Raw genomic sequence first — 144,179 nt, forward strand, 5'->3', positions numbered from 1 at the left:
GTCTTGTAACAAATCCTCTCCTTAAGCACCCGCCTCCCCGCAGAAAATCTTGCCACGTAAGTAGACACCCAGGCACAATCAGAACCCCAGTTTAGGCTCAGCTGGAGCCTTTTGCCCCATCTGTAAATATCCAAAATTCACCCTATGTCAATTGATAACTCACTGTGTTGCTTCATGAACCTTCCTTTGTTACCTGTAAGAAGAGAGTTTACCTGAGAATGACGGTAGCACGGGGCAAAGCAAGCCGGGAGATGAAGAGACGCCCCCATCAACCTCATCTGAGCCCCCGAAACCAACCTCCAACTTTGTTTTCCACAGTTACATGTGGCAATGAAATCCCTTTGTTGCTGGAGTTTGGTTGTATGCCACTTGCAACTGAAATAATCTTCACTAATACACTAATAATTATTAAATTTTGGCAGGGGGCTGTGGCTCATGCCTGTAACCCCAGCACTCTGGGAGGCCAAGGCAGGCGGATCACAAGGTCAGGAGATCAAGACCATCCTGGCTAACACGGTGAAACCCCGTCTCTACTAAAAATTAAAAAAAAAAAAAAAAATAGCCGGGCGTGGTGGTGGGCGCCTGTAGTCTCAGCTACTCGGGAGGCTGAGGCAGGAGAATGGCGTGAACCCGGGAGGCGGAGCTTGCAGTGAGCTGAGATTGCGCCACTGCACTCCAGCCTGGGCAACAGAGCAAGATTCTGTCTCAAAAAAAAAAAAAAAAAAAAAATCAAATTTTATTGGGTTATATAAATATCAGTGCCTCGGGAACTTGAAATAACAAATCCCAGAGATGTGTAACCATAAACACTATAGCCTGATGATTTAATTAAATATGTACATATAGATCATTCCCAAAGCCACATATATAAAAATAAGGAGAAATAAATCTGAAGGAGGAGGAAAAACTTTCGCATTTTGACACAATTTATCAAGCAGAAGACAGCTGCCCAATGTCTAGGTCTGGAAAGATAAACTATTCCATTTTATGTTGTTATTAAATTGTATTACTCTTCATTAAGTTAAATGCATTTAGAGGAATTAAGCTTATCAAAAATTTGGCAGTGTAATATAGGTGATGATTCTTTGTTTGACAACATCCTCCTGTGAGTGGACTCACAATTTTAATTTTAGAAAACAATGTTTCCTTGATGGGGGCTGAGAGAAAGATGTGAACTGCTGCATCATTTTGCATGAAGTCATATTGATTGTGAATGGAAACAGAAGCCAAGTGATTTAAGCAGTTTTTCAAGGAGTATTATGACAGTAATGTTTCCGTATTGTCAGAGGGGATCACATCAATTTAAGAACTGAAATTAAGCTTCAGGAGACAATCACCTGTCCTTTTAAAGTACAAAGGAACTCTATGAAGATAAGCATTCTAAATGTTAGTGAAAAAAAAATCAGTTAAAAATGGGTGAAATTATGTATCTATATCAAGCACCTTCTATAGATACAATGACGAGCAAAACAGAGGCATTGGAGAGCTTTCAACCTAGAGGAAGGCATTAGCCAATCACAGAGAATTATCATTCCAACTGGGATGTTACCAGAGAAATGGGCCTGCTACCAGGCCTATGCTGGGGCTTCATGCTAAGCAGAGAGACCAGGGAAGGATTTCAAGAAGAAGTGATATTGAACTGATATTTAAATAATGAATAAGCCCTGACTTGATAAAGAGGGAAAACAGCATTCCGGTCTGAGGGACAAGCCTCTACATAGGTGTAGGGAAGACTGGGGCAAGAATTAGAGACTTAAAACTGCCCTGAGGCCAGAACCCAAGGAAAGCAGCTGGTGAGTAAGTAGGGTCCAGGCTGAGCAGAGGTAGAAAATTTCCTCCTAAAATATTGGGTAGACTTTGAATGGTTTCAGGCAGGGCTCGTATAATCAGTTTTGCATTTAAAAAACCATCACCTTGGCTTCAGGCTGGATAATAAATGGGGGATGGGGTCAGGGTCCAGGCAAGGGAAACAGTAGCTGGGGCTGAGCAGAAGTAGGGGTGAGGGTGAGACACAGGGAGAGGAGCCATCTGTCATGGCAGCTTATCCTCATCAAACGTTCAGTGAGAGTCAGCAGCAGGAACTCTGACTAAATCGTTCTCTTTTTTAACAACTCTTTATTGGGCAAAAATCTCGAACATCTAAAAGAGTAGATAGAATAATTTAATGAACCCCTATATGCTCAACCTTAAGCATCGACGACAATCAATGCTGGCCTAATCTTGCCTGATCTATATTCCCAGTCTTTCTCTGCTCTCAGATATATTTTTAAATTATGAACATTTCAAACCTTCAGAAAAGTTGTGAGAGTACCACAATCATCATCCATTTAACATTCATCTAGATCCATTGTTAACATTTTGTTAACTTTATATATAGAAAGTATATATATGTAATACTGTGTGTATGTGTATATACAGACACAGACATATGTATATATACACACAGTATATACATAGTTACATACATATAAGTTACATAACAGTAACACACATATATATACTGTGTGTATATATACATATATCTGTGTATATACACAGCAGTAGAAAGCTGCTTACAAACAATTCATAGAAACAGGACATGAAATTTAATTTCTAACAGAGCCTTAAAACAGGAACACAGTCTTTCCATAACCTGTGATTAGCAAGATATTAATCAGCAGTAACAGTTGCAGCAAAAGCTGGTTACAAAAAATTCACAGAAACAGGACGTGAAGTTAGACAACTGGTTAGACCACAAATTCTCAGAAGGGAGTACGCCTTAACCCTAAAGAGGCCTAGAAGAGCTGCGGCAAGATGAGGGCGTTTATAGCCCTATCTTACCCATATGGACAGGTGCCCCTCATGCATCCGTTTTAAGGCTCTGTTAGAAATTAGATGCACACACTACATTGTAAATTCTTATCTCTGTATACTGTACTTCTGCGTACAGATGTTATGTTAAAGAATTGCTTCATCCCCATGTGACCATCTCACCTCATAATCAAATGATCTTAAATCCCTCACTAACCTACCCCCGCCCTCACTAAACTTAATAATAAATGCTGGCATATCCAGTGCATTGTTGGCACTGCAGGACCAGAAGGCAGTGACCCCCCTGGACCCAGCTGTCACTATCTTGTGTGTGTCTATTATTTCTCGACCTGCCGATCCGTCTGGGAGCAAAGAGAGAGCCCCATTGCATTGTGGGCTGCTGGCCAGATCCCACAGTCCATCAGTCTCAAGAGTTCCTCAGCGTTTGTGTCTTTTGTGATATTGAGGCTGGTGAAGGGTCCTGGCCAGCGGCTTTGCAGGATGTCCTTTAAAGTGCGTTTGTCTGATTGTTTACTCATGATTAGATTGAGGTGAAACATTTTGGCGGTACTATCGCATAGGTGATGTTTGTCCTTCTCAACGTATCACCTCAGGAACCACATGATGTCAGTCGTACCATTACTGATCTATTTCTAACCTATTGAGTTCATATCCTATAGACATACCCATTACTGAGGAAACCAGACAAGGACTGCAAAATATAATTTCTATTTCCTCATGAGCCATCTTAACGCCAAGAGACATTTACACGGATCATTTATACAAATTATTTGCAAAAGATGGATATAGATCATAAATAGACATGGATGGGGTATGAAGATCCTAAAAATTAGAAGAAATCAGCAAGCTTGGGAATTAGAATCCGGAGAGGAAGTAAAAGTCTGGAGGGGAAGCACCTCACCTCAGGAGCCAGACTGCCCTGCCCCTTCCCACCTGTGTGACTTTGGGCAAGTTACTTAACCTTTCTGTGTCCACATCTGTAATACGAGTCATCATAGAACTCTTCCTATATGGTTGGTGTGAGCACTGAGATGCTACATGTGCAGTGCCTGGAATACCACAAGCTGTCAACAGGATGATGATGATGATGATGATGGTAATGTTTCTAGAGAAGGACCACTAACTTCCATGGCTGACTAAAGGAAGACCCTAAGGTTTTTTTTGTTTTTTGGTGTTTTATACTTTAAGTTCTAGGGTACATGTGCACAATGTGCAGTTTTGATACATAGATATACATGTGCCATGCTGGTTTGCTGCACCCATCGACTCATCATTTTCATTAATGAAATTAATTAACATTAATAATATAAAATTAATTTACATTAGGTATTTCTCCTAATGCTATGCCTCCCCCAGCCCCTCATCCCCTGACAGGCCCCAGTGTGTGATGTTCCCCACCCTGTGTCCAAGGGTTCTCATTGTTCAATTCCCACCTATGAGTAAGAACATGCAGTATTTGGTTTTCTTGTGATAGTTTGCTGAGAATGATGGTTTCCAGCTTCATCCATGTCCCTGCAAAGGGCATGAACTCATCCTTTTTTATGGCTGCATAGTATTCCATGGTGTATATGTGCCACATTTTCTTAATCTAGCCTATCACTGATGGACATTTGGGTTGGTTCCAAGTCTTTGCTATTCTGAATAGTGCCGCAATAAACTACGTGTACATATCTTTTTTTTTTTTTTTTTTTTTTTTTTCTAAGGGTTTTTGAGACGGAGCCTCGCTCTGTCACCTAGGCTGGAGTGCAGTGGTGCAATCTTAGCTCACTGCAAGCTCTGCCTCCCGGGTTTACGCCATTCTCCTGCCTCAGCCTCCTGAGTAGCTGGGACTACAGACGCCCACCACCATGCCCGGCTAATGTTTTGTATTTTTAGTAGAGACGGGGTTGCACCGTGTTAGCCAGGATGGTCTCCATCTCCTGACCTCACGATCCGCCCACCTCCACCTCCCAAAGCGGTGGGATTACAGGCGTGAGCCACTGTGCCCAGCCAGTGCATATGTCTTAATAGTAACATAATTCATCATCTTTTGGGTGTATACCCAGTAATGGGATTGCTGGGTCAAATGGTATTTCTAGTTCTAGATCCTTGAAGGATCGCCACACTGTCTTCCACAATGGTTGAACTAATTTACACTCCCACCAACAGTGTAGAAGCATTCCTATTTCTCCACATCCTCTCCAGCATCTGTTTCCTGACTTTTTAATGATCACCATTCTAACTAGCATGAGATGGTATCTCATTGTGGTTTTGATTTGCATTTCTCTAATGACCAGTGATGATGAGCATGTTTTCAAATGTCTGTTGGCTGCATAGATGTCTTGTTTTGAGAAGTGCCTGCTCATATCCTTTGCATATTTTTTTGATGGGGTTGTTTCTTTCCTGTAAATTTGTTTGAGTTCTTTGTAGGTTCTGGATATTAGCCCTTTGTCAGAAGGGTAGATTGCAAAGCTTTTCTCCCATTCTGTAGGCTGCCTGTTTACTCTGATGGTGGTTTCTTTTGCTATGCAGAAGCTCCTTAGTTTAATTAGATCCCATTTGTCAAGTTTTGTTTTTGTTGCAATTGCTTTTGGTGTTTTAGTCACGAAGTCCTTGCCCATGCCTATGTCCTGAATGGTATTGCCTAGGTTTTGTTCTAGGGTTTTTATGGTTTTAGGTCTAACATTTAAGTTTTTAATCCATCTTGAATTAATTTTTGTATAAGGTGTAAGGAATGGATCCAGTTTCAGCTTTCTACGTATGGCTAGCCAGTTTTCCCAGCACCATTTATTAAATAGGGAATCCTTTCCTCATTTCTTGTTTTTGTCAGGTTTGTCAGAGATCAGATGGTTGTAGATGTGTGGCATTATTTCTGAGGCCTCTGTTTTGTTCCACTGGGGAAGACCCTAAATTTTTTTTTTTTTATATATTTATGTAAAAATATTCTCTGAGGCTGGGCGTGGTGGCTCATGCCTGTAATCCCAGAAATTTGGGAGGCTGAGGCAGGCAGACCACCTGAGGTCAGGAGTTTGAGACCAGCCTGGACAACGTGACGAAACCCCGTCTCTACCAAAAACACAGAAATTAGCCAGACATGGTGGTGCATGTCTGTAGTTCCAGCTACTTGGGAGGCTGAGGCAGGAGAATTGCTTGAACCTGGGAGGTGGAGGTTGCAGTGAGCCAAGATCACGCCACTGCACTCCAGCCTGGGTGACAGAGCAAGACTCCATCTTCTCAAAAAAAAAAAAAAAAATATATATATATATATATATAAATAAAATATAATATATATAGTCTGAAGTTTGTACCCTGTTAAAAACATAATATGGTAAAATGTCAACACATTTGTATAAAATCATCAACGTCATTTAATGAGAACTACATAGGGCAAAAGAGTTTGATTTTCACAATTAGATGATTAGCATCAACATTTCCCAAATATTCAGTAGAAGATATCATAGGGTAGAAACATCTAGATGACAGAAATAGAGGAAAGGAGCAGGGAGAAGCAAGAGAAGGGCAAAGAGGTGGAGGGAGAGGGAAAGTCCAACATTCCTGGCCCTGAGTCTTCAAATCTCACCCTCCCCAGGACTTAAAGTTTCTGCCCTTTCCACCACTCACAGGCTTGCTTCCCTAAACAGCCCCCTCTGGGCTTCTTTCTGCTGTAGGATTTAAAAATCCAGGCTTTCATTATTGTCTCCCCCACCTCAGCCTACCTACCCATACCCCAAACACACACAGCATGTTTTCTTTTTCTTCTTCGTCTCTTATTTTTCAATGATGTCCCACCATTTATTTAAGTTAAATAACTTTTCTTTTATTTTTTTGAGATGGGGTCTCGCTCTGTCACCCAGGCTGGAGTGCAGTGGTGCAATCTCGGCTCACTGAAACCTCCGCCTCCCGGGTTCAAGTGGTTCTCCCATCTCAGCCTCTGGAGTAGCTGGGATTACAGGCACGAGCCACCACCCAGCTAATTTTTGTAGGTTTTAGTAGAGACGGGGTTTCACTGTGTTGGCCAGGCTGGTCTCAAACTCCTGACCTGATGATCCACCCACCTTGGCCTCCCAAAGTTCTGGGATTACAATCGTGAGCCACTGCGCCTGGCCGAAGTTAAATAATTTCTGTAACAAGCATGAATTTCACAGTCCCAAAACCCAGATGTGCAAACATTAAACCCCCTTTATTTTTTTTCAAACTGACTTAGATCACAAGACTCACTTCCACAAATGAAAAATACCTTACTGCCAATTCAAGGAAAACTCAGACATTTCTGGGATTTGTTTCACAGTTTCTTTGGGTAAATAGGAAGTCAAAATGAAATTCATGCTTTCTCTTATTTCCTTCTGTTCTTTCCATCACTCCCTAAATCTGGGGGCAGTAGGTACAGGAGCTTGAGCTGCAGAAAAGAAAGAAAGGATTCTCTCAGTTCTCTCAAGGACACTGTCTAGAACAGTAGACTGTCAACTAATCAAGTAAATGCCCAATTGTAATACAGGTAAGTTTACCAAAAATGTTTTGGGAGTACAGAGCAAGTATAAAGAAGCATAAACTCAGCTCAAGGGGCCAGAGAAGCTTCCAAGAGGAGGCAATTTTTAAGTTTTATCTTAAAGAGTGAGACGGAGATAGTAAGTTTAAGACAGGGATACCTCAGGGGGAATTTGCTAGGGCATGGAATAGTGGGAGGGGGTGATGTGCTTGGGAAATACAAGTAGTTCTGTCCAGCTAGAATACTTACTGGGTAGGAGATGACTCTAGAGAGATGAATACACTGTACATCAAGCCAAAGGATTTGGATTGTATTCTCTAGACCAGAGCTTGGCAAACTGTACACGGAATCCAAATCTAGCCTGGTTTTGTAAACAAAGTTGTACTGAATACAGTCATGCTCATTTGTTTACATACTGTCTTCAGCTGCCTTCATGCTTCAACCTCAGAGTTGGGTCGTTATGGCAGAGGCTATATGGCCACCAAAGCTTGGGATAGGACTTTGGGAGGCTGAGGTGGGTGGATCATGAGGTCAAGAGATGGAGACAATCCTGGCCAACATGGTGAAACCCCATCTCTACTAAAAATACGAAAATTAGCTGGATATGGTGGCGAGTGCCTGTAGTCCCAGCTACTCAGGAGGCTGAGGCAGAAGAATTGCTTGAACCCTGGAGGCGGAGGTTGCAGTGAGCCAAGATTGCGCCACTGTACTCCAGCTTGGAGGCAGAGCGAGATTCCGTCTCAAAAAAAAAAAAGAGAGAAAAAAAGAAAAGTTTGCTGACCCTGACCCAACCCAGTAATATATGCACCCTCTTTAAAAGGATAAATTATCCTAGAGCCAAAACTCTATTTAAATATTGTTAGTATATTGTTATTTAGATATATCCAAACTTAAAATTAAGTGCAAGCATCTTATGGTTATAGCTCTTCTGCAACTATAAAAATTTGTATAAACAAACAAAAACAATACAATTCAAATTAATGTATTGATCCAATGTGACATCACGTGTATGGAGACAGATTTCCACCGCGAACACTGGACTGTCACAGCACAGGTACTTTTGAATTCGGCAGCTTATACCACGCAGACCACAGGATGGCTTTACTTCTTTGAATTAGGGTAAAACTTTTGTTAATATAACAAAAGACAGTGACTTCATGGAACTTTATCCCAAATGCCTCATTTTGAGGTACAAATTCCCCGTCTTTTTTGCATAAGCTATTAATAATTACAGTAATGCCCGTTGGCACAATGAAAACAAAATGCATGTGCAGACACCAACATCAGTTGTCAGTACTCAGCTCTAAGGCAGCCATTCAGGTGATCCACAATTGTTCATGTTTTAAAATATCATCCAAATGAAAACACGGTAATTTAAAAATTACCACAGAGAGCTGCAGCTTCTGGATGATATGCAGTGACTGAAGAAATCTAACAGACAGGCCGGGCGCGGTGGCTCAAGCCTGTAATCCCAGCACTTTGGGAGGCCGAGACAGGTGGATCACGAGGTCAGGAGATCGAGACCATCCTGGCTAACACGGTGAAACCCCATCTCTACTAAAAAATACAAAAAAACTAGCCGGGCGAGGTGGCAGGCGCCTGTAGTCCCAGCTACTCAGGAGGCTGAGGCAGGAGAATGGCGGGAACCCGGGAGGCGGAGCTTGCAGTGAGCTGAGATCCGGCCACTACACTCCAGCCTGGGCGACAGAGCGAGACTCCGCCTCAAAAAAAAAAAAAAAAAAAAAGAAATCTAACAGACAGCTATTCATATGGCAACAAATAGCTAAAAACAACTAGTCCGAACTAGGTGAACCCAATGGGTAGTAATGGATGAGAGAGAAGAGCACACATTTAAGAATATTCAGTACTCTGTCTGGACAAAACTTTAAACATCAAAAGGTCGTGGGGAGGAAGAAACATACGGGAAGATTCAGGAATGACTCACAGGTTTCTGGCGTGGGCATGTGTGCTCACCGAGGTGAATAAACACAGAGCAGGTAAAAGTCGAGGAGAGAAAGATGCTAAGTTCCCTTAGGTATGTTGAATTTAAGGCATCTGTGAGACTAGTTCTTATTCTGAATACAGTTGGCTGTATAGGACAATGCAGTTATAAGCGATAACTGGCTTATAAAGATATGGAAGTTGGAGGCCGGGCGCGGTGGCTCACGCCTGTAATCCCAGCACTTTGGGAGACCGAGGCAGGTGGATTGCCTGAGGTCAGGAGTTCGCGACCAGTCTGGCCAACATGGTAAAACCCCGTCTCTACTAAAAATACGAAAAAATTAGCCGGGCGTGGTGGTGTGTGCCTGTAATCCCAGCTACTCAAGAGGCTGAGGCAGGAGAATTGCTTGACCCAGGGAGGTGGAGGCTGCAGTGAGCCGAGATCGTGCCATTGCACTCCAGCCTGGGTGACAGAGCAAGACTCCGTCTCAAAAAAAAAAAAAAAAAAGATATGGAAGTTGGAAATAAGTTGTTATTGAACTACCAATACAGGTGAGATGCTAGCCCACGCAGAAAAGTAAAAAGTGAGAGAAGAAGAAAGCACTAAAAGATACTTAACAAAGAACTGGTCATGACAGGGAACTGGAACTACATTTATGCATCCCTAAATAGAATCAATTCAGTACAATCTATGCAAACAGAGATGCAAATGGAGGGAAATTATAATATGCATGAGATATCAATACAAAAATTACTTCTTATATTCATTTTGGTGGACACACAGAGGAGAGAAGCATTGATAGAAGATTTACTTACGTTTGCTAAAATTTGGCTTGCTCTCCCAGAAGGCACATTAATTTGGATCAAAAGACAAAATGGTATAGAATGTGGCAGTCACTGTTAGCTGTCTATTCAGCATCCGTTTCTTCTTCACAAACCAACCTGAATTTTTCTCAGTGGCAACGTGCCTAGCTGAAAACTTCATTTCCCCGCCCCCTTTACACCTATGAATGGCCATGTAACAGTTCTGGCCAACGAAGTACAAGCGCAAGTCAAAGGATGAAACTTCTGCAAAAGCTCTTTACGAGGCAGACGGACGCAAGTGACTGGATGCTTTGTGCGTACCCTGCTTCCTTCCTAGATACATCGTGTTGGAGGTGGAGCTGCAGCATTGTGACCACCAGGCCCCAAAAGCATGGTAAGGATTACTGAGCTGAAATACAGGAGGATCCGGGGGGCTTCACAAATCCTCAAATCTGACTCTGCTTCCAGATGTAAATAAGAATAACCGGACCCCTACTTTTTAAAGTCACTTGTTTCTGGGTTTCTGTTACTTGAGGCCTGGTGAATTTCTCTCTTCACGGAAGGCCTATTTGAAAATGGTCTCAGCTAAAAACTCCCCATAGATAGCTTTCAAAGTGAATGTAATGTCCAGGAACAAATGAAGAGTTGATTTCCCTGGTAGATGCAACAGGAAACCTCGCAACCCTATTACCAGGGCCACCTGCTTCAGCCTTGATTAAACAAAGTGAAGGAAAAGGAAGTGGGCAGCCCAGAGTTTAGCTGGCCATGACAAATGAGTTCCTGGTAAGACTTTTTGTGTCCTCCAAATCTGCAATTTCTAGCATCCTCCACCTTTCATCTTCCCTTCCATTCTTAATCTAATGGAAGAATAAAGTGAATAATAAAGTATGAATACTATTATTCATTCACCTTCAGTGCTTTCTCATTGTCCACCCAGTTAAGCTTATGAAGGATAATTTATTGAACTATTAATCTGTGCTTTGTATTGCCAGTGTTTTCCTCGCCTATTCCAAGCAAGTAGCCAGGCGAATTGCTGCCTTACTTCAGGGAAGTTTGTGGCAGAAGCTTGAAAGCAAATGCCCTGCTACCCCTGCTTGTGTCTGGTCTTCAAGAGCTTGGGTTCCTGAAGTGGATTATGCTGGAGGAACACAGGTAGAAGCAGAAGTAACAAAGGAGAGAAGGAGACTGCCCTATACCAGGAAGGTGTGGTGGTTTCTACGATCATCAAGGGGCCTGTGTCCTACTTCTGGCAGAACCTGGGGAAGAAGAGGCGGCCTCTGCAGGGCCCGACTGTGTGGTGAAGCTAGCAAGGCTGTACCCTTGGCAACAGGGCTTCCACTGTGAAGAAAGATGCCTGCAGGTCAACAAGAGAATCAGACTCACTGCCATTCAAGGGTCCGTGACAACTCTGACAAAAGGGCCACGGTAATGAGCCAAAAATTAGGGGCAATTCTCCTTTGTGTGAAGGAACCACAAAGTCTCTGAGATGCTGAAGAAGAGAGAGAGAACACCCAAATGACAGATTGAATTTACCTCCAGCAAGGTGGGGATGAAGGCTCACAGAAATATCCAGCACACTCTACTGGCGTCTACTGGGGTCCCAGACCTCAACAGCACAGTCTCCTCAACCTGCTGCTCCAGACATTTGGCTTTTCTTCCCCTGCTTGAATCCTACACTTGCGATGCTTTCCTGCCTCTGTGTTTGCTTGGAATTTTCTGTCCTTTGCTAACTTAATACATGCATTCATTCATTTAATCATAAGTGCCCGGCGGGGCATGGTGGCTCGCCTGTAATCCCAGCACTTTGGGAGGCCAAGGCGGGTGGATCACGAGGTCAGGAGATCAAGACCATCCTGGCTAGCATGGTGAAACCCCCTGTCTACTAAAAATACAAAAAAATTAGCTGGGCGTGGTAGCGGGTGCCTGTAGTCCCAGATACTCGGGAAGCTGAGGCAGGAGAATGGCGTGAACCCGGGAGGCAGAGCTTGCAGTGAGCTGAGATTGTGCCACTGTACTCCAGCCTGGGTGACAGAGCAAGACTCTGTCTCAAAAAAATAAAAAAAGCCCATCTTTTCTATCTTCAAATACTTGCCCTTCATAAGGTTCTCCCTGAACCCTCTGAAAAGCCATAATTTCCTGCTTTAGGTCTCCAAGTTTTGCACTTCTCTTGGGACATTTACCCTGTACTACTTTTTGTTACAATTTCCTATCTGCTCCCCCTGAATATCTTAAACATTTATTTAACATCTACTATGCACCCTGAAGATAGTGACTGTTTCCCAAGTATCTAGCACAACACCATATGTCCTTGACCTTACAAAAAAAAAAAAAAAAAAAAAGAAAAGAACAGAACACTAAACTGAACAGAGCACAGAGCCCAACCTCAAAGTTCTCAAAATCTATGCATCATGTTCAAGGATCACGGGATTGTATGTAGTAACTTCTCAGCCTTGACTGTCAGCATTTTAAAACTCCATTCAGCTACTTATATAAAATTTAAACAAAATGAGGAAGATAATTTTGTTGGAGAGAAAGCTGCTGGGTGCTTCAGAATATGCCAACTCACCTGAATGGTAACCATTACACCTGTAAATAAGATAAAATAGCAAGAAAAATGGAAACGTGTGCTTTGATCATTTCCTTTTTGAAAATCAAAATAAGATCACTTTTATTTTCAAAGAAAATGTGCAAGTAAAAATATTGTTACCGCTTATTTGAAATCCATGAAAAGTGCTGAGATGAAGGAACTGTTGTCCAAAAACCTCTTTCTCTTCCCGGGCTTACTTCCTTTGCCTTCGTTGTTTTCTGTGGCCACTGCTGCTTTGGAATTTGCTGTTATGTGTAATAAGACCCCATCACAGTGTGTGTGGATAAATCAAGAAATATTCGCTGGAGATCTTGTCACAGGCCACAGTCCAGACTTAATCCCTGCTCTCCCTTCCCGTGCTTCTTAGTCTGTTTAGGCTCTCTCTCTGCTTCCAAATTCTCCATTCTCCTGACTCTACTAACCTCTGGAGGTGACCTTTCTGTTTTCCGTCTCCCAAATACGTCACATGCCTGTATCGTAGGGGGCCAGTGAAGGAAGGGGCACTGGCCTGGCATCAAGAAGCCTAAGCTCATTTGGTCATTTATTCAATCAACAAATATTTTTGAGTATTTTCTATATATCAGGACTTGGTCTAAGCCTAGGAAAGGAGTCATGAACAAGGTAGTAAAATCCCCAGCTTACATTCTAGTGGATAAAGTATACAGATTATAAAGAAGATTATAGCTGGTGATAAATGCTATGAAGAAAATAACGGGGTTGATACGATAGAGTAATTGTACAGGGTCACTTGGAGTGCAGCTGTCAGGGAAGGCTTTTCTGCCATTTAAGCAGATACCTGATGGATGGGAAGGTGTTAACCAGTTTCCAAGAGTATTCCAGCATCACAACCCCAATATGTCCAAGGCACAGAAAGGAGCCTGTGTGGCAACAGCAGGGAGCAGGAGGAAGAGAGGGACCCTAGCAAGATCAGTAGAAGAGGATGAGCGAAGAGCCAGAAGACACGAAAGGCAAGCGAATGGGAAAGCTTCACCATCTTCCCACTCCAGGACGGTGGACACTGGCCTCTCACAAGAGGTTTGAAAGCTGTGATGTCCTCACCGTCTTCCTTCCCTCTCATGGAATGAAAAGTCATTTTTGCCAGAATATTATACCTGTAAGATCTCACGGAGAGGAGACCGCAACCCACCCGCTAGAGATTTTTGCCTACAGAAAGCTTCCCTTTCTTTGCAACCCAAAGACGGACTTTTATAGCACCTCCAACTCCCCTTGATTTTTAAGAGAGAAAAGAAAGGCCCAAGTGAAAGGCGGTGGTCATCTATGCCTTGGAAAGATAAATGGGTGTTCTGGTTTTTAAATGAATTTTCCTTTTCTAAAGAATCTCTTTCAAAACATTAGTGGGAGCTGAGGTGAGGCAGGTGTTTTATATTTTTATATCCACTTTAGTAGGTTTTAACTTAATGTCTTAAGTCCCTTTTGAATTTTGAATTTCTTTATGACCCAGGTCAAGCTGCTCTCTCTCAGGTTCCACACTGGTAAAAATTAAATTGTAGCTTCCATCCATGTCACAAATATGTAAGCTGGGGAGGTAACCTACTATCAGGCCATATTTACAGAATGGCTAAAAAACTAAGCTAAACTTCTCGAAGATGTCAGTACTTAAGTGTCTTTGGGATACTTCCTAAAACTATCTGTGAGAATCTGTTCATTTTTTCTTTTAATTAGGACTTCATTTTACTGGAAAAAAAATAACTTGAATGAAGAGAGCCAAAGTACCTGCTGATGTGAGTGTGGGTCATGGAACTTGTTCTTTTTTCTGAAGAATTATTTCACTTAAGAAGACATCCAGATAATTTGACTATTTGCTGACCTCTTGGATATACCATAGATTCTTATGAATTGGATCCTTGAAGACTTATGCTTCAGGATGGCAGGCTGGGCACACAAGTTCACTTCCCCCTTGCAAAGCCACATGACATTTATGGTAAAGAAATAAGGCAGAAATAAAGTCATGACACTGCTGTGACCAGAAGGAAGACCATCTGAGAGAAATATGCTTTTGTGACGTTCTTGGCAAGAAGAAAGAGGACAGGAATATAGTACTGGATAAACGACAGCAAAGGAAGCTGAGGCCCAGAACACGTTTGGAAGATGGCTACAGCACAGGCGGTAGCCATTCTTTACGTCAGAGGCCTAGGAGACCCTAAGTTTGTAGATAGGAAGAAACCAAAGCAGAAGCAGGAAGCAGAGCAGTAATCAGTGTAATTAATAAAAGGACTGTTTATGAAATAGCTGGTGTAGGTAGCCCCTCCCATCTCACTCCTATCCCCTTGCATCAAAGCAATTAGAGAACAGAGAATTTATGCTGCAGACCTGGTTGCTTCCTGCTCCACACCCGTGTGCCCTAAAGGAAAGCACGTCCCCTCGTGGGGTTCACAGTAGGACTCAAGGATCGGTAGAGAAGCTTGTAAGAGAACACAACAACAGGGAAAACCCACAACACTGATCTATAGGATTGAGCACTAATTACCTGAAGAAATCCACCCCCGAGGTGACAGATTTGAGAAGGGGCCCAAGAGAACTTGGTGGGTTGATGAAACTATTCTCTATCTTGAGTGTGGCTGTAATAACATAACTATATACATTTATCAAAACTCATCAAACTGAACACCTTAAACAGGTGAATTTTACTCTCTATAAATTATGCCTCAATAAATCTGAACTTTGAAAAAGCAGCACAAACCACGAAAGGAAAGAAAGCTAAAGTTGTTGCCATCTGACTTGGTTTGCAGCAGTGCTAGGGAGTTTGTCTGCTTTTCTAACAGCACAGAGGAGTGACAAACAGAAAGGCCAGCTCCATCTTAATGAAGGCATGAAGCTAACCTGACTAACTCAGAAGCAGGAGGAAGGAAGTTCCAACGTAAACCAAATACACACCAGGTACCAGGCATTCTGAAGGTCCATCTTTTATTTAATTCACAACACAGTGGATACGTCTGCCTAGGGAGATGCCGCTCGTCTCTCTAGGTAGGACATTCGGGAGTGTCTTACATCAGCCTAGGATACCTAAATAGGCGCTCAATAAATGTAAACTAAATGTCATGCAAAACGAAAATAAACACAATAGGCTTTTCTTTTTTTTCTTTCTTTTTTTTTTTTTTGACAAGGTCTCATTCTGTTGCCCAGGCTGGAGTGCAGTGGTGTGACCGTAACTCACTGCAGCCTCAAATTCCTGGGCTCAAGGGATCCTCCTACCTCAGCCTACTACGGAGTAGCTGAGACTACAGGCATGTGCCACCATGCTCGGCTAATTTTTTTTAAAAAAATACTGGTAGAGATGGGTGCATTGCTTTGTTGCCCAGGCTAGTCTTAAACTCCAGGCCTCAAACCATGCTCCTGCCCCAGCCTCCTGAAGCCCTAGGATTACAGGCATGAGCCACTGCATCCAGCCCCAAAGAGGCTTCTTATAAAAAGGGAACAACCAGAAAACAAGGAAGGGTTACCAGAAATTTAAAATATGGCTAAGGTGCCTCATTAGCTCAGTCAGTTGTGCTTCAGTCTCATAAAAATATGGCTGCTAAAAAGTTTTACCTGTAACACAAACTGAAAAATGAAATCAAGGAAATCTATCAAAATGGTGAGCAAAAAGAAAGAAATCAAAAATACAAAAGAAAAGTTAAAATCAGAGAATCAACAGAAGTCCTACACCCACCTAACAGAACTGTCAGAAGGAAACTGAAAAAAATGTGCAGGAGAAAATCGTTGAATGAATCATAGGTGAAGAATGGATAAACAAAATGTGGTACATACATACAAGGAAATACTATCCAGTCACAAAAAGGAAAGGAGCTACATGCTACAACATGGAGGAACCTTGACAACACTATGCTGAGTGAAAGAAACCAGACACAAAGGCACAAAGACCACATATTGTATGATTCCATTTATACGAAACATCCAGAATAGGCAAAGTCACAGAGACAGAAAGTAAATTAGTGGTTGCCTGGGGCTGGGGGAGAGGGGGAATGAGTGAGTGATTGCTAATGGGCTGGGATTTCTTTTGGGGGTGATGAAAATATTCTGAAGCTAGATTGTGGTGATGGTTGCACAGCTTTGTAAATATACAAAAACCACTTCCTTATATGCTTTAAAAGGGTGAATTTTATGGTGTGTGAATTATTTATTTTTAACTAAAAAAAAATAGTAGAAGAAAATCTCCAGGAACTCAAAATAAAAAGACTGAAGGTTGAATATGAAGCAGAGTAAATATATAGATACTCACTCTCAAATGCATTCTTACGGAATTAAACACTAAAGGACGGGGAAAAATGCTAGTGTCAAGAAAAAAGTTACAGAAACATTAGAATAAAATTGGCATCAAACTTCTCATTTGAAATACCACCAGAAGAAAATGGAGCAATGCCTTTTCCACAGTTCTGTAGGAATATGTTATTGACCAAATTAGGATAGGAAATCAGACACCTAGGAAAATAATATCGTCTAAGAAAGTGTTTTACATTCAACAATAGTATAACTAAGAAGCTGATGTCTTCGTGATATAATGAAGAACACGTGTGTTTCTGTTCTCAACAAGAAAAATGTAAGACAATTAGCAATTCTGGATTTAAAAACAGTTTCAAGAACCAGTGTGTAAATATGAACAACTAAAGTGTGGCATGATTTTTAAGAAATTGAGTGTGAAGAAAGAGAACCCATTTGATCTCAATGCCTAGAACATGCTTCTATGACTAGTTTAGTGACATAGGATTACATTCCGTTTTCTGGGGATTAAACCACTGAATTCTGCATTTAATTGTATATAATGTAGTAAAAAAGTGAAAATTGGCACTTACTGATTTAAAGCTATAAATGTAGCTGTAGAGGAAATGTAATACATGTGGGGAATGGTAGAAGATAAATTCTTTCAGAGTAGGGACGGAATAGATACTGTCTAAATAATGTGTTCAGAATAGAAGAATAGGCAAATTACCCTAAATTACAGTCTAACCACCAGAGGACCGAAACAGAAGCAATGAAAGGGAGTTGCCTCTGAGGAGGGTACGGGGAGCCGGGAATGATACTCGCACTTGCTGTTTGACACCATGATATATTTTTCAATACTTTGCTTTACCATATGCCTGTATGACATGAATTTCTGTAAGAGAGAAAGAACAATTTCCAGGCTTGTAAAATTGGCTGTATCATTAGCAATACTTCCAGCAGCAACACACAGAAACATTTACTAATAGTGGCTTGCATCGTGACATTTATGATTTGTTTAAAAAGCGATCTAGAGTAAGCAGAAGGAACTGATCGCAGTTGGTTTGGTGGCTTGAGGACATCAGCACGGGCTCCGTTTCTTCCCGTCCGTCTGCTCTGCCACCCAAAGTTCTAGCTATGGTCTCCACTCAAGAGCCCAACATAGCTGCCAGCTCCAGGAACTGGGTTTCTCACAGCCACATCCAATATCAGGAAGGAAATTACAGAAACAAAAACGACTAACTTCCACATGATGATCACCTTTGATTTTCTTTTCCAGAAGCCACCATCCCTTCGTCCTCCAACCCATTCAGCTCCTTGCCATCCTTCTCTTGCATTTCATTGGCCGGAATTGGGTCACTTCCTCACCTCTGAAGCAATCACAGGGAATTTAGTTCACCTGAACTGAAGGAGATCCATCATATCTCACCATCTGGAGCTGAGCACGTTGCTCCCTGAACAAAACTGGTGATCTTGACAAAGAAGAAGCGGGCATTGACTGTCAGGTAGGCAGTAACAGGGTGTACCAGGTTGACTGACTGACCAATTAACTAACCAGCTACCATCCCTTATGAGGTGACAACTGCCAGTCTGTCTGTCAGAATCACAAAGCCTGAAATCTCTCACGACGAAAGGCTATCCAGTCCTGAGGCCTTGGTCCTATGTTAATTTAATGTGATTAATCTTTTGAGATAAAACCATCAGTCATGTGGTGGCATCTGCAAATTAACATTAGCTTCTAGGGAGAAACTCCTGAGGAAGAAAAAAATCACATCACGCATTTTTCAAAGGTTCAACATCAAAAATTTATCAAGTGTAAAAACCCAGTCTGTTTGGTACTGTTAAAACGATTAATATTACAAATAGCTGCTAGAAACAAGGCACATCTGACAACCTGAAGGACTGGAAGGAGAGGCAAACATTTTCCTTTCTGAAGGAGGAAAAGTTAGTTTCATCATTTGCATTTTCCCTCCCTCATGTCATTTTATATCTCTGGTACATTTCCTAAATCAAAGACTTTCCTGGGGATTCTATTTATCAGACAGGTATTGGCTTGCTTTTCAGCAACCCTATCATAGTTGATTTACTAATATATCCTATAGACTTTGTGCACAATCTATACAGCGAAGGCCCATAGTGCCTCCTAATTCCCACCTATTTTAAGTGAAAGACTTAATGCGTAGATGGGATCCGACATATGAGTGCTGCTCACTAGCTCACTGTCAGTGCAGGTCTGAATAATTAGCACCAGCAGCTCTTCTTTGCAGATATTAATACTTTATATCATAAATGTCAAGCACAGCACAAAGATGCAGCCGGAAAACCTCGGAAGGGAAGGGAGCCCGTAAGTCATGAAGGTTTCACTCTATTTTTCTTCCATTTTACTATCAGCGATATATACCCGGAGGATTTGCTGGGTCAAATGGTAGTCCCGCTTTTAGCTCTTTGAGGAATCACCATACTGCTTTCCACAATGGCTGAACTAATTTACACTCCCACTAACAGTGTGTAAGGGCTCCCCTTTCTCCACAACTTTGCCATTGCCAGCATCTGTTGTTTTTGTTTTGTTTTTTTACTTTTTATTAATAGCCATTCTGACTAGTGTGAGATGGTATCTCATTACGGTTTTGATTTGCATTTCTCTAATGATCAGTGATATTGAGTTTTTTTTTTAGATGCTTGTTGGCTACATGTATGTTGTCTTTTGAGAAGTGTCTCTTCATGTCCTTTGCCCAGTTTTTAATGAAGTTGTTTTTCTCTTGTACATTTAAGTTCCTTATATATGATATTAGACCTTTGTCAGATGCATAGTTTGCAAATATTTCCTCCCATTCTGTAGGTTGTCTATATACTCTAATAATAGTTTCTTTTGCTGTGCAGAAGCTATTTAGTAGGTCCCATTTGTCAATTTTTGCTTTTGTCATGATTGCTTTCAGTGTCTTTGTCATGAAATCTTTGCCTGTTTCTAGGTCCAGGATGGTATTGCCTAGGTTGTCTTCCGGGTTTTTATAGTTTTGGGTTCTACATTTAAGTCTTTAATCCTTCTTGAGTTGATTTTCGTATATGGTATAAGGAAGGGGTCCAGTTTCAATCTTTTGCATATGGAGAGACAGTTATCCCTGCACCATTTACAAAATAGGGAATCATTTCCCATTGTTTGTTTTTGTCAGCTTTGTCAGAGATCAGATGGTTGTAGATATGTGGCCTTATTTCTGGGCTCTCTATTCTGTTCCATTGGTCTATGTGCCTGTTTTTGTACCAGTACCATGCTGTTTTTGTTACTGTAGCCTTGTAGTATAGTTTGAAGTTGGGCAATGTGGTGCCTCTGCTTTGTTCTTTTTGCTTAGGATTGTTTTGGCTATTTGGGCTCTGTTTTGGTTCCGTATAAATTTTAAAATATTTTTTTCTAGTTCTGTGATGAATATTTTGGTAGTTTGATAGGAATAGCATTTAATCTGTAAATTGCTTTGGGCAGTATGGCCATTTTAATGATATTGATTCTTCCTATCCATGAGCATGGGATGTTTTTTCCATTTGCTTGTGCCTTCTCTAATTTTTTTTTTTTTTTTGAGATGGAGTCTTGCTCTGTCACCCAGACTGGAGTACAGTGGCACGATCTTGGCTCACTGCAAGCTCCACCTCACGGGTGCATGCCATTCTCCTGCCCCAGCCTCCCAAGTAGCTGGGACTACAGGCGCCTGCCACCTCACCCAGCTAAGTTTTTGTATTTTTAGTAGAGATGGGGTTTCACCGTGTTAGCCAAGATGGTCTCAATCTCCTGACCTCATGATCCGCCCGCCTCAGCCTCCCAAAGTGCTGGGATTACAGGTGTGAACCACTGCACCCAGCCCATGGACATCTATTTCTTTCTGACTATCCATCTATCCTTTCTTCTCAGGCTGTTGGCTTTTCTATGAACTTGAACAATCTTACCATTTTTCCAGGAGATATCCAAATCGGAGTAGGTACATTTCTGAATCCAAAAAAAGAGAGTAATATTAGATCAAAAGGAAGTATTTTAAAGGGGTTTCTAGATTCTAAGGGTATGTCAGCTCTCCATCTTTGAGCTTCATCCCTTTCTTTGATATATTTCAATTGATAAGTTATGAAGTAATTACAATATTTATCCCAGGCTCCCTAGTTCTTACCTAACTGCAAATTGGTTTTTCTTCAGCTCTTAGCAATTCTCATCTGATGTACATTATGATCAGAAACAGGCTACCATGGGGCTATTTTGACCATTTTGGAAGAAGTCAATATTGTTCTGCTGGAAAAATCTGATTCTAAAGTATCAAGTGGGCATTCATTGGCCACACATTCAATTTATTCAGTCTGACGGTGATGATAATATTCCAAGTCGCTGAGTGTTGTCCTTTACTTTCAGGTCACTGGGTCCTTACTATATGCTGAATGCCTCATTCTGTGATCTATGGAGGCTTTTGATGGAGTAAGTTCTCGTAGTGAGTTTTCTCTTACAATTTTTGACACATAAACTGTCCATATCATTTACCAATTCCATTTGACATTTGCTAAAATACAACCCCAACGTGAGTTCATGGGTTTGGAAATGGCATATAATGCACGTCTCAAAGACATCTGAAACACAGGTGATCATTACAGCTGATTGTCTTTTGGAATTGCTGGACAAAGCTTGGTGCAAAACGCTGTCCTCAATGCTAAAGAGAATGGTACTTGTAAAGTTCCCACCTTCTAGTTTGGACGTTGAAACCTAAACAGGGGAGAGTCTCAAGGCCCACTGTTAACACCATTGTTTGAACACGCTCCCCTCGTTAGGGAAGAATGTTCCCTATCTTTATCAGCAGGGTATTTTTATTCAGTACAAACGAAGGTTTTCTCCAATATGTTTCCAATTTGTGGCTAAGTCACCCTCATAAGGGACATTTCAGAAGCAGATATCTCTGGAAAATATTGCATATCGCACATATTGCCATTTCTAACGAAGTCTTTTAAAGTAAACTTGGAGTTGATTCACAGAAGTATTCATGTTGCATTTTCATTTTGAATGTTTAAAAACTCCTCTTACTTGGTTCTTTAACAAAGAAAAAAATCAAAGGAAGCCAGCCCAAGGATAGTCAGAATAGCTTGGTCTGAAAAAGCAAGAAAAAGGCACCTAAAGACTATCTGAAAGTTCTAGTCCCTCCAGTGTGCGTCTCCAGCCACTGGGCAAGCATCCATTCAGTAAAATCCTGCTGGTTTCCAGTTTTCCCTTTGTCTTTTTACGAGCATAGCCTGCACGCTCTGGGCCCACAGGATGAGTGATTAGGGAGGTGTCAAGTGGAGAGACAGTGCCAAGTCTAGCAAATGAGTTTGTAGTTAATGTCAATGCTGGTTTTTCCAGAGGCTTTCAAATATATGAAGGACACTGCTTGAATGATGAGCTTTTAACCTTGCAGCTGGTCATTTGTTTTTCTGATTAGGACAAGCCACTGTCTCAACTTCCAGGTGGTTGTTCACCCTAGGCAATAACGGCCTCTTGTTTACTAATCTCCAAACTGCCACGTGTTCCTGGCTCGTCACTGTGCGTCATCCTGCCTCTGAGTGCCAAACGATTGTGGAGAATCACTTTTGATCTTTTTCTCTTTGTGTCAGAGAGAATCATAGAATATTTAAAAGTCTAGCATTTACAGAGGGAAACAAATACCGTGTGTGTGTGCGCACGCGTGTGTGTTAAGAGAGCAAATGTGGAATCAGGGAGTTCCAAAAAACAGAGCAAAACAATCCAACGATGTGCTTTTTCCAAAGTAAAATAAGGCATGATGAAACCCAGGTAAAAACACTGCTCCTCAGAAATGTTTTACATTATCCGATCGCTATGGTTTGAATGTCCCTCCAAAATTCATGTTGAAACTGAATCTCCAATGTGTCAAGTATTGAAAGGTGCGGTCTTTAAGAGGTGAATGGATTGTATCAATTCATTCATGGCTTGATGTATTAATAATGGGTTATAATGGGAGTGATACTGGTGGCTTTACAAGAAGAGGAAGAAAGACCTGAGCCAGCACGTTCAACCCTCTTACCACGTGATTCCCTGTGCCACCTTGAGACCATCCTGAGACTCTACCAGCAAGAAGGCCCTTATCAGATGCAGCCCTGGAGCTTGGATTAAATCTGCATAACTATCTTTAAAAATCACCCAATTTCAGGTATTCTGTTGGAAGCAACAAAAAACAGACTAAGACACCAATCAAGCCCTAAGGGCCACACACTCCTACTTTACAGTTTAGCATTTCATTTGTGGCATTTATAATTTACTTAATTTCCATCCATCCATACCCTCCCCTTGTGAACTTTAATAAAATCAGGGATTTTAGCAAAACCCCAGTGGTATGTACTTTCAGAAATGGGCAAAATCCCATTATTACAGTAGGCTCTGAATACTTGTTTCATTCTCTGGATGAGAGAAAGTCATGATTGCTAAGACTAGAGTGGTCCATAATATAGTAAATCAGCTTAATGATGTGTGACTAAAACCATATTAAGAAAAAAAGGGTTGTTTCCCTGGATTCAGAAGGAGAAAGAAAAAAACAACTCTGGGTGCTTCAGGGAGACCAGAGTTCTAGGATTTTTTTTCAAAGCCTTAAAGCAACATGAGAAAACGGAAGTATCTTGGAGAAAAGCAGTCTCATGAACAACCCACTGAGAGGGAGATCTCAGCTTGGTTTTATATTTACACATTGTATCCAGAAGATAAACATTTGAAAAGCACTAAAGAACTAATCATGGCTTGAAGGGGTCTGCTGGGAGGTGGTGAGAGAACACTCTTTTTCCCATGTCAGCATGAGACCCTAATGTTCACTGCAGCTGTCATAGCAACTGTTTTTAAATAAAATGTGTATTATTCATCAGATATTGGCATCCAGAACACGGTGCCACGTAAAAATTATTACAATACTAGTCTCATCTCCATACAACTGGCTTGCGTGGCTAAGGGAGAGAAATGGTATAATTCTATGTCATGGGAGAGATTCTCAGCGAAGGAGGGAAGGCTTCCAAGAATGCTCCATTGCCCCAATTTGCTCCTCTAATTTCCTGTTTCAGAATCATCACCCACCTCTGCCAGAAAATATCTGGGGACACAGCACAGTGCTACAACCAACAAGACAATGGTTCAAGCTGCTGTACACTAAATGGGGAACGTTCGTAGCTGCAATTAAGAGATTCGACTTCAGAGAAACCGTATCTTGAAATTACTGAGATCCAAAACTGCTCTCTCATAAGCTCTTTGTTAAGACTTTTAAGTATATTTTTTTAAAGTTGTAATTCTTGCACATGGAAAAAAAATTCAAATAATACAAAAGGCTACAGTATAAGCCCCTTTCCTATTCCAGGTTCCTGCGCCCTGGCCGTAGCTAACCCTCATGCTAGTTTGTATGCATATGCAAACGTGTATTTTTATTTTTTCATTATTCCATTCAACATTTGAAATCGTATACACTCTGTTCTGCACCTGTTTTCACTTAGCATATCCTGGAGAACACTTAATAACAGTAGTACATAGAGCTACTTGATTCTTTTTCATGACATCATGGCTTCATTTCTATTGGTTGCTATTTAGCTTGTTTCAGTGTTTTGGCCTGCAAGTAACACTGCACTGTGTATATTGTCCTTTTGTCTTTATTGCCATAGCCTTTTTTTTTTTTTGAGATGGAGTCTCCCTCTGGCCCAGGCTGGAGTGCAGTGGCGTGATCTCGGCTCACTGCAAGCTCCGCCTCCCAGGTTCATGCCATTCTCCTGCCTCAGGCTTCCAAGTAGCTGGGACTACAGGTGCCTGCCACCACGCCCAGCTAACTTTTTGTATTTTTAGTAGAGATGGGGTTTCACCGTGTGTTAGCCAGGATGGTCTCGATGTCCTGACCTCATGATCCGCCCACCTCCGCCTCCCAAAGTGCTGGGATTACAGGCGTGAGCCACTGCGCCCGCCCGGCCTACCATAGCCTTTCAATGGGCCTCCTTGTCTTCCAAATTAATCCTCTCCAGCTTTCTAATTTTCCACATTCCTGCCAGAGGGGTCTATTTACACAGAGAGACGGATCTTGTCACACTCCCACTTTAACCCAACAGTTCTCCCACTACCCACAGAACACCTCCAAATTCCTCAGTAGGTAAAAATCCTCCATTTGGTGCCTCCCATCTTTTAGTCTCACCTCCCACCACTTCCCACCAAGCACCCATCATGCTGCCCGCGCTGAACCAACAGCGAAAATGCTGCCGCCTTCCTCGTGCTGCCATACTCTTGGCGTCATTTATCTTGAATCCTTCTTGGAACTTGCTGGATGTGCTAGGAATGATAGTAAGCTTGACCTTGAGTTCTGTACCTGAACCCTCCAGGGAAGCCATATTTAACTGCTTGCTCCCCTCACAGTTTCCACTTGCTGATCCCAGGAAGACTCAGACACCTACGATAAACATACCTATAGCTTTTTGTATGAGGTGGGAGCTGACCTGTTCCTGCCATCTACCTCCTGACACCTTGCCTGGACCTCTGACGCTGCTTTGCTGTGGCTGCTCTAACCCATGAGATGCCATAAGCAAATTGCCTGGCATTCAAAAAGAATACTTAAATAAAAATTGTTTCCTGAAGGCACTCTAGTTCCTACTTGTGTTAGGCCATTCTCCGCATTGATGTAAAGAAATACCTGAGCTGGGTAGTTTATAAGAAAAGAAGTTTAATTGGGTCATGGTTCTACAGGCTGTACAAGCATGGTACTGGCATCTGTTCAGCTTCTTGAGAGCCTCAGTGAGCTTTTACTTATGGCAGAAGGTGAAGAGGGAACAGGCACGTTGCATGGCCAGAGCAGGGGCAAGAGAGAGGGTAGGAGGTGCCACACACTTTTAAACAACCAGATCTTGAGAGAACTCACTATCATGAGGACAGCACCAAGCCACAAGGAATCTGCCCCCATGACCCAGTCACCTCCCACCAGGCCCCACCTTCCGCACTAGGGATTATGTTTCAACATGAGAGTTAGACTTATTTATTTAGATTTTCACTACACCACTTCCCTGTTCTGATCAGTGATCCAGGCACCTTCCCTGGTTCTTCAGTCAGTCCTCTGGTTCCACTTTCAATCTGACAATACCAGGCATTGCCAGTTTCACCAGTCAGCAGATTTCCTTCCTCCAAACACCTTCCTTGGCATTACTTCACCCAAGTTAAACATTGTATTTCCTCAATTCTAAAGTAGGATGATACTGTCCAGCTGGTGAAATGCCATTTTCCACCCTGCAAAGATATTGGCACAGGACAAATATACGTTTGTTCATCAGGGCATATTCAAACAAACCTCCAAAACCTAACATTACTGCATGCCACAGACAGTTAAATAGAGAAGCCACACACTTTAAAATGTGACCGTGGCTAAATAGTGTACCAGTCATGCATTGTGTTCAACGGTGCAGTTGACATTGATGCGATATGCCAAGCATTGGCAGGAAGATCTTTAATCGATGCCTTTAAAATGAATATTGAGTCTGGTTCCCCCCACCCCCTCCCTCTATCAACACTCATAGGAGAGCTAGGGGGAAGATTCTCTTTAGAATGGGGTCACTCTTATGGGCAAATGGATGAATGGTCTATGTGTCATAATGTAAACAATGAGGGAACTCTGTTTTAAAACGTCCCCCGTGGAACCCAGTGTTAGCTGTATTTCCTTGCACTGAGCCATTGTCTACAGAAGAGCAATACTAAAATACAAATATCTCTTTCAGCAGGGGCAGCAATATATTAATGCAAGACGACAAATCTCTGCACATTTGTATTCAGCAATTGCTACTCTGTTCAAAGATATTTTAAAGTAGATGTTTAAGAAGAAAGAAAAAAGACATAAATCCTTTAAGAAATAGGTTGTTCTAGAAAACAGTATCATATACTGTTATGTGAGAAAGGCAGATTATAAACGAATTTATAGCAATCCCATTTTTGTAAATGAAAAAAAAGCTCAAATACCACACTGCCCTCCTTCCTCTTAAAAACACTGGAAGAATGGCCAGGTGTGGTGGCTCACGCCTGTAATCCCAGCACTTTGGGAGGCTGAGGCGGGCGGATCAACTGAGGTCAAGAGATCGAGACCATCCTGGCTAACATGGTGAAACTCTGTCTCTTACTAAAAATACAAAAATTAGCTGGGTGTGGTGGTGAGCACCTGTAGTCCCAACTACTTGGGAAGCTGAGGCAGGAGAATGGCTTGAACCTGGGAGGTAGAGGTTGCAGTCAGCTGAGATCACGCCACTGTGCTCCAGCCTGGCGATAGAGCAAGACTCTGTCTCAAAAAAAAAAAAAAAAAAAAAAGACTGGAAGAATAGGTTCCACAATGTTTACAGTGCTAATAGCTGAGGAATAGAATATGGGTGATTTTTTAATCTTCATTTTATCTACTTCTTTTGCTTCAATTTTTAATGAACATACATTTCTATAAGAAAATACCCTTAAAATGTATAATTATATGTATATATTCATGCACTTTTCTGTATGTTTCTAGGTTTAATTAAAGCATATCCGCAATGGAGAAGAGCATTTCATGTGAAGTAGAATGAATAATTGGGATTTGAAAGGGAGAAGGATGAATGGCACAGATCCTTTCTTTCTTGAGAACTGAATCATGTGACCTAAGGAAAATTTCTTTCTTCTCTGGGACAAACGAGATTCAGAGCAGGTAGAATGAAAAGTAAAGGCCCTGGGAATGCTTAGGGTACATGGGCACACCTTGCCTTCTTCCTGAGGAGTTCCGTGAAGGTAACAAAATTTGAGACGTTTCCTTCCTGGGCTTTGACATTTAAACAGAAGCTTCCTGAGTTATAGGAGTGGCTGTGTGGGTCCTTTTCTGTTTTTTTGTTTGTTTTGTTTTTACTTTATTGTAGTAAGAACACAACATGAGATCTAGTCTCAAGTTTTTAAGCGTACAATACACTGCTGTTGACTATAGGTATGGTGTTTTACAGCAGATCTCTAGAGCTTATTGATCTTGCTTAACTGAGACTTTATGCCTATCGATTATACATAATCAATAAACATTAGACATAATCAATAGGGGATCATTGAGGTAATCTCACCATTTCCCTCTCCCCACAGCAAATATCATTCCACTCTTCAATTCTATGAATTTTTTTATTTTTGATACCTCATATAAATGGAAGCATTTGTGTTGGGAATCCACAGTGGGATTATTTCATTTAGCATAATGAAATATGCTCAAAGTTCTTTCGTGTTGTTCACGTATGGCAGGATTTACTTTCTTTTTTAAGGCCGAATCGTATTTCACTGTTTGTATATACCGCCTTTTCTTTATGCATACACGTTCAGGTTTACATTATCTTGGCTGTTGCAGCAATGAATATGAGAATGAAAATATCTTTTCAATATTTTTTAAGTAAATACCTAGAAGTGGGATTGCTGGATCAAAGGCAGTTCTATTTTTAATTTTTTAAAGAACTTCCATACTGTTTTCCATAGTGGCTGCATCATTTTGCATTCCCATAAACAGTGTGCAAGAGTTCCAATCTCTCCATATCCATGAAAATACTTGTTGCCTTTTGGTTTTTTGATAATAGTTATCCTGACAGGTGTGAGGTAATAGCTCACTGTGGTTTTGATTTGCATTTCCCTGATGATTAGTGACACTGAGGATTTTTTCCTATACCTGTTGGCCATGTGTATATCTTCTTTGAAGAAACAGCTATTCATGGCCTTAGCCTATTTTTAAATTAGGTTCTACCACTATTGAGCTGTAGACATTCTTTGTATATTTTACAGATTAACCCCTTATCAGATACACGGTTTGCAAATATTTTCTCCCATTCTATAGATCATTTCTTTGCTCTGTTGATTATTTCCTTTGCTGTGCAGAAGCTTTTAATTTGATATAGTGTCACTTGTTCATTTTTGGTTTTGTTGCCCGTACTTTTGGTGTTAAATATTCATGAAATCAATATCAAGACCAATGTCAGGAAGCTTTTCCTCTCTGTTTTCCGCAATGGGTTCTTCAGTTTCAGGTCTTGTCTTTAAGTCTTTAAGCCATTTTGAGTTGATTTTTTGTCGGGTCTAATTCATTATTCTGCATGTGGACATCCAGTTTTCCCAACACCATTTATTGAAGAGACTATTCCTTCCCCATTGTGTATTTCTGGCATCCTTGTCAAAGATCAGTTGACTGTACATATGAATTTATTTCTGGGTATATGTATATGGTATACATATACCTGGTGATAGGTATATGCATTTATTTCTGGGCTCTTTATTCTCTTCCACTGATCTGTATGTCTGTCTGTATGTCAGTACCATACTGTTTTCATTACTGTGGTTTTCTAAAGTATTGTGAAATGAGGAATTATGATGCCTGCAGCTTTGTGCTTTCTCAGGATCAATTTGGCTATTCTTGGGCTTTTGTGGTTTCATATGAATTGCAGAATTTTTTTTCTATTTCTATACAAAATGCCACTGAGATTTTAATAAGGGTTGCATTGAACCTGTAAATCACTGAGTATGGATATTTTAACAACATTAAGCCTTCCATTCTACGAATGCAGGATGTCTTTCCATTTGTTTGCATCTTTTCAAATTTCATCAGTGTTTTGTGGTTTTCTGTATACAAGTCTTTCACCTCTTCAGTTTATTCCTAAGTATTTTATTCTTTTTGGTGCTATTATAGATGGAAATGCTTTCCTAATTTCCTTTTCAGAGAGTTTGTCGGTAGTATACAGAAACACAACTGATTTTTATATATTGACTTTGTATCCTGCAATTTTACTGAATTTGTTTAATAGTTCTGGAGGTTTTTTTCCTTGAATCTTTAAAATTTTGTAAGTATATAAGTTCATGTTGTCTATAGACAGAGCTGTTTGTTTTTTCCTTTCTGATTTGGATGCCTTGTCTCTTTTTCTTTCTTAATTGCTCTGACTAGGACTTCCAGTACTATATTGTATATATATGTTGCTGTGCTCTTGGTCTTACAGGAAATGCTTTCAGGTTTTTGACCACTGAGTATCATGTTAGCTGTGGGCTTTTCATATACAGCCTTCATTATATTGAGGTGCTTTCTATTCCTAGTTTGTTGGAGGTTTTTTGTCATGAAAGGGTAGTAAATTTTGTCAAATGCTTTTTCTGTATCTATTGTAAGGATCATGTGATTTTTATCCTTTTTTCTGTTAATGTAGTGTATTGATTTTTGTATGTTGAACCATCCTTGCATACTAGGGATAAATTACACTTGGTCATTATGTATGATTTTTTTAATGTGCTGTTGGATTTGGTTTGCTGGTATTTTGTTGAGGGGTTTTCTTAATCTATATTCTTCAGGAATATTGGCCTGTAGTTTTCTTTTCTTGTAGTGTTTTTGTCTGGCTTTGGTATCAGGGTAATGCTGGCCTGATGAAATGAGTTTGGAAGTATTCCTTCCTCTTCAATTTTTTGGAAGAGTTTGAGAAGAATTGACATTAATTCTTTAAATGTTTCGTAGAATTCAACAATGAAATCATCTGGTCCTGAGCTTTTATTTGTTGGGAGGTTTTTGATTACTGATTCAATCTCCATAGTAGCTGTAAGATTGTTCAGACTTCTGTCATGATTTAGTCTTGGTAGGTTGCATGTTTCTATAAATTTATCCATTTCTTCTAGGTTATTCAGCTTTTTTGGTGTATAATTGGTCATAGTAGTGCCTTATAATTCATCTTATTTCTGTGGCATCAGTTGTAATATCTTGTTTTCATTTCTGATTTTATTTGAATCTACTCTCTTTTGTTCTTAGCCTAGCTAAAAGTGGTCTATTTTGTTTATCTTTTCAAAACTCCAACTCTTCATTTGCTGATACTTTTCTATTTCATTTATTTCTGCTCTAATCTTTGTTATTTCCTTCCTTCTGCTAATTTTGTGCTTCGTTTTTTCTTTTTTTTTTCTAGTTACTTGAGGTATAAAGGTAGGTTGTTTTGAGAACTTCTTTTTTAATGCAGGTTTTTATTGCTTAAACTTCCCTCGTAGTATTGCTTTTGTTGTAAGTTTTGGTATGTTGTGTTTTCATTTTCATTTGTCTCACGGTATTTCTAACTCCCTTTTTTCTATTTCTCCTTTGACTCAGTGATTGTTCAAGAGTGTGTTGTTTCATTTTCATATTCCTGTGAATTTTCCCATTTTACTTGTGCTGTTGATTTCAAGTTTCATTCCATCAAGGTCAGAAAATGATTTCAGTCTTCTTAAATTTGCCAAAACTGTTTCATGACCTGACAGGTAAGACCTGGAGAATGTTCTGTGTACTCTTGAGAAGAACAGGTGCTGTTGTTGGGTGGAATGTTCTATATACGTGTATCAGATCCATTTGGCCTATAATGTTGTTCATGTCCTCCATTTCCTTATTGATAGTCTGCCTGGATGTTCTATTACTGAAAATTGGGTAGTGAAGTCTTCTACAATTATTGTATTGTTGTCTACTTCTCCCTTCAGTTCTGACAATGTTTGCCATATATATTTAGGTATTCTGATGCTGGATGCAAATGTATTTATTCCTGGTGGATTGAACATTTTATCATTGTATAATGTCCTTCTTTGTCTCTTGTGATAGTTTTGACTTACAGTTTATTCTGACTAATGTAAGTATTGTCAACCCCACTCTCTTCTGGTTACCATTTGCATGGAATATCTTTTTCCATCTCCTTACTTTCAGCCTATGTGTGTCTTTAAATCTAAAATGAGTTTCTTGTAGACAGTATATTGTTGATCTCATTTTTAATCCATTAGGCTATTTTATGTCCTTTGATTAGAGAGTTTAACTCATTATTATTAATAAAGAAGATTTACTATCACAATTTTGTTAATTGTTTTCTGCTAGCCTTGTAATTCTTCTACCTGTCTTTTCCTTTCTTGCTGCTTTCCTTTGTGTTAAAAAAATTTTTTTTTGTATTGATAGGCTTTGATTCCTTTCTTTTTTCTTCTTTTGGGTAACTTCTATTTTTTGTGTATGATTAATTTGGGACTTACATAAAATATCTTTTACATACAATATAACAGTCTGTTTTAAGCCAATAACAACTTAAATTTAATAATGTACCAAAACTCCATACTTTAATTTCTCCTCCCCCTACACACTCATTTTATGTTATTGTTGTCCCATTTTATATCTATTCATATTGTGTATTTTAATATGTTTTTAGTTATATTTATTTTTTATACTTTTGCCTTTAACTTTTATGCTAGAAAAGTGATTTTCCCATCACCATTAGAGTAATGCAGTATTTTGTATTTATCCATGTATTTACCTCTACCAATGAGTTTCATACTGTCTTTTTTTTTTTTGAGATGGAGTCTTGCTCCGTCGCCCAGGCTGGAGTGCAGTGGCACGATCTTGCCTCACTGCAAGCTCCGCCTCCTGGGTTCATGCCATTCTCCTGCCTCAGCCCCCTGAGTAGCTGGGACTACAGACACCTGCCCCATGCCCGGCTAATTTTTTGTATTTTTAGTAGAGACATGGTCTCACCATGTTGGTCAGGCTGGTCTCAATCTCCTGACCTCATGATCCGCCCGCCTCGGCCTCCCAAAGTGCTGGGATTACAGTTGTGAGTCACTGCAACCGGCCGAGTTTCATACTTATGCTATCATACTGCTATTTGGCATCCTTTCATTTCAACTTTAAGAACTCCTTTTAGCATTTCTTGTAAGGCATGTCTAGTGGTGATAAACTTCCTCAGCTCTTGTTTACCCCTGGAAAAACTGTCTTCACCAGACAAACAAAAGCTGAGGATTCCCATCACACAGGTAACAATGAGTTGTTGCTGAATTGATGTGTTTATAGGGGAAGAATGGTCCAGGGCTTCCTACTCCACAATCTTGCTGACATCAGTTACTGTATATAGGTTTCTGAACAGCAGAAATATTGAAGGAAAAAGAAATATCATCTCCAAGAAACAAAAAGAAAAAAATGGAATTAGGTTAAGTAGCAATAGCTTTAAATTAGTGCTTATATAATCATTATACCCAGGTTAAATTATCATTCATATTAAGAAAGTCAACATTTACTTTTTAAAATAAAGCATTATGTTTGAAATGGGAAAAGCATGTTTAATTGACCATAGATTTTTCTTGATATGCAATGCTATCCAGCTTCTCATGATTTCCTCCATGATTCTCTCCTCCATAAGGTCAACAATAAAAACAAAAAAAGAAAATAAGAATAATATGCCACAGATATACTTTCCCAGTAAGGCTATGCTGGTTTAATTTGCCTGGGTTTATAGTGAATGTTCCACCAATCAAATCAGAGTGCAGGCTTTCAAAACCTTTCATTTCTAAACTGCAAGCAGAGTAGTACATCAATTAATAAAAGAGACTCTTTTAAAAAATTGCACAGTACATTTTAGTGTATAAAATGCTTTTATATTTTATTTCATCCTCAAACCAACTTTTTTTTTTTTTTTGAGATGGAGTCTCACTCTGTCACCCAGGCTGGAGTGCAGTGCAAATCGATCTCAGCTCACTGCAAGCTCTGCCTCCCGGGTTCACATCATTCTCCTGTCTCAGCCTCCTGAGTAGCTGGGACTATAGGCACCCGCCACCACGCCCGCTAATTTTTTTGTATTTTTAGTAGAGACGGGGTTTCACCATGTTAGCCAGGATGGTCTTGATCTCCTGACCTCGTGATCCGCCTGCCTCAGCCTCCCAAAGTGCTGGGATTACAGGTGTGAGCCACTGCGCCCGGCCTGCACCAACTCAATTTAAATAGCTACTTCAAGTGTTCATTTCTAGCCTTTTCCTGCATGGAATTCATTCCTTTACTTCTTTTGGTAATAGACCTCTCAATGTTCCTTTGATGAGGCCTCTCCCTCCCATTTGCAGATAATTCGGGTAAGACTGACTTTATTCCATCCCCACATCTAAGTCTGGATATGTTTCTCACGCTTGGACAACCAGTGTAGTCCACTTTCTTGGCCACGGTGATTGTTGAGAGACAAACACATGACTTAGATCAGTCCCATAGACTAAATTATGGGATTTTCCCAAAGTAGATACAAGAGGCAGGTCACAGAAAGAAAGAAAGAAGGTGTTGAAGACTACTGTCATCAAATCTACCATTTTTCCAGGAGCCAGTACTCTGGACTTTGGGCCTACCCAGGGTAACCAACCATTTCAGTTGGCCTTGAACTGAGGCGTCTCTTAGGAGTGCTTAAACCAGGAAAGCTCTGGGCAAACTGTGAAAAACTGTTTACCCTACCAGTCAGCACAGTGCCACATAAAGTAGGAGCTTCCCAGCCTGGAAGGGAGATCAAAACGCTTCTTTCTTACCAAGGAAGACCAATGGTTATCACCCTCCCCTGCTGCAAGAGAATAAGTACCCAAAGTGCCAGGCAGCAATTTTAGAGAAAATAATCTAGCAGTGACCAGTTTCCTTTTTCTATTTAATCCTTAAATAATTAGAAAAAAAAAAGATCTAAGATCATTTTTTAACAGCCTCATTTTTCAATTATCAAGTGCTAAATTAAAATGGAATGCAAACACCAAAACTTCACACACTGCTAAAAATGAACATGTCTAAAATATTAATAGAACTCCAAATGATTTATAACACCCTCATGGGCATATTTTATGATTTACTGGTATCATTTTGATGGCTCCATGGGTGACAGAGTCACCTTGCTGTGTGTGTACTCTGGCAGGTTTCTGGGCTATTCAGTAAACTCCACACTCAGACCTTCGCTGCATGCACATCGGATGACAGGTGAAGGAGAAAAAGTAAAGATGTTAAATTTTTCCATAAATCAAAGAATCCTAGGGCTAAAAGGCTTTAAAAGGGGTTATTTCTTGTTTTCTCAACTTCATGCAGGGCCACACTGGGGCTATCTTCAATGGTTGTGAATTTCACAGCCTCCCTTGTTGACGTATAATGTCAGTCTTTGTCGACGAGATATTCTACTTTGGAGCTAACCTTTACCCTTTTGGTATCAAGTAAAGCTTGTTTTCTGGAGAATAGCTCATAACGCTTTCGGTAGTTAACTTCCTGTCTTTGACTTAATCATACATTTTTCAAACCTTTCTGTTCATCTCACAGACATGATTGCCTCGTCCTCCACGCTATGATTTGCTTCTAGTTTCTCTACAAGCTTCCTAGGACTCGTTCAGATTCTGCCACTCAAAATCTGCTCTCACTGAAATCGGGTTTGTCTTTTTCTTCTTCCCTGGACACTGTTCTCCATCTCTCAGCTGTTTCTCCCTTTCCAGAAACCTAAAGCTCTGATTCTGCCCTCTGGACAAACAGACCTTCTTTCATCTTCCTTCCACTGTCAGCCACACACACCCAAGCAACAGCCACACAGGCCTATCCTTCTAGGAAACCGCCCAGGCAGAGGCGCTCTTGACTACAGCGTTGGCCGTAACTTCTAGGCCTTTTCATTGCTCAGAGCTGGGAAATGGATTTGTTTTGTTTTGTTTCAAAAATAAAATTACATCCTGGGTTTATACTGTCATTTTCAATTCAAATTTAAGATTATAGATTTTTCACTTAATGTACTTTTCTTTGATGCTAAAAATCTTGGTTTCTAACGACACTAACATAATTACTATTTGACTTGCCATATAAAATGTATTTATTTGTTTCAAAACTGTAATTCTGGTAATTTTACTAACAGATAAATGATCACGCTGCCCCTAAGGAAGACCATAGACAAATCTGGAGTATGGAGTATTCTGTATGAACAAAGCACCTGGTTTCTGCCATAAGCCAATGACATAAAAACAAGGATGAGGGAGAACACTTTTCTAGATCCAAGAGACTTGAGAAACCTAACGGCCAACTGTGATGTGTGAACTGTTTGAAGTCTAATTCAGAAAACCAACTGTCAAAAGATTTTTCACAGAAAATTGAGGTGCGATTACGGACAGGCTGATAGATGATGCCGAGAAAATACCGCTAATTTTTTAGGTATGATAAAGGCATTTTGTTTATGTAAGTGCAATATATTCCACAGAGGCATACTGAGGCATGCAGGGTGACCTCACAGGAAAGCTGGAGACTGCATTAAGATATTCTGGCAAAGAAAAAAGTAAAACAAAAAAGGATGGATGAATAAATGTGACAAACCATTGATAATTATTGAATCTGGGTGGTGGGTATAGAGGGCTTCATTATACCATTTTTGTACTTTTGAGGATGCTTGAAACTTCCTATAATAAAAATAAAGTCTTTCTATGACTCCATGGCTCACTGTGAAAAATCCAGCCTTCGTACCTTGTGGGATCTTCTTATCCAATTCAATCCTACTTTTCCGGGTTTACCTGTGAATGCTGTCACTCATGCTTTGCTTACACTGCACAGCTGTCGTGAATGACTTGTGTAACATGACTGTCTTCGCTGCTTTGCTTACACTGTTTCCTCTACTTACGGGTCCTCTCCACCCATTATCCCGAGAAGAATGTCCCAGAGAGATGGTTAAAAACACTAACTATAGTAACTACCATTTATTGAGTGTTTACACTTGGCAATGGAATGCACTGGGTAATGATTCATATTCTTTTTTTGAGACAGAGACTTGCTCTGTCACCCAAGCTGGAGTGCAGCAGTGCAGTCTCAGCTCACTGCAACCTCCGCTCCTGGGCTCAAGCGATTCTTGTGCCTCAGCCTCCTGAGTAGCTGGGACTACAGGCATGTGCCACCAAACCTGGTTAATTTTTTTGTATTTTTAAATTATTTGTATTATTTGTATTATTTTTTTTTAAATCAGAGATGGGGTTTCACCATGTTGGCCAGGCTGGTGTCGAACTCCTGGCCTCAAGTGATCCACTAACCTTGGCCTCCCACAGTGCTGGGATTACAGGAGTAAGCCACCACTTACTCATTACTCATTTTTAAACAATCCTGAGATATACCTGAGAAGAGGAAACCAGATCAAAGAAGTGAAATAATTTGCTCATAGTACATTTCATTCTGAGGCATGTTATGCCATTTTGCTTGTTTGTTTAACTGTATCAAATTTTAGAGTGGCATGAGGTCATCTAGAACAGTTATTTTCACATGCAGATTCATGAGGCACACCTCCTGAATCCTGACTTTTTTCAGCTGCACTTGAGTCCTGCAGTTGATCTTTTCACCAGGGTGTCAGGAGGGTGCTGTGACTTCTGGTCTTTAAGCCACACTTTGAGAAACACTGCACTACAGCATGCTGTAAACTCCTTTCATCCTTTCTCTGTCACCACCTGCAGATCCCTAGGTCCTATTAATGAGGTCATATATGAAATGATTTTGTATATCTTCTATCACCTTGAATACGGAATGCATTATATTGCCTGACATGGTTACAATGGAAACATCTTAGTATTTCAAACTTGGATTATAAAATGCGACCTGGAAAAGAGAATTCATTAATGTCATCAACAAATATCTTGAGTGCCTGTGTGTGTTGTGCCAAAGATTCATGTACCCGAATTGAAATGCACCTACCATCACCAGGAAGAAATGTGTTATCTGCCTTTGCCTTCCACTCCAGATGTTTTATGGGGTAGGCTAAATTTTCACAAACAAAAATGACATGATGTATTTTCAGGAGGCAAAGAAATAACAGAAGCTACAAAAAAAGTGGGAAATTTGTGTCAAAAATGGCTCCCATACAGTTTGGAGGCTGCTGAAAAAATTAAAAATAGAGCTCCATATGGTCCAGCAATCCCACTGCTGGGTATATACCCAAAAGAAAGGAAATCAGTATACCTAAGAGATATCTGCACCCCCATGTTTATTGCAGAGCTGTTCACAACAGCCAACATTTGGAAGCAATCTAAGTGTCCATCAGCAGATGAATGAAAAAGAAAATGTAAGACATACGCACAATGGAGTACTATTCAGACATAAAAAGGACAAGACCCTGTCATTCCCAGTAACATCGACGAAACTGGAGATCACTGTGTTAAGTGAAAAAAGCCAGGCACAGAAGGACAAACATCACATGTTCTCACTTATCTGTGAGATCTAAACATCAAAACAATTGAACTCATGAACACAGAGAGCAGCAGGATGTTACCAGAGTCAGGGAAGGGAAGTTGGGGGGTGGAGTGGGGGGATGTGAGGATGCTTGATGGGTAGACAAAAATATAAAGTTAGAAAGAATGAATAAGACATACTATTTGATGGCACAACAGGGTGACTATAGTCAACAATAACTTAATTGTGCATTTAAAAATAACTGAGTGAAACTGGATTATTTGTAACACAAAGGACAAATGCTGGAGGGGATGGACACCCCACTCTCCACGGTGTGGCTATTTCACATTGCATGCCTGCATCAGAACACCTCATGTGCCCCACAAATATGTACCCCTATTATGTACCCATGAAAGTGAAAAATAAAAAAATGTATGGCTCCAGTGTCTAAGGAAATATTTCTAGAAATAATTTGTGCATATGTAAATGCAACTGGGGCCAAGTGAGGTGGCTCACGCCTGTCATGTCAGCACTCTGGGAGGCCGAGGCAGACGGATCACCTGAGGTCAGGAGTTCAAGACCAGCCTGGCCAACATGGTGAAACCCCATCTCTACTAAAAATACAAAAATTAGCCGGGCGTGGTTATGTGTGTCTGTAATCCCAGCCACTTGGGAGGCTGAGGCAGGAGAATCATTTGAACCTGGAGCCACTGCACTCCAGCCTGGGCAGCAAAGTGAGACTCTGTCTCAAAAAATTAAAAATAAATATACATAAATGCAATTGGAATAAATAATTGGGGGTTTTCAGTACTCACATAGTCAGTAGACTTTTAGCCAAAATTTTTACAAAAATCTGTACCGTATTTATGCAGCATGAAAAAGGGAATCCAACAACAAAAAAACTTCACTTAGAAACTCATTCAGAGACGCCTCTCATTTAGTTGAATATGGACCTTTTTTCTCAGACGGAGTCTCTCTCTGTCGCTGAGGCTGGAGTGCAGTGGCGTGATCTTGACTCACTGCAAGCTCCGCCTCCTGGGTTCAAGCCATTCTCCTGCCCCAGCCACCTCAGTAGCTGGAACTATAGGCACAAGCCACCATCCCTGGCTAATTTTTGTATTTTTAGTAGAGATAGGGTTTCACCATGTTGGTCAGGCTGATCTCGAACTCCTGACCTCAAGTGATCTGCTTGCTTCGGCCTCCCAAAGTGCTGGGATTACAGGTGTGAGCCACCACGCCCAGCCAAGTATGAACTATACAGAATGGGAAAAACTTTTGTCCAAATTTCCAAAAGTCCTGGTGAAAATGGAAGCCGTGAAGAGTGTTGTGCTAAGTTAGATGGGAAATGTTGAAGAGGAAGAAAAAGTAGGAAAATGGTGTGGAAAAAGAGAATGATGTATCTGTTAAGGAACTAGTATCTAGAATATATAATTATTATAATTCAATAAAAACATGGCAGGGTACGGTGGCTCACGCCTGTAATCCCAGCACTTTGGGAGGCCAAGGCAAGTGGATCACGAGATCAAGAGATTGAGACCATTCTGGCCAACATGGTGAAACCCTGTCTCTACTAAAAATACAAAAATTAGCTGGATGTGGTGGCACCCACCTATAATCTCAGCTACTTGGGAGGCTGAGGCAGACAATTGCTTGAAACCGGGAGGCAGAGGTTGCAGTGAGCCGAGATCACACCACTGCACTGCACTCCAGCCTGGCAACTAGAGCAAGACTCCATCTCAAAAATAAATAAATAAAAAACAAATAACCCAATGAAAAATTGCCAAAGGATCCGAAAAGACATTCCTCCAGAGACGATATACAAAAGGCCAATAGGCGTATGAAAAGATGCTCACCTTCCATCTGGGAAAGACAAATCAAAACCACAATCAGACAGCCCTTCACACACACACTAGCCGGGCTCCAGTCAAAAATACAGATGGTAACAAGAGGTGATGAGCACCTGGAGAAATCAAAACCCCCATATGTTGCTGGGAGGAATGTAAATATTGTAGAAGGAAAACAGTTCAGAAGTAACAAAGAGTTATCATGTGAGGCAGCAATTCTACCCATAGGTATACACCTAAAAGAAATGAAAACATGTCCACACACACAAAAACCACTTCTCCATGAATTTTCACAACAGCATTATTCCTAGCAGCCAAACCACTCAAAGGTCCACGAACTGAGGGATGGGTAATAAAATGTGGTGTGTCCATGCAATGCAGTATTCTTCAGCAGTAAGGAGGAATGAAGCACTGACCCATGCTACAATGTGGATGAACCTGGAAACCCTTGTGTTAAGTGGAAGAAGTGAGTCACAAAAGACCACATATTATATGTACAGAATAGGAAGCCTCTAGAGACGAAAATAGGTTAGTGATTGTCCGAGTCTCGGCAGGATAGAGGACTGGAAGGTGACGGTGTATAAGAGGTAGGTTTCTTTGGGGTAATGAAAATATCCTACAATTGATTGTAGTGATGGATGCACAAGCCTGTGAATCTGCTGGGGTCACTGCATCATACCCTTTAAGTGGGTGAATTGTATGGCATGTGAATTATGTCTCAATAAAGCTGTTAAAAAAGGACCATATCAAAAAATACAAAAGATGTTCTTGATACTGCAATACACGGGACAGAAACAGCCATTACTCTAAGATCTCATTTTCACTATGAGGAGTGAAAATGAGAGAGAGAAAAAAACATGTTTAATACCTATGCACCAAGTTTTATGTTATTCTTATTTAACACTACCAGTTGGCAAGGCAGGTATTTTCTAATTTTTACAGATGACTTCAAAGAAGCAGGTTAGTTGTATCCTTAAGTGGCAGAGCACAGATTTAAACAACATTTGTCTACAAATTAAATATTTTTTCAATTACACCATTTGGTCTCTGTTTTACAGCTAATTTTATAATTTTATTTCAATAATGGAGCTAAACCTAAAACAGAGCCTTTATTCTATTTGTGTTTTTTTACTTTTACAAAATTACATAAAAATGGGCCAGGCTCGGTGTCTCACGCCTGTAATCCCAGCACTTTCAGAGACCAAGGTGGGTGGATCATTTGAAGTCAGGAGTTCAAGACCAGTCTGGCCAATATGGTGAAATCCTGCCTCTACTAAAAATACAGATATTAGCTGGGCGTGGTGATGTGCACCTATAATCCCAGCTACTCAGGGGGCTGAGACAGGAGAATCGCTTGAACCCAGGAGGTGGAGGTCAGAGTGAGCTGAGATTGCATCATTGCACTCCACCCTGCCTAGCCGACACAGCAAGGCTGAATCTCAAAAAAAAAAAAAAAAAAAATGTGTATATATATATATATATATATATATATATAGAGAGAGAGAGAGAGAGAGAGAGAGAGAGAGAGAGAGAGAGAGAGAGTGTCAACATTAGGGAGTACACACATATACATATACACACATACACATATACATACGTATATATAAATGTCCTAAACTTCTACCAGTTGACTCAGAGCATACTTTTTATCCATTTAGAAGATAAAATTAAAAGTATATGCATATGTGGTCAGGCGCAGTGGCTCATGCCTGTAATCCCAGCACTTTCAAAGGCCGAGGCGCGTGGATCACTTGAGGTCAGGAGTTTGAGAACAGTTGGGCCAACATGGTGAAAATCCATCTCTACTGAAAATATAAAAATCAGCTGGGTGGTGTGACTCATGCCTGTAATCCCAGGTACTTGGGAGGCTGAGGCAGGAGAATCTCTTGCACCCAGAAGGCGGAGGTTGCAGTGAGTTAAGATCGCACCACTACACTCCAGCCTGGCTGACAAAAGGCAGACTCTGTCTCAAAAAAATAAAAATAAAAAAGTATATGAATATGCATATATCTTATTACATATACTAAAATTTCTTTCTGAAAAATAATGAAATGTCATTGTTACATAGCTCAGTTTTATTTTAGGTGATACAGCACCTTGGAAAATTGACTCTGTTATGACCCAGGGTAAAATAATCAAGACATCTTTAATCAAGCTATGTGAATTATCTTGCCCACTTTTTAAATTATTTACTTGTTATAGTCAACATAGCAATTGATATTAACACTGTATAATTATTCCATGGCTGATGGGGTCCTATAAAGGTTGATAGATTTTATAAATTTTATATTCCATGGCTTCTATTTCTTAATATTAAGTATTTTGTGCATTAGCAGTAATCTCAGGACATAAAAATATGTTCAATTTAACATTAAATTAATTTTTCTTTTTGTCCTGAGAAAGCAGAAACGTCAGTGCCAAAAGCACACAATGAAAAACCAGAAATCACATAAATTCCCCCTTTCAAGGGCAAAACTACTGCACATGGACGTTGGACGTACTAACGTGTCCACATCAAATCAAAAACAAATGGGATAAGAAGTAAAAAGTGGACTAGTGTGAAATTGTTGCTTGTCAACATTAGGGAGTACATTTTGTATCAAGAAACTCATAAAGAATAGACGATAGCTTGGCTCTCCTATAACCACCAAAAGTTTTGTTCCAGCTGGGGCTAAAAGCTCCCAATATTTGGAAATAGTTTTTTCCCTTCTCTTTTGGGGGTATTTTTGATTGCTAACAATAGTAGCTTTTTCTTGGGATTAAATGAGTCAAATCTATTTGTTTTTATACTGAATTGCCCACAAATCAATTACATGTTCTTGACTAAAGGGAACTCTGATACTGACTCCATTGTTCCAGATAATGTCACGTATTAATCAGGAAGGTTGGCCCTTTAACTTCCCTGCATGTTGCAAACATAATATACTCACAATAGCCTGTGCCAAATCACTCATGATAAATCTCCCTGTCTTGTCTACAAAAGGTCTCACAGACTTTCCATATCCCCAGCATGACCAAAGTTCAAATTCAATCCATCATATTACATGCCAAACCCCAAAGAAAATCACACCCAATGGACTGTTAAACCATAGTAGGTTTGTATTATTTAGCTCAAGAACATTGAATCAGATTTAAGTGTGGCCTTGAAAGTATTTTAATGGATTTTTGGCTTGTTGCTGATTAGTGTGTTAAAATAAGTGTAAATTATTTCATATGAATGCAGGAAAATCATAATAGTGTTGGTAAATTGGTCATTTTGCAAAGCATGTGAATTCAGACTGTTACAGGAAGGTATTAACATATAAATTAGCAAAGTAATGGTTAACTATGTTTTTGTAAATGCCATTTTTTTAAAGGCTTGTCACAAAATTCTGAAGGAATCCTACTCACCGAATTCATTTTCCGCTACGTTAACTTCAAATAGTGCTACTACTATCCATATAGAAATTAGAGGCCGGGCGCAGTGGCTCACGCCTGTAATTCCAGCACTTTGGGAGGCCGAGGTGGGCGGATCATGAGGTCAGGAGATCGAGACCATCCTGGCTAACACGGTGAAACCCCGCCTGTACTAAAAATACAAAAGATTAGCCAGGCGAGGTGGTGGGCGCCTATAGTCCCAGCTACCCGGGAGGCTGAGGCAGGAGAATGGCATGAACCCGGGAGGTGGAGCTTGCAGTGAGCCAAGATCACGCCACTGCACTCCAGACTGGGCGACAGGGTGAGACGACGTCTCAAAAAAAAAAAAAAAAAGAAAGAAAAAAAAAAAGAAATTAAGAGTGTGGAGCAGGTAACCAAATCGAGAATGGTAAGATTCCACACTCCTGAATAACTGATACTATCAGTCCTTTACACCTGTATTCTCAGCCCAAGAAACTCACAAATGACACTGAGGAGCTGTGAATAAATAATTAGAAATGGTGTAGAAGATTTGAAAACTAGCTTGATGACTTCAAATATGATAATAGAAAAGGTACCCAATTAAATTAGTTTTCTTTAAAAACTAAAAAAAAATGGACACTGGAGGGAAAACTTAGTCTTATAATCATTAATAATAGTTATAATGATAAGCCAGGCACAGTGGCTCACACCTGTAATCCCAGCACTTTAGGAGGCCAGGGTAGGAGGATCACTTGAGCCCAGGAGTTCAAGACAACATGATGAAATCCCGTTTCTACCAAAAATACAAAAAAAATTAGCTGGGCATGGTGGTGCACGCCTGTAGTCCCAGCTGCTTGGGAGGCTGAGGCAGGAGGATCGCTTGAGCTCAGGTCAAGGCTGCAGTGAGCACTGATTGTGCCACTGCACTCTAGCCTGGACAACAGATGGAGACCTCGTCTCAAAATAATAATAATTATTCTTATTATAATCATATCAGGATCACTGGACTTACTTCAAGTGTCACTATGGTTCTATTACTCTGGAGAAAATGACTCTTGTTTCTCATTTAAAACAGAATACATACATAATAATAGACTAAAGCGGATTGGAGAAATTATTTTGAACACCCGGATCTTAGGCAAATCATTCTCTTTGCTGAATGTGTGTAATCCTCAGGAGTCTTGGATTTCAGCACAGCCAGTACTGCAACGTTCTGCACACCGTATGCATTTGTATTTGTGATTCTAGCACTGCGTTAGAATGGGTTGACACTGTCACAGTGGCGGTATCGCTGGCTAAGCCTTATTTCATTCTGAGAATCCACCTCTTGAGAGCTCACATTTTTACTTGTCAGAAACAAATGTAATAGGGAAAATTATAGCAATGGACTTTTGAAAACTAAATGCAATCATCACACATGAAATACATGTGTCTAGAGTATGCCCATGTGATAAAGGGAATTCTGGGAGCTGAGGAAATTGTTGCCCTTACACTGTTTCACTAATAGCTATTTCCAGACGTATGTTTTGAAGTGTTTAATAAATAATTTAGAACTCCTGAGACCACGCATTAGGACACTGGGAAATCTATAAGAAATTGGAGCAACTTGTTTTTGAAGAATGATTTATGATAATACAGAGCTGTAAAACTAACTTTGTGAAAGTTGCTGTTGTGATTGCCTTATTTTTCTTCATCTTTCCCAATGAGTATATAGTTTTATGTCTATGTTGCCTTCTTTCTCCTATCAAGAATATTGTAGCCTTGTGAGAACTATGTTTTGTCTTTTTTTTTTTTTTCTCAAGGCAGAGTTTCACTCTTATTGCCCAGGCTGGCATACAATGGCGGGATCTCGGCTCACTGCAACCTCCACCTCCTGGGTTCAAGCAATTCTCCTGCCCTCAGCTTCCTGAGTAGCTAGCATTACAGGTGTGCACCACCACGTCCGGCTAATTTTGTATTTTTAGTAGAGACGGGATTTCTCCACATTGGTCAGGCTGGTCTCAATCTCCTGACCTCAGGTGATCCACCCGCCTCAGCCTCCCAATGTGCTGGGATTACAGGCGTGAACCATCTCTCCCGGCCCTATGTTTTATCTTCTTATGGTTCTTTAGTGTACCAAAATAAATGCAAATGAATGCAAATGAATTTTCCATTGTCATACGAAGTCTTTTCTACTTACTTATCAAGTAATGTAGATCTACAATCTATTTTCATGTGATTCTTTCAGAGGATGTGTTTTGACTCTTACACCAAAGCAAAATTTCATCCAATTAACTCATCCAATCATATTTTTAAATATGTTGAGTTCAGCAGAGATATAATTGATAGTTATTAAGGCATTTACCCTTCATTGCTTCCTATTACTTTTAATTCCATCTAGATGTCACTAAATAAAAATTCTGTTGTTGTTATGAAATAAACACAGAAACATTTGCTATTACTCTTGAAGTCACATAATTAAACTCTACGCTTGCTAATGTTTTGATCCTTGAGTAGTTTGAATATGGAGAACCAAATCAAGCCCTGAACAACTAACTCTGCACACTTTGAGTTTTTTAGATCTGCTGGAGGTCAAATAATCTAGACATTAAATCACACAGTGACCACAGAACAGAACAATTAAGGTCAGAAATGGAAAAACACATGCAGACATCTGTATCTTTTATTCTTTAATAAGAATTGAATGGTGTGCAGATTCTGTATTACCTGAATCACAAGGTCCTTTCTGTTTCATGCCACTACTAGTGTTTGAGAGTTTAGCTCCTTGAACTGGCAGACATCCTCATAGTTCTTTTCCTGTTTCACACAGATGCATTGTGGCTCAGTAATTCTCCATCTGTCAGCATCTCTGCATCCAGGACCAAGCCAGGGTGTTCACACACTGATCACAGAAACAGCTGTTTTGCCCAGGCACAGTCGTTCACACCTATAATCCCAGCCCTTTGGGAGGCTGAGGTGGGCGGATCACTTGAGGTCAGGAGTTCGAGACCAGCATGGCCAACGTGGTGAAACCCCGTCTCTACTAAAAATAAAATCAGCCAGGCCTGGTGGTGGGCACCTGCCAACCCCAGCTACTTGGGAGACTGAGGCAGGAGAATCGCTTGAACTGAAGATGGAGGTTGCATTGAGCCAAGATGGCACCACTGCACTCCAGCCTGGGCGACAGAGCAACACTCTGTCTCAAAAAACAAACAATCAAACAATTTCTGTATTTCTGCCCGTATTCCACCATTGCAAGTAGAACTGTATCGATCCAACACAGTCCTGGACAGGGAGCATGCAGGCTGGGAGCAGAGTTCTAAACCACATTTTCCACAGCTATCATCTCCCCAGAATAACCTCAGCCAGCACTCATGACACAAAGTGGGGAGACTCTGCAAACCATGTAAAGGTAGTAGCAGGGCTGCAAACACCACCGTGCTCACCGAGGCTTCATTCCAAGCCATTCATTCGCACCAGCTTTGAATCTTTGGTTTTAAGAAAAAAGAAAAAAAGTCCTGATTTTTTCATCCTGTTTTTCCCTCTCTCCCTTCCAGAAAAGTTATAAATCTGCCACAGATGATTTCAAGTCAGTGTTGACATCAGGTTCCAAGTTTAGAGAGGATAAATAGGATATTTAAAAATCCACAAATGCTCTTCTGGGATGCAATTTTTTAGAAGACAGCCTTTGGGTTTAAAACAAACCATAATCTTGACAGTGGAATTGTAGTTTTTGCCTCCTGATTGGTTCTGGAAGCCAAACCCTGAGAGAGTTATTGTATGAGAATAAAATTGTTCTATAGTGAAGTCAAGAAATATTAATAAAGAAAAATTATATAAAGTATAAACTTTATTATCATGTATGATTTTAAAAGTGTTAGGGAGCTATTTTTCATTATTTTTTTTACCTCCTTCCCTCTCTCTTTCTGCCTTTCTTCCTTCCTTTTTTTCCTTCTTAGTCATAAGACTAACATGTCCAATACACTTAGGCTACTATTTTATGAAATGCTAGAAAGTATCTATGGCCCAACTTAATTGGCTTCTGTTTATCTGGGGCTCAAGTGAGGTTCGGGGCATTATTTAACACACTATGACTTTAAAATAACTACAAAGCGGCCGGGTGCCATGGCTGACACCTGTAAACCCAGCACTTTGGGTGGCGGAGGTGGTGGATCACTTCAGATCAAGAGTTTGAGACCAGCCTGCCCAACATCATGAAACCCTGTCTCTACTAAAAATACAAAAAAATTAGCCAGGCATGGTGGTGTACGCCTGTAATCCCAGCTACTGGGGAGGCAGAGCCAGGAGAATCGCTTGAACCTGGGAAGCGGAGGTTGCAGTGAGCTGACATCGTGCCACTGCACTCCAGCCTGGGCGACAGAGCAAGACTGTCTCAAAAAGAAAAAAAAAGTAAATAAAAATTTTTAGATTTTTAAAAATAAAGTAACTATTAAGCAATAATAAAGGATAGGACTTCTTGTTAAACACATGGTCAAAGAGTTCTCACATGTATTACGGTTTTCTCCTCAAACTCCACTAGAATGGTACTGAAATAATTTGAAAAACACAAACTAATAAAGGCAGAGAGAACGGGAGAGGGCTCCACGGCCTACGGGGAAACGCAACACAATGTCTGGAAGCTGGAAAGCCAATGAATAGGTGGTAACTGATTGAGTACAGCAGAGACAGGGTAGACCTAGAGATCCGTCGTGGGGGAAGATGACAAGAGGCCACATTGCACTGCAGAATTTCAGAATGTCAAGACTTGAAAGCAGTATGAGCCCCTGGAGGCAGGGTTGTGGACTGGGCCTGAAAACGGCATGTTCTGAAAATTGCTATATAGAAAAATAAGATCCCTTTGAAGGTGGTTCGTTCAAGAAAATAAGAAAAAAGGCAAGGAGTTTAATTTCTTGTAAGATTTGCTCAGTTGTGGCCAGGGATAAGATGCTGGACCAGGAGATTAAGGGGAAGCAATGGACTGAACAGGGAAACCTCAGGCCATTTCCCTAGGGGCCCCCAGAATGCTGACAGCTAGGTCTGTATCTTCCAAGTGAGAAACCAGTGGATCCTTCTACAGAGAAACTAACCTATCCCAGGGATACTACCTTCAGATAGTGCACATGTTACTTGGCTAAACATAATTTTTAAATTAAAAGCAATAGTAACAAAACACAACAGACAATCACTTATGGCTTTGTTTGAATCTTGGCTTGCCTATCACTAACTTGTGACCTTGGGTAATTTCACCCACTTGATCTTAAATTTCCTTCAAATTGAAAAACCTTTCACTGAGTTGTAATGAGGATGAAATGAGATACATACGTAAAAGCTTCTACGGGATAGAGAGGCATTTAACAAAGAGCATGGGTTTTTTTATTAGTTCATAATGATAAATAATTATAGTAAAAGTAAGTCCTCTTAGAATAATTAACCTACTCTGGCACAGTAACTTTTGGCCAAATACTACTCTGGGCAGAATATTATATTGGCTTGCTTTAGACTCTTGCTAAGTGGCCTGGCCGCTGCCTAAGAAACGGTGGTTGAACCTAGACATATGGATTTCTGTCTAAGTATGATAGATGAGGTAAGATAACAGTGGAAAAAGAGGGAAGCTCGACGAAGATGAGGAAAGAGAACTGATTTTGGTTTCCTTCAAAGGGCTGGTGTCATTTTTCTTAGATTTGTCATCATCTCTTGTTTGATCACTTGAAACCTAGGCGTCAAATACCACTGCACGTTTCACAAAAGCAGCAGGTTTTAGAGGAACTGGAAAGGTCTGCAGATAAAGTGGAAAGGAAGTGATGGTAGTAGACTCTAGGTGCTGTCCCGGAGAAGGACAGGTACCCCAGCACAGGGTGCACACAAAGACCCCTGCACAGCAAGTCGAATTAGAGAAACAGGCTGATGTGAGTATTGAGGGGACACACACCAAAGGCCCTCTAGGTTTTAAGCATTGGCCAGTTTTCTCTGAAACCTTCCAACTATAACCTTCGTCCAAAGAGCTAGCTCGTGATGCCACTATTACACCGTTTGACAGATGAGAAAACATACGCAAAGAGGTTAAGTAATTTGACCAAGATTGACTTCTTAGCAGAGTCAGGATTTGTGAATCTTACTCCAAAGTACATCTACCTTTTAAAAAAAACTCCATTATTCCATCTCTTCCCAGACATGAACTTATTTTTATGAAATAAGTGCATGCAAGCCCTTTGTAAGGTATAAAATATGACATAAGCTCAAGACATTTTAGGTATTATTTAACGTTTGAAAGGCAAACGACCCCTGAAAATCTGAGGTGCGGTTGTGCTCGTGTAACACTCAGTGTATTTGGTTTGCCTTCCGCTTGTGGAGCGGGTTGAAATAGGAGAAGGGAACGTGAGGCTGAAATGGAGATGAAGTGGAGATAGAAATAAAAGATGACGGGTTTTAGTATTTCGAGAGAAAAAGAACAACAGAATTATTTTTGTGGTAATAGAAATTGCTCAGCTTAAACATTTGTTTCTGTTGCATTACAAAATTATATTAAGTATAATGTGTATTTTCTTGGTATAAAATTAAAGAGGGATTATTCTGAGGCTGATCCACAAAAAGTTTAGGTTCTTGCTACTGAAAGTGTGGCCTGGGACCAAGTTTTGGCTCCTCTTGGGAGCTTGCTGGAAATGCAGCACCTGGGCCCCACCCGAGTCAGACCATGCACAGATCCCCAGGTGAAGTGTATGCACATCGTGGTCCCTGAAGCACTGATTTAGGCCAAAAAATAAAGGCTGTGGGTGGAGAGAAAAGGGCATGAACTTGGGCAAGGGCTTTTCAGGTTTACATATTTTCAATGAGAATACTCAGCAAGTCTCCTGAGTATTTTTTAAATGAATAAACAGACTAGGAACAAATCATTCCAATTGCCACGGAAGTGATGGACTGTGGCCTGAGAGGGGGCTCTGGTGGGCATGTGTTATAAATGAAGCTCATTAAACAACAACAACAGTTTAGGTATTAACAGAGATCAGGACATTCAGTGCAGCCTCCTGTTTACCAGCGACATTTAATTACCCCAAGAAGGTCTGAGTGAAATCTTGAAATTTTAGCTTAAACATTTCCCTTTAATATGTTAAGTAAGTTATAGTAAAACAAATGTGGATTTCTCTCTTGTCAAAGTAATTTAGTATTTTATAATGTTAAGGAAGAGGAAAAGAGATATCCAATATAAAACACCTTGAAGAAACCAGCAGATGGGAAGTCCATGGTGCCCTTAGGTGCCCTGAGTCCCTGCTGGGGGCCAGATCCCATTTCCCGGCAGTCCGTTCTCACCATTTGTGACCTTGTCCTCTGCAGGGCATGATGCTGGGAGCCAGTGGTGGGGGACGGGAGGCAGAAAGACAGTGATTCAAGGCTTTCCAGCAAGAGCTACAGGTCTGCCACCTAAAGAAAATTATAATTCCTCAGGTCCTCAGGGAGTGAATTAAGAATTTACATTCTTTCAGTCAATTTATCAGCATATATTTAATAAACATACACTTCTTGAACAGCTCTGTACAAGAAGGCTTATACCAGAGCACAAGCCTTAACTCTTTTTTTCCAGGATTTTTAAATCTCTGTGCCCTAAATGGCAGAGTATTTTATGAAGAGGTGGGTGACGTCTGCTGGGATAGGAAAGAGCACTGTAATAATTCACTGCCTGTATTTAGGACTCGACAGTGGACAAAGCACAGTCAGAGTCAGAGGGAAGTAATTGGTTTTCCCATTGTAGAGCCATGGAGCAGGTTGGGTTTAATAAACCAAGGTCACTCCTTGCCATAAACTGACAGAGCTGGAAATAAAATCTAGGTCTTCCATCATTTAATTCCATGAGGAAAGGAAAACCCAGATGATGATGATGATGATGATGATGGTGGTGGTGGTGATGGTGATGATGGTGATGGTAGTTTTGGTGGTGATGATGGTGGTGGTGGTGATTATGGCGGATAGTGGCGGACGGTGGCGGCGGATCAACGGCGGTGGCGGACGATTTACACTGACCGCAGGTGACGCAGGATGGCAGTGGCGGATTATGGCAATGACAACGGCGGCGGACTCAGGCGGCGGTGACAACGGCGGATGGTGGCGGTGGTGGTGGTGGATGGCAGTGGTGACCCGTGATGGTGGTGATGATGGAAGTGATTTAGTGGTGACTGGTGGTGACGACCGGCGGTGATGGCAGTGACGACCTGCAGGACGATGGTGGTGATGGAAGGGTGGAAAGACAGTGGAAGATGGATGGATGGTGGATGGACGGTGGATGGACGGAAAGGATGGATGGATGGTGGATGGTGGATGGAAGATGGATGATGGAAGGATGGTTTATGGTGATGATGGCGGCGGACGACGGCGGTGGCGGATGGCGGTGACGATGGCGGCGGATTGCGGCGACCCGTGGTGGTGGTGATGGTGGTGGATTTATGGCGGACGGATGGCAGTGGCGGACCTGCGGACGGTGGTGGTGATGGCAGGGGGCGGACAACGATTTGCAGTGATGGTAGGGGTGGACAAATGATGGTGGATTTAGTGGTGGATGGAAAGACGGGTGAGTGGTGGATGGTGGTGGCAGGATGGATGGATGGTGGAGGATGGTGGTGGATGGTGGATGGTGGATGGTGGTGGATGGTGGATGGTGGATGGATAGTTGGTGGATGGATGGAGAAGTGACGTGACCCGTGGCGATGATGATGATGGTGGTGATGATCTGCGGTGATTTATGGTAGCTGCATTTTGCCATTGCTTAATTACGGCGCAAGCATAATGGTGAAAGCACAACGATGGCGCATTATCGCGAAGCAGCGTTTTTGCTTATGATTAATATATTTGCCGTTATCATTTTGCGCGATTTGCCATTGCGCTGTCACCTGGCACGTTGACGCGTTTACACGATAGTGGTGGTGATGGTGGTGGCGAAGCTGGCAAAAGATGGGAAAGGTAATAGGATCTCCCCTCCCCAGATAAAGAAATTCAGGCACTGGGTTATCTTCCCCATCTTTTGGTTGCTTGTAATCGAACTCATGGCATCCACGTTCCTCTCCTTCCCAGGCCATCGAAGGATCCGGTCCTTATCCATTCACGCTACCTTTGTTCTGGCTGAAGGAGAAAAGCGGGTGGCTTCAACAGACTGAAACTGGGACAGAGGGACTGGGGCGTCCCAATGTGATGTTAGCACATATGGGGATTCCTAGAGCTTCATGAAGTGGATGTAACTGAAGAATCCTCATTGTAACCCATTGTAACTCCTAAAAAAATCAGGAGCTTCACTAAATGTATCTGGCAAGTATTTCGTCTTCCCTTAAATAAAATAAATTTCCTTAATAAAGCCAATGGAGGCAGGGTTGGTGGCGGGAGTGGGAGGTGGAGAGGGTATGTGTGATTTATTATAGGGCAAGAGGAGGGCCTTGATGGCTCTGAACTAACTACTTAGAACTGCTGGCTCGAAAACCAAGTTGTACACTGGTTTCTCTTTTTGTGCCAATGTTACAGTTTAAAAAAAAATACAACTTTTATGAATATCATCATTAGTACTATAAGCACAGGGAAGTATAAGTTAATTCTACAGTAAAGTGATTATTAAATACATTAGTCATACACAGGAAATCCAAAATTAACTTACTCTCCAGCATCAAGTAAATGATTCTACTGTGTGCTCTAAGAAAGCAATTGCTCACCAATATGCAAAATATAGCACAACTATTAGATCATAAAGCCATGCAATCTTATTAAATTATAAATTTTACATATTTTAATGATGCGCTTTACATACTTTGTTTTCTATGCAAGATTAAAAGGACGTGCCATGGTTTTCCTCAGACATATTATATCTTGACCTGAACTGTGCAATACTTAATAAGAATCGATGAGTATCTACCACGGATGACAGGAGTCTTTCAGTAGCATCAGGTATTTCTTTGGATTATTGCTGAGGACCAAAATAAAGATATGCAGTAGTCTTAAGTGGAGTCGCAGCTATACCCTTGGACTTTCTTTGCTTTCCCCCTTTTTGCTGTTGTAACAACCATAGGCATCCACGTTCTCTCTTCCCAGGCCACGAGAAGGGACTGGCCCCATTCACACTGCCTTGGTTGTACGTGTGGGTGAAGGCAGCACGCACATTAAATTCTCTGCAGGGGACTTACATGCCCACATGGACAATCTATTGTGGTTATTGTATTTTGGATTAAATAATGATGCCATTTTTTTCCCTGTGCAGAATTAGATGTGTTTGAAAGACCCGGGAAATACTACAGATCGGGCTGCGGGGATTGTCTCTGCAACCTTCTGTTTCTCCATATCCTGATTACTGTAGCGCTGGTTTCCGTTTCTCTCCCTCAGAGGGAGCTAACCTTTCTCTTTGATGGTTACGCTATTTCGGTCTGCTTTCCAGTGGCCACCACACGGGGTGAGGATCTTCTCACAAAGTAGCAAAGATAGTGGCCACAACTCCTGGCAGACATCATGCTCTTCAGGATGCTGTAACTGGCTCTTATCTGATCGGCTTGGCCACATGCTTTTCTGTGAAGCTATCACGGTAGCCAATAGATGGAGCAAGCTGACAGTCCAGGCCTGGATCAGCTGCCCTCCTCTGGAGCCCAGTGGGAGCTCCAGGGGCAGGATCAGCCCCATCGAACCACATGGACAGAAGGGGAAGAGCGAGAATCCACCAAGGAAAAGTGGGGGAGTGTGATGGTTAATTTTGGGTGTCAATTTGCCTGTGCCACAGGATGCCCAGTTGGATGCTTAAACACTACTGCTGAGTGTGCCTGCGATGGTGTTTCTGGGAGAGGTTAGCATTTGAATTGGTGGATGGAGTAAAGCAGACAGCCCTCACCAGTGTGGGGCGGGCATCATCCATTCTGTTGAGGGCCTGAGTAGAAGGTGGTGAATTATCAATCTCTGCCGGATTGCCTGAGCTGGGACATCGATCTCCCACCCTCAGCACTCCTGGCTCTGAGACCTTCAGATTCAGATTGGGACCTGCACCATAGGCTCTCCGGCTCTCAGGCCACTGAACTATACCACGAGCTTTTCTAGGTCTCCGGCTTGCAAACGGCAGCGTGTGGGACTTCTCAGCCTCCATAATCATATGAGCCAATACCTTATCATACACCTCTTTCTAGAGACATTCAGACATCCTATTGGCCTGTTTCTCTGGATGGCCCTAGTTCAGGTAGCACCTGTCCCAGGAGACAGAAACGGAAGCCTGAGGGTTGTAGTAGGCAGCCTTTAAGGTGGCCTCCACTGACCCCTGCGCCTCCTGCTAGTCACACTATTGTGCATTCCCCTCCCACACTAAACCAGGGTTGATCTCTGTGACTACAGAATATAGCAGAAGTGATCATGTGTCACCTCCAAAATTAGATTATAAAAAATATGGTGGCTCCCAAAAAGGAGGGGGGAAGAGGCTGGGTACAGTGGCTCACGCCTGTAATCCAAGTACTTTGGGAGGCTGACGTGGATGGATCACCTGAGGTCAGGAGTTCGAGACCAGCCTGGCCAATATGGTGAAACCCTGTCTCTACTAAAAACGCAAAAATTAGCTGGGCGTGGTGGCGGGCACCAGTAATCTCAGCTACTCGGGAGGTTGAAACTGGAGAATCCCTGGAGCCTGGGAGGTAGAAGTTGCAGTGAGCCAAGATTGCACCATTGCACTCCACCTTGGGGGACAACAGCAAAACTCCATCTCAAAATAGAAAAAACAGAAAAAGAAAAAAAAAAAAAAAACACTCTTACAATAGAGTTTGGTACATCATTAGAGTTACGGCAATCTCAACCAATTAGAAGTCCATTCCTAAACCTGGAATTATTATCCTAATGTGTTCTTCCACTTTAATTAAAGGAGGCAAAATTGGTCCCCTTGACTCTGGTCTCTACTTTTATTCTCCCTTTTCTAACTAAGGCTGTAGAAAAACACAGCAAATTCACATTGTATTTTAATCTGTTTTAGGGAAATAATGAAGTATTTTCTATTTTTATACATCCTGGCTAGCATGTGCTTTCTAAACCCAAAACAATCATGTTACTTCCATTACCAGAAAGGAGTCCTGACCCAGACCCCAAGAGAGGGTTCTTGGACCTTGTGCAAGAAATAATTCGGGGTGAGTCCATAGGGTAAAGAGAAAGCAAGTTTGTTAAGAAAGTAATCGGCTGGGTGTGGTGGCTCACGTCTGTAATCCCAGCACCTTGGGAGGCCAAGGCAGGCCGATCACCTGAGGTCAGGGGTTTGAGACCAGCCTGGACAAGACGGTGAAATCCCATCTCTACTAAAAATTAAAAAATTGGCAGGGCGTGGCAGCACGTGCCTATAATTCCAGGTACTCAGGAGGCTGAGGCATGAGAATCGCTTGACGTCCGGAGGCAGAGGTTGCAATGAGCCAAGATCGAGCCACTGAACTTCAGCTTGGGCGACAGAGCAAAACTCCATCTCAAAAAAAAAAAAAAAAAAAAAAAAGGAAAGTCAAGTCATAAAAGAATGGCTACTCCAGCTACTCCACAGGCAGGGCAATGGCATTGGCTGCTCAACTGAATACACTCATAGTTACTTCTTGATTATATGCTAAACAAAGGGTGGATTATTCATGAGTTCTCTGGGAAAGGGGTAGGCAGTGTCTGGAACTGAAATTTCCTCCCCTTTTTAGACTGTATAGGGTAATTTCTGAACGTTGCCATGGCATTTATAAATGATCATGGTGCTGGTGGGAGTGTCTTTTAACATGCTAATGTATTATAATTAGTACATAATGAGCAATGAAGACAACCAGAGGTCACTGTCATTGCCATCCTGGTTTTGGTGGGTTTTGGCTGTTTTTTTGTTGTTGTTGCTGTTTCTTTCTTTCACTACATCCTGTTTTATCAGCAAGGTCTTTGTACCTGTATCTTGTTCTGACCTCCTATCTCATCCTGTGACTAAGAATGCTGAACCTCCTGGGAATGAAGCCCAATAGGCCTCAGCCTTATTTTACCCAACCCCTATTCAAGATGGAGTTGCTCTGGTTTGAATGCCTCTGATACTTTTTTTTTTTTGGAGATGGAGTCTCACTCTGTTGCCTGGGCTAGAGGGCAGTGGTGCAATCTCGGCTCACTCACCGCAACCTCCGCCTCCCGGGTTCAAGGGATTCTCCTGCCTCAGCCTCCTGAGTAGCTGCGATTACAGGCGTCTGTCACCACGCCCGGCTAATTTTTGTAATTTTAGTAGAGATGATATTTCACTATGTTGGCCAGGCTGGTCTCAAATGCCTGACCTCAAGCGATCCATCCGCCTCAGCCTCCCAAAGAGCTGGGATCACAGGCACGAGCCACTGGGCCTGACCACCTCTGACACTTCTCTACTTAAAAATCTTAGGCTTGGAAACAATAATCTTGGCTTGAGCCGAGATCATCACACGTGTATTAGGTGACTATCGTGTTTCAAGCCCTCAAATAGGACATATGAAAAGGTCAGTAATAGGTAATCCTTGCCCTTAAAAGTAAATTGATGACTTCACACTGTTTGCAGCAGTTTCTCAAGGTGTGATCCACCGACATCCCATCTGCATTTCTCGTATGGACTAGACTACAGTGGACAGGCTGGGAATGGTGACTCACACCTGTAATCCCAGAACTTTGGATTCTAAGGATTGACTCTTTGAGGTGGGTGGGTCACTGGAGCTCAGGAGTTTGAGACCAGCCTGGACAACATGGCAAAACCCATCTCTACTAAAAATACAAAAATTAGCCAGCTGTGGTGGTGTATGCCTGTAATTCCAATTACTCAGGAGGCTGAGGTGGGAGGATCACCTGAGCCCGGAGATCAAGGCTGTGAGTAGAAACTGTACCACTGCACTCCAGTCTGGGCACCAGAGTGAGACCCTATCTCAAAAACATCAACAACTGGGCTGGGCACAGTGGCTCACGCCTGTAATCCCAGCACTTTGGGAGGCTGAGGTGGGTGGAAGACCAGCCTGGCCAACATGGCAAAACCCCATCTCTATTAAAAATATAAAAATTATCCAGGTGTGGTGAGGTGTGCCCCTAATCCCACCTACTTGGGAGACTTAGGCACAAGAATTGCTTGAACCTGGGAGGCAGAGGTTGTAGTGAGCCAAAATTGCACCACTGCACTCCACCTTGGCAACAGAGCGAGACTCCATCTAAAAACAAAACAAAACAGAACTATGGTGAACCAGGTAGGTGTGAGATCACTTAGAGTAGAGTGAGAGCAACACAGGGAAGCTGCTCAGGGAAGATCAGGCTCCTGTTTGGTGCTGGAAATTGTCGACGAAAAGAGTCAAATTCTGTTGGAGATTTATCCTTAGCCAAATCTGAGGACCATGAACCGTGACACAGCCCCAGGAAGTCTCGAGAACCTGTGCCCAGGGTGTTCAGGCTACAGTTTGGTTTTACACGTTTTAGGGAAACAGAAGACACCAATCAATATATATAAAATGTACATTGATTGGTTCAGTCCAGAAAGGAGGGACATCTCAAAGCAGGTTGTTGGGGGATTTCCAGGTCATAGATGAATTCGAAGATTTCCCAATTAGCAGTTGGTTGAAAGAGTTAAATCATTACCTAAAGATCTGAAATCAATAGAACAGACGGTCTGGGTTCGGGGTTGTGGAGACCAGGGTTTTTATTATGCAGATGAAGCCTCCAGGTAGCAGGCTTTGGAGAAAATAGATTGTAAATATTTCTTATCAGACTTAAAAAGAATCCAGACTCACCGGGTGCTGTGGCTCACGCCTGTAATCCCAGCACATTGGGAGGCTCAGCTGGGTGGATCACCTGAGGTCAGGAGTTCAAGACCAGCCTGGGCAACATGGTGAAACCCCATCTCTACTAAAAATACAAAAATTAGTCAGGTATGGTGGCAGCCACCTGTAATCCCAGCTACTTGGGAAGCTGAGGCATGAGAATTGCTTGAATCTGGGAGGCGGAGGTTGCAGTGAGATGAGATTGCGCCACTGCACTCCAACCTGGGTGACAGAGCAAGGCGCTGTATCAAAAAAAAAAAAAAAAAAAAAAGTTTGCTGAAGCTTAGAATGGGGACATCTGATGGGACTCAGATGAAACTGGGAATCCTGAATCCACAAGTCACTCTGAGCCTCTGTTGCCAAAGGAAGGAGCTTGCTCTGTTGTGTCTAAGGAGACGACTAGCTGTCCTTTTCTTGAAAACTGTGTGACAATCTCACATGAGGAGACGCCCATTCTTCTTCAGACCCGCCACAACTACTCCCTGTTGGCACCAGACTCATAACTAGGATCTTAGATTTTCAGTACCCACTATGGCCTAGAATGAGATAGCTTTTACACCAAGAGAACTCCAAGATTTTGCCAGTATATATTGGCAGAAACCTAAGGAGTGTGTGAGGGTATCAGACTAAGGCAGAAGAACATGACTCTACAGTAGACTGACCTCCCTGACCTAGGTACACTAAGATTTTGGATCTCGTGTTAGTTTGCTTAACTGGAGTGGCTCTCAAAGCTTATTTGGTTGGTGGCTGGAACTAGGACTCCATGGTGGCCTAAGTTGAGTGAGCAGAGATGCCAGAGCTGCCCTGGCATGATATGGAGGAGGGAATCTGAAGGCCTGGGGAGATGAAATGTTGAAAGGATTTTTATCATGGCAACCTGCACACCTACCCACCAACTACATCCCCCAGGAGAACCCAGAACATGCTTTACGTACTAGGGTGTTGAGAAACACATTCACGGGGGAACACCAGCATCCTTAGAAGGTCCGTGGCTCTCTCCTTGGCAGGCCAGGTATGATGGGTCAGGGGTGTGGCCACTGTTGATATGAGCTCCCAACAGCAGAAGCCAAGAGACAGCGTCCAACCTCCAGACGCGACGTGAGCATACTCGCCATAAAGGACCACAGGACATGCCTGTGGTCAGCAAGCCCTGGCGTCTAGGAGGTTTGGCAGAGACTAACTGTCCCGAGGTCCCTGTGACTGACACAGATGAGAAGCCCGCTAGAGTATCGCTTGGGAACTCATTTCACAACAACGGGAGTGGAGCAATGGGTTCAGGCCCAGAGAATTAACTTCAAGGAGAAGGAAAAAAAGCAGAGACACGGACGGCAGCAAAGGCAAGAAACCAGCAGCCCCAGAAAAAGCAGCCAGGCCAGTTTTGCGTTCCATTTGGCAACTTGTTAAAGTAATTGATAAAATATAACTCATGAACAACTATAATGAAGTTCATAATTAGGTCCTCAAAACACTCGATATAAAAAATATTTCAGATTCTTTTTTAAAAAAACTGTACTCAAGTGAGGTAAGGTGAGGCCGACCCAGGAAGTGGAGAAAGCTGAGTGGTTCCTCTGGTTTGAAAGGAACAAAGCCCCCCAAATCATCATCCACTGGCCTCCCAGAGCTGATGTGCTAATTTGAAGGAGATAGTGAATGTGAGTGGCTAACTCAAGGTTTGGCAGGTAGTAGATGAGTAAGAAATACTTGTTCCTTCCCTCCTGTTGGGCAAGAAGTTCACTGAGAGTAGACAATGCCATCCATTACTGTCTATATTCTGTGGGGCCTGGTCTGGGAGCCGGATACCCAGAGGTTCTTAGAAAATATAGGTAAAGGCCGGGCGCAGTGGCTCAAGCCTGTAATCCCAGCACTTTGGGAGGCTGAGACGGGCGGATCACGGTCAGGAGATCAGGACCATCCTGGCTGGATGAGAAACCCCATCTCTACTCAAAAAAAAATACAAAAACTAGCCAGGCGAGGTGGCAGGCACCTGTAGTCCCAGCTACTCGGGAGGCTGAGTGCAGGAGAATGGCGTAGAACCTGGGAGGCATTTGCAGTGAGCTGAGATCCAGCCACTGCACTCCAGCCTGGGTGACAGAGCAAGACTCCGTCTCAAATTCGCCCAGGCTGGAGTGCAGTGGCGCGATCTCAGCTAACTGCTACCTCTGCCTCCTGGGTTCAAGCAATTCTCCTGCCTCAGCCTCCTGAGAAGCTGGGATTACAGGCATGTGCAACCATGCCTGGCTAATTTTTGTATTTTTAGTAGAGACGGGGTTTTACCATGTTGGTCAGGCTGGTCTCAAACTCCTGACCTCAGGTAATCCACCTGCCTCGGCCTCCCAAAGTGCTGGGATTACAGGTGTGAGCCACCGTGCCTGGTAAGACTATCCTTGTTTTTAGGAATTCACAATAGAGTATTTAGGGACAAAGGAACATTGTGTGTGCAGTTGACCCAAACCATTTAGAAAAAGTATATACATACGTGTGTATGTATGTATGTGTGTGTATGTAGGGAGACAGAAAACGATTAAGCAAATGTCACATAATACCAACATTTGGGCAGTTTGAGTGAAGATTATCTAGAATTGTTTATGTTATTCTTCAAACGTTAATTTGAAATTATATCAAAACACAAAAAGGAAAGGAAAGGAATACAGATACCTGCTTCCCAGTTTCCTCTAGAGCTGGGGGTGGCCATGAGATACAGTTCTAGCCAATGAATCAGAGGAGAAGGCTGTGACGATCTTTCTGGGGAGAAATTTCCCCCTGGTAAAATAAGAACGGGCTTCAAAGAGCCTTCTCACCACACTGGCCACCTCATTGCTTGAAGTATTTGAGGATGTGGTGCCGGAGTCGCAGCAGCAGCCATCTTGTGACCATGAGGAAAAGCCCAAGAAACTCACAGAGCTTTTCCCATGTATGAGGTTCCCTGACACTGTTATAGGATCATTCAATTCCTGTACTTCAATCCCACTCATCATTCCAGGCCCAGTGTCAGAATCTGTATCACTCAGGACCAGGGGACAGGGCAGCCCCCATGTCAAACATGACCAAAGGGAAAAGAGAGCTTTGGAGACTCTTACATCATCAAGTAAGTGCTGTGACCTGAAAATGACATGTCCCTTCCACTCACAACTCATTGGCCTTCATAGAGCACCTGGCCCAGCCTTGATTCCACAATTCTTATTCTTGAGGGGTTTTCATGCCTAACTTCTGCCCCTTTTTCTCAACTATAAATTCCTCATGGTAAGTTTTTAAAGTTTTTAAAGATACTGATGCCCAGACTTTTCTCCAAACTATTCAAATCATCATCTCAAGTCAGGAGTTCGAGACAAGCCTGGGCAACATAGTGAAACCACATCTCTTCCAAATATACAAAAATTAGCTGGGCATGGTGATGTGCACCTGTAATCCCAGCTACTCGGGAGGCTGAGGCACAAGAATTGAACCTGGGAGGCAGAGGTTGCAGTGAGCCGGTATCGTGCCACTGCACTCCAGCCTGAGTGACAGAGTGAGACTCTGTCCAAAAAAAAAAAATTCAGAATCCTTAAGAGTAGGGCCTAGAAATCGGATTTTACAATTCAGATAAAACATACATTTATAGTCCACAGCAAAAATCTTAACTGTACATCTCAAATATCTTTATTACGGTAAAACATATATAACATAAAACTTGCCACTTTACCTGTTTTTAAGTGTACAGTTCAGTGGCATTAAGTACATTCACAGTGTTATGCAAAAGTCACCACCATCCATTTCTAGAAACTTTTCATCATCCCAAACTAAAACTATGTACCCATTAACTATTCACTCCCCGTTTCTTCTCCCCCCTTCCCTGAATAAGCTCTGGTCTACTTTCTGTCCCTGTGAATCTGACTATTCTGGGTGATTTCATGTAAGTGGGATCATACACTATTTGTCATTTTGTGACTGGTGTCTGTCATGATAATGTGTTCAAGGTTCATGCACACTGTAGTGTGTGTCAGAACTTCATTCCTTTTCATGGCTGAATAATATTCTATTGTCGGGACAGAACAGATTTTGTTTATCCACATTCATCAGCGAATGCTTGTGTTGTTTCCACCTTTTGGTGACTGTGAATAACGCTGCTACAAACATTAGCATACAAGCATCTGTTTGTGTCCTTGCTTTCAGTTCTTTTGGGTATATACCTAGGAGTGCAATTCCTGGCTCACAGGGTAATTACATTAACTTTTTGAGGACCCACCAGTGTGTTTCCACAGCAGCCGCCCCAATTTACATTCCCACCAGCAAGGCACCAGGGTTCCAGTTTCTCCACATCCTCACCAAAGCCCAAGCTTTTGGTACACACATATAAACTCAACTAACCACAATGTGAATAAAGACATCTACCATTTTCGCACCCCAGAAGGAACCCTCATGGAAACTGGTATTGTTGCAAGCTCGCCAGCAGCCAGGCTCAAGAACCACGTCCTCAACTTTCAGTGGTTCTCTCTCTGTCAAGGCTGGCTAAGTCTCAACCTAAAAATAAACCTCAAGTCTGAAAATGGAACATTAAAAATGACATTGTCACCTGGACAGAGTGGCTAATAACGCCCCAGCAGGCCGGAGCCCATCAATCATGGGCCACTGCCTTCTGTTTGGAGAGCTGAGGAAGACACCAAGATGGGAAGGAGGGATGCAGCACAGGATAAGCTGGGGTGGCTGCCTGGCGTGGAAATCCCAACCCATGCCTCCCGCAAACTGGGAACAATAAATCTAGCAGCCAGATAGAAGCACTGCCCTCCCCGAATTCTATCTGCAAGGTCAACCAGGCCTAACAGAACTGTCGCATCGGCGCTGCAGTCATTTATGACCCACTCTTGCCGTGTCTGAACATGAAAGCAATTATCCAATACATACTTTGGCAAGAACCTGAAGTTCCCATCAAGGGGGAGAGAAACACTGTCAAATCAGGATGTTTAAAGAAAGAATGAATGAATGAAAAGAAGGAAAGTCATAAAGACACATTCATAATGAAAATTTGAAAATTTCCACTTCCCTAGACATCACATAAGACTTAAGAGGCAGAATTCTTTTGAAAGCTCCATTGTCTTAAGAGTATAAATAGTATCTTTTTAGAAACCCACAATTTCAATCAAGCTGGAATAATGGGAAGTACCATTCATTGAATGTTGTCTTTTAAAATTTCATGACATATGAAATGATTCTCACTCAAACTCAAATTAGAGGCTCAAGCATGTGAGAGCTTGTGACAACGTCAAAGTGACTTGCAAAATGTACACGTAATTGATCTTCTTCACTGGGGTATGATTTTTTTATCAATCTAGATATTCAGGAAGTACCCAATGAAAGGGCCACAAAAAACAGGGTTATCAAAAGAGGGAGTCTATCCTTCTTGGGAGCTCTTTCCAAAAGGGCTGGCCCTAGCCCATGTGACCTTGGGCAAGTTCCTTGAACTTGGGCCTTATTTCCCATCTTCAAAATAGGGATAATGATGACACCTACCTCCTAGAGTTATAGTCAGGCTTGTGGTTCTGGAACAGCGCCCAGCATACGGTATGTACTAGAGCAATGTTAGCTATTATTGGCAGCAAATGGCTAAGCCCCAACGGCTCAACAAAACCCAGCTCACAGCCCACACAATTGTGACTCCAGCCCCTGAAGCCAGTGGTCTCAGGCCCTGTTGCAAAAGGAGAGCTTGGCAGACCACACAGTAGAAGCCATATCCTTTAGCCACCAGACAACCCAGGCTGACAAAAACCTTAGCAATAGGCACAGAAGGGACCCAGGAGTCATTACCAAAACTGCAGTTCCCTCCACCCCAGCCTGGGTGAGGCATGAACACCCACCACCTCCCTCTTCAAATGCCTTCTTTCAGGTGCCAGTTCCCACCAGCAGTCCTCAAGCACTGCTGGCCTGCAGGCCAAGGACTCCTGCACCAGGCCACTCAAGGTTTCCATCCTACCTGTGCCAGCCAGTCTGACTCCGAAGCCCTGCAGCTCAGGGATGTCCCAGTACTGACGCAGGGCCTCGGGGTTTGAGAAAGCACCTCGTTGCTCCACTGCTTTTCCAGCGATGATCTGTTTGATGGCAACTTCCACTTTCTTGCCATTGAGCGTATACTGTGAGGCGAGGGTAGAAAAAAACAAGAAACTGCATTTAAACCTGAAGGGGGGAAAAACGCACAGCCCTGGGTATATCCAGGCCCAAAATGCCTGGCCTCCACCCGGAGAGCCAGGACTGAATGAATCTCAGCTCCAAGATGCCCCTCTCCCTGCCAGGTCTGCAAACATGCACCAAAGTATGCTGAACCAACAACTGTCTCATGTTTGGGAGATAGAACCTGTTCTTCTGAAAGGCAATTTCAAGACTTAGTGCTGACACCCAACTCTAACACTCTCCAAAACCCTCCCACGCTGCCCCCGGCACAGCTATTGAGAAAGTGAGTCTATCTCAAAGATGCCCAGAGGTCACCGTGAGCACGTTCTTTTCTTTTTTTTTTTTTTGAGACGGAGTCTCGCTCTGTCGCCCAGGCTGGAGTGCAGTGGCCGGATCTCGGCTCACTGTAAGCTCCACCTCCCGGGTTCCCACCATTCTCCTGCCTCAGCCTCCCGAGTAGCTGGGACTACAGGCGTCCGCCACCACGCCCGGCTAGTTTTTTGTATTTTTTGGTAGAGACGGGGTTTCACCGTGTTAGCCAGGATGGTCTCGATCTCCTGATCTCGTGATCCACCCATCTCGGCCTCCCAAAGTGCTGGGATTACAGGCTTGAGCCACCGCGCCCGGCCGAGCACGTTCTCTTTTCTAACACTGCACACTCCACTGGGCCCCACCGCATGTGTCACATCTAAGCTGACCTCAAGAGGGCCCTTGAGACACTCCACAGACCCCTGCAGTGTATATTCCAGATGGGAATATAAAAAAAAGGAGTGTCTCTCAGGGTTCCGGGTCTGCCTGACCGGGATAAAAATGCATACCTAAGATCATTCCTAAATCTGAGCAGGCACCCTGAGCAAGAAAGTTTTCAGGGAAGATTTGGCTTCTGCCACCACATCTGGGGGATGCTGGGTGAACACCTGAACCAGAGTTCATTTCCTTGAATGAAAGTGGGGGTGCCAGCGCCTAGGTTGTAGGGTTGTGAGTCAGGGGGTGAAGAGGGCAGTGCGCACACAGCTTCAGAAGCGCCTGGCTACTATGTTTTATTATAATTTTACTTGTATTTGTATTTTAAATTTTACTTCTCTATATATTTTATCACATTATTCTATGATAAAGACTAACTATTGCCATTACCTCAGGAGTGGCCCAGCTTCCTAGGGCTGCAGGTGAGAGCGTCCCCAAGCTCCTGTGAACTCCTCCTCGGAGCCAGCCATCGGCAGCGGACGGGGCACTGCTTTTTCTCGTAGTTGCACCCTTTCCAAACATTCAGAGCTCCCTCTAAGATGTGTGGCACGTGTTTCACCTTGAATCCAAACGAGCCTTTGGTGGCGTGGGTGTGTTGTGGGCTAGAAAACCTCAAGAGCGACTGAGCCCAGTGAGGCTCCTCTGCCTGAGCTCTGGATCACTGGCGCTGTCTTTTCAACTCTGAGATGTAAATAAAATTCACTCACTTGAAACATTCAGTCAACGTGTGATCTAATTAGGGATCTAAACGCCAGCTTCCGAGGGCCTGCCTGTCACTTCAAGTGGTGTCGCCGGCCCTTCCCCATGTGAGACAAAAACGTCTTGCCTGCTCCGTGCCCCACTATGCTTCACGCAGGGGTCCACGTGCAGCTCATGGGCGCTAATAATGCCACCTTCCACCCACCGGCAAAATACAGTGGCATCCCCTTAAAAGAAATCCTGCTACCATTTCCTCTGGGGAGAGAGGACAGGGAAAGAGAAAGGAAAAAGCCGCCGTGCCCCTGCCCCTGCACGGGGCCTCCCCAGATAGACAGGAGCCCAGCAGCCTCCTGTCAGGAAGGGCCGGACATCCCAGCCATGACCTGAGCAAAGGCCCACTGGACTTGGACAGCCATGGCTGCACTGGGGGCTGCAGGCAGGAAGCCCTCAAATGTCAGGAGTCCATTCCACTTGGCCATGACCCTCCTGGGGTCCCCAGGTCTTTATTCCGGCGAGCAGAAGGCGGGGCTGACTATGAACACCATGTCCTTGGGCGGGACCCCTCGTCTCTCTGGGTTTCCTCATCTGTAAGACGGGCGTGAGGAACACAAGTTTGTCCCAGGGTCAGAGGACCAGCTCCCAACCCACCACTCACTCACCAGACACCAAAAGCACCTGCTGTTGGCCAAGCAGCTGAGCTCTGAGAGGAGATGAACCCACAAGGTTCCTGTCTTCAAGAAGCCTCCACTCGAGATAGAAAGATGTGGACACACACAAGAACTCACCCTCAGTCCATGGCAAACACTGTCAAAGCTAAAGATGCAGGCCAGGACCCGTTCAAACAGGAAATGCAGGGAAAGCCTTTCTGACATTTGAGCAGAGGGCAGCTGAGATCAGGTGTGCGGAAGGGCTTTGCGCGGCGTGCAGACCTACTCTGAAGGAAGGCTGATGGTGAGCGGAGACAGCACAGAAACAGAGGCACGAGGGCTGCGTTCGGGCACCCTGTGGCCCGCGGCACCACCAGGCAGGCTCTGTTGTCAACCCATCTTAGAGATGAGGAAACTGAGGCTTTAATGCTAAGTGAGTTGCCCAAAGTCTTGCCTCAGGGGCAGAGGGGGAGCCAGGGCTAAGTGACAGAGCCCCTGTGCATGAAGACCCTCAGAGGAGCCGCTGTGAAGGCCGGCGGCAAGGACCACGCCGCAAGAGCCTCCCTAGTCCCTGCCACATCATCATCAGGGTGCCGCATCATCACCCTGAGCTGCAGCGGGCGGGTGAGGGGCTCCTCTCCTCGTGTCACAGGCCACAGACGGATGAGTCTTACTCAACACGAGGAGTGGGGCTGGCTCTGGGCCCAAATCTCTCCTGAGAACTTGCCAAGCCCCCCACCCCCACCGCAAATGCTGAAAACGGTGCTGGCTTCCCAGGGAACAGAAGCGGCAGCATCTCTCCACGCAGACAGAGACACGCCGCCTCCCATTCCCACCGCTCGGACTGCCCTGGGCTCAGGCTATTCTTGCGGTGGTGCGGAGAGGGCAGCCTACTCTCCACAAGCACCGTGTGAAGGCTCAGACCTGCAACAGGCTCTCCTGCCTCAGCAAGGCCCTGGGACTTTGCAGACGGGACCTCAATTGTCCTCTTCTGACCCTGAAGTGGGTCCAGTTCCCGAATGCGCAGGCTGGGGCCACGCCATGTCACCTCCCTGTGGAGGCGGGGCCCCTCCCTAGCTCAGCAACAAAACAGGTAAATTCTCTCCTAAGCCTGACACGAGGGTCCAAAAATTCAAGGGCATTCAAAAACCTGGAGGAACCCTCCCAATGACTTCCCGAATTGACCCAGGAGAAGACGCTACCTGGGGAGAAAAAGAGCCCAGAGCCCAGCTGGGTGCCCTGGCAGCAAGCCCACGAAAGCCAGGATAACCACGGAAAGAAACGTGACTAGTTTCTCCCTTCCTAACGAACTGCTCCACTACTCTTGTGATCAGATATGGTTTGGTAAGAACCATTTTGGAAGCAAAAGAGCCAAGTTCTTTTTCAATAAAATAAAGCCAAGGGGACAAATTCAAATTCCAGTCCCCTAAAATGTTCCGGATGAGACAGCACTTACTCACCCAAGAAAAACCTTAGACCCTCATCAGGAAAAGACAAAAAGCATCACTGATTAAAGAAGTACCTTCTTGGAGAGCACCAATGTCCCCACAGAGCAAGAGTCACCAAGCAAAAAAGAGAGATGGATGGAAAGCTCCCAAGCTGCAGGGCTCTTTCCATGCAGAACCAGAACACAAAGGAAATGTGTGGACACCATAGAAAAGGAACCAACACGGCAGATGTGGACAGGGGCCGGGAGGAGGAGGAACAGCGGTCCCAAGTGGGAATCGGTCCTCCAGGGATGCACGCACGCAGTGACCGTGCTGTGAGCACTCTCCCCAGCCCCCACCACTGGACAGATTGTTTTCAAGATGTTGAAAGAACTTTTCTTAAGACAAAGAGAATGATGTACAGGTTTCAAAGTCAATGGTATCACATATTTCAACATTCTCCAGAAAACAGCCTCTCCTGGTAAATCCTGTCTCCGGTTATACCTCACAGACTCAGCCGGCCCCCAGGCAATGTCAAAGTCAGCTTCCCCGGGGAACTCAGTGAGGGTCTGCTCCCATCTTCTCCTTAATGGATAGGCAGTCTGTAGGCTTTAAATACAGCCTACCACTGTCTGTTTAAATTGTTGTGTGTGTGCATTCACACACACACGTGTGCACGCACATACACACACACACACAACAGCTTCTGTCAGCTTGCAGGGACATCCATTTTGTAAGCAATGCAAATTAAAGCTGTGATTTAATCTGGGTGAACCTCCTCCTCCCCAACATAGAATCGAAGCAGAGTGTACTGGGGCCGGGAGCTGGGGCGTAGGGGCAACAACACAGCCTTCTGAAGACCTGCCTCTAAAGAGTCAAGTCTTGTCTGTATCGGCAGAACTTAAAATTAAAAGGCAAGAGCCACAGCTCCCAGCAGCTCTTTTTTTTTTTTTTTTGTGAGACGGAGTCTCACACTGTCGCCCAGGCTGGAGTGCAGTGGCGCGATCTCGGCTCACTGCAAGCTCCGCCTCCCGGGTTCACGCCATTCTCCTGCCCCAGCCTCCTGAGTAACTGGGACTACAGGCGCCCGCCACCGCGCCCGGCTAATTTTTTGTATTTTTAGTAGAGATGGGGTTTCACTGTGGTCTCGATCTCCTGACCTTGTGATCCGCCCGCCTCGGCCTCCCAAAGTGCTGGGATTACAGGCGTGAGCCACCGCGCCCGGCCCCAGCAGCTCTTTAAAAAGTTAAAATTGGCTGGGTGCGGTGGCTCACGCCTGTAATCCCAGCACTTTGGGAGGCCGAGGTGGGCGGATCACGAGGTCAGGAGTTCGAGACCAGCCTGGCCAAGATGGTGAAACTGTCTCTACTAAAAATACAAAAATTAGCTGGGCACAGTGGCAGGTACCTGTAATCCCAGCTACTCAGGAGGCTGAGGCAGGAGACTGCTTGAATCCGGGAGGTGGAGGTTGCAGTGAGCCAAGATCACACTACTGCACTCCAGCCTGAACGACAGAGCAAGATTCTATCTCAAAAAAATAAAAATAAAAAAAAAAATTGGCTGGGTGCCGTGGCTCAACCTGTAATCCCAGCACTTTGAGAGGCTGAGGTGCGTGGATCTCTTGAGGTCAGGAGTTCGAAACCAACCTGGCCAACATGGCAAAATCCTGTCTCTACTAAGAATACAAAAATTAGCTGAGCATGGTGGCATATACCTGTGGTCCCAGCTACTCAGGAGGCTGAGTCACGAGAATTGCTGGAACCTGGGAGGTGGAGGGTGCAGTGAGTCAAGACTGAGCCATCACACTCCAGCCTGGGTGACAGAGCAAGACTCAGTCTTAAAAAAATAAATAAATAAAATTTTTAAAAAAGTTAAAACTAATGTGCTCATTAAAAGTTTTGAGAACACACTAAAACCAGGGGTTAGCAGGGGAAGCCAGTTGGACCTGCAGGGCTGGGCCCGCTAACCCTCCGAACATGGGTATTTAGCAGAAGCTGCTTTAAATGCAGTCTCAGAAAGGGTAGGAAAAAAGAATGGCAGGGAGAGGATGGCATTGCTAGGCAATGTGGACAAATGATATATAAAGCACCAGCAAGCTGCTCAGATGTGAGCGCCCCTCGATGTGTGGGCTCATGGGGTGATGGCAGCAGTCTCCTCGCTGGCAGAAGATGGTCGTACCGGGATGCCCTTGGTTTCCAGGATAAGGCTGGGCACATGTCGCACAGACAAGCCCACATGGATGGTGTCATGAATCCTCTTCACCAAGTCAGGCTGGAAGGCGTGCCCGGAGGCCATCTCCAGGAAGAGGATCACCCTCTCCTCCCCGTACTTGTTATACTGGGGGACACACAGGCTGTCCTCCACCTCCTTGAAGGAGTCCACTGTGGAGACAGGAGAGGGCACACTCAGACAGGGGGCCCCTCAGTGTGGGGTCGGGCCTCACAGCAACCTGGCAGAGCAGGAGGGGCAGGCTGCGACCCCCAGGCCTACCAGGGGTGCCTGTGTTCTCCCAGCCCACCAAGGAGGAGTGCCTTGGAGGGACATTTGCTGAGGGAGCTGTTTCACAAGTGGAGGAAAGCCCATCACTGGGGAGGCAGAGAGCGCTTCAGCTCTGGCAGGACAGGCAATGTTTTACCGGGGGGCCAGGTGTGGGCCTTATTCACTTAATAACAGATTAATTCAAGATAAAAAAGAGGGCCAAGTACGGTGGCTCATGCCTGTAATCCCAGCACTCTAGGAGGCTGAGGTGGGAGGATCACTTAAGTCCAGGAGATTGAGACCAGCCTGAACAACATACGGAGACTTTGTCTCCACAAAAAAGTAATAACTAAGCCAGGCATGGTAGCACATGCCGGTAGACACAGCTGCTCAGGAAGCTGAGGCACGAGGATTGCTTGAGCCAAGGAGGTCGACGCTGCAGTGAACTGATTCTGCCACTGCCCTCCAGCCTGGGCAACAGAGTGAGACCCTGTCTCAAAAAAAAAAGGAAGCAGGTGGCCGGACACAGTGGCTCACACCTATAATCCCAGCACTTTGAGAGGCCAAAGTGCGTTGATTACTTGAGCTCAGGAGTTCGAGACCAGCCTGGCCAACATAGCAAAACTTCATCTCTAAAAAACCCACAAAAATTAGCTGGGCATGGTGGTGCACACCTGTAGACCCAGCTACTCAGGAGGCTGAGGTGAGAGGATCGCTTGAGACAAGGAGGTGGAGGTTGCAGTGAGCCAAGATCGCACCACTGCACTCCAGCCTGGGTAAGAGAGTAAGATCCTGTCTCAAAAAACAAAAGTAGGCCGGGCGCGGTGGCTCACACCTGTAATCCCAGCACTTTGGGAGGCCGAGACGGGCGGATCACGAGGTCAGGAGATCGAGACCATCCTGGCTGACACGGTGAAACCCTGTCTCTGCTAAAAAAATACAAAAAACTAGCCAGGTGAGGTGGCGGGTGCCTGTAGTCCCAGCTATTCCGGAGGCTGAGGCAGGAGAATGGCGTAAACCCGGGAGGCGGAGCTTGCAGTGAGCTGAGATCCGGCCACTACACTCCAGCCTGGGTGACACAGGAGACCTCCACATAAAAAAAAAAAAAAAAACCCAAAAGTAAAAAAAAAAAAAAAAAGCAGGAGCCTGTGGTGGGTACTGCACTGGAGGGAGGAACAAAGGCTGGAATCAGACCATCAGGGTTTCTCCACCCTGGCTACACAAACGACCTTGACATAAGTTTAGAACTCTGACCTAAGCACTAGCGTGTGACGCCATCTGACCGACTTTGCAGGGTCCCTGGGCCGGGCAGTTTGAAGGCCCACAGAGGACTCCACCATGCAGTTGTGAGACTCACAGGCCTACACTGTCTGTGCTTGGTGTCCTGCATGGTGTCATGTGCCCTTCAGCAATCCTGCACCCACTCTGTGCTTCTGGTTTTTTAACCCATAAAGAGCAGATGCAAGTTGGCCGGGCACAGTGGCTCATGCCTGTAATCCCAGCACTTTGGGAGGCCGAGGCAGGTGAATCACTTGAGGTCAGGAGTTTGAGACCAATCTGGGCAACACGGCAAAACCCCATCTCTTCTAAAAATACAAAAATTAGCTAGGCGTGGTGGTGCATGTCTGTAATTCGAGCTACTGAGGAGGCGGAGGCATGAGAATTGCTTCAACCTGGGAGGCAGAGGTTGCAGTGAGCCAAGATCACGCCACGGCAGTCCAGCCTGGGTGACAAAGGGAGACTGTCTTAAAAAAACAAAACTAAAAAAGAGTAAAAGCAAGTAACCAACCCAACAGAGCTCACCAGGAGGATGAAGTACAATGGGGAAGGGGATGGGCCAAGGGGCCTTAAAGACCCCATTCGAGGTTTTATGAGGACGGCAGTGTGTGCAAGGTATCATCTGAAAAGGAGGTCAGGCTCTCAAACGTCCACTGCCACACCAGAGACCAAGGGGCCGAGGTCATGCCAAAGGTAGGGACTTTGGAAATGGCCCCTGGGGCTCGCACCAGGACCCTCCTCCTTCCTGGATACTCAAGAACGCTCAGGGAGAAGAGGAGTATACCAACGTCATAGATTTCCAGGCTGCCGAACCGCGCCCTGTTGGGGTTGAGCGTGCCGTCACTGGAAGGAGAGAAGAGGTCAGGGCTACACCGCAGCTCTGAGGTGAGGCAACTCCCAGGGGTCCCAGGGGAGGGTGGTCACCCCCGCCTTCCGCATGGCATCCCCCAGGACCAGTCATGGATGCTTCCCTCCCCAGCTCCTTGCCCCTCCACCCGGCTCTTTCTCCCTCTCTGGTTAAAGCTCGACATCGAGGGAGGCCCCTCTGTGCAGGAACAGCTGTCACCTCACTCCCTTCCCACCTGCACACGCGTCCCCTGTCCCGGGTGTGGACACTGCTGTGCCTTTGTTGTGGGACCCCCCACCCTGACACCCCTACCTGAGAACCCCATCACAGGGCAGGGAAACTTGGATCACGCCCAGACCCAGCCCTTGGGAAGGAACCTGGCACAGGGATGCCCCACCCCAGGAATGACACAGGAAGGGTCCAAGATGGGGGACAGTTAGCCACGTCGCAGATTGAGCAGACAATGCTTCCTCAGAGGGGATCTTCAGGCTCAGGGGAGGCATGTGCACAGGCACAGGGGCGGGAAGCATGGCGCACCAGCCGGTGGGGGATGGGGGGTCCCAGACATCAGTAGAGGTGTGGGTGGTAGGGACACCCTGGTGCTGGATTGGAGTGGGGTGCCCAGGAAGAGGGTCACTGACTGTCACAGAAAATGCCTCCTCCCGGACCCCCATGCCTCTGGAAGGTGAGGCTCCAGGGCAGAGAAGCTGACTCCACAGCCCTTACCTCCAGCCAAGCATGACGATGCCGCCGGTCTTGGGGTTGATTCTGCAGTCACTATGAGCCCAGATACCTGCAAGGATGGCAGAGGCGTCTGGTCACCCTAAGGAGAAGGGGCCATGACGGGCTGCCTGGACAGATGCTGGGTGCAGGTCCGCAGACATCTGGGGCCCAGAGGCAGGTCTGGCATCGGGCTGGGGGCAGAAGGGAGCCAGACTCTTCCTGCCCCAAGGAACACACCCTCTAGTGGGGGCTGCTTCCTGGGCAGCTCTGACACAGCCGGTGAGGAGAAACGCAGCTCCTGGGGCACCAGCAAGGACCCGGGAATTCAGGAGCATCTGGAGACAACTCTGAGTGGAGCACAGGAAAGAACGAGCCACGTCTTGGGAAGCAAGAGTGGTCGGGGCAGTGGAGGGCACAAGGTGTGCAGAGGTTGGGGCCAGATCTTAGAATGTAATACAACAGCTCACGGCCAGGAAGGAGGCTACTGCACCAGTCCTAGTCATGCAGGCTTGAACCAAAGCATTAACCACACGGATGGAGAACCAATTAGCAGGTCAAACCCAGGGGACGAGGAGGGTGGAAGAAGAGGAAAGAGCCAGGAGTGATGGCAGCACGGTATCAGCAGGCTAATGAGTGGCCACATGTGCAGCTGTTCAGAGAAGGCCTCTGTGCTGGGTGGTGCCGTGAAGCTGATCGACCAAGGGGATCAAATCCCAGGTTTGGATGCAGCATCTAAGGAAAGAGGTTCCTTTGCCACATCCTCCACCCAGGTGCCAAACAGTGAAGAGAAGCCACGCATCTGAGAGTCACCAAAGGAGCAGTTAACTCACCCTCAGCCCTTGGTCAGCCACACTGGGGAACTGGCTGGCCATCATCAAAAGCGCATCTCTGCCGCTTTGCAACATGGGAAGTCATCGGCCTCAGCATCAGGCTGTCCTCCTGAAATAAGCCCCAAAGATTTCCTGTGATCCAGGAAGGGAAAACAGTAAAGAAGCCAGCTTCCATGTCTTCACTGACGGGTGGTAGCCTCAGAAAACATCTCTTTTCTCCCAAATTTTGAGACACTTCTCCAGCACTTTTCCACTCCGAGGCAAGCGCTAACCCAAACAGTTCACGACTCGACAGCTACGTAGTCTATCCATGCCTTCACGTGACATGGTAAAAGAGACACTGCCACAAGCCACAGCCAAGCCTTCTACAGGGATGAAGGCCAAGGGGACTGTGCAGGGAGTGCATGGTCCCTGGGTGGCAGCTAAAGAGAATGAAATGAGCCCTAAGCTACTTAATCTGATGCAAAAAAGAGAATTGCAGGCCTTCAGGTCTTCCTCCCGCCTCCCCAGGCTGGAGAATGAAACCAGTTCTTTCTCACTGGACTTGTTTTTTTTAGATGGAGTTTCACTCTTGTTGCCCAGGCTGGAGTCCAATGGTGCGATCTTGGCTCACTGAAACCTCCACCTCCTGGGTTCAAGCAATTCTCCTGCCTCAGCCTCCCAAGCAGCTGGGATTACAGGTGCCCGCCACCACACCCAGCTAATTTTTGTATTTTTAGTAGAGATTGGGTTTCACCATGTTTGTCAGGCTGGTCTCAAACTCCTGACCTCAGGTGATCCTCCTGCCTTGGCCTCCCAAAGTGCTGGAATTACAGGTGTGAGCGACCGTGCCTGGCCTCTCATTGGACTTTTAAAAGATTCACATACACAAATCAGGAAAAAAAAAAAAATCCACTCCTAGGCTTGCAATTGATGTGCCCGGTTTCTGCAGGAGGACATCTGTACGGCTACTCAGCAAACTGAGTTCAGAAAGGCAGCCCCAGGAGATGAGAGCTGCAAGCCTGTGCCGCTCACCTGGGAATCCTGCCTCATTCTGGAACTTTGCTGCCAGCAGCAACACAGTCTTGTTTGCCTGGATCCCTTGAATTGGATGGGAAATTTCTGGGTTTTCTGGGCCATTTGTAATACTGTGCCCTAGTTACTGAGACCCTGGAAATGAAGAGAAAAAGGAAGATGTAAATCCACTCTGAAGAACTTTTCTTTTGTGGAAACTTCCCCGTGACACACTTTGATCCCTTGCAAAGCCGAGCTGAGAGGAGGAATCCACAAGCAGCGGCTGGCTCCAGGGCACCACAAAGGAAGCGGCTTGATGGCAAAACAAAGCCGCAGAAGCAATGTCTTCCTTTCTACAGCAGACTGAACAGATTTAGATCATTCCCATTCTTCAAGGCACTGACTTCAGCCCTGAGCCTCCTGAGAGCTGAGGCAAAAGTGAAACCACAGTGGGAACAGGTGACTGCCAATAACAGACCAGGCCTGTTTGGAATGTGTCATCTGTAATGACTTAAATCTTAAGCTTGCTTTTACTTTCTTTTAAAATATTAGGTTTTTAAAAATAATAAAAAGCAGCCAGGTGCGATGGCTCACACCTGTCATCCCAGCACTTTGGGAGGCCGAGGTGGGCAGATCACGAGGTCAGGAGATCGAGACCAGCCTGGCTAACATAGTGAAACCTCGTCTCTACTAAAAATACAAAAATTAGACTGGTGTGGTGATGCGTGCCTGTAATCCCAGCTACTCATGAGGCTGAGGCAGGAGAAGTTGAGATGGTGTCACTGTACCCCAGCCTGGGCGACAGAGCAAGACTCCGTCTCAAAAAATAAAAACAAAAAGCCATAAAGAAAACCCAAATGGGCTCATAATCTCACCACTCATGTAAGCCCTTATTCACACTCGTTATTCATTTATTCACACAATCACACATATGTTCTTTATTTTTAAAATTTACAGAAGGCCCGCTGTGGTGGCTCGCACTAGTAATCCCAGCACTTGAGGAGGCTGAGGCAGGAGGATTGCTTGAGCTCAAGAGTTTGAGATCAGCCTGGGCAACAGAGAGAGACCTCATCTCTACAAAAAATACGAAAATTAACCAGGCATGGCAGCACATACCTGTAGTCTAGCTACATGGGAGGCGGGAGGTTCCTTTGAGCCCTGGAGATCAAGGCTGCAGTGAGCTGAGATCACATCACTGCACTCCAGCCTGGGGGACAGACGGAGACCCTGTATCTAAAAAAAAAAGAATACAATTTACACAAAAGGGATGCTATGTCCTCTGTTCTTGAACTCTCATTTTCACTTACTATCTTCCTGAATCTTTCCATACCAGCATGATGGGATTCGGTCAGGCTGATGGGAAAAATATTAGTTATGATACCCACAAAACCCTTCCAGAAGGCCTGAGGGTTTTCACATGACTTCAGTAATAGACGGGGCTAAAGGCGGCCTGGTCCCATTACCTTTAGTTAAATAGATTAGAATAGTAAACAATGGGACGTGGGGAAGTTAACTAGTTAACTTGTTTACTCATGTGGTCTTAAGACTGACCTTCAGACATTTGAGGGCAGGATGGCTCTCTTGGGAGGTCAACCAGGGATATTACCCACTAATGGTGTGTGCTTTTGGAACCTCGCTTTTAATCATTATCTATAAGTGTGTTGACTCAGAGCTTCTGTTATTAATTATATACTAAATAACTGGCTGGAGTACAAGCTGCTGAGGGCCGTGGCTGCCATTCTTTACAGGGCTCTCCTTGGAGTCTGTGAGTGGCCTCAGACCCTCAGCTGGACTGGAAAAGCAGAGTATCTGTGCATCAGTGTACATTCGTTCATCTGTCGTTTGGGCCAGGGTCTGCGGGCAGACCCCCGCAGCTAATGCCCTCTTGTGAGGAGCAATACCTCATCAGCACACGGCCTGTTTCCGTTTTCACCTAGCATCATCTTTTAAGGTAACAATGTTCGTAAACCCACTCCCAGTTGTAAAAAGGAAGACTTGCTCTTGTTGCTTGATTTTGCCACCACGCCATTTCCTATACAGCCCAAGAATCTCTCAGCGCTGGTGCTTGAGGAATGGTCTAAGTGCAGCCTATGTTCACCCTGTCCAGGAAAACAGCTTCAGATCTCATGATCTGATCTGCCTTTGTCTTTCCACATTTATTCATGTCTCTCATCTACACCCAGGAAGTATCGGAAGAAGCTACCTATAAAACTGACTTCATGATAGGATTACTCAAAGAGAAGCAAAACCCTACTCTAAAGATAAGAGGACTACAAAAACAAAGCAATGATTTCAGCTCTGAGTTTCCTGGCAGCCAAGGCAAAAATGGAAATATAACATATCACAAAGTATATGTTTTCTCCAAAAAGGAATATCAGTTTCAAAAAGAGGTTATTCTGAAATTAATCCTGAGACATCATATGAGCCCTTGCACATGTGACAAAAAAAGTGACAGAAAAGTGAGTTTTCAAAGAGCAATGTTACAGAAGATGAAGGGCTGTCATTTCTTGGATGGATCCTCAAGCTGAGATTCTAATCCTTTTGGCCTCTCCTCCCAAGGCAGGAGCCCCTGCCCTCCTCTTCAGGGTCATCTGAAGAGTGTTTCTCTACATCCACTCTTGCTTTTCTGCATTCGTCTATCTGCACAGCTGCTCACGGCTCCAGGCAGAGGTGCAGCAGGTATGCAGTGGAGGCTGAGCCACCCCTGGGGGGACGCCCCGCGCTGCGGCAGGAAGGCGCTATTCCAGGCACAATGGTTTTACAGTGACACGCAAATACGCAGGGCAGAAAAGATTCCTGGCAAATCCTAGCACTTGCTGCTTTCTGATTCTCCATACGTCTATGCTAAACCACATTACCTTTTGAGAGACTGCAGGGAGCAAGTACTGAGTATAAATAACTCTGAAACAGAAGGCTAAACGACGAATTATATGGCAGCAATAACTCGAGACTGCTTATGAAATAAAAACAGAGGGAGACAGGAATCAGAGCTTTAAATAAAGACTTCCCTGTGTTGTAACCAAGCGAGTTATAGGGAAACGCCACACTTTGAGACGAACTCAGGAGTCCTTTATTAGCCAGCGACTGAGAGACGGCTAGTGCTCAAAATTCTCTCGACCCCAAAGAAGGGGCTAGATTTTCTTTTATACTTTGGTTTAGAGAGGGGAGGGGGAGCCTAGCTGTAGCAATCGTACAGAAGTAAAACAGGCAAAAAAAAAAAAAAAGTTAAAAAGACAAATGGTTACAGGAAAACAAACAGTTCCACGTGCAGGGGCTTTAAATTCATCACAAGGTGACAGGTGTGGGGGCTCTGGGTGTTTTCTGCCAGATACAGACGCGGGGCTTTAGGGTACTATCATCCGGGCGAATTCCTGGGAACTGCGGACATAGCTTGTCACAGCACCTTATCAGTTAATTGCACTCTTTGATATGCTGCGAGTCAGCTTGCACAAGTCCTTGAGGAAGCGGGTGGGTGAGGAGCCCTTGATGTCTTGCAAATGAAGGAGCCAAATGGAGTCCGTCTGGCTTTCTCAGCTAAGGGAGAGTCTATTCATATTAAAACAAGGTAGGGTATCACATTCCCCACTTGCGTTTTTGGAGAATCAAATCATTGATTCCTCGGTTATAATAAGGGGGTTATATTGGGTTTTAAGATACGTAAGTTTGACAGAAGCTATGCACTGCTTTATAAAGTTAAGAAACCAGTTTTAACACACAAGGTCTGAAGACTAAACAAGAGAAGGAGAAGGGGTCCTGCCAATTCAGTAATTATAGTAGTCACGGCCACTTTTAGAGCTGACGGTGTGGTAAGGATGACAGCATGAGGTCCTTTCCAAGCAAGAGTGAGTCCTTCTTTCTGGAACTTTTTAACACACACCAGCTCACCCAGCTGGAACGAGTGGCAGGGCCTCGTCTGGTCAGGAACAGGATTGGGATGAGCTCCCCGGACAAGTGGCTGGATGATGTCTTGTACCTGTTGGAAAGACTGCAGGTACTACAATAAATTAGCTTGTGAGATTTCTGTCAAATGGGTATCCTTTACCTTAGGCAAGAGAGGCGGTGCCCTCCTATACAGGATTTCAAAAGGTGAAAACCCCAGCCTGGTAAAGAGTGCATCTTCTAAGAAGGGCTAAAGGAAGGAGTCTTACCTAATTTTCACCAGTTTCTAAGATCAATTTTGTAAGAGTACTTTTTAGGGTACAGTTCATCGTTTTACCTGCCCAGAGCTCTGGGGTCGATAGGCACAGTGGAGTTTCCATTGAATAATGCGTTACTGACTGAGCTATGAACGAGGTAAAGGCTGGTCCATTATCAGACCCTATGGCCACTGGCAGCCTATGTTGAGGGATTATTTCATTGAGTAAAAACCTAACTACTGTGGTGGCAGTCTCGTTTTTGGTGGTAAATGCCTCAGTTTATCCCGAAAAGGTGTCTACTAGTACCAGAAGGTATCTGTACCCAGCCTGGTGTGATTTTATTTCTGTAAAGTCAATTTCCTACCTTTCTCCTGGCGAGTCTCCCTGGAGGCGGTGCCCTGAGCTGGGTTTAGGACCTTGCTTGGCGTTTACCTGGGCATTAGCTGTACACCGGAGAGCTGCTTGGTTAACTAAGTCCTGAAGGTGGGGGATCTCGAAACAGCTCCTTAGAAGGTGGGCCAGTTTTACTTCTCCTTCCTGATTTTTGCTGGCCTGAAGATCCAAAGCCGGTTTTTCCTTCTTTGGAGAATATTTTGGGTGATCTGGCAAGTCAGGTTGCGTTAAGGACACTGCAGGCAGCAGGGTCAGAGGCGCGACTGGGAGTCTAGCTGCCTCCCGGGCTGCAGAGTCCGCTCTTTGGTTACCACGGGCAATGGCCGTGTCTTCTTTTTGATGTCCTTTGTAGTGAATCACAGTCACCTGTTGGGGGAGCCAAACAGCTTTTCAAGCCAGGCAACATTTCTTCTTTGGTTTTGATAGCCTTTCCTGCTGAGGTGAGTAGCCCACGCTCTTGGTACATGGCTCCGTGTACAGGCCCAGTAGCAAAAGCATGCCTACTGTCAGTGTAAATGTTAGTACATTTGTCCTCACCCTGTCGGAGGGCCTGAGTGAGGGCCATCACCTCAGCCTTCTGTGTCGAGGTACTTGCTGGCAGTGCTTGGGTCCATAGTACATCCATCTCCGTGGTGACAGCAGCACCAGCCTTTCGAACTCCTTGTTCAAGGAAGCTGCTACCATCTGTAAACACGGTGGCGTCTGCCTCCTTTAAAGGCACATCTTGGAGATCAGGTCGGCCAGTTTCTGCAGTCTCTAACAGTTCCTGGCAGTCATGGACAGGTGTGGTAAGGTCTGGATCAGGGAGCAAGGCAGCTGGATTTAAACATTTTGTGTGAGAGAAAGTTAAGCGAGGCTGATCTAATAGTAAACTCTGATACTGTAGGATGCGGGCATTTGACATCCATTTGCCAGAGGCACTTTGTAGTCAAGTCTCTACAGCATGAGGAGCTGTAAGGGTTACATTTTGGCCCAGAGTCAGTTTATCGGCTTCCTGGACCAGGTTTGCTGTTGTTGCTATGGTTACCAGACAACTTGGCCACCTGGAGGCCACGGGGTCTAGTCTCTTAGACAAATAGGACACTGGACGTCGCCATGGCCTCAAGGTCTGAGTGAGTACCCCTTTAGCAACTCCTTGGCTTTCATGAACAAAAAGGTAAAATGGTTTTGAGATATTTGGGAGAGCTAGAGCAGGGGCCTCAGTTAATGCCTTTTTTAGGTTTTGAAAAGTCTGTTCCTCTGTATCAGTCCAAACTAGCGAGCCGTTCCCTCCTGTAGCAGCGTACAGGGACTTGGCAATCTCCATGAACCCCAATATCCATAGGTGACAGTATCCCACAGCCCCCAGGAATTCACGTACCTGTCCCCTGGTGATGGGAGTGGGGATTTGCAGGATGGCTTCCTTCCGGGCACTGGTGAGTGCCCTTTTTTATTTTGTATACCAGGTAGGACACTCTGGGAAGACAAAGCTGAGCCTTTTTGCTGAGACCTGACACCTGAGCTTCTGAAGGAGGTAAAGTAGGTCCTTAGTATGTTGCAGGCAGCTGTCACTAGTTTCAGTAGCGAATAACAGGTCGTCCACGTACTGAAGAAGAGTACAATTGGGGTAACTGGCACGAATGGTATAAGATCCTGTTGGAGGACTTCCCCAAAAAGGGTGGGGGGATTTTTAAAACTTAGAGGTAACCGAGTCTATGTTAACTGAGTGGTGTCTCCTGAGCCAGGATCTGTCCATTCGAAAGCAAAGATAGGTTGGCTTTTGGGGGCCAGAGGAATAGCAAAGAAAGCATCCTGTAAGTCAAAGGCAGTGTATACTGTATGTCCTGGTGGGAGCAGGCTGAGTAAATTATAAGGGTTGGCGACAGTTGGATGGATGGTAACTGTCCGCTTGTTAACCTCCCTCAAGTCTGTACCGGTGGTAATCATTTGTTCCGGGTTTCTGGACTGGCAACAATAGAGTATTCCAGGCGGACTGACATAGTGTGAGTACGCCAGCTTGTAACAGCTGCTGAGTGTGCGGATTGATCCTCTCTCTAGCCTGCTGCCTCACAGGACACGGTTTTACCTGGACTGTCAGGGCAGTGGCCAGAAGTTCTACAACTACCCGTGGATGATGCTTTGCTAGTCCTGGGGGGTTTGACTCGGCCCAGACTCGAAGAAAGAGAGTCTGTAAGCCCAATAGGAGAGGATTAGTTTTATTTTTTAGCAGTTGTGACAGTGAAAGTAAGAGATATTCTTCTGACAAGAGGCGTGGCTGGCAGGAGCTGAGCAGGAGGGGGTGTTGTGTCCCCTAACGTGAGGTGAGCTTGTTGGGGCTGAGGAGGAGACAGACGCCTGCAGCTTGTGGAGCAGGTCTTGTCCAAGGAGGGGAAAACGGCACTCTGGGACCACAAGAAATGAGTGAGTTACTCTTTTCTGTCCTAAACTCACTTCTCCTGAGTGTGTGACAGGATATTCCTGAATAGCTCCAGGAGCCCCTTGCACAGCCACTCTTTCATTAGAGACATTGCCTAAGGGTGTCTGCAGTACCGAGTGCTCTGCCCCAGTATCTATTAGGAAGTGTACAGGCTTGACCCCCACTGTAGCGGTCACCATGGGCTCCCGGGGGCCAAGAGGGAGGGAGCTCCGGTCCCATCAGTCATCAGACTCCTCCGCTGCAGGGAGGGTGAGGACTTCCTTCTCTTCTGTTTTTTCCTCTGGCTTTAATGCGCATTCCTTCTTCCAGTGCCCAGTCTACTTGCAATTAGCACACTGGTTTTTCTCCGGGGGAGCCCGTTCACCGTTCCTGCCTTTCTGGCAGTGACCCGGGGTTCCCTGGCCATTCCTCTGTGGTGGGGGCCTTCCCTTCTTCGCTTCCTGGATGGCTGCCGCCAAGATTTTCGCTTGTCTTTTGGATGCTTTATCAGCGGCCTTTCGGCTGCCTGAGCTGCCTGTTTTTGCTGTTTAAACTCTTGATTGTCAAAAACTTTCTGGGCTATTTCTAAAAGCTGACTGATGTTCATCCTAGCAAATCGCTCTAGCTTTTGTAATTTTCTTTTAATATTGGGGGCTGCCTGAGCCACAAATGCCAAATTAAGAGCACAGCTATTTTCGGGTGCCACCAGGTCAACAGGGGTGTAAGTCCAATAGGCCTCCTCGAGGCATTCTAAAAACGCTCCTGGTGACTCATCAGGCCCCTGGACAACTTCAGTCGTCTTAGACAAATTTATGGGTTTTTGAGCGGCTGCTTTGATACCCACAAGGAGATACCGGTGAAAACCATCTAAAGCTCTCTTCCCACCTGAAGAATCTGGGTCTTAATTAGGCCAAGTAGAGAGAAAAACCTCCTCAAGGAGGTCTCTGGCTTCCTCTTCTGGCCTGTCGGCTGATGCGAGGGAATGCTTTCGGGCCTCTCCTCACAGGTGAAAAGGGTTAAAAGGAGCTGTTGACAATCATCCCAGGTGGGCTGATGGGTCCGGAGCATGGACTCCATCAGTGAGGTCAAGACCTGGGGCTTTTCAGAAAAGGGGGGACGATGAGCTTTCCAGTTGTACAGGTCAGAAGTAGAAAAGGGGACGTAAACCAAGAACGGAGTTGAGCACTCACCTGGAGGGATTTGTGCCTCTCTCAGCGGGAGGAGGGGGGCTACCTCCTCCTGCCATGGCCGCAATTGGGAGGCAATAAGCAGGGAGCCCACAGGGGACGTAGTTGAGGAGACAAGGGAAGATTCTAAGGGAGCAGGAGGGTACGAGGTGGCGAAACTGGGTGAGGGAGACGTTCCTCTTCTTCAGAAGGAGGCAATACAGGAAGAGCCGAGCTGGCTGAGGGTCGAAGAGAAAGTGGGGTCTGGCTCAAAAGGACCTTGGAGGTAGAATTATGAATGGCGCGTGAGCGGAGCCATGGAGGAAGGCTCCAGACCAAACTCAGCCATCGATCAACGTAGGGAAACTGATCGGGGTGACTGGGAGTTCCAGCAACAACCCGCCACACAGCCTGAACAACTGCGAGGTTCAGTGACCTTTCTGGGGGTCACCCGGCTCCACACTGTGGCCATTCTACTTCACAGTGTCCGGAGTTTGCCTTTTTTAAGGCAGACCCCATAATCCTCTGAGAAGCCCAGAGAGAAATTTGGTAACATATATTGGAGAGGGCTCCAATCTTTATCGGGCTGGGAAGAAGAGTTTCCCATTCTGGAGGCAAATTAACAAGGTTTAAGCAAAGATATTAAACCCAGCACGGACAGAGAAATTCACAGACTGGCGGGGCGGGGGGGCTGCAGTATCGGAAGAACAGAAACAACATAACGAGGAGTAGAACAACCACAGCTGACGCTTCTTGCCACATAAGGTTCATCATCTTAAGCTCTGAGATTTAGGGAGAGGACGAGAGGCGCGTCCAAGGCCAGTGGAACCTAGGTGACTTCCCTCTCCCCTTTCACTTACAGCCTAAATATCTTCGGTGTTTCCACAACTTGAAGGCAGAAAGTTCAAACTTGGCCCTTTCTTTCAAGGGTTTAAGAAGGGAGAGTACAGCCAAGTCTTGGGGGCGCTAGACTTGCTGTGACACAGGAAAACAAGATGCGTGGGGTAAGGGATGGGGATGAGGAGGAGAGGGGCCACTCAGATCTTTCCTAAGGTAGGAGAGTAGCCACAGACGAACAGAGTAAGAGTCCAGGCAGAGTAAAGCAGTACGGGCGTAGGTTTCTCTGCACAGTTCCTTATCCAGGGGCACAGGAAAAGTTACCGGATGATACAGAAGATGAGCAAGGAAGTCTGCAGGGCGGCTATTCTCAATTCACCGCTGGTCTAATGTGGAGGTGGCCCAGTCACTTGGGCGTGGAGTGTGGCAATCTAGACGCCACCAACCTTTATGGCGCTGGAAATCCTAAACACGCGAATGTTTCCCACACTGTTTCCCGTACCACCACCAGATTTGTTTCTCAGAAAACGCAGGACTGGGATGGCCAGCCCAAACCACTCATGAGAAATTGGACCTCCTGTGATAGAAAATCAGTACTGAGGACCTTGAAGTTCTTACCCAGTCGTCTAGGGCAGTATCGATGAACTGACATACGGAATTTAAACAGACACCAAACAAGACAACAGACCTCAGGGCATATAAACAATTATGACAACTTTTTTTTAATAGACAAAGGGAGGGGGTCCTGTGATGGGAGCAGCAGCCTGCCTGGCCGCTCCCCCTGAGGGTACTTAGGCTCCTCTTAGCATTGGCAGGCCGGTACAAACCCCCAGCTCGTCTGGAGCTATGCCTGATGCTGCCCTAAGCCTTATGAGGTCGCCACGGAATTGCAGGTGAGGGCCCATTCGACCTCCATAGCTGTAGCCGTGGAGCTACAAACTGGAAATTCAAGCGCAAGCCCTTGAACTCCCCAGTCACACACTCACTCACACACAGAGTCCTCAGTTTTATTTATTTATTCCCGTTCTAAAACAGAGATCTCCGGGAGGCCTGAACGAGAGGACACAGAACAGAGAGAGAGAGAGAGAGAGAGACAAACTAGTCTTAATGGAGAGGCCGGCCTGTCAGAAACCAGGACTCAGTCCTCCGGCATCCTGGAATATGGTCTGAGTCAAGGGAGGGCCCTCGTCAGGGCCGCTTCCCTCGCAGAGACACACAGAGGCGCCTAACAGAAAACCAGGACTCTGTCCTCCAGTGTCCTGGAATGCGGGCAGAGCTAAAAAGGGAGGGCCCTTTTCAGAGCCACTTCCCTCCCAGAGAAAGAGAGTCAGATCTGACTTACCTTTCCGGGACCAGAAACAGAGGACTCAGGAGTTGAATTTTTTGTGGGCACACACTGGTGGTCGATCCGTTCTCCTCCGGAAGACGGTCACCTGTGGGGCCCTGAAACTTCTTCAGGTGGCGCCTCCCCTGTAAGCCCGTCATCCGTCTGGGGGAGCCCAGAGTCAGCCCGGCCCTCACCCGGTGGCGAATATCTTGCTGGGGACTCCAAATGTAACCAAGCAAGTTACAGAGAAACGCCACACTTTGAGACGAACTCAGGAGTCCTTTATTAGCCGGCGACCCAGAGACAGCTGGTGCTCAAAATTCTCTCGACCCCAAAGAAGGAGCTAGATTTTCTTTTATACTTTGGTTTAGAGAGGGGAGGGGGAGCCTATCTGCAGCAATCGTACAGAAGTAAAACAGGCAAAAAAAAAAAAAAAGTTAAAAAGACAAATGGTTACAGGAAAACAGTTCCAGGTGCAGGGGCTTTAAATTCATCACAAGGTGACAGGTGTGGGGGCTCTGGGTGTTTTCTGCTGGACACAAACGCCACGGGGGCTTTAGGGTACTATCACCTGGGCGAATTCCTGGGCACTGCGGACACAGCTTGCCACAGTACCTTATCAGTTAATTGCACTCTTTGATATGCTGAGAGTCAGCTTGCACAAGTTAAGTCCTTGAGGAAAGGAGGTGGGTGAGGAGCCCTTGATGTCTTGTAAATGAAGGAGCCAATGGAGTCCATCTGGCTTTCTCAGTTAAGGGAGAGTCTATTCATATTAAAACAAGGTTAGGTATCTAAGGGAGAGTCTATTCCCATTAAAACAAGGTACGGTATCACGCCTGCTTTGGGGCAAGGCAGCGCTCAAAACACGACACTCAGGGGTGTCAGTCTATGTGAGAGTGACGTGTTGGGTTGTAAATCCTTCCACCGCAAAAGTGCTCTTCCTCTAGCATCTCCATGAGGACTGAATGATGGTGAGACACACAAAGGAAGAGACCTCAGCCAGACACCACTTCCACATGCCACTCCTCTTGAACAGGCAGGCATCTCCCTGTTTCAGCGAGTGGGCCCTGCACCCTCCACCCTGCCACATGCACACCAGAGGCTCATGCCAGCTACCAACAGCAGGGCCCGGGACCAAGAGGCTCTGGGCAGAGGTGGCTGAGATTCAACTAAACCCAGATTACAGTTACACATGATAGCTTCAAGCTGAAGACAACAAGATATCCATCAAAAATTCATTATCACCCCACTGGCAGAATGAGCTATATGCAGCTTCTCCAAGCCCTGGTGGGGGAAGGAAGAGGGGAGGGGCAAGATGGGAAGGGAAGGATGACAATGACACACGGAAGGCCCAGCCAAGGCAGAGGCTGGGCAGCTCTGTCTGCATCTCCCCAACCGACCTGGGAATTTGGAGAAATACGCCTTCCTGTACTTGTTGCCGTTCTCATTGTTCCAGAAGTGTGTGTGTTAGCAAGGGATCGGCTTAGTACACAGCAGCTCGCTGCTGTCTCCCCAAACCCTTTCCTAGTATGGGAGAATTAAAAATAAGCCCAACACACACCACAGCCACACACCCTGGCTCTCTCTCTTAAGCTATTACTTATTATGCAATATTCCAGACACATACAAGGGTACAGAGATGGTCCACGCCCACACACCTGTCATGGCAGCCTGATAATGTGTTTCTCCCAGATGAAGTTGCCTCCCTGTATGTGCTCCCCAAAATTGCTGTCTTGAACATGGTGATTGGTTATTTCTCTGTGTGTTAACATTTTTGCTCCATCCACACGCATCCCTGAATAGCATGTGTCATCACTCTGCATGCTTCGGAACACACACACGCTGTCCTTCTACGTGTCCCGCATCTTCCTGAGCTCACTCAGCATGACGTCTGGGTGGCTCATTTGGGCTACTACGTGTTGCTCTGGTTCATTCCTGTTTACTGCTTCGTCATTCGCCACGTGTGATCACAGAACTTCTGCCCAAAGATGGACATTTCTATTCTTCCTAATTTTGTTTTCTGTTACAAATCATGGGGTTACAAACATTCTTGCACAGATCACAAGTCAGTCTTCCAGGAGTGGAATTCCTAGATCACAGGGCACGTATGCACCTTCAGCGTCACTGACTACTCCCGCATTGCTCTGCAGAGCAGCTGCACTGAGCCCTGCTCACCCCTCCTAGCACAGCTGGATTTCTAGCTGCCAGGCCCAGCACAGCGGGAGACTATCCCTTTCGTGACCAGGCTCTCAGATGCTCAGAGCTGACCACTGCCTGTGTATCCAGCACCGGTTCAGATTCGGGGCAACGACCACCCTTGCCTGCCATTCCTGAGCACACAGCTCTCCGTCTGTCCTCCAGCTCGACCCTGACCTCTCAGGGGCTGGGGACCAGGAGCCCGGTGGGTGTTAAACCAAGCTGCGGGGAAAGGACATCATGCTACAAGTGACAGGGGCCTCCCCTCCGAGGGCTGTTTTGGAGAACCATCACCAAGCAAAGTTACACATCTGAGTGCTCCCAAGCTCCCAATTCACGCCTAATGAAAGAAACAGTTGGCGGAGCCATCACCTTCCTCGTTCCACGCTTCCATGGCCATGCCCAGGTTCTGGGCCTGAATCTCCCCTTTATACCCAGGAAGAGAAAAATTCTGGCGCACGAAGCAGGAGATGTCGATGCCTCCTGCAAGCAATGGCAAAATGGGAGTCAAAATTCAGAAACCCAAGACAAACAGCTTTTAAATTAGTAAGCAACAAAAGAGAAAGTGCCAAGAGGACAAGTATCTCCCAGACAAACACTGCAACACCCAGACAGGTGGGGCTTCTTTTCAGGGAGCAGTGGGAGAGGTGATATGGGAAATTGGAATAAACCCCCTACATCTGGTGACAGATGTTCTGGCCGAGCCTTCCTGCGAGAGGATGCACTAAGAAAATGACCTCCTGTGGTCACACGGAAACTCAAGATTCAGGATCGCAGAAAATGGAAGCTTTGCCTGTGGTATCTACCCAGCAGACACCGCCTATGCGGACCCATCATGTGGGAAGGCTTGCGCGCCATGGTTTACGTGATTTACATGGAAAAACAGAAACGTGGCCAGGCACGGTGGTTCACGCCTATAATCCCAGCACTTTGGGAGGCCGAGGTGGGTGGATTGACTGAACTCAGGAGTTCGAGACCAGCCTGGGCAACATGGTGAAACCCCATCTCTACTAAAAATACAAAAATTACAGGCATGCACCACCACGCCTGGCTACCAACAGCAGGGGCCGGGGCCAAGAGGCTCTGGGCAGAGGTGGCTGAGATTCAACTAAACCCAGATTACAGTTACACATGATAGCTTCAAGCTGAAGACAACAAGATATCCATCAAAAATGCATTATTGCCCCACTGGCAGAATGACCTATGTATGTTATGCACGCCTGTAATCCCAGCTACTCAGGAGGCTGAGGCATGAGAATCGCTTGAACCCAGGAGGCAGAGGTTGCAGTGAGCCAAGATCGTGCCACTGCACTCCAGCCTGGGTGACAGAGATTCTGTCTCAAAAGAAAAAAAGAGAAATGTTCCCACTTGCAAGGACTGTCTCACACACAGGAGACTATGCTACATGGAAAACACTCCTGTTTCTGGAATGAGCTGGAAATGGGAGTCAGGCTCCATGGGCCGCCATGCAGGGGAGCAGTGTGAACACCCCAAGTTAGGCCCACTGCTGACAACAGCCAACAGCTATCCCCTAACCCCAAAGTCTGTGGGAAGGGAAAGAGCAGCAAGGTCAATCTGCAAGAGGACAAAGACCCTCACACTACACACACACATGCACACATAAACGTGCATGCACACACCACACATACATCACACACGCATGCACATACATGCACACCCATCCACATGCATGCACACACCACACACGTGCACACATACACCATACACACATCCACACACAAGCACAGCAAGGGCAGGACACGTTGAGGAACAACCACTCACATGTACACACCACACACATCACACACACATGCATGCACACACCACATACATGCATTCACACACCACACACAAGCAGAGCAAGGGCAGAACACGCTGAGGACAGGGTCACTCCGCTCCCACAGGGAAGAAAGCAAAGAGAGTGCGAGAGGCGGTGGCAAGGAGCACCCCTCCCTAACCCCTGTGCCTGGTGTCTGAACTCTTTTTATTTTTTGGGAACAGGGCCTCACTCTGTTGCTCAAACAGGAGTGTAGTGGTGTGATCTCAGCTCACTGCAGCTTTTGACCTCCTGGCTGAACCGATCCTCCCACCTCAGCCTCCCAAGTGAGACTACAGGCACACACCATGCCCAGCTAATTTTTTTTTTTTTTTTTTTGAGACAGAGTTTTACTCTGTTGCCCAGGCTGGAGTGCAGTAGCATAATCTCGGCTCACTGCAACCTCCACCACCTCCCCGGTTTAAGAGATTCCTGCCTCAGCCTCCCAAGTAGCTGGGATTACAGGCATATGCCACCATGCTCAGCTAATTTTTGGGTTTTTTTTGGTAGAAATGGGGTTTCACCATGTTGACCTGGCTGGTCTTGAACTCCTGACCTCAAGTGATCTGCCTGCGTCAGCCTCCCAAAGTGTTGGGATTACAGGCGTGAGCCACCGTGCCCAGCCACAGCTAATTTTAATAAAAATTAGCCACAGCTAACTTTTTTTTTTTTTTTTTGGTGAAAACAGGGTTTCCTTTTGCTGCTCAGGCTAGTCTCGAACTCCTGGGCTCAAGCAAGTCTCCTGCCTCAGCATCCCAAAATGCTGGGATGACAGTTGTGAGCCACCGTGCCCAGCACATGCTACTCGTTAACTCATATACGTGTAAAAAGTATTTTCATAAAGCAAATGTTTTCCCTCATCAGGCTCTATGTGCATGAATTGGGAGTGTGAGGATGTTCAGATCCACGTGAAATGACACGGCTCCAAAAACCAGAAGGGTTGATTTTGGCTTCAACTCTAAGAGATTTTATTTCTTCCTTCAGGCAAAGAATAAAATGTGATGTCTTCTCTGCCATTTCATGTCACTGATGGACGTGTCCCAAGAAAATGAGTGAGTCACATTCGTTTCTGCCACCATCAAGGTCTGGGCAGGGCTCCCGACCTCCCTCCTGCTGCTCACCCTGCTGGTAAGAAGAGCTCAGATCCTCCTCCTCAGGCTGAGGAACCAACGGTGGGGAGGAAGCCTGGGGGGTTGGCCTCGGTCTTTGGGCAAACAGCACCTCTTAAAGAGGCGCTCTGAGAGCATGTTTTTAAATCACAAGGAGAAAAATCACAACTACAAATGTGTAAAAAGAAAATAAAAGTGACCTAGGCCAGGCACGGTGGCTCATGCCTGTAATCCCAGCGCTCTGGAAGGCTGAGGCAGGAGAATCACTTGCGCTCAGGAGTTCAAAACAGCCTGGGCAACATGGTGAAACCCCATTTTTACAAAAAATAAAAAAAAACATAGCTGAGTGTGGTGGCGTGCACCTGTGGTCCTAGCTACTCAGGAGGCTGAGGCGGGTAGATCACTTGAGCCCAGGAGGTTGAAGCTGCAGTGAGCCATGATCGTGTCACTGTGCACTCCAGCCTGGGCAACAGAGCAAAACCCTGTCTAAAAAACAAACAACAAAAAACAAACAAACAGTGACCCAAAGATTTCTATGGGCAGCAATGGAATCAACTGTAAGTCACATTAAGGGGAAGTGAGGTATGTACCCTAAGCTACAGAAAACGGGGGTGCTCTCGTCCCATTTACACACACTCACAAACACTCAAGCACACACACTCACCTATGCACAGAACATCTATGAAGGAAACAACATGGGCTTCCTCGGGGAAGGGGGACGGCAGCAATGAGGATACCTTTGTGGACTCCAAATTTTTTACCACATGCATGAACCATTTTCCAAAGCACAACTTTACGTTAAGAAAAAAGTTGTGACCAAAAAATGCACTTGGGGGCCAGGCACAGTGGCTCATGCCTGTAATCCCAGGACTTTGGGAGGCCAAGGTGGGTGGATCACCTGAGGTCAGGAGTTTGAGACCAGTCTGGCCAATACGTGAAACCCTGTCTCTACTTAACAATACAGAAAAATGAGTTGGGCTTGGTGGCACATGCCTGTAATCCCAGCTACTTGGGAGGCTGAGGCAAGAGAATTGCTTGAACCCACGAGGCAGAGGTTGCAGTGAGCTGAGATCGCACCCACCGCACTCCAGCCTAAGCTGGAGTGAGACTCTTTCTCAAAAAAAAAAAAAAGAAAAAAAAAAAATTCAGTTTTAATCTACGTATAATACACCCATATAAATACATATGAGTGTGCGTGTATACATCCATATATTCCTGTTTTCAACCTACAAAAATGACCATACCTTATAATTCTGCAATCCGATTTTTTCACTCATGACCACGTTTCAATGTCCATCAGTATATTTCTATCTGAACAAATACTTTCATAATTGCACTTCTAATGGCTACATAAATTAAGAATGTACCCTAAATTATTGAATGAATTTCCTTCTGCTGGGCATACCGATAGTCTATTTTTCCTTATATAAACAATGTTGCAGTATTTGTCCTTCCATACAGTGGCTTCTATTTGCAGATTCTATTTTTGCGAATTTGCCTGCTCACTAAAATGTACGTGTGACCTCCAGGCCTATACTCTGGAGCTTTTGCAGTCACTCTCAGACACTGCAAAGCAGTCAAACCCGAGCCACCCAGGCCGGTTCCCACCGAGGTCACACAAGGAGACATGGGCTCCCTGCCTCCCTCTCACACGCAGGAGACCGGGGCAGGGTGGGGCAGGGTGCTCTGTTCCCAGGCTTTGCATCCCAGCTCTGGCACCTGACAGTGGCCTTGGACAAGTCACTGAACGCTTCTGAACTGCATTTTCTCTTTCACAAGATAAAAAAATAGAACCTACCAAGATGTGTTGTTTTGGATTTAAGACTATAATCGATGTGAGAGGTGTGTGTGTACCAACCTACTTCCCCCAGGAGCAAGGGTTCCGTCCGTGCTGACTCGGTGTTCACAGTGACTTTGCAGAGCATCACTGCCTCAGATACTGAGAGGGGACTGTGCGTACTGGCCGCCCAGTAGACCGTGCCCTTGGGATGAATCCAAGCACTGGGCAGAGGGTGTGCATACTTACAGGGCCGGCCTGCCTTCCGGAGGCGGGGATGGCCAGGAGGTCTGTCCCCCGCAGAGCCATACCTGAGGTGGAGCCCAGGAGGACGCTGCTCTTGACGCACCTGTAGACACACTCATAGCTTTAGGCTTTCAGCAGGGAGCCGGTGGACAGGATCATGTCTGGAGCACGATCTTCTGCAATCTGATTATTTTACTCATCATCACCACGTTTCAGTGTCCATCACTATATTTCTATCTAAACAAGTACTTTCATCCTTGCACTTCTAATGGCTGGATGTGTCTGGGGCATCTGGAGACTGTGGATTTCCACTGGGGCAAAGAATCACCAAAAGATTAAAACTAAACCCAGCACCTGAAGCCTCACGCACAAGCAGGAAATAGGATGGATTTAATTTCCTTGACTGGCAGTACAGGGAATGAGATTAAAGAGGCACACTCACCGACTTCGTGGCCTTCTCTTCCAGCGCCGACAGCCACTTCGCCCTGGTTACCAGGATGCTAGGGTGCAGGCGGGAAAGAAAACACCAGAAATTCTTCAAGACTCTTGCACTGAAGCTTTCTAAAGTTAGTGATTTATTTCTGACAAGTCTGCAAAACCCTAGAGAGCATTTTTCTGGATTGAACTCATACTTCGTGTTTACTCGAGTCTGAGTCACGGCACCTGCCTTGCTCACAGGCACACCTGACTGTTCTTTACGCTGAGTTCAGTATGCAGGGCCAGCTTCCTTGACCACGAGGCTTCACGTAAAACGGTTGTTCACAAGAACCCATCATTTTCCCAGCTGCAGAGTGTATTTTATCTTGGGGGACCAAAGGAGGCCATAAAATCAAGACCCCTCAAATTCTATCCTCACACATCCATTCACCAATGAAGAGACGGCTACAGAATTATTATTATTATTACTTTTTGAGACAGGGTCTCCCTGTGGCGCCCCAGGCTGGCGCACCGTGCTGCAGTGACAGCTCGCTGCCATCTCTAACTCTTGGGCTCAAGTGATCCTCCTGTTTTGGCACCCAAAGTGCTGCGAGAATTCTTTGTTAAAACATGTGCCATCCCAGAAACTCTCTACCCATCCCTTTTTCTTAAACAAGTTCACATTTTTATGAAATGTAGAAAAGTGCAGCTCTTCTTAAACGTTTAGAATCCACAGTTCTATGAACATCTGTGCTCAGAGAATGACACACGCTGCTGAATATACATCACTGCATTTTCAAGGGCAGCCCTGTCTAATATGCCATTTCCTTCCTCAGCTTTTCTTCCAGCCAGGCAGCCCTTCACATGGAAACTTGATCTTCCCAACTAAAGAAGATTTTTCTCTTCAGGGCGCAGAGGAGGCTGGGAGATTGACTCTTCCGTGTCACTCTGGGCAGTAGAACCTCAGTCCCTGTATGTTCAGTGGAGAGACTCATCCCAGGGAGCGAAGACTGACGGCCATGGCACTTGCTGTCTGAAGCTGTGAGGCAATGTGGCACAGAATGTCCTGGAATTCAGAACTGGCTGGGCATGGCTAAGGCAATGGCAGGGTGGGTCTCCCTCCATGCAAGGAGGCGGATTACCTTGGTCCTTCCATCTCCCACACCTTCGTTCTTTTACTTCCCCAGACCCACCCTGCTACCCACAAAGCCACCACTGTACCCTAGAGATGGCTAGAGTTTCGGGGGAGGGAGACTCGCTCCTCCCACCATCCCCCATGCTTCTTTCACAAACCCAGAGTTTGATTAACTACTTCAACTTCATAGCCAAGGATTAAGGTGTTACTCCCTTTGCAAGTATGAATAACAGAGGATGGAGACCTCGTGACTCTGATGGCAATCACCTGACCCTGGACAGCAGTGACCGCCTCCAGCTACGGGTACAAAGCTCTCCAATCAACAGCCACGCCCAAACAACACACAGGTTTTATGTAGCTCATCCCTCCATTGCCCACACCCAGAAAACTCGAAGGCTCTCTGTGGTTCTCAAGCACGTCTAAGTGCAAGCAAGACTCTGCAAACCCTGATCTTGGTGAGGCTCCGCCAGCACTCGGAGGTGGTGCTGTCCAGCCCCTGAGTCACAGTCCTGCTTGTCTGCAAATGGCAAATTCACCCATCTATCTCCAGGGTGCACCTGAGACAGGAAATGCAACACCATTCAGCTTATGGAAGCATGGGAGCCCACCTGTGGGCGCTCATGCCACGTCTTATTTCTAGTGAGTACCGTAGGGGTCGCTACACCGAAGCATGAGACAGCGTCAAGGCCCTAAACCATCGGGACCCGGTGCCTGCGACTGCCCGGAGCCCTGGACAGAGCCTGGCGTGGATCAGCCCAGAGGCAGCCCTTCCACGGTCGCCAGAGCACCTGGGGGCTGCACCAACCTGCGTCTCCCAGCTTCCGCCCCTGTCCCTGCCATGCTCTCTCCATTCAGGCGCTACACCACACGTTTTTTTTAGACGGAGTCTGTGTCACTCAGGCTGGAGTGCAGTGGCGCGATCTCGGCTCACAGCGACCTCCGCCTCCAGGGTTCAAGTGATCCTCCTGCCTCAGCCTCTCAAGTAGCTGGGATTACAGGCATGTGCCACCACACCCAGCTAACTTTTGTATTTTTAGTTAAGAGAGGGTTTCACCATGCTGGCTGGGCTGGCCTTGAACTCTGACCTCAGGTGATCCGCCCACCTCAGCTTGTCAAAGTGCTGGGATTACAGGCATGAGCCACCACGCCTGGTCTACCCTGCCCTTTTAATAACACGCACCAGATCACAGTGCTCTCCTGATTCGAAGTGTCCACTGCTGTTCCATTCCACTAGGGGAAAGACTCACCCTCCAAGCAGTCCCAAGTGTCCCTGCCCCTCCGACCCCTCTTCCTGCCCCCAGTCCCACATCAGCCCTTTGCACTCAGGCCACAGGAGGCCCCTCCAGCTTCCACAACACATGGATCTCAGGCCCACCTCCGGGCCTTGCTCCTGGTGGTTCCCTCTGCCTGAAGCACATGTCCCCAGTCCTGCAAAAGTAGTTCCTGAACCTTCCGGCCTCAGCCCAAATGCCAAGACCTCTCGAGCAGTCCCTGACCCCAGGTCCCTGACAGCACTCTTCAGAAGCCAAGGTCGGCCTCTCCCTTTTCCTTACCTTCCCCCTCCCACTACCAGCCCCGTGAGGACAGACAGTGCTGGCCCCAGGTTGCTGCTGTGTGGCCCCCAGGACCCGGCAGGGAGCTTGCCGCAGAGCACATAGTCCAGCACACACGGGGTGCAGATCCCGGCAGAGTGCTCTCCAACCCACGCACTTCCTTAGAAGGACAAGCCCGTTCGCCCGTGAGGCCCCTGACCTCTAGGACCATCTCAGACAACAGCCCCATTCACAGACGACAACACCGGGCCATCCAGACAACGTCCACGCCTGTCCTGCTACTAGCAAATCTGGGCAAAGTCTCTGGGGTCCTGGCCCTAATTCTATCCAGAATATTCCCCTCTCTAGAGCCTAAAAACACACCCCTATGAAGAAGAAAATTCGTCTTTTAAAATTATCTTGTCTGTCCCTACAAAATAAATGCTCTTTTATCCAACGTGTCAGTAAGGCTGGGAGCTGACATGCCGGTAATCAATAGACATCTCACCCCACATTTACTAACAGACATGGGATTTAATCAAAGGCACTGAGACAGCTTCATGAGGACTGTGCCCGCCCTGTGCTCCTCTTGTCACAAAACAGGATTTGCCATGACTGCTTTCAACTGTTTCACAGCATTCAGTTTCCAGGAGGTGGACAGAACTGAGCTGAAGCGTCCTGCCACGCCCAGCACCCACTCCCTCTCACTACCCGTGGCGCCCAGGGCAGTGGCTTGAAGCCTGCATCCTTCTGACAGCCCCTCGCCCGCAACCCCTGCCTGGGTGCCGAGTCACACCTGCCTCGCCAAACTGCACAGGAGGCTCTCCCAGGCAGGGCAAAGGCCACATGCAGAGGGAGCCCTGCGACAGCATGACCACACCTCAGCCAGCCTCAGTGCTCTGACCAACCCAGGGCCCCTGATGACGGCATGGAACCAGCCACTGTGCTGTGAACACTCACACACGTATGCGTGCATACGGGCACACACACACATATGCAAGGCACACATGCATCCACATGCACAGCAAACATTCACAGCTGCATGCACACACACACACCTGACACCTATACACACAGACACCATGCACACATTCATGCACTCACCTACACTCACACAAATGTGCACATACACATATGCACTCTGTTTCGCATTATCACACTCCATGCACACACATACACTTTCACATACACTTGTGCACACATGCAGGCTCACACCCATGCACACACACAGCAGGGTCTCCCTGGGACTCTTCATCCTTGGATCTCATTAGCACCAGGCCCCACTGATGTACACTTCCCTCTCCATCCCTCCTCCAGTAACCCCCGATCCAGTGCATGCCTTCCACACACACCAAAAAAAGTTCCTCCCCTGCAGCCTGGCTTAAGGGTAAAAGGGTAAAGATTCTAAAGCAATTTCAAGTTTCCGGGGATTTGATTAACCTTTTGCTGGAAACAATCTCATTAGGAAATAGCCTTCCTCACTAAGATTGTGAGCCAAATGTCAGGATTTCAATTTTACCCAGGCCAGGCCAAGTTATATTTAAAATGTTAATGGCCAAGGATTTAAAAACATGAGTGGCTCCTGTTCGCCCCATGAACAGAGTCAGATGTAGAGTAATGAGGACGTTTCAGAGCACAGTTATTTCTGGGCCCCTGGAGCTCTGCGACTTCTGCATTTTCTTTTTTTTTGAGACAGTCTTACTCTGTCACCCAGGCTGGAGTGCAGTGGCGCAATCTCGGCTCACTGCAAGCTCCGCTTCCCAGGTTCACGCCATTCTCCTGCCTCACCCTCCCAAGTAGCTAGGACTACAGGCACGCGCCACCACATCTGGCCTTTTTTTTTTTTTGTATTTTCAGTAGAGACGGGGTTTCACTGTGTTAGCCAGGATGGTCTCGATCTCCTGACCTCGTGATCCGCCCAGCTCAGCCTCCCAAAGTGCTGGGATTACAGGCATAAGCCATCACGCCCAGCTGACTTCTGATTCTTATCTCTGGAAACACTGTCATTAGGCCAAGGGTGACCAAGACCATAGTGGCCAGAACATGCCAGCCGGTTGTGATTAATTCATCAGCAAAGCGCTGACGAGACCGGATCTGCTGATGCCTTCTAACAATGATGATGATAAGGGATGGGGGCAGGGACCACCGTACCCATCCCCATTTGGATATTTTTCAGGCACTGGGAGGGTACCTGATGTGTCTCTCCTAACTGGCTCCCGCCTCTGCTTATGGGATTCCCATCTACCATCCAGCCAGGGCCACAGGAAAGAACTGACCACCTCCAGGGGCCCCAGGAAGCACTCAGTGTAGTTATGATGAGGTGAGGAGAAACCTAGAAGACAGGTGGCTGCCAGCCCCAAGGGACAGCTAGGGACAAGCAGGGCTCTCCTCCTGCCAATGGGCTCAGGAGAAAGGTGGCAGGAAATCCAAATGCCACACAGCCCCCCAGTCACAGGTTCTGCATCCACCCCTCATGAACTTATCCACACATCTCCCCTGTGCGTTCAGCCTTCACCTCACTTCATCTCTGATATGGTTTGGCTGTCCCCACCCAAATCTCATCTGGAACTGCAGCTCCCATAATCCTGTGTGTCGTAGGAGGTCACTGAATCCTGGGAGCAGGTTTTTCCCATGCTGTTCTCTCCATAGTGAATAAGTCTCACGAGACCTGATGGTTTTATAAAGGACAGTTCTCCTGCACACGCTCTCATCCCTTTCCTCCTCCTTCACCTTCTTCCATGATTGTGAGGCCTCCCCAGACATGTGAAACTGAGTCCATTCAACCTTTTTCTTTATAAATTACCCAGTGTCGGGCATTTCTTCACAGCAGTATGAAAATGGACAAACACAATTTCACTCCTGAGTCCGAAGAACGTGTGCTAGACTCTATGTGACCCTCAGTTTCCCTCCTTTTGCTGGGAAATGCCACAATTACAGAAATAAGATTAAAGTGCAGCACGATGGCTGCGGTTGACGACGCCATACTGTGTAAGTGCTGGAACTTTGCTGAGAGTCGATTTCAGGCACTCTCATTGCTAAAAACAAAAAGGTAACTCTGTGAGGAGATGCAAATACGAGTTTGCCTGACTGCAGTACTCATTTCACTATGTGCATACACAGCAATATACCGTGTTGTGCGCCTTACAATACATACAATTGTTACTAAAAAATAATCTAAAAAATAGACACAGATTTTTGAAGGAAATGAGATCACACGCTGCCCGCAGGATTTTTCTCAGCCCTCACTCTAGAAGGAAAAGCCTGGCCCTTGGTGTCCCTCCCTCCTTAACAGCTTCACCTTCCGCTTCTAGCACCTTCCACATCCTCCTCTTAGAGAGCGGACGTCAACAAAAGCAGAGCATTCTGGAGATGCCCTGACCACGGCAGAAGGCAGCCACGGCTCTGCATCGGATCCCAAGGAGCCTTCCCGGTGCTGCCTGTCCCTTGTTCTGGGCACTGCATCTTGGTACCTACCCTATCCTGTCAACCAGCTCCCGGAGCATGTTGGGCATGGGCACCATGGGGGAGCCATCGTACAAGCCCATGGCCGCTCCTGTGGCCAGAATGGACACCATCCAGTTCCACATCATCCAGCCAACCTGCAAAGACAGGAGGGGTGTGGCTTCGGCAGGCGCCAGGCAGCTCTCCCCACAGCCGCCCCTCAGTTTCCTGCGTCCCTACAAAACCACCTAAGATGGAGCCACAGGTTGGTGCTAACTGCCCATTTCAAACTCATGATACTTTGGCCCAGCAACTCCACGTCTAAGAATGGATCGCACAGACATACTCATACATGCACAGCAAGACGTGTCACAAAACATTTGTTGCACACTTGCTGGTGACAGAGACAAAGCAATGTAGATGTTATTGACACAGGAAAGGCCACATGAGGTGCACACATTCTACTCACACCACGACACAGTGAACCCACATGAGGCGTTCAGAACAGCGCCTGGCCCCAGCAGGATGAGGGAAGCCATTAAGCAGCCGTGAAACAGAATGAGGTCTGGGCTGACATGGAACCGTCTCCAAGACAGTGTTCATACAAAGCAAACATGCAGCATAACCCTGTCAGTCCAGAGGAAAGAACAGATATGTAAACACGCACACACATGCCCAGATACATGCACTCACACACATGCACACATGCACTCACACACACATGCACTCACATACACATGCGTGCACACACATGCACACACGCACTTGCACTCACGCACACACGCACTCACACAGACATGCACTCACACACACATGCGTGCACACACACATGCCTACAGGGGCAACGATCCGCACTGAGGCAATGAAAATGACTGGCATGGCCGGGCGCGGTGGCTCAAGCCTGTAATCCCAGCACTTTGGGAGGCCGAGACGGGCGGATCACGAGGTCAGGAGATGGAGACCATCCTGGCTAACACAGTGAAACCCCGTCTCTACTAAAAAATACAAAAAACTAGCCGGGCGCAGTGGGCGGGCCTGTAGTCCCAGCTACTTGGGAGGCTGAGGCAGGAGAATGCGTGAACCTGGGGCCGGAGCTTGGAGTGGGCGGGCTGCGAGCCGGCCACTCCCCACCTGGGGGGAGGGCGGAGCCCCGCTCCAAAAAAAAAAAAAAAAAAAAAGAAAATGACTGGCATGGCTGCCTCCGGCCCTGGGAGACACGCAGTCTTTCCTCCCATATCCTGTTGAGGCTGCTTGACATTTTTACCATATCCAAGTAGATTTAAGTTTTTTTATTTTAATTGAAAACTTACTAATTTTAAAAACGTTAAGGCAAGAAGGTGCAGGTACACTCACAGTACCTTCATCTATGCAGGGAGACTCTGTGGGTGGCCCTGGAGTAAAACAAATCCCATGACAGAGTGAGGGGCAAGTTGCAGCAGGAATCTCGGCCCTGGAGGGCAACAGGGAGCACCCCAACCCCACCATGGAGGCAAGGAGGTCACAGGGGATGCGCCCAGCCTGGGAGGACTGGAGCGGACGTGGCTGGGTGTCCTGGGCCTCGCCGCACATCCCCGAGGTCAGAATCTCAGAGTGGGGGATGCGGTGACCATGTGACAACCCCAAGTGGTTCTCATTCAGCCCTGGGTCAGAACCCCTGGACAAGAGCTCGCAGAGCTCAGGATGAAACAGAGCACCATGCCAGCAGGCCAGCACCTACGGCATGAGCGACGTGGTTTAGTCTACGTCAGGAACCTGCCTCCAGCCCACCGCAGCCTAGGGCTGTCCCCAGTACACGTGGGCTACAGTGACCCAAAACCAACACGTCCTGGAAGACCGACCCACACCTACTTCCCACTCACACAGGCAGAGGGCACTGGGACACAGGCCAAGGTCTCCAGTCAAACTGCTTTCTTCTTTTCTTCCCCCAAGACAGGGTCTCACTCTGTCACTCAGGCTGGAGTGCAGTGGTATAATCACAGCTCACTGCAGCCTCGACCTTCTAAACTCAAGTGATCCTCCTGCCTCAGACTCCCATGTACCTGGGATGGGACCACAGGTGTGAGCCACCACACCCAGCTAATTTTTTTTATTTTTTGTAGGTGAGGTCCCACTTTGTTGTCCAGGCTAGTCTTGAACTCCCGGTTTCAAGGGATCCTCCTGCCTCAGCCTCACAAAGTGCTGGTATTATAGGCACGAGCCACCGCGCCTGGTCATTGGGCTGCTTTCTGAACAGGTCTCAATGTAATCATTCAATTTCCTTTATTAAGGAACTATTCACCAAAGAGAAAACCAGTGCCTGGAAGCCCCAAGCAGCATAGCATTCCTGGCCACCTCATTGTCCAACAAAGCTGCTAAAAGTTGAGTCAAGGCCTGATGGCTCACACCTGTAATCCCATCATTTTGGGAGGCCAAGGTGGGAAGATCACTTGAGCTCAGAAGGTTGAGACCAGCCTGGGTAACACAGTGAGACCCTGTGTCTACGGAAACGCTTTTTTTTTTTTTTTTTTTTTTAAGATGGAGTCTCGTTCTGTCACCCAGGCTGGAGTGCAGTGGCACAATCTCGGCTCACTGCAAGCTCCGCCTCCTGGGTTCAAGTGATCCTCCCACCCCAGCCTCCCAAGTAGCTGGGACTACAGGTACCCACCACCGTGCCCAGCTTTTTTGTATTTTTAGTAAAGAAAGGGTTTCACCATGTTGGCCAGGCTGGTCTCAAACTCCTAAGCTCAAGTGATCCACCTGCCTCGTCCTCCCAAAGTGTTGGGATTACAGGCATGAGCCACCATGCCTGGCCTCTAGAAAAAAATTTTTTTTAAATTAGCAAGGTGTGGTGGGTTGCACCTGTGATTTCAGCTACTTGGAGGCTGAGACGGGAGGATTACTTGAGCCCAGGAGGTAGAGGCTGCAGTGAGCCATGATCACCACTGCACTCCAGCCTGAGCAACAGAGTGAGATTCTATCAAAAGAAAAGATGAAAGGCAAAGGTAAAAACGGAAAAAAAGGCAAAGGGAAAACAAGAAAGGAAGGGAGAGGAAAGGAGGGAGGGAGGGAAGGGGAAGGGAGGAAAGGTGGGTCACAGTACAGGCTGGGCCCAGGGCTGCAGGACATGTAACAACTGCCAGCGAGACTGCTGTTAGAAGCCAGGTGGTGTCAAGTTGCTCCAGGGAAAAATCTAACTGCCTGATTGTTAAGGAGGGGGCAGGATCCTTCCAGTAAAAATGAAATGCCTCTGAGAAAATTGCCCCAAATTTTTGAGTTCTTTCCATCGTATCTTTCCTCTCAAAACAAGACCCTGACATTTTAAATTGCCATGTCCCAGGGAGGCAGGCAAATCCTGCATCATAGTAGCTGCTGGGAGCTTTCTGCGACTCCGCAAGGACACTGCACTGATGCTGCTGCCCGGCTTCCTGCTCTGAAATGTTTGAGAAGGACCCGGCACACAAGGGCTCATTGGTGGGGGTGGGGCTGGCCCTGGTATTCTACGTTAGGGATTGGGAACAGGGGTGAGTTGTACAGAAAATCCCTGCAGCTGAAAGAAACCTGAATCATCTGTCCCAAACCCCACAGTAATTCGCAGCTGGTCACAGAGAGCCAGGAGTGGTCTCTCCACAGTCACACATCAGAAACACACCCAAGGTCCCCCTCCTGAGTCTGTGATCCCAGGGGTCTGTCCCCTTCACCGGTATCTGTGTGAGGTCCCAGGGGTCTGTCCCCACTCCTGCATCTGTGTGTAATCCCAGGGGTCTGTCCCCCTCCTGCATCTGTGTGAGGTCCCAGGGGTCTGTCCCCATCCTGCATCTGTGTGAGGTCCCAGGGGTCTGTCCCCGTCCTACATCTGTGTGAGGTCCCAGGGGCCTGTCCCCCTCCTGCATCTGTGTGTAATCCCAGGGGTCTGTCCCCCTCCTGCATCTGTGTGCAATCCCAGAGGTCTGTCCGCCTCCTGAATCTGTGTGAGGTCCCAGGGGTCTATCTGCCTCCTGCATCTGTGTGAGGTCCCAGAGGTCTGTCCCCATCCTGTATCTGTGTGAGGTCCCAGAGGTCTGTCCCCCTCCTGAATCTGTGTGCAGTCCTGGGGAGTCTCTCACAAGGGGCACAGAAGGGCCCTGGGCATTGCCCTCACAGGTCAGGCACGTGCCTGTGGCATTCCACTCATCATAAAAACTCAGCAGAAAAGCACTGCCCAGGACCTGTAGCTAGATCATTCTGGAAGCTCTTGATGTTTCGAGTTCTTCTCCTCTGGGGTAGAACACACTTCTTTCAACTTGTCCTAACCTTCTGTCTTTCAGTGCTCAACAAGGGCAGGGAGCCCTCCAACACCTGAAGTTGGAGTTCTGGTTTAACGGTGTGGACTCCATGCTGCTGAGGCAGGGTGGGTGGAGGAGCGAGGCCATCTTGACACCATGCCCTGGGGAAGCCCTCACCGAGGTGCGGCACAGGCAGCACCCCGGGAACGCCTTACCATGGTGTAGCACGGCCCAGCGCCCAGGAACGCCTTACCATAGTGTAGCATGGGCTGGCGCCTGGGAATGCCTTACCATGGTGTAGCATGGGCTGGGGTACCAGGGAAACCCTTACTGTTTATATAGCACAGGGCAGCAACCCAGGGAAGCCTTCACTGGGTGTAGCACAGGAGGATGTTACTGCTGGTCACAGGAGGATGTCACCGCTGGTCATGTTGCTGTGCAGCAGGTGCTCCGTCAGGTGCAGGATGAGGGCGCCCTGTGGGGAGACGGGGGACAGCAGGTGCTGTTAGGCGTACAGTACCAGGGTACCTGGTGCTTGGCCCATGTGCCACTCAGACGCTGCCAGGAAGAAGCCCCAGCAGATCCTCAATTTCTTTCCTGGTAGAAAAGGACTTTGGAGGCTCCCCCTTCTCCCCTGTGATGAGCCACACCCCCACGTCCCTCTGCCACCTGAGCGCTGAGTGAGGCTTGTAGCCTGGAGAGGAAAACCCTGACACTGCTGCCTGCCATTGAGTTCTCAGTGCCTGGGCCATCAAGGGCACCACGGAGGCCCACCAGCTTCAGGCAGAAGAGAAGTCACCCTTATTGTGAAGAGAGTCAAAGAACAAAAGACCAGGGCATGACTGTTCCAGCACAGGTGCTAGCCCAGTCTCACAGGGGGCAGGGATCGGGGTTGAGGGGAGTGTGGGGGGGCCCTGCTGAAAATAGAGCAAGATTATCGCTGGGACTCACGTTCAGGATCGGAGCTCAGGAATGCCTCAGCCGAGGGGGCAGCACGAGACCCTGCTTCTGGCTAAAACACCCAAGCAGACCCACTCCCTCCCACCCACTATGCACTATTACTGTTTAATGTTGGTGCTTAGTAGGCAATATATTTGCACGATCCACAACTCTGAAGCAGATGCTATGAAAAGCTTCCTCTCTCCCTGTCCTGTACCCAGTTCTCTCCAGAGGCAGCCAGTCCTAGCAGTTTCCCGTGAATATCTTTCTTGTTGACACCAGCACATATTAATGCCATTTTGTTCATTTTGACACAGTGTCCTGCACTTTGCCTTTTCCACCTAACAGCACACCTGGGAGATCTTCCCTGGCATCCCAAACAGGCGACCGCCACCCGGCCCACAAACGGCAGCAACTGAAGCCTCCAGAGACTGCCAGGGAGATGGGCAGGTGCTGCCTGATACGGTTTGGCTCCATGTCCCCATCCACATCTCATCTTGAATTGTATTCCCGTAATTCCCATGTGTTGTGGGAGGGACCTGGTGGGAGGTAACTGAATCATGGGGGCAGCTTCTCCCATACTGTTCTCATGGTACTAAATCAGTCTCATGAGATCTGATGGTTTGATAAGGGGAAACCCATTTTGCTCGGCTCTCATCCTCTCCCTTTGCCTGCTGCCATCCATGTTAAGATGTGACTTGCTCCTCCTTGCCTTCTGCCTTGTGAGGCCCCCCCCAGCCATGTGGAACTGTTAAATCCATTAAACCTTTCTTTTGTAAATTGCCCAGTCTCAGTATGTCTTTATCACTAGCTGAGGGACAGCCCTTTTCTGCAGTCCCCCGACGCTGCCTCCAGGCGAAGCTGAGATGCAGGGTGGGGTTTAACAAGAAGCCCCAGTGAGGGTCAAGGGACAGCCTCCCCGTTTCCCTTCCCCAGACACTAAAAAGCTTCTTAGAAAGTTCCATGACACTCTGTTCTCTGTATCAGGTAGGCAATAATTTGGGGGTGACAAACTTTTCAGAAACTGTCTCCATGAACTACATCTTTCCATGAATCCATTTCAAGGACAGGGAACTCTGATTCTAGGAACCTGTGGCAAATCCCCCTCCCATTTTTTTTTTCACTTAAAATCAGCACTGAACTCTGCAGCTTCACCCACGTGGTCTGCTGTGAGCACAGCGGAGCTCTAAGCCCCACATTCAATGGTTCATTAGCCTCATTGTCTCAGACGGCATAAAACAAACGATGGGCCCCCTCCTCTCAAGAATTTCTCTGTGTGAATCTTAACAATTCACATCCATCATTTTCCCCTTAATTCTTAAATATTTATGGTCAAGCCTGAATGCTTTCCCTGAGGGTAAGGCAGCGTAAACAGCACGGTTTCCTGGGTCTCAGTGTAGGAGAGTAATTTCATGTAAGGAAGAGAAAGGGGAGCTGCTTTCTGACACCTTTCATGGAAAGAAAACACGTGAACACATAGAAACACACAGAAAACACAACCAACAAACCAGTAACACAACCCCACCCCATTAAATTAGCAGGATTAGGAGCAGCCCAAGGGCTCTGGCCTATGTTGCCTTGCTGTTTTCAAGTTTGTGGTCAAGATGATTCTAGAAAACCAGCAAGATGCTTAGTCACTTCTCCGGAGAGGCAAGGGCCCAGTGAAAATAAGAGTACATATAATTTTTCCTGATTTTTCCGCACTCTAAATATACCAGGCACGATCATTTTATCTATAAGCTATGTTACATCTAATACATTTTTATGTTTTTAAAAAATGACATGCACTATGCAAAGAGCACTAAAAATAAAAGTACAGCTATGCATTTCCATATTTCCTAAAATGTCTTGTTTGGCCACATTCACCCACCCCTGCCCTCACCCTTGTCTCCAAGATTTCTAAAAATGCTCATCTCGGTGGCTCATTAACAGACCTGCGCCCAGGCACACCAGGGCTGCCCTTTCACAGGGAAAATGCGATTCTAGCTACACTTAGTCTGTGAACACGCCCCAACTGGCTTTCATAAAATCACATCATTTGAGCGACAGGAGAGCTCACTGCCTACAGAGGGGCAACTCGGTCAGCCAGTGTAACTGCCAGAAATAAGGCCTTTGCCCCCCACCACCGACCTCACCCCTCGCTCCCACCCCCAGGTTTCCTGAGAATTAACCTGCTGTGCGTGGACAGCCTCTTGGACTTTCAGATCTATTTCACAGCCTGCAACAAGCCCTTCAGTGAATCCAGATCCAGGTGGTGACGAAGCCACGTTGACTCCCTTCCACATTCTGATGAAAATACTCTGAAAAAACCCAACAAGGCTTTCAAATGATTCCAATGTAAATATTTATTTTTTATGGAATGGATTCAAATGGCTTCCAGGTAGAGGGAACATCTGTAAAATCTAAATGAGCTAGAATAAGGAACCTGTGTATTTCCTTTTCAAATGCCACCGTCTGATTAAGCAAAGGTTTCTTCACTTGGAGAATTCTCTTCTTTTCAGTTTCGGGGGAGAAGTGGCGATCAGAAGTTTGATCAATATACCGTGGATTCTTCTCCTCCCTATGGGCTGAGCCAACTGAGAGAAATGGGGAAATGAGCTACAGGGATAGCTGAAGAGCTGGCCCAGAGGAGAAGCTGGAGCAGAGGGCAAGAGCCACGCGTGGACCAAGAATCCTGACTCCCAGAGACTGGCTCAGAAGGAGTCCCAGTGCGAGGTAAGAATTCAATCCGAGTCAGAAAGAAGCTCTTTTTATCAAGCCAGGGTAGAGGAGGATCACAGAAAGTAAGATGTGACAGCGGTTATTAGAAAAGCACCACAGGAGTGCCGAGACAGGCGGATCCGCAGTCAGGAGATCCCGAGACCATCCTGGCGCCTAACGGTGAAACCCAGTCTCTACTAAAATACAAAAAGCTAGCCGGTGGTGTTGAGGAAGCCTGTAGTCCCAGCTACTCGGGAGGCTGAGGCAGGGAGATGGGGTGGGAACCCGGGGTGAGCTTGCAGTGAGCTGAGATCCGGCCACTGCACTCCCAGCCTGGTAGAACCAGAAGCTGAGACTCTGTCTCAAAAAAAAAAAAAAAAAGCACCACATTACATTGCAGGCGCCCAGTGACTCCACAACTATGAGCCCAGTACTTTAGGAGGCTGAGGCCCGGGTGGACCCACGAGGTCAGAGTCCAAAGACCAGCCTGACCAACATAGTGAAACCCTGTCTCTACTAAAACACAAAAAAAAAAAAACTAGTTAGGGGTGGTGAGGCGATCCCACAATCCCAGCTACTCAGGAGGCTGGAGCTTAAGGAGAATCAGACACCCAGCAGACTGGGGTTGCAGTCCAGCTGATCGCACCACTGCACTCCAGCCTGGGTGACAGAGCAAGATTCCGTCTCAAAAAAAGAAAAGCAAAGCATCATATTCACCCAGGCATTTTATTTCTGAAGAGTGGCCCAGTGACATCATGAAAATGAAATACACTGACATTGTGTCCCCCCGATAGATGCAGGAGAAGGACACATCATTTCCACGGTGTTCTACCAAAGCTGCATCATCTGGACCTAACCATGAGGAGGTATCAGACAGACCCAGAGAGCCATTCTGCCAAACCAGGAGCCTGGGCTCTTCAAAAATGTCAGTGTCATGAAAGACAAAGAAAGCTCGAGGAACTGCTACAGATTCAAGGGCATGAAGGAGACCTGATGACTGAGAAGGCCCGCCACCTGGGCTGCTAGGACACTACTGGGAAACTGGGGACCTGTGAGTATGGACTGTAGATTAGGTGACGGCATTGCACCAACATCAACCTTCCTTTCTTTTTTTTTTTTTTTTGAGACGGAGTCTTGCTCTGTCTCCCAGGCTGGAGTGCAGTGGCGACATCTCGGCTCACGGTAAGCTCTGCCTCCTGGGTTCATGCCATTCTCCTGCCTCAGCCTCCCGAGTAGCTGGGACTGCGAGCCTGCCATATATCCGATTTATTTTTGTATTTTGATAGAGACAGAGTTTCATCGTGTTAGCAGGATGGTCTTGATCTCTGACCTCACAATCTACCAGCCTTGGCTATAAAGTGCTGGGATTACAAGCGTGAGCCACGCTGCTATTAACTTTCTTCCCGTTGTAGGCGTGCTACACTTCTCTAAGGGAATGTTCTTGTTCTTGGGAGATACATGCTAAAATATTAAAGAATGAAGATTATAGGGCGGTGGCGGTGGCTCAAGCCTGTAATCCCAGCAGCACTTTGGGAGGCGAGAGGCGGGCGGATTACGAGGTCAGGAGATCCGAGACCATCCTGGCTAACCTGATTGAGCTCTCTACTAAAAAAAAATACAAAAAACTAGCCGGTGAGGTGTGAGGCATGTAGATCCAGCTACCGGGAGGCTGAGGCAGGAGAATAAAGTAAACCAGTGGAGCTTGCAGTGTGAGATCCGGTACTCCAGCCTGGGCTGACAGAGCAAGACTAGATCTCAAAAAAAAAAAAAAAGAAAAAAAAAAAGAAAGATTATGAGCCCAACATACTCTCAACTGGTTCAATAAAAGTAAAATAACACGTGTATATACACAGAGAGAAGAGAGAGAGAAAAGGCAAAAGAGGCTTTTAGGACATTTTAAAAATGGGTGTTGACAACAGGCACAGTGGCTCATGCCTGTAATTCCGACACTCAGGAGGCCGAGGCGAGAGGATCACTTGAGCCACTTCATGACCAGCCTGGGCAACATAGCAAGACCTAGTCTCTACAAAAACAAAACAGTAGCACGTGCCTGTGGTCCAAGGTACTTGAAAGACTGAGGTAGGAGGATCACTTGTGCCCAGGAGGTAGAGGTTGCAGTGAGCCATGATCACGCCACTGCACTCCAGCCTGGGCAACAAAGTGAGAACCTATCTCAAAAACAAACAAAAAAAAGGGACATTGAAAATGTTAAAAAGATAATGTTAACAATGGAAGAATCCAGCTGAAGAATCCAGCTGAAGGGTACTATGGAGCTTACTATTCAGGCAACTTTTCTATAGGTTCCCTAGGTATTTTATTTTTTTCAAAAATAAAAGGTTTGGTTGGCCATGGTGGTTCATGCTGTAATCCCAGCACTTTGGGAGGCCAAGGCAGACAGATCACATGAGCCCAGGGGTTTGAGACCAGCCTGGGTAACACGGCAAAACCCTATCTCTACAAAAAATAAAAATAAAAATAACTATAGCGGCACATGCCTATAGTCCCAGCTACATGGGAGGCTGAGGTGGGAGGACTGCTTAAACCCAGGAGGCGAAGGTTGCAGTGAGCCAAGATCACACCACTGCATTCCAGCCTGGGTGACAGAGCAAGACTCCATCTCAAAATAAATAAATAAAAGGTTAAAAGTCACTAACCCATATGTATAAATTCTATTGCATAGTAGTAACGTATTATTTCAGGTGCTTTAATAAAGTTAGACTTTTGGTGAAATAAGAAAAATTAAAAGCATGTGTCATGGGCTGAACGGTGCACCCCCAAAATTCGTATGTTGAAGCCCTAATCCCATGTATCCCAGAATGTGACTAAACGGGCCTTTAAAAGGTGACTGGATTTAAATGAGGCTGTCAGAGAAGGCCCAGGCCTGATCTGACTGGGGTCCTTAGGAGAAGCAGCTTGGACACACACACAGACACCAAGGGGTGTCACATGAAAGACCGTACAAGGACACAGCAAGAAAGCGGCTGTCCACAAGCCGAGCAGAGAGGCCTCAGATGAGAACAACTGTGTGGCACGTTGGTGCTGAAGCCACACAGCCTGTGGTATTTCGTTACGGCAGCCCTAACACACTCACAGCACAGGCAGGTTCCTTCTCAGTTCATCAGACTCTATAACCTAACCGTGGCTTTCACATTTTTAACCACAACCCACGGTCAGACAGAAGTTTTACAATATGCCCTCAGCATGTGCACACATCCATGTATACTCCGTGTAATGACAGCTTCCCCAAACAACACCCATACCTCTTATGAGCCTACTCTGTGCTAATATTTTATTTTAGTTCTTTGACACAGGGTCTGGCCCTGTTGCCAGCTGGAGTGCAGTGGCATGATCTTGGCTCACTGCAACCTCTGCCTCCTGGGTTCAAGCAATCGTCCCACCTCAGCCTCCCAAGTACCTGGGACTACAGGTGTGTGCCACCAAGTCCAGCTAATTTTTGTATTTTTTAGTAGAAATGGAGTTTTGCCATGTTGGCCAGGTTGGTCTCAAACTCCTGGGCTCAAAGCAATCTGCCCGCCTTGGGCTCCCCAAAGTGATGGGGTAATAGGCGTGAGGCACTGCACCTGGTACTGTGCTAGTATTATCTATTCTTGTCTATTCTGACTCATTCTTTTAAAAACACTGGGAGTGCCGACCTATTGAGTTCATAATCCCCCAGGTGGTCCGGACCTGCAGGGTGAATGTAGCTGGTTCAGCCAGCGCACTCCCCACCCCCAAGACACGGTGCACTGTACAGTGATCTCCAAGCCTGTCACCATGGTGGTAGGTGCCATCCCAGCCCGTGGAGTGGCAGCTCTCCACTGACCTGGGCCCAGTGCCGCATCTCTGCACAGCACCCCACTTGGAGAGAAGCTGCACACTGGACTCTCCAAGGATGGGGTGCAGTTTGACAACCCCAACACTGCCATCATCAGCTGGGAGGACCTGTTGGAGCAAACAGACAACGGGAGGCCCCTGCAGGGCTTTCCCCAGAGACCTACCCCAGCGGAATGCACCACGCACTTGGGTGCGCCCGTGGTGCCTGATGAAAACATGATGAACAGTGCGTGGCTGAAGGGCAGCTGCTCGAACTCCAGCTGCGGGGCCTGCTCGCTGGTGCAGGTGGCAAGAAAGTCATTCAGAAACACCGTGGGCCAAAACGCAGGGAAACACACCATGAACGTCCCAGAATGCTGGACCGGACCCGCTGGACACGCACTTCCCTCTGCTTCTACCCCAGAAAAGCTAGGATTTCAGGGGGACACTGGCCTGATGTGGAAACTTTCCGGGACCAGGGGAAGAAGTCAGATCTCAGAGATTCAAGCTAATTGAAGGAAAACTCACTGAATGAAAGAATGTTTCAATTTCCTTAATCAGCACCGCTGACAGGATCAAGGGCTGTCTTTTAGAGAATCTTTGAAGTGTTTTCATAACCTCCGTGGAGAAGGATTACTTACAATTAACAAGTCGTCGTATGTGTACAAACACTGCTGATGGGGGCTTTGGAAATGGCCTTGAAGTCTTCTGAGCCCGTTTTGTTTACTATTGGTCATCTGATTAGCAAATGCTTTGTTTTCAATGATTACCCCCCAAAAAAAGCACTTGCCAAGTGCATCTGAATTAAGATGCTTCCTCCATGGTGAGAAGGGAGAGGAGGTGGTGCTGGGTTAAAGAGCCCGTCCTACAGACGTGGGGCCAATTTCCTAAACCACAGCTCAACGACAAAGAACCTCCAGGCAAACATCATGTGTTATCACTAACTTGCTAGATCCTGAGGTTTACAATAGCAAGATACAAATATCTGTCCAAGAACAAATACAATTAATCCCAGCTACTGACTGTCACCCAGGAAGTGTGCCCAGGCTTACCCCCAAAGCTGACCTGCAGCATCGCTATAGGTGGCCGAGAACCACCAAAGGGGCGACACCGAAGGGGCTACAGATTTGTTTTCTGCACTAGAAACAGCTGCAGAAGCCACAAGCCATCTTGGGAAAAGGTGGTTTTCTATTTTGAGATCAGCAGCAACATCCATCTCAAAACACTGGCCCCATACACAATTGACAAATAGAACTTTCTTTCAAGGAAGGCGGTGGGAATCGGTTAAACGCAGGCTGCAGCCATTTGCTAGGGATGTTTACTCTGAAATACAAATGCCATACATGCTAAAATGAAGTATTTTGCTCTCTTGCGTGAGAAAGCATCCTTCAGGATAAGGGTTTCTCCTGGGGAAGACACAGTGGTTTAAAAGGCATCCAAAACAATTCAACTCTAAGCAAGAAACAAACAAAGCCGTCTGCTCCAGCGTGTCAGGAAAAGTACTCACTGTGGAACTTGACAGCCAACGTAAACCCCTTCCCACCTCCATCCCATGTAAAAATCCCATTACAAAGTGCCCAGTCTAATCGGATACTTCACACGGAGAAAAGACTTTTCCTTCAAACGGTCCATAAATCACAGTACATAACGATTACCTTTGTTGCTCTTTTAAGAATGAATAGCCCACAGGGTGGCTCCGCCCGTCAGTTCTCCACTGACGGGCACGTTGGTGTTTCTCGTTTATCTGTGGCATCCACAATGGAAGGATGGACTCTGCAGGGGGGATCCAGTCCCTGGGGTGTCGAGAGGGGCTTCTGCATGGTGTCAGGCGAAATGAAGTGGCTAACGCACTTCTGCTGGATGCTCTCATTTTGTATCAACTGCTGAAGAATATCATTCAGAAAAATCAAAGCCAGGCCACCAGGGGACTGGCAAACCCTGTCTGGTTTCCTCTCCACATGGACTGCAGCTTCTGGAGGACAGACACAAGCTTTGTACCTCTTGGTGCCCCTGAGAACACCCTGACGGACGGTAATAAGCCACGCACCAACTACCGCTTGCTGGAATAAAAAGGCCTCCACCATCTCCTCCTCTCTTCCACGTCTGCTCCCCATGGCTGGCAGGAGGACATCCTGCCATGTCTGCGCAGCCCCTCCTCACCAGGCCTTAAGGAACCACGCACGAGGCGCCTTCCACCAGCTCAGACCCAAGGCTCAAGGGAAAGCTTACCCTGTGAGGGTAAACACCTGAGCTCAGAACCCTCTCCCCATAGCTGTTTCAAGAAAGACTAAAGGATGGTAACTCCAAGAACTTTGGGACAAATCCAACTTTCACTAAACCATAATCCATTTCTGTAATCTCTATTCAAAATTAAGATTCTTGGACAGGGCACAGTAGCTCATGCCTGTAATCCGAGCACACTGGGAGGCCAAGGCAGGTGGATCATGAGGTCAAGAGTTCAAGACCAGCCTGGCCAACATGGTGAAACCCCACCTCTAATAAGAATACAAAAATTAGCCGGGCGTGGTGGCACATGCCTGTAATCCCAGCTACTCAGGAGGCTGAGGCAGGACAATCGCTTGAACCCTGGAGGTGGAGGTTGCAGTGAGCTGAGATCGCGCCACTGCACTCCAGCCAAGGAAGATGTCATCAGCAATGGGGAACACATGCATGTCCTAAAAGGTGAAAAATAAGGCCATGTGTGGTGGCTCACCCCTGTAATCCCATCATGTTGGGAGGCTGAGGCAGGTGGATTACCTGAGGTCAGGAGTTCGAGACCAGCCTAGCCAACATGGTGAAACCCCGTCTCTCCTAAAAATACAAAAATTAGCTGGGCATGGTGGTGAGCGCCTGTAATCCCAGCTACTCAGGAGGCTGACGCAGGAGTATCGCTTGAACCCGGGAGGCAGAGGTTGCAGTGAGCCAAGATCGTTCCACTGTACTCCAGCCCTGGCGACAGAGCCAGACTCCATCTCAAAAAAAAAAAGAGATTCTCCTGCCTCAGCCTCCTGAGTAGCTGGGATAACAGGTGCCCACCACCACACCTGGCTAATTTTTATATTTTTAGTAGAGACAGGGTTCCACCATCTTCCCAGGCTGGTCTCAAACTCCTGACCTCATGTGATCTGCCCACCTCAGCCTCTCAAAGTGCTGGGATTATAGGCATAAGCCACCACACCTGGCCTGGTATGTTTAAATGTATTACGCGTACTACAGTGGATCATACAGTGACTGTAGTCTTTACGGGTCTAGCTCTGTTGTATTGTTCATGCTGGCTTCTTTGTTTACACATCTGCTAATGTTTACTTGTTGAAATGTTCTCTCTGGGAGTCCGTGAGCCCTGAGATGAGCATTTATTTCTCTGAACTAGACTTTCATTAGCCTCTGAAAGGCACCTAGAGGAACTATGGATGAAGATCTACTTTATTTTTCAAGGAAAAAATGTAAATATATGCAAAAATAGACTAAATAGTATAACGAACTCCCACGTGCCCATTAACCAGCTTCAACAGTGATTAACTTAAGACCAATATTGTTTCAACAGTAGCCACATGTATGCATCTCTGCCATGTTATTTTGATGTCAAAAAACACGGCCGAGTGCAGTGGCTCACGCCTGTAATCCCAGCACTTTGGGAGGCCGAGGCAGGTGGATCATTCAAGGTCAGGAGTTCGAGACCAGCCTGGCCAACATGGTGAAACCCTGTCTCTACTATAAACACAAAAATTAGCCAGGTGTGGTGGTGTACGCCTGTAATCCCAGCTACTCGGGAGGCTAAGGCAAGAGAATCGCTTGAGCCTGGGAGGCAGAGGTTGTGGTAAGCTGAGATCACACCACTGCACTCCAGTCTGGGTAACAGAGTGAAAAACTGTCTCAAAAACAAAAACGAAAACAAAAACATACCCCAAAGCCCCAGCCATTATACCATTCTAGACATAAATATTTCAGTATATAACTCTAAAAGGAATTTTTAAAACCCATCATGCTATTGTCATGCCTAAACTTTTTGTGACAGAGTTTCGCTCTTTTCACCCAGGCTGGAGTGCAGTGGTGCAATCTCGGCTCACTGCAACCTCTGCCTCCCGGGTTCAAGCAATTCTCCTGCCTCAGCCTTGCGAATAGCTGGGATTACAAGCATGTGTTACCACACCTGGCTGATTTTGTATTTTTAGTAGAGACAAGGTTTCTCCACGTTGGCCAGACTGGTCTCAAACTCCTGACCAAGTGATCCGGATACCTCAGCCCCCCAAAATTCTGGGATTACAGGCGTGAGCCACCGCGCCTGGCCACTTAAAAAATACTGTTTAATGTCAAATATCCAGCAAGTTTAACATTTTCCAGTTCTTACATCACATTTTTAAAAGATTATTTGAATCAGAATCCAAACAAGACCTGCATATTACAATCAGGAGACCTGCATATTACAATCAGGAGATATGTCTCAAGTATTTGTCGCCTGTAGGTTTCCCCTCTAGCTTTTTTGCCTTCTCAATATATCTGTTGAAAAAAGAAACTGGGTAATTTGCCCTGGTTTTGGCTGATGGTATCCCTGTGCTATCATTTAATATGTTCCTCTATTTCTTGTATTTCCTGGAAATTGGTAGTTACAACTAAAGACTCGATCAGTTTTTGGTTACAATTTTTTTTTCCCAAATATATATTAGGTACTCAATTCCCTCCTAGCTTCTAATGCAGAGACCTGCCCCCAACCCCACCGTCTGTCTCTCTCACACACACACAACTGCAATTATAAATGACTTTCAACCCATCACAAATCAAATTCCAAGCCAGAACTTTTATTCACTTACTTGTGTATCTAATATTTATTTAGCAGCTATAATTGTTTAGCAGCGGCAGATTGTTCTGGATGCTATGAGTATTACAAAGTAGAGCAGTGCTTCTCAATTTACATGTGCATAAGAAACAGTTGTGTGGGGAGCTCAGCGGACCCTCTTCCCAGCAAAACAACACTTAACCAAAGAAAATTACTAAAAACATACCACTTAATGTCTCTGGGACCAGGTGCAGTGGATCACATCTGTAATTCCAGGATGCTGGGAGGCCAAAACAGGAGGATCACTTGAGCCCAGGAATTTGAGACCAACCTAGGCAACGAAGTCAGACCAATGTTTACCAGAAAAATTTTAAAAATTAGCCAGCCGTGGTGGCATGCACCTGCAGTCCTACCTACTCAGGTGGCTGAGGTGGGAGGATTCCTTGAGCACAGGAGTTCCAGGGTGCAGCGAGCCGAGATTGTGCCAGTGCCCTCCAGCCTGGGTGACAGAGTGAGACTTTGTCTCTAAATAAATAAATAAATAAAATGTCTGGAACCTGTCCTAAGGGCATACAGCAAATGAAGAGAGGGGGGAACAAAGAAAGACAGGAGACATAGACAACAAGAATGACAGACACAGATCCAACCATATAATAAAATCCTTAAATCAGAACAGATTAAACAATCCAACTAGAAGGCAGAGATGTAAGACTTGGTTAAAAAACAAACTACATGCTGTCTACAGGAAACACGCTTTAGATTCAAAGATACAGGATGAAAGTAAAAAGATGGGAAAAAGACATATCATGTAAACAGCAACCATAGCAAGCTGGAATGGCTGTATCGATATGACACAAAATAGATTTTTAAAATGTTACAAGAGGCTGGGCATGGTGGCTCACGCCTGTAATCCCAGCACTTTGGGAGGAGAAGGTAGGTGGATCACTTAAGGTCAGGAGTTCGAGACCAGCCTTGCCTACATGATGAAACCCCATCTCTACCAAGAATACAAAAATGACCTGGGTGCGGTAGGTGGGCGCCCATAATCTCAGCTACTAGGGAGGCTGAGGCAGCAGAATTACTTGAACCTGGGAGGTGGAGCTTGCAGTGAGCAGAGATGGCACCATTGCACTCCACCCTGGGTGACAGAGTGAGACCCTGTCTCAAAAAATAAATTAAAATGTTACAAGAGATAAAGAGGGACATTTTATAATGAATAGTGTCAATTCATCAGGAAGACATAACAGTTATAAACATATGAAACTAACAAAAAAAGACCCAGAACATGATGCAAAAATGAACCACAGAACTGAAAGGAGAAATGGACAATTCAACAGTGATAGTTGGAGGCTTCCATATCCAAATTTCAGGAACAGATACAATAGCTAGATGAAAGATCAACAGGGATATAGAAGATGTGAACAATGTTAACCCAGCCAGACTAATAGACATCTACAGAACACTCCAATCAACAGAGGCAGAACACACCTTCTTCTCAAGCACACACAGTACATTCATAACATGTGCTAGGACGTAAAATGAACCTCAATAAATTTAGAAGGATTGAAATCATATAAAGTACATTCTGTGACCACAGTAGAAATTAGAATTCAATAACAGGAGAACATTTGGGAAATTCACAAACATAGAAAAATTAAATGTCACACTCCTAAATAACAAATGATGCTATGGTTTGAATGTATCTCCCAAAATTCATGTCTGGAAAACTTAATCCCCAATGGAACAGTATAGGGAGGTGGGGACCAATGTCAGGACCAACGGGAGGCTCTGCCCTCATGGAATGGAAATGCCACTGTAAAAAGGGCCCATGGAGGTGGTTTCTCTCTCTCTCTCCGCCCCCACCTCCTGCCATGTGAGAACATGGTGTTTCTCCTCTCTGGAAGACACAGGGTTCAAGGCACCACCTTGGAAGCAGAGAAACCAGGCCCTAACCTGCCAGCACCTTGATCTTGGATTTCCCAGCCTCTAGAACTATGAGAGAATAAATTTCCATTCTTTATAAATTAATCAGTCTCAGGTACTCGGTTATAGTGGCACAAAATGGACTAAAATAATAGGTCAAAGAAGAAAAAGGAAACTACAAAGCACTTCAGATAAATGAAACAGAAACTGACACATACCACAACTTATGGAATGCAGCAAAATCAGTGCCTAGAGGAAAAAGTATAGCTGTAAATGCCTACGTTAAAAAAGGATAAGCCCAGACAATATAGCAAGACCCCATCTCTACAAAAAAATTAAAAATGTAGCCAGGCATGGTGGTGTGCACCTGTAATCCAAACTACTTGAGCTCAGGAGGCTAAGGGAGGAGGATCGCTTGAACCCGGGAGTTCAAGGCTGCAGTGAGCCATGATCACACCACTGTACTCCAGCCTGGGCAACAAAGCAAGACCCTGTCTTGAAAAAAGAAAAATTATCCACAGAATGAAAGAAAATATTTGCAAATTATATATCTGACATGGGTCTAGTAGTCAGAATACATAAAGAACCCTTACAACTAATAATAAAAATATAAATAATCTAATTTAAAAATAGGCAAAAGACAAATATTTCTCTAAAGAAGATACACAAACTGCTAATACGCATGTGAAAAGTTACTCAACGTCATTAAGTCATTAAGGAACCGCAAATCAAAGCCACAGTAAGATACCACTTCACACGCAGTAGGATGTCTATAATCAAAAAGACATATGAACAAACTGTGGCAAGGATGTGGCGAGACTGGAATCCTCATACATTGCTGGTTAGAATGTAAAACGGTGCAGCCTCTTGGAAAACAGTTTGGCAGTTCCTTAGAAATTAAAAGATAAAACTCTTGGCTGGACTCACGCCTGTAATCCTAGCATTTTGGGAGGCCGAGGTGGGTATATCGTCTGAGGTCAGGAGTTCCAGACCAGCCTGGCCAACATGGTGAAACCCCATCTCTACTAAAAATACAAAAATTAGCCAGGCGTGGTGGTGCACACCTGTAATCTCAGCTGCTCGGGAGGCTGAAGCAGAAGAATCGCCTGAACCAGTGGGGGCAGAGGTTGCAGTGAGGGGAAATTGTGCCACTGCCTCCAGATTGGGCCAAAGAGTGAAATGAAACTCTGCCTCAAAAAATAGATAAATAAATAAATAAATAAATAAATAAAAATAAAAATAAATAAAACTCCCATTATGACCCACCAATTCCACTCCTAGGTATATACCCAAGAATGTTGACAACAAGTGTTTCAACATGTACACACACGTTCACAGCAGCACTATTCACAAACCTTTATGAACCCAAATATTCATCAATGGATGAAAGGATAAATAAAATGTGGTGTGAATCCATACAACAGAATACAGTAGCTCCCCCTTATCATCAGAGGATACATTCTCAGACCCCCAGTGGATGCCTGAAACCACAGACAGTATCGAACCCTACATATACAGTCAGGTGCCACGTAAGGGCATTCTGGTCAACAGTGGACCACGTGTTTCAGAATGCGTCCCTGTCACTAAGCAGTGAGTGACTGTGTTTTCTCCTATACGTATGTACCTATGAAAAAATTTAATTTACAAATCGGGCACAGTAAGAGATTAACAATAATAGCTAATACTAAAATAGAACAGTTATAACAATATGACATCATCACTATTCTTGCGCTTTAGGGCCACTGTGAAGTAAAGTAAGAATTTCGTGAACACAAGCCCTACAGTATGTGGCAGTTGATCTGACGTCCCAGATGGCTGCTCAGTGACTAAGGGCAGGGAGTGCTTATAGCATAGATATGCTGGACAGAAGGAGGACTCACGTGGGCAGGAGAAAGCAGGATGATGTGAGGTTTCATCAGGCTCCTCAGAACACTGGGCAATTTAAAACTTACGAATTGCGGCCATGCAGAGTGGCTTATGCCTGTAATCCCAGCATTTTGGGAGGCCAAAGCGGGCAGACCACTTGAGGCCAAGAGTTCAAGACCAGCCTGGCCAACATGGTGAAACCCCATCTCTACAGAAATACAAAAATTAGCTGGGCCTGGTAACATGTGTCTGTAATCCCAGCTACTCTGGAGGCTGAGGCAGGAGAATCGCTTGAACCCAGGAGGCAGAGGTTGCGGTGAGCCGAGATCATGCCACTGCACTCCAGCCTGGGGGACAGAGCAAGACTCCATCTCAAAATAAATAAGACGAAACTTACAAATTGTTTATTTCTGGAATTGTTTTTATTTCTGAAACTTCTGCAATATTTTGAGACCACTGTTGACTGTGCAGAACTGAAACTGCAGAAAGCAAAACCACAAATAAGGGAGAAGGACTGTGTTATTCAGGTAGCAGGAAGGAATGGAGTAGTGAGGTGCACTACAGCATGAACGAGCCCTCAAAACCTGCTAAGTGAAAGAAGCCAGTTGCAAAGACCGCATATTGTGTGATTCCATTTATAAGACATAAGACAGATTATTAGGAAAGATGAGGGTGAGAAAATGGGAGTGACTGCTGATGGATAGAAAGTTTCTTTTGGGGGTGATAAAAGGGTTCCACAATTAGATTTGGTGATGGTTATAAAACTTTAAATGTATTTTAAAATACCGAATTGTATATTATTCTATTTTTTTTTTTTTTAGACACGGTCTCACCCTGTTGGTCAAGTTGGAGTGCAGTGGTGCTATCTCGGCTCATTGCAACCTCTACCTCCTGGGTTCAAGCGATTCTCTATCCTCAGCTTCCCAAGTAGCTGGGATTACAGGTGTGCATCACCACAATGGGGTTTCACTATGTCGGCCAGGCTGGTCTCCAACTTCTGACCTCATGATCTGTCTTCCTTGACCTCCCAAAGTGCTGGGATTACAGGCATGAGCCACTGTGCCCGGTCATATATTCAGTTTTTTGAGAAACCTCTTCCTTTTTTCTTTTGAAGTCACTGGGAAAACTAACTCCGTTTCACTTTATATTGTATATAGGGGCTCAATCCTTTCTGTAGAATAGAACAGGACCCTCTGAGCTCATTGCCATCATTAGGTACAACTTCCATAGGGTAGGCATCTCACCTAATCCTCAAAACTCTGAAAGCTACTGTTTTCTCTAATGCAGAAAGGAGGAAACTTTAACCCAGTGGTTAAACACCGAAATTCCTGAATCTCAGAGACCTATCCTCTTTTGCAGTCCAGGCTGGTATTACTTTCTCTTTCTCCCTTCCCCTCCCTTCCCTTTCCCCTTCCTCTTCCCCTCCCCCTTCCTCTTTCCCCTCCCTTCTCCTTTCCTCCCTCCCTCCCTTCCACATTTTTCTTTCTTTTTCTTTCACTCTTTCTCTTTCTTTATCTCTCTTTCATTTCTTCCTTTTCTCTCTTTCGTTCATGGTTTCCCTCTTGCCCAGACTGATCTCAGACTCTGGGCTCAAACAATCCTCCTGCCTCAGCTTCCCCAGTAGCTGGGATTACAAAAACTCAGTCCACCCTCCTTCCCCAATAATAGAATTAAAATAAAGTTCTCTCTGATTAGAAAACAAAAACAAGTCACAGGTGGGTCACTGACTAGATTGTGAGAAGCGTATTACCTTGCAAAACGCTGGCTGGATCATTTTGGGAGGCATCAGAAGAATAAGATACTCTTATAAGCAAAAACACTGCAATTTGCCTTAGTGGAACTGTGCGTACACAGAGAACAGAACAAAACCAGCTCATTTCCTCTGTCCCTCTGTCTCGAATTCTTGGGGAAGGAGAATTGTAATTATGATAATTAGAACAAGATCTCCCGTTACCGCCCAAAGAAACCGTCAGTGGGCCAGGCGCGGTGGCTCACGCCTGTAACCCCAGAACACTGGGAGGCCGAGGCAGGCAAATCACAAGGTCAGGAGATCGAGACCATCTTGGCCAACATGGTGAAACCCCGTCTCTACTAAAACACAAAAAATTAGCCAGGCATGGTGGCGCGTGCCTCTAGTCCCAGCTACAGGGAAGGCTGAGGCAGGGGAATCGCTTGAACCCGGGAGGCAGAGGTTGCAGTGAGCCGAGATCGTGCCACTGCACTCCAGCCTAGAGACAGAGCAAGAGCCCATCTCAGAAAGAAAAAAAAAAAAGAAAGAAAGAAACCCTCACTGACCCCTCCAGGGTGGGGACGAGCTGACTAGGCAGCAGGTGTGTGAGGTGTTCTGTGCACTTTAGCAGGAAAGGTGAGGCAAGATGGGTGATTCAGACCCACAGCTCGAGCTGTCTCTAGCGGCCCCGTGCTGCATACTCATTAGCAAGCTGCATCCACACCTTCCTTCACACCCACCCGGGCAGCAGCTGAGGCGAGAATGTCACTGCCCACCCCCTCTTTTGCAGCTTTGCTCCTGCTTCCCCCAACCCTCACAGGAGTTTGCCTACAAATGTGTAAGACATACAGTTAAATTCCTGTGGTGGCGGGGGAAGCGGGAGCTACTACCATCTGGCAAAGCAGGCTTCAAACCCTGATTTAAGGGGAAATCTGGCCAAATATCTTTCCTCTCACTCCACTGAAGACCCCATTCCTGGGCCTCTCCATTTCATCAACCTGATTTATCATAACCACAGCTCTTATCACTGACTGAAATCACATTTGATTTCAATCAGTGTTGGATGTACCCATTTGCTCTGTCCCTTCACAAGAACGCAAGCACCTGAAGGTAGGGTCTTTGTCTCATTTACTGCAGCAGTATTACCAAGGTATGGAATCATACCTGACACAGAAGTTTTGCAAACATGTGAATGAAGTAATGGATACCTATGTTCTTAATTTCCTTCCTGTTTGCTTCACTGAAAGTCCCTTCCATTATTTGAAGTCTTCAATAAAGTTTGATTTCATACCGTGTCTTCTTCTGATCGGTATTTGCCCATATTCAGGCAAACTGGGATGAAAACAGTAGTGGCAGTATTGCAGAATTGCCTCGGGGAGTGGGTGGGGACTAGCAATTTCATGGGGCCTGGGTGGCTGCTACTGGGGTTTTAAAGAAAAAATTAATCTTCTTTGCACTGGAGGGATTCCTAGTGTAGAAGGCAGATGGACATCTAAACAGACAACCATGAAGTCTGTGGAAAGCATCAGAATACTAGAAGCATACGGGGAAATGCGAGCCTCCCGTGGTGGGTTGGGGGATGGGGAACGCTTCAAGAGGAGGTGGCATCTGCACTGAGTCTTGAAATAGGAGCTAGCCAGGCTGGAGGGGAGAGGGGAAGGTGTTCAAGGAAGAAGGTGAGGTCAGGGATGCAAAGGAAACCATGAACTGAGCAACAGTTGCCAACTGACCTCCTGGAATTGACTAACAATCCACCAGTAAGTGGGTTAAAATGCCCTCTGGCTCCACCCGTTAGACTGAGCTCCTTGAAAGTAGGAACTGTCAGCCAGGCACGGTGGCTCACACCTGTAATCCCAGTACTTTAGGAGGCTGAGGCAGGTGGATCACTTGAGATCAGGAGTTTGAGACCAGCCTGACCAACATGGTGAAACCCCATCTACAAAAATACAATTAGCCAGGCGTGGCAGCCGGCATCTGTAATCCCAGCTACTTGGGAGGCTGGAACAGAGAATTGCTTGAACCCAGGAGGCAGAAGTTGCAGTGAACTGAGCTGGCACCATTGTACTTCAGCCTGGGCAAGAAGAACGAAACTCGACTCAAACAAAACGAAAAAAAAAAAAAAAAAGGAAGTAGGAACTGCCTTATTTACCACTATACCTAAAGTCCCAAGAAAATGCCTGGCACAGAGTGAGAGTCAGAAAATACTCATTGAAAAGCTCTCTTGCAGCTTTCCAATTTTATGTAAGAATAGCAGCAACATATGAATAACACAGCAAAGAAGTTTTTTAGCCAGGCGGGGTGGCTCATGCCTGTAATCTCAGCACTTTGGGAGGCCAAGGTGGGTGGATCACCTGCGGTCAGGACTTCGGGACCACCCTGTCTCTGCTACAGGTACAAAAAGTTTAGCCAGGCGTGGTGGCACACACCTGTAATCTCAGCTACTTGGAAGAGGCTGAGACACGAGACTCACTGAGCCTGGGAGGTGGAGGTTGCAGTGAACAGAGATTGCGCCACTGCACTCCAGCCTGGGCGATGAAAAAAAAAAAAAAAAAGAAAAAGTGTCTCTAGTACAAAAAAGAAAATATTTGTTGAGTAAACCAAAGCACCACTGCCTAGATTATCTTGCCCTATCCCTCAGACCAAATACCTCTGTACCCGTGCTCACATAAGTCATATCAGAGCTTGCTATGTATGTCAGCATTATATATAAATTGCTGGACAGCCCTCAATGGATTAATATATACAGGGCAAAGCATTTGTCTTTTGTTCAACGTGTTTCACTCTTGGTTATGAAATTTATACACAAAGGAAAACAATACTGCTTGTTTTTACCAGGACAATCTTACAATGTGAGTGGAAACAGGCTTCTAAAATATTAATGGTGAGAATTATGGTAATATTTATTGAATGCCTACTGTGTGCCAGTTTGTTTATAACCCACCCAACTAACTTGTAGGATGGGTGATATTATCTCCTACAAAGGAGGAAACTAAAACTCATAGGAATTGAGAAACATGGCCAGGCTCATATCCTGTAGCAGATGGTTCAAATGATCCTCCTAGTTCAGCCTCCCAAGGTGCTGGGATTACAGGCATGAGCCACCTTGCTTGACCCCCCTTCTTTTTTTTTTTAGAGTGTGTCACTCTGTTGCCCAGGCTGGAGTGCCACAGTATGATCTCAGCTCACTGCAGCCTCAACTTCCCAGGCTCAAGGGATCCTCCCACTGCAGCCTCCAGAGCAGTTAAGACTACAGGCGTGCACCACCACACCTGGCTATTTTTCCTTAACATTTTGTAGAGACAGGGTCTTGCTATGTTGCCCAAGCTGGTCTTGAACTCCTGGACTAAAGTGATCCTCCCATCTTGGCCTCCAAAAGTGCCGAGACTATAGGCGTAAGCCACAACGCCTGGCCCATTTTTCTTAAAATTTGCCACTGGATTCTTCCTCTTTTGGAAGTATTCTTCTGATGAATTTGTTCATTGAGAAAACATCTTCCAAGTTCCCATCTGTGGCTGGCACAGTCCCAGGTGGTAGAGATGCCTACCTTGGTCTCAGGAGCTTAGGGCCTCATGAGGATGTTGGATATATGAAGATTAAACAAGGACTTCATGGCCAGGCACGGTGACTCACGCCTGTAATCCCAGCACTCTGGGAGGCCGAGGCGGGCGGATCACGAGGTCAGGAGATTGAGACCATCCTGGCTAACATGGTGAAACGCTGTCTCTACTAAAAATACAAAAATTAGCTGGGCATGGTGGCGGGTGCCTGTAATCTCAGCTACTTGAGAGGCTGAGGCAGGAGAATGGCATGAACCTGGGAGACAGAGCTTGCAGTGAGCCGAGATTGCGCACTGCACTCCAGCCTGGGCAACAGAGCAAGACTCCACCTCAAAAACAAACAAACAAACAAAAAAAACACACCAGTTACAAAAACACAAAAGAAATTAGAAAATACTTCACTATAAGCAAAAGAGAAAACACGACATATCAAAGTTTATTACAGGATAGAGTCAAAGCACTGCTTAGAGGAAAACTACAGCTATAAATGCCAATCTTAGAAAGGAAGAAAGATTTTGACAAACCTGACAAAAACAAGAAATGGGGAAAGGATTCCCTATTTAATAAATGGTGCTGGGAAAATTGGCTAGCCATAAGTAGAAAGCTGAAACTGGATCCTTTCCTTACTCCTTATACGAAAATTAATTCAAGATGGATTAGAGACTTAAATGTTAGGCCTAAAACCATAAAAACCCTACAAGAAAACCTAGGTAATACCATTCACGACATAGGCATGGGCAAGGACTTCACGTCTAAAACACCAAAAGCAACGGCAACAAAACTCAAAATTGACAAATGGGATCTAATTAAACGAAAGAGCTTCTGCACAGCAAAATAAACTACCATCAGAGTGAATTCACAACCTACAGAATGGGAGAAAATTTTTGCAATCTACTCATCTGACAAAGGACTAATATCCAGAACCTACAAAGAACTCAAACAAATTTACAAGAAAAAAACAACCCCATCAAAAAGTGGGCAAGGGATATGAACAGACATTTCTCAAAAGAAGACATTCATACAGCCAACGGACACATGAAAAAATGCTCATCATCACTCGCCATCAGAGAAATGCAAATCAAAACCACAATGAGATACCATCTCACACCAGTTAGAATGGCGATCATTCAAAAGTCAGGAAACAACAGGTGCTGGAGAGGATGTGGAGAAATAGGAACACTTTTACACTGTTGGTGGGACTGTAAACTAGTTCAACCATTGTGGAAGACAGTGTGGTGATTCCTCAAGGATCTAGAACTAGAAGTACCATTTGACCCAGCCATCCCATTACTGGGGATATACCCAAAGGATTATAAATCATGCTGCTATAAAGACACATGCACACGTATGTTTATTGCGGCACTATTCACAATAGCAAAGACTTGGAATCAACCCAAATGTCCATCAGTGACAGACTGGAGTAAGAAAATGTGGCACATATACACCATGGAATAGTATGCAGCCATAAAAAAGGATGAGTTCGTGTCCTTTGTAGGGACATGGATGCAGCTGGAAACCATCATTCTCAGCAAACTATCCAAAGAACAGAAAACCAAACACCATATGTTCTCACTCACAGGTGGGAACTGAACAATGAGATCACTTGGACACAGGAAAGGGAACATCACACACTAGGGCCTATTGTGGGGAGGGGACAGGGGGAGGGATAGCATTAGGAGATATACCTGATGTAAATGATGAGTTAATGGGTGCAGCACACCAACATGGCACATGTATACATATGTAACAAACCTGCACGTTGTGCACATGTACCCTAGAACTTAAAGTATAATTTAAGAAAAAAAAAAAAGAAAGGAAGAAAGATAAAGTCAGTTACATGTGAAGATTTTTGAAAAAAAGAAGAGCAAACTAAACCCAAAGCAAGGAGAAGGAATAATAAGGATTAGAACAAAAGTAAGTGATCTAAAGAAGAGAAATGGAGAAAATTAATAAAACCAAAACTTTGTTCTTTCACAAGACCAACACAATAATCCAGTCTTGAGCTAGATGGTCAGAAAAGTGGGGGGAAAGAGAAATATTTAAATGAATAAAATCAGGAATAAAAGAGAGAATATTCATATTAACCTTACAGAAATAGTAATTGTAAGGAAATACTATGAACCATATGCCAACAAATTAGACAATTTAGATGAAATGGACAAATTCCTAGAAAGACACAAACTACCAAAACTGATTCAAGAATAAATAGAAAACTTGACTAGAAATATAACATGCAAAAATATTGAATTTGTAATTTTAAAATTTTAAACACAAAAAAAGCCCAAGCTCAAAAATAGCAATCCTTCACAAACTCTTCCAGAAAAATGAAGAACTTTTCCTAACCCATTCTGTGAAGCCAGTATTTCCTGACACCAAAACCCAAGACACTACAACAAAACCGCAGACCACTATCTCTTCTAAACACGTATGCAAAAATCCTCAACATAATACTGGCAAACTGAATGCAGCAATGTATAAAAACGATTAAACACCACGACCAAATGGGATTTATCCCAGAAATGCAAGGTTGCGTTAACATCTGAAAAACAACTTATGCAATATACCATATCAACAGAATAAAGAACAAAAGCCACATGATAATCTCAACAGATGCAGAAAAAGCATTTGATAAAATTCAACACCCCTTCATGATAAAAATACTCAACAAACTTGAGGCCAGGCACAGTGGCTCATACCTGTAATCCCAGCACTTTTGGAGTTCAAGGCAGGCCGATCATCTGAAGTCAGAAGTTTGAGACCAGCCAACATGGTGAAACCCTGTCTTTACTAAAAATACAAAAAATTAGCTGGATGTAGTGGGGGCCATGTGTAATCCCAGCTACTTGGGAGGCTGAGGCAGGAGAACTGTTTGAACCCTGGAGGCAGAGGTTGCAGTGAGCCGAGATTGCACCACTGCACTCCATCCTGGGTGACACAGCTAAACTGTCTCAAAAAAAAAAAAAAAAAAAAAAATTCATACAGATGCAAGGACCCAACATAGCCAAAACAGTCTTGAAAGGAAGAACAGAGGTGGAGGACCCACACTTACAGATTTCAAAACTTTCTACAAAGCTACAGTAACCAAGACAATGTGGTGTTGGCATGAGGATAGACGTGGATCAACGGAGCAGAATGCAGAGTCCCATAATAAAGCCTCACTTATATGGTCAATTGATTTTCAACAGTGGTCAACTGAGACAATCAAATGGGAAAAGAATAGTCTTTTCAATATACGATGCTTGGAAAACTAGATATTCACATACAAGAGGATAAGGTTGGACCTCTACCTCATTATATGCAAAAGTTGACTTACAATGGATTATAAATTATGAGCTAAAACCCTAAGAAGAGGCCAGGCACAGTGGTTCGCACCTGTAATCCCAGGACTTTCAGAGGCTGAGGTAGACAGATCACCCGACGTCAGGAGTTTGAGACCAGCCTAGCCAACAAGGCAAAATCCTGTCTCTACTAAAATTACAAAATTTAGCTGGGCGTGCTGGCAGGTGCCTATAATGCTAGTGACTTGAGAGGCTGAGGCAGGAAAATCACTGGAACCTAGTGGGCAGAAGTTGCAGTGAGCTGAGATCGGGCCACTGAACTCCAGCCTGAGTGACAGAGCAAGACTCCATCTCAATAAATAAAATAAATAAATAAACAAACAAAACACTAAGAAGAAAACAGGGGTGCAAATCTTTGTGACCTTAGATTAGGCAATATTTTCTTAGATGTGACAAGAAAAGCATAAGCTACAAAGGGAAATATATAAATTGTACTACATAAAAACTCAAAACTTTCCTGCTTCAGAGGACACCATCAAGAAAGTGAAGTTACAAACCGTAGAAGGAGAGAATATTTTTGCAAGTCAAATATTTGAAAAGAGACTTGTATCTAGAATATATACAGAACTCCTGGCCAGCATGGCAGCTCACTCCCATAATCCCAGCACTTTGGGAGGCCAAGGTGGGAGGATAGCCTGAGGCCAGGAGTTCAAGGCCAGCCTGGGCAACAGAGTGAGACCTCATGTCTACAAAAAATAAGTTTGGGTGTTGTGGCATGTACCTGTACTCCAGCTACTCAGGATGCTGAGACAGGAGGATCCCTTGAGCCCAGCAGTTTGAGGCTTCGGTGAGCTATGATTGCACCACTGTACTCCAGCCTGGATGACAGAATGAGATCCTGTATCTAAATATATATATCTATATATAGAGTGAGTGAGTTATATATAGAGTTATATATATAGTTTTATAAACATAAATATTTAGTAAGGTGGGAAATAGACCCAAAGTCTGAGCTCAGGGCCTGCCTTCAACTCTGGTTTCTGTATACCCAGGTCTGGGGTTCAGAGCCTTGGAGGAAGCCACTGTGATACCCTCTGGCTTCACTGTCTCCCTACTAGTTGGGGTCACAGCATTACAGGAAAGAGACCCACAGATTTATATGAGAGTTATCTGTTTAAAGCAGATTCACCTTCCATGCAATCAATTCTTCTTTCCCTTGGCTTCATGGTGAATTGCAATTTTAAGTAGAGGTATCTGAAGAGAATTACATACTTTTAAAGATTTACTAAGCTTCAACTACATGCCAGGCATTGGAGATACAACGGTGAGGCAACACAGACACAACTTCTGTCAACTTACAGTCGGGGGTTAGCTATATAACCACACCTATAAAACTGTCACAGTGGCAAGTGTTAGGAAGCACAGTCAGTCAGATGCAACTGAGAGATGGGAATTTGATCTAGTGAAAGAGATCTGGGAGAAGCTTCCTTGAGGAAGCGACAGGTGAGGAGAGATGTGAAGGAGAACTGGAATTATGTGGGAAAGGCAGGGAGAAGAGAGTTCCAGTCTGAGGCCACAGCATGTGCAGCCTCCCACGGCCCAAGGCAGCGTGGCAAGGGTTAGCAGAATGCTGCTGAGGCTGCAGCATAGGAGCAAGCAGAAGGGCAAAGCAGGTGTTCAGAGAAACACACCTGCTGAAATGAGTACAGAGATACTTAGATGAGAAGATTGAATTCCAGTGTTCTATTGCATTGCAGGGTCCATAGGGTTCACAATATCCTAGCATAATCTTTAAAATAGCAGGCAGAGAAGACTGAATTTTTTCTCCACAAATAACTAATAACTGTACTAGGTAATAGGAATGTTAAATCCCATGATGTATTACGATGTGTATACCTATGTCAAGATGTCCCTTGCATCCTCCAGTTGTATACATATACTATACAGCAATTACAACCAAGTTTGAATAGACTCTACCAAAATTCCCATGGAATCATGAAATGCCCTGGGTTTCCAAAGCTATCTTTACAAACCCAAACTATGTGGGATGCATCACAGACCTCATTCCCATTTACATCTCAAAGCTATAGTGATGCAACCGATATGTTACAGAAACACAGGACAACAGGCAAAATGAGGGAGTCAAATAATAAATCCAAATTCATCTACAGTAAACACATTTAAAAACAATGCAGGAAACACAGTGGGAAAGGGAGAGTCTGGTGGGAGCAAGCCCCCCAATATCTGGCCATAAACAAAATCTCTGCAACACTGTAACATGTTCATAACGGCCCCAACGCCCAAGCTGGAAGGTTGTGAGTTTACGGCAATGAGGGCAAGGAACACCTGGCCTGCCCAGGATGGAAAACTGCTTAAAGGCATTCTTAAGCCACAAACAACAGCATGAGCGATCTGTGTCTTAAGGGTGTGTTCCTGCTGCAGTTAACTAGCCCAACCGTTTCCTTTAATTCGGCCCATCCCTTCGTTTCCCATAAGGGATACTTTTAGTTAATTTAGTATCTATAGAAACAATGCTAATGACTGGTTTGCTGTTAATAAATATGTGGGTAAATCTCTGTTGGGGCTCTCAGCTCTGAAGACTGAGACCCCTGATTTCCCACTTTACACTCTGTATTTCTGTGTGTGTCTTTAATTCCTCCAGCGATGCTGGGTTAGGGTCTCCCCGACCGAGCTGGTCTCGGCAAGTGGTGTCCATTCGTGAGGGCTCAAATCCAGGTCAAAGGGTCGCCAGAGCGATGGTTGGAAAACTAGCTGGAGGACAACCGAGTACTCTTAAAGCAACCCCGTGGTGAGTAAGAAGGGGAGCTCGGAAGCCTCAGGGTAACAATGGGACAGGTGTGGGGTCTGGTTCGTTTCACCTTGGAACTTTTTCACACTGATGATGAGGAGGAACGAGAGTATAGCAAAGTAACAGAAGAGGTTACAGAGCATGTTTATTTGCCAGCTAAAGCTAAAGCGGCAAAGGAAGGAGAGGTTCATCCCTACCCTTCTGCACCCCCTCATTATTTTGAAGAAAATGACCCTCTAGATCTTTCTTTTCTGGAGGACACTGCGCGAAAAGTAGTTGCCCCAGTGACTGTTTGAGCAGCGCCTCGAGTGACGACTCTTAGTTCTATTCAGGCAGGAATTCAGCAAGCTACACGAGAGGGTGATTTAGGGGCCTGGCAGTTCCCTGTTAGAATACACCCCCCAGATCAACAGGGAAATATTACAGCTACATTTGAGCCTTTTCCTTTAAAATTACTCAAAGAATTCAGACAAGCAATAAGTCAGTATGGACCAGGTTTTTCTTTTGTAATGGGACTGTTAAAGAATTCCAGTCGGATGATTCCTACTGACTGGGACACACTTACTCGAGCTTGTCTAACTCCTGCTTAGTTCTTACAATTTAAAACTTGGTGGGCAGATGAAGCTTCCATTCAGGCTGCTTGCAACGCCCAGGCCCGACTTCAAATTAATATAACTGCAGACCAACTTTTGGGGGTTGGTGGCTGGGCTGGTTTAGATGCACAACTGGTCACGCAGGATGATGCCATAGAACAGCTTAGAGGGGTGTGCATTAGAGCTTGGGTAAAAATCACTTCAGGTGGGGAACAATACCCTTCCTTTAGTGCTGTAAAACAGGCACCAAGAGAAACATATGTTGATTTTATAGCTCGGTTACAGGAGTCTCTTAAAAAGATGATTGCAGATTTGGCTGCTCGGGATATAGTGCTGCAGTTATTAGCTTTTGACAATGCTAATCCCGATTCCCAGGCTGCTCTGCAACCTATCAGAGGGAAAGCACATTTAGTTGATGATATCAAGGCCTGTGATGGTATTGGAGGTAATCTGCATAAAGCTACCTTGTTGGCACACGCAATGGCAAGACTGAGAGTGGATAAAGAAAACGCTCCATTTCCTGGAGCTTGTTTTAACTGTGGGAAGCATGGTCATACTAAAAAAGAATGTAGAAAAAAATCAACGAGTCAGGCCGCCATTCGGGGAAAAAAGGAAACTGTTGAGCCTGAAATATGTCCAAAATGTAAAAAAGGAAAACACTGGGCTAGTGTCTCTCTAAGTTTGATAAAGAAGGGAACCCGATTTCGGGAAACATCATGAGGGGCCCGTCCCAGGTCCTGTTCTAAACTGGGGCATTTCCAGCTCAGGCCATTCCCTCACCCCCGTACAACGCCTGTCCCCCACCACAGCTGGCAGTGCCGCAGATTTATGCTGCATCAAAGCTGTGAGCCTTCTGCCTGGAGAAGCCCCGCCAAAGGTTCCAACAGGAGTCTGTGGACCCTCGCCAGCAGGGACAAAAGGATTACTTTTAGGAAGGTCTAGTGTAAGTTTAAAAGGTGTACAAATACATACAGGAGTCATTGAGTCAGATTACAAAAGGGAAATTCATATTGTTATATCTACTTCTGTTTCCTGGAAAGCAGAGCCAGGAGAGCGCATAGCACAGCTTCTGATTGTGCCCTATGTGGAAATGGGAAAAAGTGAAATTAAACGAACAGGAGGATTTGGAAGCACAAATAAACAAGGCAAAGCAGCTTATTGGGTAAATCAAATTACTGATAAACATCCCATCTGTGAAGTAACTATTCAGGGAAAGAAATTTAAAGGTTTGGTAGATATAGGAGCGGACATTTCAATCATTTCTCTACAGCACTGGCCGTGCATGTGGCCAATTCAACCAGCTCAATTTAACATAGTTGGAGTTACTAAAGCTGCTGAAGTATATCATAGTAGTTATATTTTCCATTGTGAGGGGCCCGATGGACAACCTGGGACTATTCAACCAATTACAACTTCTGTACCTATAAATTTATGGGGAAGAGATTTATCATGACAATGGGGAGCACAAGTTCTAATTCCAGAACAATTATACAGCCCTCAAAGCCAACATATGATGCATGTAATGGGGTATGTCCCTGGTATGGGACTAGAAAAAAATTTGCAAGGTTTAAAAGGTTCCCACCGAAGATTAGGAAAAAATTTTGATGGCGGTCATTGTTAAGCCTCCAGAACCTATACCTTTAAAACAGTTAGCAGATAAGCCAATTTGGATAGAACAACGGCTGCTAAGTAAAGAGAAACTGCAGACTTTAGAGAAATTAGGTGCTGAACAATTAGAAAATGGGCACACAGCTCCAACATTTTCTCCTTGGAATTCTCCAGTTTTCATAATTAAGAAAAAATCAGGTAAATGGAGAATGTTAACTGACTTAAGAGCTATCAATTCAGTTATACAACCTATGGGAGCATTACAGCCAGGATTGCCTTCTCCTGCTATAATTCAAAAAACCTGGCCTTTAATAGTCATAGATTTAAAAGACTGTTTCTTTACTATCCCTTTAGCCAAGCAAGCCTGTGAACGGTTTGCATTTACAATTCCTGCGGTGAACAACCTGCAGCCTGCTAAACATTTTCATTGTTTTACAGACGGGTCTAGTAATGGTGAAGCTTCTTATTCTGGATCAAAAGGTAAAGTTTTCCAGACGCCCCATACTTCAGCTCAAAAAGCAGAGCTTGTAGCTGTAATTGAGGTAGATTACTTTTGATATGCCTATTAATGTGATTTCTGATTCTTCATACATGGTTCACTCCACACGGTTAATGAAAAATTCTCAGTTACGATTTCACACAGATGAACAACTGATGACTTTATTTACCCAATTGCAAACAGCAGTTAGGAGTAGAATGCACCCTTTTTACATCAGATTAGAGCTCATATACCTCTTCCAGGACCTTCGACTGAAAGGAATCAAATGGCTGATCGCCTAGTTGCTACTGCAATATCTAATGCTAGACACTTTCACAATTTAACCCATGTTAATGCCTCTAGTCTCAAACGCAGATACAGCGTTACCTGGAAAGAAGCTAAAGCTATTACCCAGCGATGCCCAACTTGCCAAACGGTACACTCCTCATCTTTTACAGGAGGAGTTAATCCTCAAGGACTGGAACCTAACTCTATTTGGCAAATGCATGTCACACATGTTCCCTCGTTTGAGAGACTAGCTTATGTACATCTATGTGTGGACACCTTTTCTCACTTTGTCTGGGCTACATGCCAATCAGGAGAGCCTTCTGCCTGCGTTAAACGTCACTTTTGCAGTGTTTTGCGGTGATGGGCATTCCAGCTTCTATTAAAACAGATAATGCCCCAGGCTATACTAGCCAAGCTCTAGCAACTTTTTTCTCTATGTGGAATATTAAACACATTACTGGTATCCCATACAATTCTCAAGGACAAGCCACAGTGGAAAAAATGAATCTCTCCCCAAAACAGCAGTTGCAAAAGCAGAAAGGGGGAGACAGAGTATATAAAACACCACAGATGCAACTGAACCTAGCGTTATTAACTTTAAATTTTTTGAGCCTGCCCAAAGGCCAGATGTTATCAGCAACTGAACAGCATCTACAGAAACCAGCTGCAAAGACAGAAACGGAACTGATTTGGTGGAGAGATCCGATCACAAACAGTTGGGAAATAGGTAAAATAATAACTTGGGGTAGACAGTATGCTTTATTTCTCCAAGCCAAAACCAACAGCCGATTTGGATACCATCAAGACACCTGAAATCTTATCATGAGCCAGATGCCAAGGAAGAGACTCCGGGCAGACGCAGAGGACCCCCTGGTTGCAGCCATGTCGAAACTGACGCTGAGGAGGACCCCAACTGTCACGAGCAACACCCATCGAACACAGCCACTAACCTGGGACAGATCAGGAAGCTATCACAGATGGCAGAAGAAAACCTGAGGAAAGCGGGACAAGCAGTCACAATGAATAATTTAATGGTAACTATGACAGCGGTTATCATCACTACTATGAGTATTCCTTCATTAAGGGCTAGTAATAATGCCTGGATGTAATCACTTTATGACACAGTTACACATGCTTTCCGATCTCAGTATTTACCATAATAAATCTGCTCCTATAATTGAGGCATACAACCCTCAAAAACCTATTTGTAAACAAGATTGGACCCAGTTAGAAAAAATGAACATACTTGTTTAGGAAGATTGCACTGCAGAACAGGCAGAGGTGCTGCACAAAGATTCCTCCGCAATCATTATTAATTGGTCCCCTAAGGGGATGTTTAGCTTGAATTGCACCTCTCAGTCTGCATGCCCACTATGTTCAGATGATCTGAACAAAATGGTCAGATGGTACAAACAATAAGAAGTACAGCAAAACTTCCTATCATCGGGAGCCACGGCGGTATAGTGGCACCTCAACCTCAAATGATATGGCCCGCTCTAGGAGCTTAATGTAAGGATTTGTGGAAACTATTAAATGCTTTTAATAGGATCAAACTTTGGCAAAGAATAAAAAAGCATCTAGAAGGACACTCTACAAACTTGTTTTTGGATACAGCAAAATTAAAAAAACAAACATTTAAAGCATCCCAGGCACACCTGACCTTAATGCCAGGAACTGGAGTGCTTAAAGGAGCTGCAGATAAATCAGCAGCTAGTAACCCATTAAAATGGATAAAAACACTTGGAAGCGCTGTGATTTCAATGACGACCGTGCTTTTAATCTATGTTGTTTGTCTTTATATAGTCTGCAGATGCGGATCCCGACTCCTGTGAGAAGCAGCTCATCGTCACAAAGCTAGCCTTGTTTTTATCTCTTTGCAAGTCAAAGAAGGGAGACATGTTGGGAGCAAGCCCCCCAAAATCTGGCCATAAACTGGCCCCAAAACTGGCCATAAACAAAATCTCTGCAGCACTGTAACATGTTCATGATGGCCCTAATGCCCAAGCTGGAAGGTTGTGAGTTTACGGCAATGAGGGCAAGGGACACCTGGCCCGCCCAGGGTGGAAAACCGCTTAAAGGCATTCTTAAGCCACAAACAATAGCATGAGTGATCTGTGCCTTAAGCACATGCTCCTGCTGCAGTTAACTAGCCCAACCTATTCCTTTAATTCGGCCCATCCCTTCGTTTCCCATAAGGGACACTTATAGTTAATTTAATATCTATAGAAACAATGCTAATGACTGGTTTGCTGTCAATAAATACATGGGTAAATCTCTGTTGGGGCTTTCAGCTCTGAAGGCTGTGAGACCCCTGATTTCCCACTTCACACTCTGTATTTCTGTGTGTGTCTTTAATTCCTCTACCGCCACTGGGTTAGGGTCTCCCCGACAGGCTATTCAATATATGGCATTGAAAACTGGATATCCACATGCAAAAGAATGAGATAGGACACCTGTGGTACAAAATACACCTTAAAACAATTTGAAATGGATGACAGATTATACCCAAAACCCGAAATCATTAAGCTACTAAATGAAAACCTGGCCAGGTGCAGTGGTTCATGCCTGTAATCCCAGCACTTTGGGAGGTCAAGGTGGGCGAGTCACCTGAGGTCAGGAGTTCGAGACCAGTCTGGCCAACATGGTGAAACCCGCTCTCTACTAAAAATACAAAAATAGCCAGGCGGGGGCATGCGCCTGTAATCCCATCTAATCCAGAGGTTGAGGCTGGAGAAACACTTGAATCCAGGAGGTGGAGGTTGCAGTTAGCTGAGATCGCACCACTGTACTCCATTCTGCCAGTCTGGGCAACGACAAAGCCAGACTCCTCCTAAAAAAACAACAACAACAACAACAAAAAGAAAACCTAGCCTGTGTGTATACTTCGAACAACACGTATGGATGTTTAGAGTTTGAAAACAAAACAGCACAAAAATACAAGGGAAAAATTATTAACAAAAGATTGCCATAGTAGTGGGTATGTTTTGTCTTGATTAATCACCAGTGTCACAGGCAACCAGGGAATTCTACACATGTGGGAAGACCGTGTACCCACAAACAAAACAATAAAGAAAACAAAGAGCACCCTGAAGATGAGAAGAGAGGTTTGGGGAAACGCACAGCTGACAAGCGGTTGTTCTGGAAAAGGTACAAGGTATAGTACTGACACCACTAACTAGCAAAGAACAAAACAAAAAAACAGAGAAACTGATAACCAAACCATTGCCAATTGGCCAAGAACCTGAATAGACTTCTCTTCAAAGGACACATGAAATTGAAAACAAGTTTACAAACACTTGGTTAACACCAATAGTTATGAAAAAAATGGAAATCAAAAAAACACTCACATACTATGTCACTCTAATTGAAATGAATATTACCAAAAGGTGAACATACATATAACAGACAAATGCTAGTGTGAGTTTCCAGAGAGGGAAATCTTATCCATAGCTGGTAGGAATATTTTGGTATACACACTACAGGAACCAGTTGGAGGTTCCTTAAAACACTGAAAACAAAGAATTACCATTTCGGTCGGGCGCGGTGGCTCAAGCCTGTAATCCCAGCTACTTTGGGAGGCCGAGACGGGTGGATCACGAGGTCAGGAGATCGAGACCATCCTGGCTAACACGGTGAAACCCCGTCTCTACTAAAAAATACAAAAAACTAGCCGGGCGGCCGGGCGCGGTGGCTCAAGCCTGTAATCCCAGCACTTTGGGAGGCCGAGATGGGCGGATCACGAGGTCAGGAGGTCGAGACCATCACCAGCTAACACGGTGAAACCCCGTCTCTACTAAAATACAAAAAATACTTGGTGGTGGCGGGAAGCCCTGTAGTCCCAGCTACTCGGGGAGGCTGAGGCCCCAGGAAGAATGGCGGCGTGGGCCGGGAGGCGGAGCTGCAGTGAGCTGAGATCCGGCCACTGCACTCCAGCCTGGGCTGAAGCCGAGACTCCGTCTTAAAAAAAAAAAAAAACTAGCCCGAGGCTGGCCCAGGCGCCTGTAGTCCCAGCTACTTGGGAGAGCTGAGGCAGGAGAATAGAAGTAAACCGGGGCCGGAGCTTGCAGTGAGCTGAGATCCGGCCACTGCACTCCAGCCTGGGACAGGCAGAGACTCAGCCTCAAAAAAGAAAAAAAAAAAAAAAATTATCATTTCATTTTAGCCATGGTACTGCTGGGTATACATTCAAAGCAAAAGAAATCAGTCCCTGGAAGAGGTTATCTGCCTTCCCATGCTGACTGTGGCACTATTCACAATAGCGAAGATGAGAAGTCAACATACCTATCCATCCAAAGATGATGGGATACAGAGACCATAGTGTCCATTCACAATGGAACACTCTTCAGTCAGACACAGATACTGAAATCATGCATTGGGAGCCACATGGTTGAACCTGGAGGAAATGATAGTAAATGAAATGAGCTACACTGAGAAAGACAAACACTGCATCACTTCACTCATGAGGCATCTAAAAATCTTTTATCTCATAGACCTAGAAAGCACCCTAGTGCTTACCAGGATTTGAGGGGAAGGTGGGGCCTGGGTGGGGAAATGGGTACAAAGTTCCACACTTTATGAGAAGAATAAAACCCGCAGTTCTATTCCACAGCAGGGTAACTAGGGATATTATCAGAGGGTAATTTTCAGGACAGCTAACAAGGAGGATTCTGAATGTCCTCCCCTCAAAGAAACAACTCTATGAGGCAAAAGAAATGCTAAGTATCCTGATTCCGTCATGACACAATGCATACATGGACCAAAACGTCCCACTCTACCCTCTAGTTGTGCACCTTTACTATGGGGCAAGTTCGTATTTAAAGAAATGTAAAGAAACAATGTGAAAATTCTCATGCAACCATGAAATACCCTGAAATTCCAAAGCCAGCCTGAGAAATCCAAACTCTGTCAGATGCAGCACATTCCCCACTTTCAAATTTCATCCCAAAGCTACAGACCCACTTCCACCTAGACAGAGCAGAGAACCCAGAAGTAACCCTGCACAACAGCAATCATCTGGCTTTCAACCAACTCCAAAAAAATAAGCAATGGACAAAGGACTCGCTATGCAGTGAATGGTGCCAGGATGCGTGACTAGCAGAAGAGTTAACACTGGAGCCCTACCTCTCACCACATGCAAAACCTAACTCAAAGTGAATGAAAGATTTCAGTAGAAGATCTCAAACTATGAAAGTCCTACAAGAAAACCTTGGAAATACCTTTCTCATCACAGGCTTTGGTAAACCATTTATATGGCTTAGTCCCCAAAAGCAATGGCAAGAAAAACCAAAATGAACTAGTCGGGCCTAAGAAACAAAACATCTGCCACACAGCAAAAGAAATCACCATCACGGTGAATACACAGGCTACAGGATCGAGAAAATATTCCCAAACTATTTCTGACCAAGGTCTTATAGCCAGAATCTACCATGACCTTAAATCAAAAAGCAGAAAAGCAAATAATCCAATTTAAAAAATGGGCAAAAAACATAAATGCACGCTTGTCAAGGCAGGACAGACAAGTGACCAACAGGCATGAAAAAACGCTCAACAGCACTAATCATCAGAGAAACACAACTCGAAAGCACAGGGAGATACCATCTGACGCCACTCAGAATGGCCCTTCGTCCAAAGTCAAAACATAACATGCTGGTGAGGTAGCGGAGGACAGGGAAGGTTGCTACACTCTCAGTGTGAATGCAAACTACCTCTCACAATGTGGGTCTGGAGATTGATACTCAGAGTACTTACAAAGGAACTACCCTCCGACCCAGCAATCCCACCATGGGTATCTACCCAAAGGAAAACAAACGCTTCCATCAAAAAAACACACACACTCCTGTGTTCTCAGAGTGCTATTCACAAGAACAAAATGGTGAGATGGACGTATGTGCAAATCAACAGTGGACTTTTTTTTTTAAGTTTGGTACATAGACACTGCAAAACTCTACGCAGATTGAAAAAAAAATTCATGCCCTCAGCAGCAACAAGGATGGACCTGGAGGCCATTATGTTAAGCAAGCTAAAACGACGACAGAAAACCAAATACATCATGTTCTCACTTATAGGTGGAAGCTAAACACTGAACATGCCCAAACATAAAGATGGAAAAAAACCAAAAAATAAAAATAAAAAAATTAGACACTGGGCCAACCAGACGGAAAAAGGAGGAAGACAGGGAAACTTGGTGGAAGAACCACTCGACTGCTACTGTGCTCACTGCCAGGGTGACAGGGTTCATCGGGAACCCAAGCTTCAGCTCCCTGCTATACACTCACGTGCCCGACCTGCAAACTGCACCCTTTACTCACAGTACAAGTAGCTGTCACTTCAGAAATCAAGGTTAAAAGCTGAAAATAAATTCTTAAAAAAGGAAAACAGGAAACCTGTAGTGATCCAAACAATTCATTACTGGCATAAAGAAAGACACTGAATGGACAAAATTAGGGAGCCAAATAATCAACCTAAACTTTCACACAGTGAAAACATAGTCTGCAAAAGCTCACCAAGGCATAACTGTTGAGAAAACTGGGTATTCATGTGCAAACGACTGAAACAGTTCCCTTATGTTGCATAATACATAAAAATCAACGCAAAACCAACTGAACACCCAAATTCAATCCTGAAACCGAAAAACTCCCAAGGGGAAAACACAGGATCAGCGTTTATTTGTGGGAAAATGTGAATCTGTGTACCCACAGACAATACAATGGCTTCACCATCCCCCTTTTCTCTCCCTCAGCGGACGCAGAAATCACTGCTAACAAAAGCAAATATCAGCATTTGAGACTAAGAAACGCTTTAGACCTCTCTACACGGGAGAAAAAACAATGAACCCCAAGAGAAGGCATCCTATCTTGGGGAAAAAGATGATTGGGGGAAAATTATGCAAAATCATAAAGTTGAAAGGGGTAGTCATCTAACTTATTCAAGAAACTAAAGGTACGGGTCGGGCGCAGTGGCTCAGGCCTGTAATCCCAGCACTTTGGGAGGCCGAGACGGGCGGATCACGAGGTCAGGAGATCGAGACCATCCTGGTCAACATGGTGAAACCCCGTCTCTACTAAAAATACAAAAAAAATTAGCCAAGCGTGGTGGCGGGCGCCTGTAGTCCCAGCTACTCGGGAGGCTGAGGCAGGAGAATGGCGTGAACCCGGGAGGCAGAGCTTGCAGTGAGCCGAGATCGTGCCACTGCACTCCAGCCTGAGCAACTGAGCAAGACTCTGTCTCAAAAAAAAAAAAAAAAAGAAACTAAAGGTACTAAGCGGGGGGAAAGGATGAAAACAAATACACAAGCAACAAATGTGCAAAGGACCTGCAGTAGCCACTTCTACAAAGAAAACATGAAACTGACTCTCAGCTAAAAGAAGACTGGCACCACATCACTCTCATGCCAAACACACACTAAGATACTGTCAAACTCCACTGAGAATGAGCAGTACTCAAAGGAGCAATAGAAGTTTTGGAAGGCAGGAGCCTATGTAGATTTATGCAAAGGGAAACTCTTAAATGCTATTGGTGGCATTGAAAATTAGTGTATATACTGTGAAAAAAGTTGGAGCTTCCTCAAAAAATTAAAATTGCCATTACCAGTTCATCTAGTCAGTCCCACACTTGGTGTACATTTACAGCAAAGGAAACCTGTCCTTTAAGGAGTTACCTGCCTTCCTGTGTTTAATGAAGCACAATTCATGATACCCAAGACAGGGAATCAATCTACCTGACCATCCCAACGAAGGGATATGGAAACTGTGGGATGTCCACACAACACAGCACTCCTCAGTCATGCGCAAATCATGTCCTTTCCATTTGGAACAACATGGACAAACCTGGAAAATACTATGTTAAGTAAAATAAGCCAGGCATAGAAAGACAACCACAGCATTACCTCACTTACATGGAATCCAAAAAACTTTACCTTCAATAAGTAGAAGCACAGGAGTGGTTTGCTGTGAAAGATTCATTTTGGAAACACAGTTGCAGTTAGATGACAGAAATGTATTCTGGTGTTCTATACCACAGCTGGGTGACTGGTTAATAAAATATTGTGTTGTATTTTTCAAAAAACCTAGAAGGGAACAATTTGTTCTCCCAACAGAGAAATAATACCTGATCTTCAGAAACAGATGTGCTAAGTATCCTGGTTTGATCATTACTCAAAATATACACATATCAATAAATCGCAGAGAAACAAAATGTCTCAGCATGCCCTCTAATAATGTACTCTATTATACACAAAAAATTTAAGAAATCTGAATACACAATGCTAATATTCACCTGAAACCACAAACGGCTCTGAATATCTGAGGTATCCTGAGAAATAAAAACTAAGTTGGAGGGCTTACAATCCTTGATATCGAATTACATCCCAAAGCCATAGGTATCCAAAATATGTGTTCATGTGAGGTGCCACTGGGCTCCAGTCTGGGTGGCAGAGTGACACTCTGTCTCAAAAACAAAACTGTTTGAAAATTTGAGTATATTATGAGTGACAACTGGATGTTATCCAACATGTATAAAGAAAACAAATTCTGAGTATAAAAATATATATCTAAATTAATACTGGGCAAAAAAATCTGAATACACATCTCGGCAAAGATGACGTGAAATTGGCCGACAGGTGAGAGAAGAGGTCCTCAACATGACCATTCATCAGGAAAAATGTACTTCAGAACCACATTCAGATGCCATTTCACTCTTAGTGAAATGAATGTCACTAAAAAGATTTAAAACAAAACATTCTGAGACAGGGACTCACCCTGTCCCCAAGGCTGGGGTGCAGCAGCAAGGTCTCCGCTCACTGAAGTCTTGACGTCCCAGGCTCACATGATCCTCCCACCTCAGCCTCCGGAGTAGCTGGGACTACCGGCACGCACCACCGCGCCTGGCTCGTGTTTTTGTTTTTGTTTTTTCTGTAGAAATGGGGTTTTGCCATGTTGCCCAGGCTACTCTCAAATTCCTGGACTTCCATAATCTGTCCACCTCAGCATCCCAAGGTACTGGGATAACAGGTGTGACCCACTGTGCCTGGCCATAAAAAAAAATTTTGAAAAGAAGAACGCTGGTATAGATACAGAGAAAAGGGAACTCTTACACACTGTTGGCAGGAAAATAAATGGTAAAGAGTTGGAGGTCCCTCAAGAAACTGAAAACACAACTAGTAGGAGGTCAAAGTGGGCAGACAGCTTGAGCTCAGGAGTTCGAGACCAGCCTTGGCAATGTGGCAAAATCTCACCTCTTAAAAAAAAAAAAAAAAAAAAATTAGCCAGGCATGGTGAGATACGCCTGTAGTCCCAGTTACTCAAGAAGCTGAGGTGAGAACATTACTTGATCCTGGGAGGTCCAGGTTGCAGTGTGCCATTTCGGTCTTATTGTAATGAATGTTACTCAAGCCTAGTCAACACTGCAACACTCTGTCTCAAAGAAAATATAACTACCATATGATCAGCAATCCCTCTACTGGGTATACCTCCATAGCAAATGGAATCAGCATCAGGGATCAGAAAGACACAATGGGGATAGGAGATGTTCTTCATTAAATGGTTTTGAGAAAACCAATATCCCTATTACAAAAGAATGAAATAGAACCCTCTGTTACACAATGCAAAAAATCAACTCAAAGTGAACCCCAACACAAGACCTGAAACCATGAAAATAATCAAATTCCTGTAAGCAAAGATAGGGGAGGTTACTTTCAGGGCAACCTGAATCCATGTCCACAGGTTGGACAGAGTTTAAAAAAAGAAAAGAAAATGAAGGCTGGGCGTGGTGGCTCACTCCTGTAATCCCAGCATTTTGGGAGGCCGAGGTGGGCGGATCACCTGAGGTCGGGAGTTTGAGACCAGCTCCCAACATGGAGAAACTCCCATCTCTACTAAAAATACAACATTAGCCCATCGTGGTGGCACCTGCCTGTAATCCCAGCTACTAGGGAGGCTGAGTCAGGAGAATTGCTTGAACCTGGGAAGCGGAGATTGTGGTGAGCTGAGATTGCGCCATTCCACTCCAGCTTGGGCAACAAAACTGAAAACCCCTTCTCAAATAACAAAGAAAAGAAAACGAAAAAAGGAACACATAGGGGTAAAATTTCATTGAGAATGGAAACTATATGTGAATGATTTTTTTTTTTATTAACTTGGGCAATAAAATCACAAGCAACAAAAGCAAAAATAGACACGCAAGGCTACAGCAGACTGAAAAGCTGCTGCACCGCAAAGGAAATGGCAAACTCAATGAGAAAGGTTGAAAGAGGGTTTGGGTGACTCACATATCTGCTAGGGGCTTGTTACGGAAAATACAGAACATATACACAGTACTCAGTAGTAACAACGAGAAAAAAGAACAAATGTTCCCCGAAACTTGGGCAGGGACCCTGAAATATATTTCTGCAAAGACAACATTAAACTGCAGTGAGGCTCCCTACCCCGTCGGGTGGCCACGACAGGATGTACAGGAGGGGACACTTGTTGCCGGAGATGGAGGAAAGCAGCCCGTGTCCTGACAGCTGGAACACACATTTGCAAACCCATGGAAGCCTGGAGACAGCTAGGATCTCTTTTCCTCCTCCTGAGGCTTGGACACCTGCAGCCAAATCTGGGCCTGGCCCCGACCCCAACCTGGGCTGGGTTTCCCCTTATTCCAGCAGCTGCAGCTTCCCTCTCTACGTACATGGGGGAGTTTCCCCGAGAAAAAATCCTGAACCCCTAAAAATACCACAGCCTGCTACGTTGCCACCCTCAAAAGCCCTTGTTGGGGAAATGAAAACCACGAAAAATAAAGACCAAAATACTACCAGAGAAAGAGCAAAACGCCTGAGAACCTGACAAGAAGAAACAGAACATGGAAGATGATGAAACCTTCTATCCAGACCTTGAAGGAAAAATGCTGGAGCAGTCGCGCTGTGGAGAAGCCCGCACGGAAGGAAGCTCCCTCCTCGGCAGTCAGCACCAGACGGGAGCCGTTTCTTCCCCAGGACAGGGGCCCAAGTCATCTGGAAGCTGCCAGTGGCACCCAGCGGGGTCCGGAGGGAACCAGAGCTCTGCTCTTCTCCTCACTGTGGACGCCATGCCAGGCCACACTCACCCCGCTGCCTCCATGGGGAGGGCGCGGGAGGGAGGGCAACACACATGCGCACCACGCGCCGGCAGAAGGTTTGGCCCCGCCCGCTGCTCACACTGCGCATGGC

General features: G+C 45.2%; 1 protein-coding gene across 1 annotated transcript; it reads right to left on the minus strand.

Annotated features, from left to right (window-relative positions):
* Positions 1-25,806: 25,806 nt before the first annotated feature.
* Positions 25,807-68,279, minus strand: LOC103881001 (acetoacetyl-CoA synthetase-like). Its single transcript, XM_031666674.1, has 3 exons — positions 64,947-68,279; positions 63,619-63,775; positions 25,807-26,070 (listed from the first exon to the last, which is right to left on the minus strand). The coding sequence occupies exons 1-3, from the start codon at positions 65,076-65,078 to the stop codon at positions 26,024-26,026; spliced, it is 336 nt and encodes a 111-aa protein (XP_031522534.1). The 5' UTR covers positions 65,079-68,279; the 3' UTR covers positions 25,807-26,023.
* Between the last annotated feature and the right edge of the window lie 75,900 nt (positions 68,280-144,179).

The sequence above is a fragment of the Papio anubis genome, chromosome 5 (assembly GCF_008728515.1).
Source record: "Papio anubis isolate 15944 chromosome 5, Panubis1.0, whole genome shotgun sequence".
Lineage (NCBI taxonomy): Eukaryota > Metazoa > Chordata > Mammalia > Primates > Cercopithecidae > Papio > Papio anubis.

What these genes read in the sequence shown, in the direction of transcription:
- LOC103881001 (XM_031666674.1), bottom strand. Translation starts at nt 65,078, where the DNA reads ATGTTTGGAAAGGGTGCAACTACGAGAAAAAGCAGTGCCCCGTCCGCT. An exon ending in GAAGCTGGGCCACTCCTGAG is followed by an intron (nt 63,776 to 64,946) that starts GTAATGGCAATA and finishes CTCGCCTCACAG; the next exon opens with TATACGCTCAATGGCAAGAA. An exon ending in AGTCAGACTGGCTGGCACAG is followed by an intron (nt 26,071 to 63,618) that starts GTAGGATGGAAA and finishes ATATCTTTGCAG; the next exon opens with GGTGGAAAATGGCATTTCAC.